Here is a 144179-nt window from a genome sequence, read left to right on the forward strand (position 1 = left end):
TGTGCCAAGGGAAAGGTCTGATCAGGCCTTAGCTCCTGTGTCCATAAGGTGGGTCCTGGGAGACCTGGGGCTAATTGGTTTTATCACTTCCCAAGAACTCATCGCCATGGGGCTCCTTCCCTACTGGCCTGCCTGCTTCAGTAATTTAGTCTCATTGTTAGTCTCCCCCAATCCCCCATGGTGACAGAGAGTGCAAGACCCTATGGGCCAGGAGGCCTGCATGGAGGTCTCAATACCACTAAGTTCTCCAGTACTGTAGAGGTTACTTTAACAAACTCTCCAAGGAGGGGAGCAGGGGAATTCTGATATGTTTTTGTACTTTTTAAAAGCATCTAAGAATTGATCATTATCAAGCTCAAATTAAGTGAAAACAGGACCACACCCACACCCACCCAGAAAGAGCTGTGATAGGAAGTTCTTTTGCCCTAGTGTGAGAGAGTGGAAGCTGGGCATTTGCTGAATTTGGCACATATGAGCTGCAATTTTTATTACTTTGTAGAGCCCTGGGGAAGAAGACACCAAGGGACCACCCAAGTGGGGAATTCCATGGAGAGAGGTCCTCACTCAGGATAGGGGGAGTGAAGTAAAGCTGCCTGGTGCAGAGCAGATCAGGGGGAGGACAAAGCCAGCTCTGAAAAGTGCAGACAAGCCTGCATTTGCCAGAGTTTGCAGCCAAAGAGACAAAACCTCAAGCTGTGAATTGAGTTCAAAGTGTTCCAGATTGCCGTATGGGTAGCAGCCTCAGGTGGTAGAGGAAGCACAGATGCTTTTGGAAACACTCCCTCATTCCAAGGCTCAAAGAACTTCCCAAATAACTTCCTAAGGGCAACAAGAGAATTAACCAGGAACTCCAAAGAGACCCTGCATGAGGGAGAAACTGTAGAAATGAGAAGGGGGCCGGAGACTAGTAGAGGGCCAAGATGCTGGACCTTGCCCACCCCAATAGAATCCCTGGCACCACGGAAGGCACCATGAACTGTACCAGGAGTAATCCCTGAACACAGAGCCAGGATCCAGCCCTGAGCACTGAGAGATATGCAAAAAACACTCCACGCAATAGCAGAAGATGAAAAAAGACCTCAAAATAAATCAGGGTTATCAAGGATAAAGGTAAAGGCCCTCCCGTTGATCGTCGATTTGCTCGAGCGGGCCCAGTAACGTCTCCATTGGAGACTTTGTTGTTACTGTGTCTGGCATATCGAATACTCTCGGTAGCTTGCCGGGCTCTCCGAGAGGGGCGGAGGAATCGAACTCGGGTCGGCCATGTTGGCCGCGTGTAAGGCGAACGCCCTACCCGCTGTGCTATCGCTCCAGCCCTTCCAACTATGTGATAAATTCAAGAGGTGCAATATAACAATCATCAGAGTCCCAGAGGAACAGGAACAGGAACAATATAACAATCATCAGAATCCCAGAGGAACAGGAAGACAACTTCAATAAGGAACTAACAGTCAAAGATATCATTGCTGAAAAGTTTCTGGAGTTGAAGAATGCAGGAGAATGCAGGCACCCAGATCCAAGAAGTCTGAAGGGTACCAGCTAAAAAAAACTAATAAAAAGACTCTAAGACATATCCTAATCAGACTGATAAAAGCCATAGATAGATATATAATACTGAAATCACCAAGATCAAAGGAGTATCCCTTAGATTTACAGCAGGCCTACTGAATGAAATCCTCCGGGCCCAAGATCACAGGTGAGATATGGTTTAAAAATTAATGAAATGAGGGTGTATGGTGCCTCCAGCAGGTCAATCTGTACCTGTGAGGCGAGTGCATCAGCAGCCTGATGGTGCCTTCAGACTTTCAGATACCCAAAAATTGCTGCTGTTCCTTTGGCCAGACCCCAACAACTTGGGGCCAAGTTCACCAAGAAAGTAAACTGTCAAAAGTTAGGTATGTGGGAGACACACCACAAATCACCTCCAGCTCAGCTATATAATTGTAGGTAAGGCCTCTCTGGCTCCTGATCGAACTGCTAAAGAAAGGGCCATGCTCCCAGAGAATCAGAAACAAATCTCAGAACCCAGCGGCTTTTGGCAGAAATGCATCTGGACCCCACAGTAGGTTACTATCACTGGGCCACCCCAGGGGGTAAAGGGTGCTGTCTCTCCACCTGCTCCCCCTTTGCGGCTTGGTGGCTGCCATCCTCCAGAGGTCATTAGACAGTCAAATTTGGGCCCGCAGTGATGAGACACGCAGGGCCTCACAGGATGGGGGGAAGCCAGCCCTTTCCTCCCCACCCCAACAAGATCCAAAGTCACGAAAGGCCTCTCTGGCTCCTGATCAAGCTGCTTAATCGCCATGATCCAAAAGATTCAGGAACAAATCTCAGAACCCAGCAGGTTTTGGAAGAAATCCCTCCAGATTTAATTGTTAAAATTTTGGAATTCCAAAGTAGCACGACCACTACTGCAGCCACGTGACATCATGTGTTATTCATAACCAGCAATAGAAAAAAAATTGTCTACTGTTGCCTGTTCAGCAGATCTGTGTGTTGGGGTAAAACCACAAATAATAATGGTGGGTCTGGTGTCAAAATATTGAATGTAATCAAAGTAGAGAGAGAGAGTAATGTGGAAATCATCTGCCCCACAGATAGGGGGAGGGTGTGAGACGGGGGTGTACTGGAATTTTTGGTGGTGGAAAATGGGCATTGGTGAAGGTACGGGTGTTTCATTGTATGACTGAGACTTAAACCCAAAAGCTTTGTAACTGCTCTCATGGTTATTCAATAAATAAAATTATAGCACTGTAGCACTGTCCCCTCGCTGTTCATCGATTTGCTCGAGTGGGTCCAGTAACGTCTTCATTGTGAGACTTGTTGTTACTGTGTTTGGCATATTGAATATGTCATGGGGAGCTTGCCAGGCTTTGTCGTGCAGGCGAGATACTCTTGTTAGCTTACCGGGCTCTCTGAGAGGGGCAAACGAATGGAACTTGGGTTGGCTGGATCGGCAGCGTGCAAACACTCTACCCTATGTGTTATCGCTGCATATTATATTATATTATATTATATTATAATAATAAATAAATTTATAAAAAAGAAAAAATTAATGAAATGGAGGCCTCACCAACAATACTTTATCCAGTTAAACTCTTGTTCATACTTGAAGGAATGATTCACAACTTCCTTGATAAACAACAGTTCAAAAACTTCATAGACTTAAAAATCAATTATGAAAAAAGAACCAAGGGGGCTAAGTGAGACAAGACAAACTCCACAAACACAACAAACTTCTACAGACTGTTGACACAAAACCCCATGATCATAATCTCTCTCAATGTCTCTTCTAGATGCACCAATTAAGAGACACAGAGTGGCAAAATAGGTTAAAAAAATTAAGTCCAATATTCTACTGCCTATAAGCAACATATTTAGTTAGAACAAACGCAGACTCAAATTTAAAGACTGTAAAACAATTTTTCAAGAAAACAACTCTTTTAAAAAGAACCAGGGTGGTAATACTAGTATCCAGCAACATAAATTTCAGGCTGAAAAGGTTTAGAAGAGACAGCAAAGGTCTTTTCTTAATAATCAAGGGATATATACAAGAGAAAGATATCATACTACTTAACATATACACACCTAGAGAGGGATCAGCCAAATACTTAAAACTAATTGCTAATAGACTTCAAGGAGGACGTTAGTAGCAACACAATAGTAATTGGAGATTTCAACATCATTTTGTCACCTCTTAATAGATCAATGAGACTGAAACTCAGCAAGGAAATACTAGATTTGAAGGAAGAAATTGAAGAGGCAGGGGTTGAGGAGTGGGTTACAGATATATATGCCTTTTTATCCCCCCAAAACTGAATACAAATACTTCTCCACTGCACATTGGACATTCTCCAAGATAAACCACACGATGGGCCACAAATGGTAACTCCATAAAATTAAGAGAATAGAAATGGTATCAACTATCTTTTTAGACTGCAATGCTCTGGAAATAAAAGTTAATATCACATAGAAATGGATAAGCATATCAAACACCTAGAAACTAAACATCTCACTATGTAAGAACAGTGGCTTAGAGAGGAAATCAAAAGAGTCTTGGAAGAAAATAAGAATGAGGACATGAGCTATCAGAACTTGTGTAACAGAGCAAAATCAGTGTTAAGAGGAAAGCTTATAGTTCTGAAAGAATTCATGAGGAAGTAAGAAAGAGTCCACAGAAATAGCTTGATTTCACAGCCTAAGATATTAAAAAATGACAACAAAAGGAGCCCAAAACAGGTAGGAAATAATAAAACTTAGAGCAGAAATTAATGAGTTGAAATCCCCCAAAACAATCCAAAAGATCAATTAAACCAAGAGCTGATTCTTTCAAAAAATAAACAAGATTGATAAACTACTAGCAAGACTCATAAAGAGAAAGAGAACCTTAAGAATCAGAACCAGAAATGAAAGGGGAGACATCACAACAGAAACCACAGAAATTCAAAAGATCATCAGATACTACTTTGAGAATCTATACGCTATGAGAAAAGAGAATAAATGGATACATCCTGGATTCCTATGACCTCCCAAGGCCGAACCAAGAATATTCAAAATACCTGAACTGATCTATCACAATTGAGGTAATTGAAATGGTCATCAAAAGTTCCCTCCAAAACAAAAGCCCAGGCCCAGATGGATTCACTAGTGAATTCTTTCAAACCTTTAAAGAGGAGAGAACCTACTGCCAATCGTTTTCAAGCTTTTCCAAGAGATTGAAGAAATAGAAACACACCCAAACAGCTTCTATGTGGCAAATATCACCAAAATCAGACAGAGAACACAAAGACAGAGAACCAGAGACAGAGACAGAGAGATATCCCCGATGAACACAGATGCAAAAATTCTCAACAAAATGCTAGCAAGCAGGATCAAACAACTCATCAAAAATATCATACACCATGACCTAGTGGGAGTCATCCTGGGGATGTAATGTTGGTTTAACATTCGCAAGTCAGTCAACATAATACACCATATCAATAAAAGAAAAACTACAAGATCATATCAATTGATGCAGAGAAAGTTGACAAGATCCAGACTATTTATGATGAAAAAAAACTATCAAGAAAATAGGACTTGAAGGAACTTTCCCCAATATAGTCAAAGCCATCTACTACAAGTCCACAGCAAGCATTATTCTCAATGGGGAAAAAACTGAAAACTTTCCTTCTAAAATCACACAAAAGACAAAGTTGCCTATTTTCATCATTCCTATTCAATATAATACTAGAAGTACTTGCCATAGCAGTTAGGCAAGAAAAAGATATCAATGTCTTCCAGATAGGAAAGTAAGAGGTCAAGCTTTCACTATTTGTAGATGACATAATATGATACTTAGAGAAGACTAAAGACTCTACACAAAAACTTCTAGAAACAATAGATTTGTATAGAAAAGTGGCAGGTTAGAAAATCAATATGCTAAAGTTCATGACTTTCCTTGATAGAAATAATGAAAGAGAAGAAATAAATATTAGAAAAACAACCTTGTTGACAACAGGGCCTCAGAAAATCAAGTACTTAGGAATTAGCTTAACTAAAGAGATGAAGGAGATATACAAAGATAACTATAAACGCTGCTTCAATAAAATAGAAGAGGACACACGGAAATGGAGACACAACCATTGCTCATGGATTGGGAGGATTAACATCACCAAAATGGCAATACTCCCCAAAGCATTTTACAGACTCAATGCAGTCTCTATTAGTATACCCTTGACACTTTTCAAAGAAATAGATCAAAAACTCCTGAAATTCATACGGAGTAATAAACCTCTAAGAATAACTAAAGCAATCCTTGGGTAAAAAGATGGGAGGCATAACCTTCCCCAACTTCAAACTGTACTACAAAATGATATTTGAATATTCCGACATAGACCTTCAAATATATGGTCATTTACTCTTTCATTACAGATCAAATAATATGAAGTAGAGCAGGAAAACCTTCTTTAGCTAGTGGTCCAGCTACATGCAAAAAAAAAAAAAAGAACTTAGACCTCTTTCTAATGCTAGATCAAAACAGATTCATTTGTATCACTTGTCATCCCATTGATCACTGATTTTCTCGAGTGGGTGTCAGTAATGTCTCAAAATGGATTAAAAACCTCAAACTTATATCCAAAACCATAAGGTCCAGAGAGGAAAACATAGGCAGAACTCTCCATGAAACTGAAGCTTAAGGCATCCTCAAATATGAAATACCACTGGTCAAACAAGTGGAAACAAAGAGAAACAAAAGGGACTACATGAAACTAAGAAGCTTTCATACCTCAAAGGAAATGGTGACCAGTATACAAAGACAGTCTACAGAATGGGAAAAATTATTTACCTAGTACTATTGATAAGGACTTAATAGCCAATATGTATAAGGCACTAGTAGAACTTTACCAGCAAAAACACCAATTTCCTCAGTAAGAAATACAAATGGACACAGGAAAAAATTCTCTACATCACTAATTATCAGGAAACTGCAAATCAAAACAATGAGATATCATCTCACACCACAGAAACTGACACACGCCAAAAAGAGCAAGAATAACTAGTACTGACATGAATGTGGGGAGGAAGGGACATTCATTATTGGTGGGAATGTCAACTGGTCCAGTCTTTTTTGGAAAACAATACTATATTCCTCAAAGGTAAAGGTAAAGGTAAAGGCCCTCCCGTTGATCGTCGATTTGCTCGAGCGGGCCCAGTAATGTCTCCATTGGAGACTTTGTTGTTACTGTGTCTGGCATATCAAATACTCTCGGTAGCTTGCCAGGCTCTCCGAGAGGGGCAGAGGAATCAAACTCGGGTCGGCCATGTTGGCCGCGTGTAAGGCGAACGCCCTACCTGCTGCGCTATCGCTCCAGCCCATATTCCTCAAAAAAACTAGAAATTGAGCTTCCATATAATCCAGCAATACCATTTCTGTGAATATATCCTGGGGCCCCCAAAACACACTACAGAAAAGTCACCCACACTTCTTCATTCACTGCAACACTATTCACAATATGCAGAATCTGGAAACACCCCGAGTGCCTGAGAACAGATGCCAGAACAAAGATACTATGGTACATCTACACAATGAAATACTTTGCAGCCACCAGGGGAAAATTAATTAATGAAATTCTCTTATAACTGAATGAACATGGAGAGTATTATGTTGAGTGAAATGAATTAGAGGGAGAGGAACAAACAGTAGAATGATTGCGCTCATTTGTGGTATATAAATAATATCAGAGTATGAGACTAATACCCAAGGATAGTAGAAACAAGGGTCAGGAGAACTGATCCCTGGTTTGTAGCTTACCACAAGTGGGGAGGAAAGAGAGTTAGGATGAGAAGCCCACTATGACAGTAAGATTTGAAAATAATCACTCTGCGCAAGAACTGAGTGTTGAAAGTAGGTAAATGGGTATATATGATAACTTTTCAGTACCTGTATTGCAAACCATAATTCCCAAGAGAATAGAGAACAAGAGAATGAGTGAGATAGTGAGCCAGAGAGAGAGGAAGAAGAAAAGTGCCTGACACAGAGGCAGACTGAGGGGTGGGGGAAACTGGGAACAATGGTGGTAGGAAATGTACACTGGTGATGGGAAGGGTGTTGGATACCCTGTTGGCACTGTTTCTGAACTCTCTTGGCCAATGCCACCCTCTTGAGTAATCTCTGGGGATTCTCTTTGAGGTGAGAGGGCTTTGGAGACACCATTCCAGAGACGGGGTAGACAGCACCGAAAGGGGGCGTCTCCCCATCATTTGTAATAGAATCATTTGTCCTTCCATAGATCCAAATAGCTCAGGCTTGACATTCAGTCAGTCTATCTCCCTTGCAGAGGCTTATGATGGTTTCCTCGAGGAGCTACCTATGAGGAACAATGTCAATTTCATCATCAGAAAATGTCAGATGAACCTAAATGCAACAAGCCAGAAACTCAGATATGTGCCTCGAGATGTCTCAGGCATAACAGATAAAGACAGACTGTGATGTTTTCCCCAACTTGGGAAGATCAGAGAAGTAGCAACTAAGTCCCACGAGAGCCTAAAAATCTCTGTCATGGGAAACAGAAGAAATGTGAATCATTGCACAAGATCCACATTTGTTCTTTTTCCCCCCTAGTTTCTTAATATAATTAAAGAACTGTGATTTACAAAGTCATTGATAGTTGAGTGTTAGGCATATAATATTTCAACACCAATCCCACCACCAGTGTCAACTGTGCTCCACCAGTGTTCCTGTATTGCCTCCCCATGCCAGCCCCTGCCCCATCCCCCGCCTGTCAAATTATACATTACAAAGTTCCAGTGGTTGCAACTTAGATCTCACATTTTCAGTGTTGTTCACTCCCACATTCATTCTTCATCTGCTCATAATGCTGGTTCCAGTTTTAGGAAGTACAGAGGAATGCATTTAGAGGCAAGGGGACATGGCTGCCACTCACTCTCATCTCATATCATTTGGCATCAGAACTCTGTATCATTTTATCATTTTACATTTTTCTAAGTTCAAAATTGCTTCCCAATAATCCAAATAACACATTTTGTTTAGTTTTTTTTTTAAGTGTTAACTTTTAAAAAAGTAGTCAGGAGGGAGGAGCATTTCAGGAAGAAATTGTGCCCAGATCCCAGACTCATAGCCTGAACTGTGAGTCTATGGGACAGATAGACTCCTGTCTATCTTTCTGCTGTCAGGAAAATTCCCAGCAGCCACTGAGGAACAGCCACAAGAGCTTTGTCCTGCTCTACCTCTGAGGCAGCCAGGCACAACCAATGGGGCCCCACTGAACCAGCATGAGGTCCGCAGGTGCTCCTTTCAGCCCTAGTCTCTGCTCAGTCTTTCCAGCTTCCTGCCCCAGAGCCAGTGCACCAAGAGCTGCCTTGACGGCACAAGCCCACAAGCTGCAGCTGGTGCGTCCTGGGTGCAAGCAGCCACTAGACAGAAACCTTTTAGGGTGGGATATCAACGGCACCTTCCCAGAGGGGACAGGGGCCACCATCAAAGACTCCTCTAGATTTATGGGGCTGGCATTCTGTTTGGCTTAGCAGAGAATGCTGAACAAAATCCCAACATCATTCTTAGTGAAAAGATAAACTTCCCACACTAGCTAGTGGCCTACTCCTCATCTCTTTCAAGCCTCAGAGACAGGTCCAGGGAAAGGCAGCATCTGCCAGGCAAAGGGCACAACCATGATCTGGGAGGCAGCTGCAGCCTGCCCTGAGACCACCCATCATTGAAGGAATCTGCAGGTTCAACTTCCTACAGCAACAACTGCCAGGGGCTGGAGAGCTAGTATAGCAGGGAAGGCATTTGCTTCGCAGTTGGAGGGTGTTTGCACCTGAGCTCCTACATGAGTGATCCTTGAGTGCAGAGCCAGGACTGACCCCTGGGTGCAGAGCCTGAAGTGACCCCTGAGCACTGCCAGGTGTAATCTTTGTGCACAGAGGCAGGAGTAATCCCTGATCACAGAGCCAGGAGTGATCCCTGAGCACAGAGCCAGGAGTGATCCCTGAGCCCTGTTGAGGGGATCTTTGAACCCCTCCAGAGTGGCCACTGGGCACCTCACGGTGTAGCTCCCAAGTGAAAAACAAACCGAAAAGAACCAACTGGAAAGATTCGCGGTTAATCTGGACACAGGACCACAGACAGCCTGGTCACGTCTGGCAGGTCCCCAGGGCGCAGTGTCTGCCCAGGCCAGGCCAGCCCCGCTCAGGGTCACAGAGGACACTGTTGCTTTGGGAGCTGGGGGCAGCTGGAGAACCTCCCGTCATGCAGCGGAGTCACACTGCCCCCCAGCGGCCTCTGCGCGTCAAGACCCCGAACCCCGGCCTCCCAAAGTCTTGGGCTTTGCAGGATTCTGGGGAAATAGGAAGAGGAACTTCCAAACAACCAGGTTTTAAATGGTTTTAAAACGCCAGTTAAGACCTGGCTCTAGCACTCAGAGAAAAGTACTGAAATTTTCCATTTTCATCTTCAAAGAGAGTAAAATGATTAAAAGCTGTGCTGCTTGAGGCGCGGGGTTGTGAAGATTATAGTAAGTAATGTACTTGATAGATTTATCAGGAGAGAGAGAGGTTCTGCAGTTTCAAAGACACGGAATTAATATTTGATCCCTTCTACTGCTCCTTCTAATGTCCCTAAAGAGTTTGCTTTTACCTTAGATATCTATATATCTACGTTTTCTAATTAATTCATGAACTTTGAAATATAGAACTAACCATTACTTAAGGGATGCATCTCACCTAAGTTTCAGGCTGTCTCCAGAAACACCTTTTACTGGAACAACCTATATTGGTAAAGGTAAGGCAGAAAAAATGTTTTGTCATATGCAGCTACCCAGACCTCATCAGAGGAGATGCTCTCTGCGATCCCAAATCCACTGAGCCCCTATCTCTCCCTCCAAGGAGATCAACTCCTGGTGTATTCCGTTTATGTTAGAATTCACAGGTCTGTGCATTCTCCATTGGAAGTTAATAAATTTGTTTTTTTATTCTACTAATATGTCTGATGTCAGTTTGTTATTTTAGCACAGAAGGGCCCAGAGGGTGAGAGAATGTTCCTAAAGAAAGGCCCATTTCTCCCATCTCCTCTGTGAGGCTCCAGGTCAGATCGGAGTGTGCATTGTGGACACCATAGCAGCAAGTGGGAATGCAAAGGCAGAGGTGGTCACACACAGTGCAGTGTTGGGGATCTGTATCCAGTGCAGTTAGTTAAGAGTAAACTCTTTAAATCTCTACTTTTCACTCTGGCACACAGGTATTCTCAGAAATGTGTAGGGACCATCAATAATGATAAGCCGCACAAAGAAGTGGGAATACCAGGAGGCAGTTGGGAGAGAAAGCACCTTGCAAACACATACTCTCCCCACATCTTAACTTATCCCCACAGCATGCATCTAAGCAAAATGCTGATTAAAGTGTAGTAACTCCGGCTCTAATTTCACCGAAACTATTCAGTGCCACCCTTGAGAACATCATGCGATGACTGAAATGGGAAGGAATGGGAGTGAAGATAGATGGTCGGCAGCTATACGACCTCCGCTTTGCTGATGACATCGTTCTAATAGCACCAAACATTAGTAAAGCAGCACAAATGCTGGCCGACTGTGACTGTGAGTGTGGAAAGGTCAGACTCCAGCTGAATCCCACGAAGACAATGTTTATAAGAAACAGCCTCATTCCTGACGCCCCATTCGCTCTCAATGGAATGACTGTCTCCGAATGCAACAGTTATGTGTACCTAGGTCGAGAAGTCAACATGATGAATAACCTGGCACCTGAGTTGCTCAGGAAGAAGAGAGCAGCTTGAAATGCCTTCAAGAGCATCGAAGACATAGCTAAGAGGACGAAGAACCTTCAACTCCAGGCACGTCTCTTCAATTCCACTGTTCTTCCTGCAGTAACATACGCCACAGAGACCTGGACCCTATGAAAACAGGATGAGAATTCTATTAGGGTCTCCCAAAGAGGAATTGAAAGAGCTATGCTTGGAGTATCACACTTCACTCAAATGAGATAAAGAATCCGTAGCTCCAACTTCCGTCGAAGGTCAAGAATCAAGAATTGTGTCTCATTTGCCAAGGCGTCGAAAATCAGAGGGCTGGACACGTAATGAGAATTGGAGACGACTGCTGGACTAGAGCCATTACCGACTGGATTCCAAGGGATGTCAAAAGACTGCGTGGCCGCCAACCTACAAGATGGTCAGACTTCTTTGTCAAGACCCTGAACCATTGGTTTGAGGTTCTTCGTGTTCCTAGAACGAACAGACGTCATTGGGGTACATTAGCAAGCAACAGGGACGAATGGAGACACTACTGGCACCCACTCGAGCAAACTGATAATTAATGGGAAGTCAAGTGATCAAGTGAACTCCGGCTCTCAGCTGCTCATCCTACCTTCACACTTTGACATCACCTAATAATGTCTTTTGCTATATGTTTGTGCTTTAGTTGTTTAGAATCAGATTATACAAATCAAGCCTATTCTATACACCATCTGTTTAGGACACTAGGATTATAATAAATTCCATGATAGGGGCTAAAGAAGAGCTATTACTAGGTGTCTCAACAAGCATAAGTGTTTCCATAGCAAAGTTCAGAAAACTGACTTCAAGAGATTGGGTGACTTCAATGATAGAAATTTATTTCTCACCAATCTGTAGGCAGGCAGGTCAAGATCAGGATGTCAGCAGGTTCCTCGTAAGGCTTCTGCCCTTGCTTGCAGATAGTCTCTTTGGTCCTCATATGGTCCGTTGATGGCGCCTTTGTGGCTCTCTATGTTTTTGAATTTCCTCTTCTTATAATGATTCTCAACAGATTGAATTCAGTCATTATAACTTTGCCACTTCTTTCCAAGTTCTTATTTCCAAATACAGTCACATTCTGAGATGCTGGGGGTTAGGAATTCCACATTTGAACAGTGTGGAGATACAAACTAGCTAGGGAAACCAATAGGGGAACTTAATAAAAAAGATAAGCAAGAGAAAAGAGTCCACATGCCAATGATATGACCTTTAGAGCCAGCATTTTCTACTGGAAGCTTACTGTGAAGTTTCATTCTAGAGCAAAGTTTTTAGCCCCCACATCATCCTCTGAAACAAGGCAATCATATGGATGTGAAAATCATTTGGACTCCAGTCCAGATATATCAGCTGTCCAAAAAGGAGTTATCAGAAAAAGCCACTGGCCAATTCCTTGGGACCTTTGTAGTCACAGTTCTTCTAACCAGTAGCAGGAAAGAAAACAAGGAGTTTATAGGAGGGTGAGCTGAAGACAACAACTTCTTTTAGAAAGGCGACATCCCCAAAACTTCAGGGCCCAGGATAAAGTTCCAGGATCCTTAAATAATCCTGTAACTTGTACCAAAAAGAAGTGGTCACTGTCACTGTCACTGTCCTTCCATTGTTCATCGATTTGCTCTAGCGGGCCCAGTAACATTTCCATTGTGAGACTTGTTGCTACTGTGTTTGGCATATCAAATACATCACGGGGAGCTTGCCAGGCTTTGCCATGTGGGCGAGATATTTTCGGTAGCTTGCCAGAAGTGGATTTGACACAAATTAGGGTCACATCCTTCCACTCTCTTTATTTCCATTAATCCTACATCTTTATACCTACATCTTTTACCACCCAACATTGCAAATGGCCCATTCTTCTTTTAGAACAATGTTCAGTAGACTTAAAATAAAACAAATTAGAATGAAAGCAATAAGACTAATTAAATCTTGCTTTAACCTTTTAAGCTAGTAGTCCATATTTTAAATCATTATTGAATAGGCCTTGCAAGCTCCCCGTGGCATATTCAATATGCCAAAAACAGTAACAATAAGTCTCACAATGGAGACATTACTGGTGCCCACTCGAGCAGAATCCATGAACAATGAGAAACAACCGTAGTGCTACAGTACTACATTGAATAGGCCATGCCCACAAATCACTTCTGGCTGAGCTCATTTATAGACCATGCTTCAGAGACTCATCAATAAATCTAGAAAGAGATCAGAAGCTGCAGTTAATCTTGGACCTGCACAAGGCTGTACAAATGAAGTACATTGAGGGGGGCAGGTTTGCCAGTGCCCACCCAAGCAGCCTCCAGCAGCCACTTGCTCTCACAATCCAAAATTGCTTCCATGCCTCTGACTGCACTCTACTGTCCCAGGATGGATCTCAACAAGATATTAGCTTGCTGAATTCAAGTATGTGGGTTTTGTGACTTAAATATCCAGGATCACTTGGGGGTTAGGATGGGCTACCTTCTCCCACTTCTCTATACTGCTGAAAGTACAGGCAGTCACCACCACAAATCAACCCCACCATCACAATGGAAGCTCTTCCACTGGCTTGCTTTAGAAACCCATAAATCAATCACAAAAGAGATCAGAAGCTGCAATTAATCTCAGACCCACACAAAGCTATACAGACGAGGCACATTGGAGGGGGCAGATTTGCCAGTGCCCACCCAAGCAAAGCCCTGGGCAGCTTCTTGCTCCCAAGATCCAAAATTGCCATCATGTCCCCAGCCAACCTCCACCTTCTCAGAACAGACCTCACCAAGATATTAATCTATTGGAAATTCAGGTATGTGGGTTTTGTGACTGAAATCTCCAGGGTCTCTTAGGGTTGGAATAAGCTACCTCCCTCCACCTTCCTCTACCCCTAGAAGCCCTGTCAGTCATGTCCACAAGCCAAAGCAGCCACCCGGTTGCAAACCATAGTGCACAAAAGGAGATAGAGAGCAAGAAGAAAGGTGCCTGCCACAGAGGCACATAGGGAATTTGGGAGGGGCTCAGGAGGAGGGAGGGCAACTGGGGACATTGGCAGAGGGAAATGTATACTGGTAGAGAGATGGTGTTGGAACATTGTATGACTGAAACCTGATTATGAATAGCTTTGTGATGGGCCATTTCACAATGCTTCAATAATTTTTTTTTTAAAAACAGGGAAATGCAAATCAAAACAACAGTGAGATATAACCTCACATCGGAGAGACTGGCACTCATCAAAAAGCATAAAAACAACCAGTGTTGGGCAGAATAAGAAACCCTTATTCAATGCTGGTGGGAATGTCAACTGATTCAGCCTTTGAGGGAAACAATGCAGTCACTCCTCAAAAAAACAAAAACAGGAATTGAGCTTACATATGCCATCAATGCTACTCCTTGGAATATACCCAACAGTCGCAAAACACAATCCAGAAGACACCTGTACTCCTATGTTCATTGAAGCACCATTCACCATAGCTAAAATCTAGACACAGCGCAAGAGTCCAAGAAGAGATGACTGGATAAAGAACTATGTTGAATCTACACAGTAGAATACTACAGGTTGTAAGGAAATATGAGGTTTGCTGCTACTTTAATGGATCTGAAATGCTGAGTAAAGTTAGTCAGAAGGAGAGGGACAGACAAAAAAATGATCTACTCATTTGTGGTATATAAAGAAACATAGTAGGGTAATAACAAGTGTCCAAAGGCAACAGAAACAAAGAACACGAGAACTGTTCTTTGATAAGAAGCTTTCCCCAGGAGGAGAGAGATATGGATGGAAATGGAATGGAGAAAGGGAAGGGGTCACCCAGTAGAAAGGGGATGCGGAAAGGTAGTAACGTGCTATACTCAAAGCCCTGTCAGTGACAGCAGAGAAAGCCACAGTGACTAAAGTATAAGCCACAGTTATTAAAAAGACTGCCACAGAGGCAAGAGCAGAATGGAAAGGAAACTGGGAACATTGGTGGAGGGAAGTGGACACTGATGAAGAGATTGTTGTGCAACATTGTATGCCTGAAGCACAATGATAATTAACCATAGTTCAAAGTGACTCCATTAAGAAAGAGATAAAATATTAATGAATCTGTAGTTATGGAATAAACTGATGATGTTTAAAGGTGGAAGGGTGGGGGTCCAGGATGCTGTGTGGGTTGCAAACTTCAAAGGATTTATAGCAAAGCAGCTATTAGATTTGCCCAGGCTCTGGAAAACTCAATTTTAACTGCATAAATTCAGGAGAATTCTTATATCCTGTTTAAGGCTGTGAAACAGTCCCCAGGGTGATCTTTCTCTCCAGGTTTGGCATAAATCCTTCTGCAGCGACTGTCAGGTGGGAAAGGTCAGTTTCCTTAAAACAGAGTAAAGCAAGCCAAGGACTCCTCATGGCAGGCAGGTTATACCTGGGGAATCAGAATATACATAGGAGGGAAGGATTGTGATAACTTGCTCACAATATAATGACAGACTTTGGCCCCTCTGATCAGGCCCATAGGCCTTCAGCAAATTGAGTTTTACCAATCCCTGTCCTACCCTCCCCAACGAAGTCTACCAGTACAACTCCTTACCCTACATGCACACCAATGTAATAGTTAACTTCCTCCCCAGAACCCTCCCTGCTAAAGATGCTTTCTGCAATGCATAGGTTTGATAGTTTTTCTCAGTCTAAGTTGGGGACTGACTGCTGGTTATGTTTGAATTCAAAACCTCTCTGTTTCATGGGTATAAAGCTCACTAGATTTGCTTTACCAATTAATGACTCCTCACAGTGGAACTGGAAACAATCCAGATTAACTCTCAGAGAAATCCAGGTAAAAGGACCCATGTATTGTTCAACTGAATCCCATGGTTTGCTACTCTCACTCACATCGGCAGCTATACATCCCTTAACCCTTGGGCTGGACATAGGCCTTTGCCTTCTTAACAGCTTTGCAAATTTGGTCCAAAACCACATTAACTCATCAAAACTCTTGGTATCAAGGAAGCAATATAATCTATTAACAGAGGAATACAATGGCAAAATCAACAAATAAAACCAGTGGTGAATGAGCTAAGGGCTCCTGACAGAAGGGGCTCTACCTTTATTCCCTCCTAGTCTACAGAGGAAGAAAATTTCTCTCCACTATTCCAAGGGGAAGGTGTAACCCATCAACAATTACAGCCCATAAACAAACTCTTCAGTTCTCAGGAAACCACTGCCCCCAGTTATGATTGCCCATCATAACTGAAAGTCATTGTTCCCCAGGACAATTAGCAAGCTTAACCATTAACTGACTTGTTTTGCATCTGTAAATGTGAAAATTGAACTCCAAAAGCATTTATAATTGTTGAAGCAAAATGAATTAGAGAAACATCTCCTACCCCTTTGGGTTTTATTGAGGTTGGACAAATAGATAGATTTATAGTAACCTTTAGAGATGAGTAGAAAAAGTAATTTCATTGCACAGGTATGGAGAATTTCTGTAAATTTTAAAGTAAATGAGAAAGATTATGGGGGCTGGAGTGATAGCACAGCGAGTAGGGCATTTGCCCACCCGGGTTCAATTCCCAGCATCCCATATGGTCCCCTGAGCACTGCCAGGAATGATTCCTGAGTGCAAAGCCAAGAGTAATCCCTGAGCAGGTGTCACCCAAAAAGCAAAAAAAAAAAAAAAACCCAGAGAAAAATTAATGATTATATTCTGTGCTAAAACAAATCTCAGGTGTGTCAAGAAGAGAGGCTGGAAGAGGTCTTTAAGTGAGAAGGAGAAGATCCCTTTCTCTGACCCAATTTTATCTTGAGGTATTTTTTCTAGCTAAGATAATTTTATCCACTTAAAATATAGATTCCCAATTTTTTACCCCTTTCTGGAAAAGGAGTGTGCTTTTCAGGAAAAAAGTATGTAGTGCCACACTGGAAATCTACCTTCGTTAAGCAAACTAAAAGACAACAGTCCCATGGTTACTCAAAGGGCAAGCATTGCCCTGCTAAATCATTTCTGTACACAGACTATTTATTCTTTAATGGTAACAACTTCTCCAGAGACTCATAGGACCACTACTGACCTTAGCTCCACATCCAAAGGTGACATGTAGCCACTATGGACATATGAAAAACAAAACCAATATGAACCTTTTGAGGAAAACCAACACCTGAAATATATAAATCTAACAAAACATTTAAAGAATCTGTAAGTACTGAAAACTCAAAACTCTAATAAAAATATCAAAGGATATCTAAATAAGTGAAGCCATACCATGTTTATGGATTGCTAAGATGCTACATACTAAAGATGTTAATTCTCCTCAAACTTATCTACAGGTTTAACATGATTTCTATCCAAAAATCCTAGCAAGATTATTTGTAGATATAGGCAGCTAAACCTAAAATTTTCACAGAAAAGCAGGATTGAAAAATCACTAAATTGATTTTAAAAAGTATTCCCTGATTTAAGTCTTATTATAACTGCAAGAGTAAAGATAACGTGAAAATGGCATAGACATAGTCATGTAAATCAACAAAATGAAAACAAAGGCTCATAAACAATAACACAGGAGACTCAATTAGTACTAACCAGCACAGTAGATCCTCACGCAACTCTACTGACATCATTGCATGACATAACAACTACCAAAATTCACCCTTGTTAACCTGTGCTTTGTTCATTCCATTTGCCTTTATATTATAACAAACAATATAAAGTAGATTTCTTTGTGTTTCAATGGAATATTACACAGCTATTCAAAAAGACGAAGTCGTGAAATTTGCATATAAGTGGATCAACATGGAGGATATCATGTTAAGTGAAATGAGTCAGAAAGAGAGGTGCAGACATAGAAGGATTGTACTCATTTGTGGAATTAAAATTATAAAATGGGAGATTAACACCTAAGGATAGTAGAGGTAAAGACTAGGAGGATTGCTCCATGGCTTGGAAGCCAGCCTCAATGCTGGGGCATAGGGAAGGGACCACCAAGTAAAGAATGCTTGGAGGGCCCTCTCAGGATGGGAGATATGTGCTGAAGTAGACTATAGACCGAACATGATAGCCATTTAATACCTGCATTACAAATCACAACAACCTCTCTAAAGGAGAGAGAGAGAGTGAAAGGGAATGCGCCTGTCACAGAGGTGGGGGATGGAGGGAGGGATACTGGGAACATTGGTGGTGGAGAATGGGCATTGGTGGAGGGATGGGTACTTGATCATTTTATGACTGAAACATAAGCACGGAAGTTTGTAAGTCTGTAACTGTACCTCACGGTGATTCATTAAAATTTTTTTTAAATTAAAAAAATAATAAAATAAAATAAATTTATTTGTGCCTACAAGGTGGTGGATGAGAAATGAGAGATATTGGTAGAGGAAAAATCACACTGGTGGTGGGATTGGTGATGTGATATCTAGTGCCTGAAACAACTGTATATAAAAAACTTGGTAAATCACATTGTTGTACTAAAAAGTAAATTAAATAAATAAGCTGAAGGCTCAGAAATAGATGCAAACAAAGAAGATCAACTGATTTTGACAAAAATAGAATAACAGCTCAGTGAAAAAAGGGATGATCTTTTCAACAAGTGGTATTTAAATAACAGGGCATTAAAAACAAAAGTTGGCAAAATTTCACACACTATACAAAGAGGGTTATGAATCTATATATAAGATCATGAAATCTTTAGTGAAAAAACAAAAGATAAAAGTGACAGAATACCTGGCAAGATTTTTTTAGATATGACACAGAAGTCACAGTTAATTAAAGAAAATACTGATTAGTTGGACTTAATCAAAATTGAAAATGCCCAACAGAAGACCATTAACAAAACAAAAAAACAAGACCTAGTATGGAGGTAGGGGTGAGGATGAAGTGAAGAATTACGCACCATATCTGCCAAAACTCAAAGAACTTATTTTCAGAATACACAGAAAACGTCAAACTTTATTGTATAAAATCACAAATTCCATTTTAAAATGAATAAAGAGTTAAAGAAAAGCTTCTACCGAGATTACATAGATGACAAATTTTATGAAAAGATATTTTACGTCATCTGTGTAATAGCTGGTGGAAGTAACTCTATATAGGATCAAAAATGATAGTGTAGTTTCCAAGTACACTGGAATACTCTCTTTTGAAGCCCTGGGTTTTCTCCATGCAGTGAAGAAGTTCAAGACAAATAAAAAGCTTCAACTCCCAGTGGGTGTTGCATCCCAATCAGAAGCATACATCAGTTACTAAATAATGAGTCCATTCATCCAGATGATTCCAGTCTCAGTAATTGCTTCTCCCATCCTTCAAACCTTTCCACTCAAAACCCCATGTTCTAGCAACAGATCCAAATATTTATCAGCATATTTTGTTTAAATTCATACTCTACGTAATTAATGAATATAATAAAATATTTGCTTTAAACTGCTGGGTTTTGGGGGTATTTGTTACCCATCAAAAGGAAAAAGATGCAGTGTTTTCTCTGAAAAATCAGCTGCTGCAAATCATGGGTAAGCACACTGAACATCAGCTCTCATGAAAAGTTCCTCTCTTATGAGCACATTCATTTCTTCCTAACGGGGAATGGTGTGCTTATGAAGAGACATTGTACTGTAACCAAACTTGTTTATGTCAATTACAGTTTTATTATAATTACATTATTGACCTGGGTTTGATTTGTCCGTCCCTCTTGGAAAGCCAGGCAAGCTACCCAGAGTATCTCGCACACACAGCAGAGTCTGGCAAGCTCCCCGTGGCGTATTCAATATACCAAAAACAGTAACAGTCTCACAATGAACATGTTACTGGTGCCCGCTCGAGCAAATCGATGAACTGGAGGACAGTGCTACAGTGCTACATTATTGTATAAAGGTTTATATAAAACAAAATCTTGGCACAAAGTAAAAATAATAATAATTATTACTATTGGATGACTCCTTTGGAAAGACTTAATAAAAGTAAATAGTTAAAATTATGATTGAAGTAAACAAAATAAGTATAAAAGATTGTTGGGGAAATTTTGAAAATTCAAAGTGATTCTGCATTCAGGTTACTTTTAAGTTCTCATCATTCTTTAGAAAAGTAATAAATAAATATTTTAATTGATTCATTATGTGGGTGTGATTTAGTTAAGAAAGATAAGCTATAATTCCAATCAGTAGACCCACAACTAAAAGAACTTAGCCCTAGTCCAAAGATTGGCAAGGAATATACTTCTAAATGTTTTAAGTTATAAAAAATGTTTTAATATGCCAACTTTTGACCCAGGAAATCCACTACGTGGTTCATTCCCAAGAGAAATGAAAACATATGTCTAAAACGGTACTTAGTCAAAGATGTTCCTATCCATGTTTAGAAAATCAAATGAATATCAAAAGGATAATGGGTAAACAATTGGGATTATATTTCCTACATGAAAATATTATTCAACAAGAAAAATAAATACATCAACATGGGTGAATATTGCAGACAGGAAATTGAGTAGAAGTCAGACAAAAAAATAACTCATTAGCTACACGGTAACAGCTACATAAAATTTAACACAGAAAAATGTAATTTATAGTGATAGGTAAAGGTAAAGGTAAAGGTAAAGGCCCTCCCGTTGATCGTCGATTTGCTCGAGCGGGCCCAGTAATGTCTCCATTGGACACTTTGTTGTTACTGTGTCTGGCATATCGAATACTCTCGGTAGCTTGCCGGGCTCTCCGAGAGGGGCGGAGGAATCGAACTCAGGTCAGCCATGTTGGCCGCTTGTAAGGCGAACGCCCTACCGCTGTGCTATCGCTTATAGTGATAGAACTCAGTTAATATTCTGGGCTGATGGAAGTGTTTAATATTTTGCTATACTGTGAATTACATACCCATACATATGTATCAAGATCATACAGTTGGAATTCTTATATTTTAATATTTATAAATTTTACCTCAAGAAAATGGAATATAAAAATTCAAATGAAGGTATCAGTGAAGGGAAGCAGCTTGAATGATGGAGCACATTCAAGTAGGGCTTGGTTTAGACCCCCAGGACTGCATAACCCCCACCCCCACACACATAAACACACACACACACATACACAGCATCTGTCACCCTGATGTCTGAGCACTAATGTCTGGGCTAACCTCTGCCCAGTCCTAGTCCTAGTTCTGCCTATCCATTCCCCACATCAAAAACAGAAGCCAACATCAGCATCCTGAGTCTGAGCAGCACTACATTGTCAGCTGGAGCACTGAGCAGTCTGGGCTTATTGGCTGGACCACAGGGAGCCCTGGGGCCTCCTGAGCCCTGCTTAGAAGCCTCCCACTCCAAGAAGCCACTGTAGCACTATAGCACTGTCCTCCCATTATTCATCAATTTGCTGGAGCAGGCGCAGTAATATTGTGAGACTCGTTACTGTGTTTGACATATCAAATATGTCATGGGTAGCTTTCCAGGCTTTGTGTGCGGGCAAGATACTCTCGGTACTTACTTGCCTGGCTCTCTGAGAGGGGCGGAGGAATCGAACTCGGGTCAACTGAGTCGGCTGCATGCAAGGCAAATGCCCTACCGCTGTGCTATTGCTTCAGCCCAAGAAGCCAAGAACCAAGATTAACTTTCTTTCGGATAATTTAGATGTATTCAAAATTCAAAGTGGGAAAATTCATGGAGACAGCATGTTGATTAGTTATGAGTGGGAGGAGGAAGAGGGACTTGGAATGGGTAACCGCAATATGATGTTTTTGTGTGGGATAATAAAATGTTCTAAAAATGTCATGAGGTCAGGCAACTTTGAACATTCTGAAAACAACTTGAATGCTGTAAATGTAAGTACTTAAAATGTCAATCAATAATAGTCAAAATACCAATATCAGTAACAAAAAAAGCATAAGCAAGGGTGTATATATAGATATAGTGATGTGCTAGTAAAATGACGTAAGCAAAAAAATCTAAATACAAAGAAAAGGGATAAAATCAATTGTGATCAGTATATCAGTATATAACTAAGTACTAAGAAGCTACAATAAATTTTCTTTGAAAACTTAAATAAGAACACTCTCCTATGTTAGAGGAGATTTTTCTACTCTCTTAGGAAGAAAGTTTGTACTTAGTCTTTGTACACATATATATGCAGAGAATTCACAGAACAAGACCTACAAATTAATGAAAATTGGTTAGCTTTAGGTAACAGGATAGTGCTTTCTGTTTTCTTTTCTTTTTTTTCATAGTTTTGTGTCCTATACCACATATCTGCTTTTAGTAAGGAATAGATTATTTTACAGATTGATTTTTTTAAAAAAGTAAATTTGTTTCCAATTTCTTTTAAAGATTTCCAGATGTGAAAACTAAATAGAAAGTGTAGGTTAAACTGTTCTAATTTTAATGATAACAAGGTAACCAAAAAGGTAGCTCAAAGAAAGTAAGCAGATTAGCCTAATGTCAACAGTATTGTTGTTGTGTAAAAGTCACACCATTCATTTTCTCTAGTCTTGGTAACAGCATCTCACTTTCTCCCCTTTTTCTCCCCTTCACTCACTTCCCTGCCCCCATGTAAAAAAAGTGAAAAAATTTATATTGGACCTTGAGGTCACTATGTTAAGTAAATAAGAAACAGTAAATACCATATGTTCTCATTTTTAAGTAAAATTATTTTTAATAAGAATATAAGAGTAAATAGATTAGTGAGCCAGGTAAGGGTGGAAATGGTAAAGGAGATTGAAAGGCACAAATTTTCAAATACAAAATAAATATAAGTCTCAGACATAAAAGTACCTCATGGGGACAATAGCTGAGAATGTGCATTTTATGTGTGAAAATAAAGAGTAGATCTTTACTTACTTTAATCAAATCACCATGAGATACACAGTTACAAGATGTTCTTGATTGAGTTTCAGTAATACAGTGTTCTGCTAAAGAGTAGATCTTAATAGTTCTCATAAGAAACCAAATGTAAGTATGTGTGGTGATGGATTTTTACTAGACTTATTGTGATGATTATTTCACAAGATGTTCAAGTAGCAAATTCCTATGCTGCACACCTGATGGTAATACTATGTCAACTATGTCTCAGATTCCTAAAAAGCACTAAAAAAACATTTTTGGAGGAAGTTCTTTCCCCATGTTGGTTCCTGTCCTAAAACTCCTCCAGATCAAAATCAAATTTCTGAGTTCCTCTTCCAGACCACTGGGGAGCAGTACTGAGTCAGACTGTGCAGTGGGTAAACTTAGGATAATTGTCTTTTCTTTGGCACCAAGAGCAAAGAAGAATGATTAAAATCGCACTGCCCCTGGGACCATCTTCAGCTTTCTGGCAGTTCTGGCTAAAGAAGTCTTTCTGAAATGGGGTATTCTGGTTCCCAGCCCACACAACCATGAAAAGGATGGTGCCCTAGGGAATTGTCCCAGCAACAATTCCCAACCTTTTTTTTAGCACAGCAGCCCATAATCACTTCATTTTCCTACTCTAAGTGTTGTTAGAGGGATTCTTAGGCCTTTGGCATCTTGGGTGTTAGCACAGATGGAAGGTTGGAAGAAGGCAGCATGACTGCTTCTATCAAAATGAGGTCCTAAGTGCTCCAGACAAAAAGAATCAGGTGAGAAACAGAGTCTAGTACTTCTCAGGAACAAAAGTTCAGTGAAATTTGGCAAACCTCCTACACAACGGAAAATTTATAATATTCAGGGGTGGGAGTGATAGTACAGCGGGGTGGGCATTTGCCTTGCACACGGTTCTATCCTCGGCATCCCATATGGCACCCCGAGCACCTCCAGGAGTGATGCCTGAGTTCAGAGCTAGGAGTAAGCCCTGAATATCACTGCATGTGTTAGAGCAACAAAAACAACAAAAATTTTATAGTAGTTAAGTGTTGACTACTATACTCTACTACTATACTACCATACTACTACTATACTCTATACTCTACTACTATCTTACTACACTCCTGACAGCATGTTTGTGGGCTGGAGTGATAGCACAGTGGATAGGCATTTTCCTTGGACGAGGCCAACCTAGATTTTATTCCTCTGCACCTCTCGGAGAGCCAGGTAAGCTACTGAGAGTATCCCACCCGCACAGCAGAGCCTGGCAAGCTCCCCATGGTGTATTCCATATGCCAAAAACAGTAACAAAAAGTCTCACAATGGAGACATTACTGGTGCCTGCTCGAGCAAATCAATGAACAATGGGATGACAGTGCTACAGTGCAGTGGTACAGTTAGTGTTGAAATGGAACATTTTGGGGTTGTTGCCTGAGCCTGATTTCTCAAATACAGAGTTAGTGAGGATTGTGTTCAGTCCTTGCTCATTGAATTATGAAATCAGAGGGAGAGGGTCACATCAACTGAGAGGTTTTTGTGGTCAACAGGGCTACGTTCAGTAGTCAGGGGGCGGGGGGTGCAGCACTTGGTGCTGGGGATCAACACGCAGCTCCTGCCTCACAATGAAAGAATCTTACCTAAGAAAGAAAGACAAGTAGGGTTACACTGTGGTACTTCTGTGCAGTTCTGTTGGAAAGAGGTGACCCATGTTCAATTCCCAGATTTGACATTCTCTATGGCTAGGACAGCTTTTCTGTGCCTCAGTTCTCCCATCTGCAAAATGATGATAATATTCCAAGTTCCTACTTCCAAAGAGTCAGTGTTCAACAAATCTTAGCTATTATCTAGGGCTGGAGCGATAGCACAGCGGGTAGGGCGTTCGCCTTATAAGCGGTCAACATGGCCGACCCGAGTTCGATTCCTCCGCCCCTCTCGGAGAGCCCGGCAAGCTACCGAGAGTATCCGATATGCCAGACACAGTAACAACAAAGTCTCCAATGGAGATGTTACTGGGCCCGCTCGAGCAAATCGACGATCAACGGGAGGGCCTTTACCTTTACCTTTATTATCTAGTACTAGTGATGATGGGAATAAAGTCTTAAAATTCAGAATTAAAATTTTTTTTGCTAGGGGTTTCAATCTTGGCTTTGCTCAGGGATCACTGCTGGGAGTACTCATGGACTATATATAGCGCTGAGGGTTTGAGCCTGGATCAACAGCATGCAAAGCAAGCACCTTAACCCTTATCCTATTTCTTGTGCCCAAATTAGATGCTTGTTTCAGAAGCCAATGCAACATATTAGAGCTTTTTATTGAGAGAATTCTCTCTTAATTTAAAGACACCCAGGAAATTTGTTCAACAGTTAGTTATTTGAAATCCACAAAGGATTGGCAAAAACCCTTTATCACACAACTATAAATTTTCTCTAAAACCTGTTTCACAAAGCTGCACTGCACTGTAGCACTGTCCTCCCGTTGTTCATCGATTTGGTCGAGCGGGCACCAGTAACATCTCCATTGTGAGACTTCTTGTTACTGTTTTTGGCATATCGAATACGCCACAGGGAGTTTGTCAGGCTCTGCCCTGCAGGCAGGATACTCTTGATAGCTTGCTGGGCTCTCCAAGAGGGACAGAGGAATTGAACCCAGGTTGGCCAAGTGCAAGGCAAATGCCCTACCCGCTGTGCTATTGCTCCAGCCCAGTCAAGCACTAATTGAAAATACTAACTGGGTAATCATAGTGGAATCCATGCCCCCACCCCATTTCTGTGTCCTCAGGATGTATCACATCACCTGTGGACAAGACCACTGAGAGACATGCACCCTCCAGCCCCCACTACCCAATCCTGCACACGGAGCTGGGCCTCCTCCTGGTTCCCTGCTTAAACATTTCTCTGACTTTGGGCTGTGCTGGGGCAAAGTCCAAACTCCAAAGTGGTAAGCAAGGACCTTCCTTGCTACCTACAGACCAATCCTCCAGTCTCCACCTTATCTCTCCCTTCTCCAACCAACCACCCCGTACAAATGTCAGCATAAGCAAGCTGCAGTTCCCTGAGCATGGAGTATTGGTCACTGTGTGGACAAAAGCATGCAGAGCTCACATCTAGCATTACTTCATTCAGTCACAGGATGGCCCCGTGAGCCAAGCGAGGCGACCGCTCTCACTACCTCCTTGAGGCTCCCTTTGTAAAGGAGGAACAACAGAAGATGTGAGAGAACCACTCAGCTTAGCCATCTGCTCTCCATGCTCCTCCTTTCAAGCCTCTGCCCCTCCCACCCTGGTCTTCAAAAGAGCCCCAGCCACTAACTATCTCTAATGATGTTCCTCTGCACCAGAGTTAATCATTTTGTACTCACAGGGTACTTTGTACATTTCTCATTAGACATCTGTCACTCTGCATCACCATCACTATTTGCAGACATTTGAATCAACCCACCAAACTGTAAACCTAAAAGAATACAGATCACTTGGGGAGGAGGGCTGGACAATCACCCTTCTTTTCTCCTCTACCTGGAATATCAGGTAAGTGAGAAAAGTGCTATATGACTAAGCATACTGCTATTTACTCTATGCTGCTTGTTCACTCCTCTCTTCCTTCCTGACACATTCCATTTCTATGTCCATATTTCAGAGCCTTCTTGCCTCTGGATTCCCTTCGGTGATAAACCCATTGTTTCCTTTCTGGTAAACTTTCTAATTCTCTTACTTCCTATGTGCTGCATCAATGCAGTTCTGAAACATGTAGCTCTGGGGGTTGCTTTTTCTCTACTCGGAAAAATCCCTGGCTCCCTGTGCTTGGTCAGTAACATGTGGATTCCTGACCTGGAATCCCATGATCTAAACCCCTCCTCCATTTACCAAACCTCATGATGTCACTCCTGTTCTCTAGAGCTGGAAAGTTTAAGCCTATCTGGTCACTGAAATATCCCACCTTCTTCTTCATAACCCTCTGCAGCCACCTTGATTTTCTTCAACTTAAATTTGGTTAATACTCAAGGGCTGGAGCGACAGTACAGTGACTAACCCAGATTTGATCCCCAGAACCCCTAATGGCTCCCTGAATCCCACCAGGAATAGCCCCTGAGCACAGAGCCAGGGGTAAAGCCTGAGCACTGCCCACTGTAAAAATGTGGTCACCTGACACCATGGCCCAGGCATAAGAAACTCCTCTGAAACCCTCCCTCACCCCCCAGCATTACAGGTCTACCTCTTTTATGGAACTCAGTACATTCTGCACAGTTCCTCTGTAACTTAGCTAACTTTAATTTACTCATTATCTCCTTGATATCATCCACATTCACATTCACAAAGCTAAAATACTTCTTTCCCCTCAACTTAGCTGCTAACTGTGGAGATTCTTCCCAAATACAATTTAATGTGAAGGTTTTTTAGAAAGAAAGTGTCTACTTTTATGCAAGGCACTCTTTTTAGTCAAAAAATCAAGTAATTTTCCATAACTGACATATAGTAGACATTAATTCCTACAAATACTTATACAAAATTAATTGGTGTGGTTTATTGTATTTTTCAAAGATGGTCACATTAATGCCTCATCATAAACATGATACATCTGGAGTTTGTATTTTCTTCATAGTTTGTATTTTCTTCATAGAATCTCATGGCAATGATGCCATGAGACTCCTAAGGCCAAGTCAGACAATACCATAACCCTTCAATTTTAGTGTTCTCGCTCATTCTCAGGATCCAGTTATCATCCTCTAAGGACAAAGCTGCCCTTAGAAAAATGAGGTTGTCAGATATAGAACTATGCAACCTTTCAGATGAGTCTAGTCCAAGAAGCTGGATCATTTCCATCATTTGAATCTTTCCAACGGAGATTCCAGACATCATGGAGCAAAAGAAACAAAACAGAAAAACAAAAAAGCATTGTCATTTATCTTGATAAGTTGAGATTGACACTTATACACAGAATTAAAAACTACAGCAACTAGCAAGTATAGCTGTTTTGTATTTAAGTAGATTTCATTTTCTGTTTTTAGGCCACACCTGGATGTGTTCAGATTTACTTCTAGCTCCGTGCTCAGGGATCATTCCTGGTGGGCCTCCGGAAACCATCTGCTGTCCAGGAATTCAACCTAGGTTAGCCACGTGCACATCTTACCTGCTTGTATCATCTCTCTAGCCCTAAATAAATTAGGTTTAATGAATCTTATTTTTTGAAATCTTGATTTACATGTTGATATTTATTCTCTTAGTTTGCCCTTGGGCTGGAGCGATAGCACAGCGGTAGGGTGTTTGCCTTGCACACAGCCAACATGGCCTACCCAAGTTCGATTCCTCTGCCCCTCTTGGAGAGCCCAGCAAGCTACCGAGAGTATCTCGCCTGCACGGCAGAGCCTGGCAAGCTACCCGTGATGTATATGCCAAACACTGTAACAACAAAGTCTCCAATGGAGACATTACTGGGCCCACTCGAGCAAATCGATGAACAACGGGAGGACAGTGATAGTGACAGTTTGCCCTTCATGAAACACGGAGTAGAATACAGGGGAAGTTTAGATAGAAACCTATTGTTCCAGCCCAGGAGATGCCCATTATCAATGGTACGACTTTAAGGAAAATCACTTAATATTTTCTTCAAACATTGTACCCCTTCCCTCCAAACATACTATGTATCCTTTTTGGCTCTTCTCTAGTCCCAACTTGCTATGGCAGAAAAGTGACTTTGTAGATTGTATAAGTGAGCTCTCAGTCATATGTGACCAGTGCCAGAGGCACAGAGGACAGCAGATGAATGACTTGTGAGCATTAATTCCTACAAAGTATAAAGACTCCTGCTTCTTTCAAAATACCCTCAAAATTTCTTTGCTTAAACTTAGTTTTATGAGACAATGATAAATCAACAAAAACAAAAATCATGAAATTTAACAAATATCCTGTTATTCGTCGATTGCCTTGAGCAGGCCCCAGTAACATCTCTTCGTCCTAGCCCTGAGATAGGAGAATGAGGCCCTTCATTGTTACTGGTATTTGGCATGTTGGGTATGCCACGGGGAGTTTGCCAGACTCTGCCGTGTGGGCAAGTTACATTCGGTAGCCTGCCAGTTTGTCTAAAGTAGGAATGAGATAACAAAATGTTGCACGGCCGCAAATGCGGCCGCGTGCTTCCAGGAGCTGGGTTTTATAGTCTCTGAATCTTGGCCGTTGATGGGATTACAAGGCGCCAGGGGGCCAGTTCATGGGTGTGACCCCTGCCTACTGGAATTTGGAGGATCTGGGTGGAGGATGCCCAGCCCCAATCTGAGTAGGCTTGGAGATCTCGGCCCCAGAACCCGCGTGGCTTTATCCCTCTGCCAGTACCTTCATGTGTGCGGAGAGTGGTCTCAGCATGGTGGTGGCTGGATCTGGAGGTCTTCGACTGCCGGAGCCCTGGTCAGGGTGGGGAGGAAAACTCAACCCGCTCCCCTCCAAGGGGCCCCGGCGAGGACAGCCAGGCACGGGGGCAGGAGATTCTGCGTTGTTCTCTTCCGGGAGCTGGGTTTTAATCAAGATTCAGATTCAGAGACTATAACTAATATATTGTCTATAAAAATTCTGGTCTCCAAATATTGGAGGGTTTCCATGCCAAGAAATTTTTAGATACTAATTGTTCTATAATTTAGCTATGTTCTAACATTTTCTACCTTAAATTAACATCAGATCCCACTGGTTAACAAGCTCAGAAGTGTGGAATATAGCTGCTGTATTATAGGAGTCTATTGAAGTTTTATATTGTTGTTTGGGCTTCTGCCACATTGTCTATAAATTGGAGGTTTCCACACATCCCTCGGATTTTATAAGTGTTTACAATGGTTTCTATAACAGAGGGGGAAAGGTTCACTTAGGAGAATAAGGATTCCTTGTGAAAGATGCAGATCAGTGACAGTGATGGGTGCTTGATCAGTGACAGGAAGGATGCAGTAGGCAAAGTGCTGGGTAGGTTCAGAGGCCCAGGCCCTCTCTGGGAATCCCACCCTCCGAGAATTGCCTCCTGTTCACCAACCTGCAGGCTCTCTGGACCAGAATGTACATAGACTATGGAGACTTTATTACATAGATGGGAATGATCAAATAATTGGCTATTTGAACTCTGTTTTCCCTTCTTCTTCCCAAAAGCCAAGGCACAGTGCTCAAAGTACCAAACCTCTAATCACACTGAATTTCCAGGCAAAACAGTTCCCATTCTTAGGGGATTTTTAGAGTCAACTAATTAACAGATGCTCCTCTAATTGAAAGGATTCTATTATGAACAACAAATGGCACATTTTATTACTTGCACCACTTAGGAAATTCCAAGAGATGAAGATGAAGACTAAATATATTTTTTCTTATTTGACCCAGAAATGCCACTTTTGTGAATATATCCTGGTGAGGCAAAAGAGTATAGTAGAAATGACATCTGCACTTGTATGTTCATTGCTGCACTGTTTACAATAGCCAAAATCTGGAAAAAAACCCGAATGCCCAAGAACAGATGACTGGTTAAAGAAACTTTGGTACATCTACGCAATGGAATATACTTTGCAGCTGTTACAAAAGATGAATTCATGAAATTTGCGCATAAATGGATCAACATGGAAAGTATCATGTTAAGTAAAATGAGTCAGAAGGAGAGGGAGAGACATAGAAAGATTGCACTCATTTGTGGTATATAAAGTAGCAGAATGGGAGACTGACACCCAAGAATAGTAGAGATAAGGACCAGGAGGTTTACTCCACTGTGTGGAAGCTGGCCTCAAATGCTGAGGGAAAAGATAGATCAGTTAGATAAGAGACCACCAAGTAAAGGCTATTTGGAGGACCAGCTTGGGTTTGGAGATGCGAGCCAAATGTAGATTATAGATTGGACACAATGGCCACTCAATGCCTCTAGTGCAAACTACAACACCCAAAAGGAAAGAGAGAATAAAAGGGAATGCCCTGCCTCAGAGGCGGGGCGAGGTGGGGGGGATGGAGTGGGGATGGTGGGAGGAATACTGGGATCATTGGTGGCGGAGAATGGGCACTGGTAAAGGGATGGGTACTCAATCATTGTATGACTGAAATGCAAACATGAAAGTTTGTAATTCTGTATCTGTACCTCACAGTGATTCACTAATAAAAAATTTAAAATATATATAATATATTAATTTATATATCATAATTCATAATTTTCCACTCCCTCTCTGTGTGGTTGTCACAGCCCAGCTGCATTTTTTTAGTTGAAGACACAGCTCTTTGAGGCATAGTCTCCATCTCTGTGTCTGGCTGCCTTTGTCTTTCTCAGGCTCTCTCTCTCAATATCTCCTTCTCAATATCTCCTTCTCAATCTCTATTTCTTTCTCTCTGTCTCTGTCTGCCTCTCTCTCTCTTTTGCTCACTCACATACACAGGATTCTACTAATTGTTCTCTTCTTCCCTGTCACTTTAGGCTCTGCGATGAGAAAAGCACCTTCCCCACTCCTGTCCTGTCTCTTGTGTTTTCCCTGCACTTTCTCATGCATTTGTAAATAATTCCTCAAATTGTTCAATCATTCTTTCTATTTCCCCTTTAAATCATGATTGATAAGGAGCATGTGTAAGTCACTGGGGGCTTTTTAAAAAAAAATTCTTTTTGGCAGAGATTGTTTGTTTTGTGTTCACACCTAGCGGTGTTCACTTGTCAATTGTCAATCCGTTGATCATTTATTTGTTGGAGCGGGTGCCAGTAGTGACTCCATTTGTCCCTGTCGAGTGCTAACATAGCCCAGTGGCATGTTGGGGACTCTTTCAGGGTCAGGGGAATGAGGCCCGTTAATGTTACTGTTTTTGGCATATTGAATACACCACAGGGAGCTTGCCAGGCTCTCTATGAGAGCCGGATACTCTCGCTAGCTTAGGTACACTATGAAAAAAAAAAATCTCTCAGTGTTCAGGACTAGGAATCACTCCTGACTGTGTTCACGGGACCATTTAGAATGCTGGGGTTTGAACCCAGATTAGCCGCATGCAGAATAAGCACCCTCTTGCTGTACTATCACCCTGGCCCTCAGTAAATCACTGATGAAAACTTCCATCCAGGGGCTGGAGAGATAGTATAGGGGATGGAAGACTTGTCTTACAGGCATCTGACTCAGGATTGATTCTTGGCATCCCACATATGGTCCCCTGAGCACTGCCAGGAGTGATTTCTGAATGCAGAGCTGGGAGTAATTCCTGAGCATTGCAAGGTGCGACGAAAAATATTTCCATCAAGCAAGATAATAAATCACTTGATTACTTGATCACTTGACTTCCCATTAATCGGGATTTGCTCAAGCAGGCTCCAGCAACATCTCCATTTATCCCTGTCACTTGCTAGTGTAGCCCAATGGCGTCTGTTCGTTCTAGGAACACGAAGAGCTTCAAGCCGATCTTTTAGGGTCTTGATGAAGAAGTCTGACCATCTGGTAGGTGGGCAGCAATGCGGTCTTTTGATGTCTCGTGGAATCCAGTTGGTAACGGCTCTAGTCCAGCGGTCGTCTCCAAATCTCATTATGTGTCCAGCCCATCTGATTTTCGACACCTTGGCAAAAGAGACAGCATCCCTGATTCTTGATCGTCGACGGATGTCGGAACTCCGGATTCTTTCTCTCATTTGAGTGAAACGTGATACTCCAAGCATAGCTCTTTCAATTCCTCTTTGGGAGACCCGAATAGCTTTCTTATCCTGTTTGCGTAGGGCCCAGGTCTCTGACACATATGTTAATGCAGGAAGAACAGTGGAATCAAAGAGATGTGCCCAGAGCCGGAGGATCTTCGTTCTCTTAGCTATTTCTTCGACATTCTTGAAGGCATTCCAAGCCACTCTCTTCCTCCTACGCAACTCAGGTGCCAGGTCATTCATCATGCTGACTTCTCGACCTAGGTACACATAACTGTTGCATTCGGAGATGGTCATTCCATTGAGAGCGAATGGAGCATCAGGAATGAGGTTGTTTCTTATAAACATTGTCTTCATAAGATTCAGCTGTAGTCCGACCTTTCCACACTCACGGTCGAAGTCGGCCAGCATTTGTGCCGCTTGGCTGATGTTTGGTGTTATTAGAACAATGTTATCAGCAAAGCGGAGGTGGTGTAGTTGCTGACCATCTATCTTCACTCCCATTCCTTCCCATTTCAGTCGTCGTATGATGTTCTCGAGGGTGGCACTGAAGAGTTTTGGTGAAATGTTCTCACCTTGCTGAACCCTTCTCTTGACATCGATGATCACTTCTTTGTAGAATGGTGATATCCTGGTAGTGAATCCGTAATACAGCTCACGGAGGATCCTGATGTATTAAGTTTGAATGCCCTGATTGGCTAGGGCTTCAATGACTGCTTCCGTCTCAACAGAAGCAAGGCCTTCTTTAAATCAATGAACGTTAGGCAGAGCGCCATCTTGAACTCCCGAGAAACCTCAATGAGCTTGGTTATCGTGTGGATATGGTCAATGGTGCTGAATCCTTTGCGGAACCTGGCTTGCTCATATGGTTGTCCTTTATCTAGTGTTCTGCCAATCCTATTCAGGATGACTCGAGTGAACAGCTTGTAGATGACATACAATAGGCAGATTGGGCGATAGTTGCCAATGTCATGGATGTCTCCCTTCTTGTACAGTAGTACAGTCCTGCTGGTTTTCCACTGGGACGGAACCTTGCATTCAGACAGGTAGTGTGTGAAGAGCTGAGCCAGCGTATTGATGAGTGCTGACAGCAGATTCTTCAGGTGTTCAGGTCTGACCTTGTCTGGGCCGGGTGCTGTTCGTTTCTTGACCAACGAAATAGCATGTCGGATTTCGGAAGGGAGAACATTGGGAACGACATATAATAAATCATGATCACGACCATCCTGTTATTTGTCGATTGCCTCGAGCAGGCCCCAGTAACGTCTCCTTCGTCCTAGCCCTGAGATTTTTTTAATAAAAGTGCCATATTCAAGGCTCTTTCAGAGTTAGGAGAATGAGACCCATCATTGTTACTGGTATTTGGCATATTGGGTACGCCACGGGGAGTTTGCCAGACTCTGCCATGTGGGCAGGAGGTTACATTTGGTAGCCTGCCAGTTTGTCTAAAGTAGGAATGGGATAATAAGATGTCATAATAAGATGTTGCGCAGCCGCATTCTGGGAGCTGGATTTTATAGTCTCTGAGTCTTGGCCACTGATGGGATTACACGGAGCCAGGGGGCCAGTTGGTGGGTGTGACCCTGGCCTACTGGAATTTGGAGGATCTGGGTGGAGGATGCTCAGCCCTGACCCGAGCAGGCTTGGAGATCTCAGCCCCGGGACCCGCATGCCTTTGTTCCTCTGCCGGTACCTTCATGCATGTGGAAAGTGGTCTCAGCATGGTGGTGTCTGGATCTGGAGGTCTTCAGCTGCCGGAGCCCTGGTCAGGGCGGGGAGGGAAACTCAATCCACTCCCCTCCAAGGGGCCCCAGCGAGGACAGCCAGGCGCAGGGGCAGGAGACTCTGCGTTGTTCTTTTCCGGGAGCTGGATTTTATAGTCTCTGAATCTTTAGAATATAATAAATAAATTATAAAATAATAAATACTACGGAATTTATTGTTTTACCTCTCTTCAGTGCTAACCCCAGGCTTGGCCAAAAGATGTGAGGATCAGGTCCCACAACGAACTACAGATAGGGCCTTCATGTTGAACTGGATGTGGTCTTTGGCCTCTCACCAGAGGAGTGTCCTGGCAGTCAGGAGTCCATTCCATCCCTTCTTCAGGGCTGGGAGAGATCTTGGCTCCTGGTTTTTGGACACTTTGAGGCCTATTTTGCTGAGAGTTTTCATCATAAATGGATGCTGGATCTTGTCAAATGCTTTCTTTGCGTCTATTGATATGATCATATGGTTTTTATCTTTTCTTTTGTTAATATTATGGATTATGTTGATCGGTTTCTGAATGTTAAACTATCCTTGAATCCCTGGAATGAATCCTACTTGATCATGGTGTATGATCTTTTTGATGAGTCGTTAGATTCTATTTGCTAATATTTTGTTGAGGATCTTTGCGTCTGTGTTCATCAGGGATATCGGCCTGTAATTCTCTTTTTTTGTGGTATCCCTGTCTGCTTTTGGTATCAGGGTGATATTTGCTTCATAGAAACTGTTTGGAAGTGTTTTTGAAACTTTAATTTTGTGGAAAAGCTTAAAGAGAAATGGGATTAAGTCCACTTTAGAGATTTGGAATAATTCACTAGTGAATCCATCTGGGTCATGACTTTTGTGCTTGGGGATACTTTTTATCACCTTTTCAGTTTCCTTGATGGTGATGGTTTGTTCAGGTATTCCAGGTCTTCTTGGGAAGAGGAAGGCTTGGGAGGCTATAGGAATCTAGGGATTTATCCATTTTCTAGAGGTTTTTGTGTTTTGCGGCATAGAGCTTCGCAAAGTACTCCCTGATGATCCTTTGAATTTCTGTAGTTTCTGTTGTAATGCCCCCCTTTTCATTTCTGATTTGGTTTATTAGGGTTTTCTCTCTCCTTTTCTTTGTGAGTCTTGCTAGAGGCTTATTGATTTTTTTTATTTTCTCAAAGAAACATCTCTTGGTTTCATTGATCTTTCAGACTGTTTTTTGGTTTCCATCTCATTAATTTCTGCTCTGAGTTTTATTATTTCCTTCCCCCTGTTCGGATTGGGCTCCTTTTGTTGTCATTCTCCAAGCTCTTAAGTTGTGAGGTTAGGTTATGTGTGCTCTCTTCTCCTTCCTCGGAAATACTTGTAGAGCTATAAACTTTCCTCCTTTTTAAAAAAATTTTTGTTAGTGAAACCTTGAGAGCTTGTTTGGAGGTTCTAGCAGGGGAGCGCAGCTACTCGTATACCCTCGACCGACGACCGGTTCGTCTCTATTCTGGGAAGGCCGTCCTCTTCGACCGAGCGCGCAGCTTCGGGAGGGACGCACATGGAGCAGTGAGGGAGGAAGGGGACACCCACCTAGCCAGCCAGATCAGCCGAATCAACCCTGGCGATCAATGGGGTGACAGATGTCACAGCCAGATCGCCCTCACATAGCACAGCAGTAGGGCGTTTGCCTTGCACGCAGCCAACATGGCTGACCCGAGTTCGATTCCTCCGCCCCTCTCGGAGAGCCCAGCAAGCTACCGAGAGTATCTCGCCTGCACGGCAGAGCCTGGCAAGCTACCCGTGAAGTATTCGATATGCCAAACACAGTAACAACAAAGTCTCCAGTGGAGACGTTACTGGGCCCACTCGAGCAAATCGATGAACAACGGGAGGACAGTGACAGTGATTAGTGAAACACCATGAGGTACAGTTGTAGACTTACAAATTTTTGTGCTTGGGTTTCGATTATACAATGATCAAATACCCATCCCTCTACCAGTACTCATATTCCACCATCATGGATCCCAGTATCCCTCCCACCACCATCCCCACCATCCCAACCTGCCTCTGTGGCAAGGCATTTCCTTTTGTTCTCTCTCTCCTTTTGGGTGTTGTGGTCTGCAAAAGAGGCATTGAGTGGCAATCATGTTTGGTCCATAGTCTACTTTCAACATGCATCTCCCATCCTGGAATGATCCTCCAAACACCCTTTATTTGGTGCTCCCTTCTCTATCTGAGCTGCCTTTTCCCCTAGCATGCCCGGCTGGCCTCTAAGCCATGGAGTAATCCTCCTGGTACTGATCTCGGCTATTCTTGGGTATTAATCACCTATTTTATTACTTTATGTCCCCCAGATGAATGCAATCTTTTTATGTCTATCCCTCTCTTTCTGACTCATTTCGCTTAGCATGATACTTTCCATGTAGTACCACTTGTATGCAAATTTCATGACTTCATCTTTTCTAACAGCTACATAGTACTCCATTGTGTAGATGTACCAAAGTTTCTTTAACCAGTCATCTGTTCTTTGGCACTCAGGTTTTTCCAGATTCTGGCTATTGTAAAGAGTGCTGCAATGAACAAACAAGTGCAGATGTCACTTCGACTATACTTTTTTGCCTCTGTGGTATATATTCCCAGGAGTGGTATTGCTGGGTCAAATGGGAGCTCAATTTCTAATTTTTTGAGAATTGTCCATATTGTTTTCCAAAAGTGCTGAGCCAGTGGGCATTCCCACCAGCAGTGAAGGAGGGTCCCTTTCTTGCCACATCCTCACCAGCACTGGTTGCTTTTGTTCTTTTGGATGTGGGCCAGTCTCTGAGGTGTGAGATGGTATCTCATTGTTGTTTTGATCTGCATCTCCCTGATGATTAATGATGTAGAGCATTTTCTCATGTGCCTTTTTGCCATTTGGATTTCTTCTTTGAGGAAGTTTCTGTTCATTTCATTGCCCCATTTTTTGATGGGGTTGGATGATAAACTTTCCTCTTAACACAGCTTTTGCTGTGTTACATAAGTTTTTGTCACTTGTATCCTCATTTTCATTTGTTTCCAGGATCTTTTGATTTCCTCTTTGATTTCCTTTCTAAGACACTCATTGTCCAATAGTGAGCTGTTTAATTTCCAGGTGTTTGATTTAGTTTTCTGTTTGTGTGTGTGATTTACTTCCAATTTCAGTGCATTGTGGTCTGAGAAGATTGTTGATACAATTTCTATCTTCTTAGTTTTATGGAGCTATGTTTTGTGACTCAGCATGTGGTATATCTTAGAGAATGTCCCATGCACACTTGTGAAGAATGTGTATTCAGCTTTTTGAAGATGAAGTGTCCTGTATATATCTCCTAAGTTCCTTTTTTTCATTTTCCCCCTCAGATGAAGTATTTCCTTGCTAAGCTTGAGTCCGGTTGATCTATTAAGAGGTGATAAAGTGGTGTTGAAGTCTTCAATTAGTATAGTGTTGCTATCAATGTCTTTCTCCAAGTCTTTGAGTAGTTGTTTTAAGTACTTCTCTGGTCCCTCATTAAGTGCATATACATTTAGTATTGTAAGTTCTTCCTGTTGTACAGATCCCTTGATCAATAAGAAATGACCTTTACTGTCTCTTGTGACCTTCTTCAGTTTGAAATATTGTAGTCTGATACTAGGATGGCTACCCCAGCTTTTTTATGGGAGTTTTTTCCTGTAGTATTGTTTTCCAGCCTTTGACTTTGAGCCTGTGTTTGCTTTGACTATTGAGATGTGATTCTTGCGGGCAGCAGAATGTTGGGTTAAATTTTCTAACCCATCCTGCCAATCTGTGTCTTTTATTTGGTGTGTTTAGCCCATTGATGTTGAGAGAGATTATTGTTATGGGATTTTGTCCCATTTTTCTGTTGAAATTTGGTGTATTTTAAGGGCCTGTCTTGTCTTAAAGTAGCCCATGTAGTTGTTCTTGTAACCATGGTTTTGAGTCTATAAAGTTTCTGAGCTGTTGTTTGTCTGTGAAACTGCGTGTTCCTTATGCTATGAATGAGAGTCTTGCTGAGTTAAGTATTTTTGGTGAGGCATTTATTTCGTTGAGTTTTTTCACTATATCCCACCACTGTTTTCAAGCCGTGAGGGTTTCATCAGACAAATTGACTGTGAATCTTAAGGATACTCCTTTATAGGCAATTTCTTTCTTTGATCTTGCTGCTTTTAGAATTTTGTCTCTATCTAAGGTTTTGGTCATTTGATCAGGATGTGTCTTGGGGTATTTTTATTTGGATTTCTTCTAGCTGGTACCCTTTGGGCCTCCTAAATGTGGTTGCATGTTTTCTTCATCTCTGGGAATGCCGTAGCAATGATGTCTTTGACAGTTTATTTTTCATCAGGTTTTTCTTCCTGTCCCTTTGGGACTCCAATAATTCTTATGTTACTCTTCTTGGCTTCATCACGATCTTCTCGTTCCATCTGTTCCTGGATTCTGAGTCTCTTTTCCATTTTCTGCTCTTTTCTGGAGAGTCTCTGTAACAGCAGCTGTTACTCTGCTGCTGAAGCCTTCCACTGAGTTTTTCAATTCGCCTACCAGGTTTTTCAGGTCTGACATTTCTGTTTGTAATTTTGTTTGCATTTTCCTCATCTCTCCCTTCAAATCCTCTTGTCTTTTATTGGCATTGCTTTCCATTGTTTCTTTTAGCTTCCTAAGCATCCTCAGTAGTTCTCTTCTAAATTCCCTGTCAGAGAGGTTTTCTAGCACTTCATTACTGTTGGGGTCTTCTGGGCTAGCCTCTTCAGTAAGTAAGCTTGGTGGGCTTCTGCGTTGCTTTACCATTGTGACCTGTGTGGTTTAGCCCTTCACGTTCACTGTTACTATTCTGCTTATGATGCAGTATTAATTGAGGTGGGCTTAATGAATTATTGGCTAATGTGTTTCTGGTGGTTTAGCTAACCTAGTGAAAGTTCCATCTAAGAGGGTAACTTATGGTTCCTATGGGATATGTAGGGGGAGAATAACTTGCAGCCGCATTAGTGGCTGTGACTCCGGGAAGGAGCCCTGCCGCTGAGTGGGTACCTGGGTGAGGTGAACAGAGGGTGCCCTGAACGGTTCGCCTTTGGTTGTGTGCAGTGTGCCTCAATTCCCATCCCCTGCAGATCAAAGATGAAAACCAGCCTCTCTCTAGTTAGATGTGCAGCACCGGAAAGGAGCCCTGCCGCCGGGTGTGTACCTGGGTGAGGTTAGCCCAGCCCAGCTTTTTTGACGGAGTTGTTTGCTTGCAGGATTGTTGACCATCCTTTGATTTTGAGTCTGTGTTTGCTCTGACCTTTCAGATGTGTTTCTTGTAGGCCTCAGAATGTTGGTTTCAGTTTCTGAATCCATTTTGCCATTCTGTGTTTCTTAATTGGCGCATTTAGACCATTGACATTGAGATAGATTCTTGTCATGGGGTTTTGTGCCATCTTTCTGTAGGGGTTTGTTTTGCTTGCAGGTGTCTTTCTTGTCTTACAGGAGCCCCTTTAGTCCTTCTTTTAAGTTTGGTTTTGAGTCTATGAATTTCCTGAGCTGTTGTTTATCTACAAAGTGGTGAATTGTTCCTTTGAATTTGAGTGAGAGTTTAGCCGCATAAAGCATTCTTGGTGAAGTTCATTTCATTGAGTTTTTTTCACTATGTCCCACCATTGTCTTCGGGCTTAGAGGGTTTCTTCTGAAAGGTCTGCTATAAAAAGGGTGCTCCTTTGTGTGTGATTTTCTTCTTTGACCTTGCTGCTTGCAGTATTGTATCTCTATACCTGGCATCCATCATTCTGACTATGATATGCTTTGGAGTGTTTTTTAGGGTCTTTTATCGCTGGCACCCTTCTGGTTCCTTGGATCTGGATGCCTACATTCTCTAATTCTGGGAATTTTTCAGCAATGATTTCTTTAACTGTGGCTTTTTCATTGGTGTTCCCTCCCTGTCCTCCTGGTACTTTGATGATTCTAATGTTGTTCCTCTTGGTGTCACCCCCAAAGTCTCTGATTTGCCTTAGAGCTATTTTGAGGTCTTTTCCCATTGTTATTGCCTGTATGATTCCTGCAGTTCATCTTTCAGCTCACTGATTCTGTCTTCATCTGTAGCCATTCTACTGTTGAGGGCACCCACTGAGTTTTTTATTTCACCTAATGAAACTTTTATTAGTATTAGTGACACTTCTGATTGCAGCTTTCTTATTTCTGCTCTCATTTCTTCCTGTATTTTGTTGGCTGTCCGTTCCACTGTTTCTTCAATGCCCTCCTTTAATTTACTGGATGTCTGCTCCATTGTTTCTTTGAATTCCTTGAACATCCTCAGCATTTCATCTCAGAATTCTTTATCGGAGAGATCATATTTGTGAGTAACCCCTGTTGAGGTTTCTGAACTCTTTTCTTCATCCTCTCCTCATAGTGGGAATTTGTGCTGTTTCTTCATGTTGTTGTGGTTGTATGGAGATGAAACCATCCAGTTCACTAGCACCACTCCCTCTTATTGCGGCAAATGATTCTGGATGGGCTCGGTCAATGGTTGTCACCTTTTTTCCATTTTAGGATACGTACTTCCTCTAAGGCATCTTTCTGAGACTTACCATAAGCATCTGGTAAAGCTTTGGACGATGCATTTTTTATGTTGGGCTTGTACAGCTTCTTGTGTACACTGGTCTTTTGGTGAAATTGGAGTAGGCCAGTGGACTATTGTCCTATTGTGTTTGAGGTGGCCAGTACATTTTGCACAGAATTAGGTGATGAAGGTTGGGATGTGAGTCCAGATTGTTGGGGAAAGGGAATATACCGCCAGCTACACATAAGCCGACGCCCACTTCTACGAAGGTCACGCCCCTACAGTGTAAGCCACAACCCCAACCACTCCCAGATGCTAGTCCCCTGTCCTATAAAGCTGCCCTGAGGCAGGAGGAGACTAACCTATAGAGAAGACCAGCAGCATAGCGACCGCAGTTTTCTTTTTTAAAACAAAACCTCAAACCTACACACACATTTCTTCACATACTCAAGCCTTCTACACATTACTTTATGTTCATTCTAATCTGTTCCTCAAAACCACTTTCACTTCAACAGGATTCCTTTTCTTTTTTCCACTAATGGTATCTCCATCCATGATCCCTTTTACTTAAAATATACACTTATATTTCCTTCTTATAATCAGATCTCACAGGTTTTAACCTTCTTATTTACTGAACTTAATATTGCTTGATTTACCAAGAAATTTGGAGAGTTACTAATCATTACCTCATTTACCTCTGCAGTATTCTTTCAAAAGTATTACATCATTCCTATAGATATTCAAAAGGTTTACAATGTTCACAATTAAAGATCTTATAACATATACCTACTTAGCAAAAATTTACTTTACATTAGAAACTTTATCTTTAGAATTCCAATTTCTAGGGAAACACATAAAAAATTAAAGCAGTCACAGACAACGGGATAGTCGTTTTTCATTGGGCATCACCCACAGTTGCTAGGGTGGTGCAGGGCGTTGCACTTCACTCATGCACTTCCCAGTTTTCAGAAACTTAAAGCCAAGGAGGCTGCCTGTAGCAGCTTGAGTTTTAAAAGTGCCTCTTCTTTTTTTCAGTATAAGAAAGCTGGTCTGGAGCCTCAGCAAGAAAGGCCAATATCTTTAATTTTTATCAAGGCTCAAATCTGTGGTTTCAGTAGCTCTTGAAATTTAGCTAACCAACAATCTCAGAAATCAAATTAAAACACTGATAGGGTATGAATTTTGGATCCAATTCTATAACTTTAGAAACCCACATTTTAACACATTTTCTTTAAACTTATTTTCATGTACCACATTAATTTCAACTCACATTCTAATAATCCAGTGCAAATACAGATATACATCAAAATACCAGAATAAGAAAACTATCATCAACTTTATGAGACATAGGAAAATCTTCTTTGGCTTAATTTTGAAGTTTTTAATTATCTCAAATCATAAGATTTTTACACCAGATACTTTAACAATTTTATAATTCAAATATTCTTTCAGACACAGAAAGAGGCTATTGGTATTCACCAAACTTTTAAATAGCAGCGTTAGTTGGACTGTCAATGTTTATGAAAGCATGAGAAAATTTTGTTTTGAAATAGCCTATTTTTTAAAATCTCTTCACTGTGTCACAAAGCTCTTGTTTTTAACCAGGCAGGAGTATCTCAACCAGTTCTTGCCAGATCAGGATGTTAGGGGTCTGGTCCAGGTGTCCTCCTGGTCTTGGAAAGAAAATTTTACCTTTTACTTTTCAGAATGGTCCCCACATCAAAAGTACCTTCTGCTAGCCAGCTAACATTGAAGACTGGCCATTCTGCAGAACACAGAGTTATCAGTTTACCTTTCTTCACCTCTACGGAGAGGTTGCTGCCCTTGAATCTGAAATTGCTGAAATAGTCACAAGGGGAAGTGGAGCTGACTGATTCTGACCCATGACTAGATGGTGAATTAGGGGGCCAAAGACAAAAAGACTCACAAGAAACAGGGCAAATGACTGAACAAGAATATGACACTCAGACAATGGACATACAACGGCTGTAAAAGACTTCCTGACAATGTGCGCTCCAGATTCAGAGTCAGATTCTGAATCAGGATAAAAGTCTCTGGGCTTTTCAGGAAGGAGTAATGGGATGTCTCCCACACTACCGACCAGCGACTGACCAGGGCATCTGCCTACGTCCTCTGCCGGTCTTCCAGATTGGGCCCTTCCATGCCAGTTTTCTATGGAAGAAAGATCTGGCTCAGTCTGGTTTTCCGAAACCGGCAAAACTCCAGTTTTCTGAAACTGGCAAAACTTGGCCAATTCAGTCTGGTTTTCCAAAACTGGCAAAACTTGTGTAAAGTTCCTGTATCGCATGTGGAGGGAACTCAACCACTAGGGCTTCCCAGCCAATGTTATGCCTGAGTTTCAGATCCCTACTCGCGGAAAGACCAAGTCCACACATGATAATGCAAAAGCAAAGGAACTTTATTATTCACCCAAGCCAGCGCTAGCTTGAGCTAGGGTCCAAGTCTCATCCAATGCAGTGGAGACTTGATAAGGACCCCAACTTCACATCACAAGCAGTTTATATAGGGTTCAGAGCTAAGAAGCAATTTATATACCAGTCTATTTTTAACATTGGCCCTATTACAATGGTAGTCAGCAATTAGGATTGGTGAGCAACAATTTCTAAGGAGGGGACAGTGACTCCTAATGACCGGCCAGACCCAACTGCCCAATTCCTTATCTAGACACATTACTCAACTGGGAGTCTACCAGAAACTGCAAGTCCTGCTCTAGAGAAACAGAAACTGAAGTCTAATTGAGACTTAATGTTAGCCGCAACTTGTCATGGCTGCTGAGGAGCCTGCTTTTGGGCCTCACAGCATGAGGTGATTGTTGTTTTGATTTGCGCTTCCCCGATGATAAGGGATGGAGAGCATATTTTCTAATACCCATTGGCCATCTGTATGTCTTCCTTGAGTAAGTTTCTTTTTGTATCTTTTCTATTTTGACTGTATCTTGTTAAATATTACAAGTGTTCAGTATCAATACTGCAAACCACAATGCTCAAAAGAGGAGAGAGAGAGAGAGAGAGAGAGAGAGAGAGAGAGAGAGAGAGAGAGAGAGAGAGAAGAAAACCACTTGCCACAGAGGCAGGAAGGGAGTTGGGGGTGGGGGATTGTTGGTAACCTAGGCATACTGATATTGGGAAATGTACACTAGTGGAGGGATGGGTATTGGAATACTGGAATACTGCACAACTTAAATCCAATGATGAACAACTTTGTAAGGGTCTATCTCAATAGTGATTCAATAAAAAAGTTTAAAAAAAAAGTTTTACAAGTGTTATATATCTTATATAATATTAACCCTTTGTCAGATAAGTAGGTGGGTGAATTCTCACAGCCTGTGTTATGTCTTTTTATTCCAGTTATTATTTGTTTTTCAATCTTTCATTATAATGTTCATAACATTCTAGATTGAAATTGGTTATATAACACATCCCTAATATTGAAATCAGTAAGCATAGAAATCAATTTTTATGTGAAAATTGTTTTATCTGATCATGGTGTTGTTGAGTCCTTGTCTAAGAATTTGTTAAGATGTTTGCTGCTAGTTGAGCCCTCTGTGTTATTGATTTTGTTTGTTGAGTTTAGTTAGTTCCTATGTTACTTTTTCATCTAATTTGGTGTGCTCCTACTGAAATGTCGTTATTGGGGAGATAGGAGGTGTGGTATGGCTGCGTATGCAGCTACACTATTTGGAGACTTCAGAGCCTGTAATTTGGGCCAATGAGACTACATGGAAGTAGTTATGGAAGATGGACATGGGTACCAGAGCTCCTGGAAGTATGGGAGGTGGGGCAGGTAGGGAGAAGCTGCTCACCTGGACTCTAAGAAGACACTAGTTCTCAGTTTGAGACCAGGATACCTAAAATCATTCACAGTTTGGTGTCTCTGCATAGAATACTTATGGAGTGGCAGAGTTGAGTCCTTGTGTGGTTACAGTGGTGGGGTGTGGGAGCAACTGCCAATATTCACACGTCTCCTAAGGTCTTCCAGTGTTTTTAGTCATGTATCCATGAATTTTAGCAGCTTTCATGGATTGCTCAGAGATTTCATTGGGATTCTGGCTATTGTTTCCTTTGTGGTCCAGAAGCTTCTTAGTTTTCTTTTTTTAGGGTTTATAATTCTCTTTTATTGGTGCTGGTGCTAGTAGTACTTATTATTTTAAAGTTATGAAGGAGTCCAGTGTAAGATCTGTCTAATACTGACCTCTAGCTGGTATTTGGTCAATGATAGAAATGTGTGTTTGTTTTACGAGAATTAGGTCAAAGTTTTTAGTTGATAGATATTGTAACATCCATTAGACATCATTATACACGAAAGTATCATTACCCATACAATCTCACAAGGAGGAGGGTGGAAATCTCTCCTCATTTTTTACTCTTTTTTACCACCATTTCTAAAAAAATGCTGTGTCAGAGGATGTTCTTCATAAATACTTTTGTATTCTGTCTCCTACTCTTTAATACATTCTCTCTTCCAAGCACTTTTATAATCACTTCCCAAAAGAGCTTAATCACATAAATATTTCAGAGGCCAACTCTCTGATAGAACACCCCTCTATCTTCTTCTTGTTCAGTAATGATTAGTCTTATTCATCTTACATAAGATTAATGGTAAAATTGTACATTTTTATAGCAGGGCATTAGAGATTTTCTAAATTTATATGCAAATATAACTGATGTTAAAGGAAAATATTAGAACATGAATAATTGAGTAGGAATACAAAAAGAATTCCATTCATGTGTGGTAAAGGAGTATTTTTATATCCATATGGATCTTCTTCCCAGGAATTCTAAAATTTTAATTTGGGTGCTAAAGCTGGAGTTAAATTTTTAACTGGATGGTAATTTGTGGGTCTGGAGACATCTCTGCAGCATGTTACCCTCTTCCAAGATTTATTTGTGAGTCTCTGGATTATGGCTGTTAATGTGCTTATGTGGTACCCAGAGGCAGTTTATGGGTGTGACTTCCAGGGAAACGGGAGGAGAGGGTTAATTTCAGACTCCATGCAAGCTTGGAGATTTCAGTCACAAGTCCCGCATACCTGGGTTTTTCAGCAGATTCATTTTCATGCATAGTGGGCACAGGATGAGCCTGTGAAGGTCAGCCGTGAGGATAGAGGTGATTGGGTTTGTGGTGGTTTGTGGTTTCCAGGGTTCTTTTGGGGCAGGCAGAGGGACACACTTGCCCACTCAGGGGCTCCCCAATGAAGTCAGCCTGGCATGTGGTGAAGGAACATCTCTGCAGTGTGTTGCTCTCTTCCGAGATTTATTTGTGAGTCACTTCTTAGTTTTATGTAGTCCAATTGATCTTTGCTTTGGCCAACAGTATTGAATCTTTGATGATGTCCCTAAATTCAATGATATGAAATCTTTAACCTATGTTTTTCTCAGTATAACTTAATTGAGATTTTAAACCAGTGATTCCACTTCTTAGTATTTACCCCCAAGGGCCCAAAATTTCTATTGCAAAAAGACAGCTGTGCTCCTATTTTGCTTGTAACACTATTCACAGTAGTTAAAGTTTGGAAACAACCCAAGTGTCCAACAGATGACTGGATAAAGAAACTATGGCACATACACACAATGAAGTCCTACATGACCATAAGAAAAGACAAAATCATGTAATTTGTTGCTGTGTGGATTTATCTGGAGGTCATCATGGTGAGAGAAGTTAATCATAAGGAGAGGAAGAGATACAGATCACTCTGTATCTATATATGATCTCCCTCATATATGGGGTATAATGAAACATATTAGGAAATTATAAAATCCCAAAGGCCAGAAAGAACTGGCCAGAGATCAGAGAACTGGTCTATAAAAATGATCTTACCACAGCAGGGGCAGAGGAAGGAAGGGGAGGAGGCATGAGGTAGGGCAGAAACCGTGATAGTGGTGAAAGGAAGTGGACATTCTGGTAGAGGGTGTGATGCTGGAATGATTTATGTATTAAATCCATAACTAACCGTTGTTTAAGTCATTAAAATGATACTATAAATTATTGTTTACAATATTGAATTCTTCCCAAAATAAGATGATTTTTTAATGAAAGCTCTCCTCAGACGTCTCCAAGATATGTTTTAGTAAGAGGAATAAATATCAGTTCACACTTTCCAAGATTACCAAAGGTTTTAATGTTATACTTTTACTTTTTAATTCAGTATGTTTTGGAAGTTTCTTTACTTTAGATGTTACAACACTGAGTGAAGTAATCCTCAAAATCAAAGCCCAAAACCAATAATCACAAGTGCCATTATTTTATACTTTCGAAGGTGAAATTCTATGCAATGTTTTAGTAGTTATGTGACTAATAGGCAATGCTGAATTAGTAAAATCTGGACAACTCCCAAAGACTCCTTTTAAAACTAGAGCAGTAACACACAAATTCTTTATCTATTCCATAAATGTCAACAATGATCTCAGAGAAGATATGGGACACCAAGAATTGGCAGCAAAGGATGTATAAGGTCCTGGAAAAACCACTCTTGCTCAGTGCCAGCCAAAATAAGGCACCAACTGATGATTCCTGCTGAAATGTGCTCAATAGTTGAAGGTTAGTAGTTTCTCAGGATATCATCTCAAGAGCCAGAGACAGTTATAAAGTCCTCAAAGAGAGTACTGGTTTTTATTTTAGTTTTTATTTGGTTCGGTGGCCAAATCTGAAGGTACTTGGAGTCTACCATTGACATTGTGCTCAGGAATCACTCCTGGAGGGGCTCAGAGAACCATGAAGTTTCAGCCATTAAACATCGGTCCACTATATACAAAGCATACATCCGTTCTACTGAGCTATCTATCTGGCCCAAGCAATGATTTTAAAACTAATTTTAAAGAGCATATCCTTCTTACAACTTAAAAAAATTGAAGTAACATTGTTTTATAATATGTAAGTTTTAGGTGTATATTATTATAAAGTAGTACCTGTATATACTGTATTAAATTTGTCATTAAACTGTAACCTTTTTATAAGCACAATCTTCTACAGAACCTCAAGTATAAATAAAATAGATAAAGCTGACTTTGCATCAGAGGAAATGTATAAGTTCCTAGATGCTAGTCTGATGCAGTTGTTGTTCCACATCTCCCCCTAGATAGTTTCCTGAATCTCTAGGGAGCCAAATGAGAAACAATTAAGTGCTCTAGGACTTCAGAATTCTCTTGTAAGTGTCAGGACCTCAGATACTCTTTCACATAGCAAGAATAGCAACTTATCCTATATAATTGCCCCCAGTATATAGAGAACTAAACATTCTTTGCACCCCATATTTATAACAATCCCTGAAATTCTTTCACTTTTACCCACAGACCTCTTCTTACAAACAAAACCCTACCACCCCAATATACCACATGGTGATTACATACCACAACTTTCCCCAAGATCCCTAGACTTGAGTCCAATGCCAACAAGTTTAATTTTAGATAAGCTCCAGGAATGAGGAACACAGTCCTCTCATGGGTCTTGTGCTTCGAAGAAAACGAGTGGTGGGACATGGGGAAGAGGTCGCAGACCACCGACTAGCTTATGTTGCTGTTCTGCTTGAGGTAATTCACATAGTGAGTCAGGAGAATCTTCTGGAATGAGCTGCTGTAGAAGATGCAGGATGGGATCATAGTAAGAAAGTTCGCCTTAAATAGAAAAGTCACAAATGTCTGAGATAGAAAAGCCAGAGGGTGACAACTAAAACCTATTTCCTACTCATCATCTTCCATAGTGTGTATTTTTTTTTCTCTGACTACTGAAGGTAAGTTTCTGAATCCTCTCAGCAATTAAGTCTTTCTCAGATACCAAAGCAGTCACTTGTAGGATCACCCTGGGACAATTCTAATACCCTTGCCTTGTTTTTCTAGGTGAGCACATTCTCTTTTCAAAGCAGAAGTTCATTGTGTTTTTTCTACCAAAGTTCTATTAAAATGGGATTCCAGAAAGATAGTGGAAGAGAAAAAGGGGAAGATGTGCTGTGGGTGTGTCCTGGGTGTCAGGAGTGCTGAGCTCCAGGACAAGTAGACGGTACTAGAGGAAAAGTGCTCAAGTATAAAGCGGTATTGAAGGATAGATCATAAAGTATCAGTTGTATCAAGGATGTAGGAATGGTTATTTCTCCTAATTCTTTTACAGTGGAACTACAGAACATTGTTGCTATGTGGCTGGGTATATTCTGAGATATGTTTTTTCAACGTCCCTCCCTGATGCATGGAAGAGGGCCGGAGGTTCTCTAGGAACCACAATGTACATAGACTGGTATCTGTGCTAAATATGGGGGTAGTAGAAATTTGGAGGGTCTGTAACAGAACTGAAACCAGCAGCAGCTTGGGGAGTCAGACAGTCATCATCCTCTCTCTCCACAGCCACAAATCAGTAAAGTGAGTATCAACCAGATAGACAAGGACAGTCTCCTTTACACTAAAAGACCAGCAGGTCAGTGGGACTCTCCTCCCCGAGTGAACTCAGAATGACAGGAAGAAGAAAGGTGCCCAGGAGGACTGAACATTTTTCTCTAAATAATAGACAGAGTACATTTTCCAAGTGGCCAATTTATCTGATCAAATTCAACAAATTTAAACTCTTTTGAAATTTCATTAATTTTTTCTTGCCATGAAGCAAATGGTGATCTGCAGTAAGAAAAAACCTGATCACCACCAAGCAAGGAAAAGAAAAAGAAGAACTTTTATTTGTTCTTCTACAAGTCCTCTTTGTAGAATTTTAAATTAGTGGCTGTCTGTTGTTGCAGTCATACAGTTAAAAAAAAGAAAGTAACTGACAGAATTTGGTGTCACTGGCCTATCTCCATAAATTCCAGGAAGTAGCTCATTGTTTTGGGAAGACTTAGTGCATTAGTCCATGAGTCCTTCTAGCAAGAAAAAGGGGAAGAAAAAAAAAGAAAGGAATGGAGGCAGGAAAGGGGAGAGGGAGGAGAAAGGAAAAGAGAGAGAAACCTGGGTTGCTTGCTCTTGTTCTGATGCTTGCATGCAACACTGACTGTGACTCACACCCATAATTCATGTACAGACCAGGACTGGTGAGAATCCCTTGTGATAAATGCCATCCGACCTTATTCTACGACCGATGGAATTTATTGTGAATTAGAGCAAGCATGTACTTGCTAAAAAGAGCTCTCATCCTAAGTTCATGTGCCTTGACACATGTCAGAAGTTTTAAATCACCTTAGGGAATATTTGCACACCAATGAAACCACTGAGTCTACAAGGTAAAGAGTTTTGCTTTATTTAGAGAGCAGATTGTTAGATATTTGCTAGGACAGAGGGCCAAGGAAGATAGCCATCCCTACAGGAAAGCTCTCTATGTCTGGATTTTTTCCTTCTCAAGTCACCAGGAAGCTCTTTATTCCTGAGCAGGGAGCTCAGATAGCCAGTGGTAGGACTGAGCACTCAGATTTCCTATCTTCCTTCCCGTTTTCCTGGATGCCTTTCCACTGTATTTGGCCACTCACTATCCTTGCTATGAGGAGAATGCTTGAGTATTTCAATATCACAGAAGAGCAAACTAGATCCTAATAGGACTCCAACATAGCTGTCCTACTTTGAGTCAGAAAAAAGAAACAAATATCAATTACCAAGATTTCATGAGCAAGGCATCCACAGGCTTCATCTCCAAATGTTACATAGTTCAGTGACTCTTTAACAAACTCATCAGCTGTCTTGGTTATTATGTTGGTGCTTAGATACTTTGTCATGGGTGTTGAAATGGCATATGGGGTCAGCACCTATAATGGAAAATGTTAATCAAAATTCAGGAGCAATATACTAATCCATGATATTTAAACCTGCTCTATCATCCCTTATTCTCCCAATTCTTTTCCTTCTATCATTTGAGGATACTAAATGATAATGAAGCAATGAGCAATGACAACCAAAGTTCTCCATTTCTATCTTCAAAGTGTGGCAAACATAATCTGAGTCTGCTTATGTCCTCAGTTACCTGTGTGCTGTTACTTACATCTGTCTGAAAGACAATTCTGTTTGCAATGTTCCTATCATTAACTCCTATGCTTACTAAATAAGGTGTATCTTGGGACTGGTTAAGTTATAAGCACCTGAGAGATAGGATTTTTGACTGTGGCTTTTTAAAATTCCAATAATGTGCTAAAAAAAAACTTCTTTGCAAACAGTAACAGAAAAATTAATAGACCTTCCCAGGTTTCAGAAACTATTAATCCTATCTTTCTTGGTAAGCCAGAATTTCATGGGCAATCACTGACCCTTCAACAACACTGTCACTTAGCCTGTTGTGATACTGACAACAGTCTCCTATGGTTAGGTCAAGGTCATTGCCATGACAGTCTATCACTATAGATGAATGCAGGGAGGGGGTGTAGAAAGAGGGGCATGCACCTCTTATGCCACTGCTCAAAACCCAGGGTAGTGGGATCTTTGTGGCTTTGAAAGGCAAAATGTCTCCCAAGAGAAATAACTCCTACCCATGAAGTCCTATTTTCCAGCGTTCCAGGATGAAGTTTTTTGTCACTCCTCTCCTATTATTTATATGTGAATGAGAAAGTTAAAATATATAGTCTGAGGACTTAGGAAAAATTCACCTCATCCCTGGTTCTTGGATCAGACAAGTAATTAAAGCATTATCATTCACCATAGCCAAAATCTGGAAATAGTCCAGGTGTCCACCAAAAGATGACTGGATAAAGAAACTATGCTATATATACCATACTATGTGGCTGTAAGAAAAGATGAAATTGTGCAATTTGCTGCTACAGGGATGGAGCTGGAGAGTATCACGTTGAGTGTAGTTTAGTCAGAAAGAGAGGGACAGGCACTAAACGACTACCTTAATATTTGGGATATAAAGTGACAGAGAAACAACAAATACTGAATAGGCAGCAGAAATGAAGAACTGGTTTCTAGTAGAAAGCACGCTACTGTTTGGGGGCCTTGGAGGTATTGGGACTTTGGTGGAGAAAGCTGACACTACAGTAGAGGGTATAGTAATGGAATGTTTCATGCAAGAAAACCTGTCATTTTCAATACTTCAGTTCATACTGTCTAAAATAAAAATAAAAAAAAACATCAGGTAGATTTGCAATGGAAAAACTAAAGTCAATCAGAGACCAAGAAGACCTACAAAGATTTTGCAGGCTCCAATTTGGCTAGGAAAAAAAATAAGAGTTAAAAATCCTGAATTGAGCATCCTGAGGTTCAAGAAGAGAGGGAAGAATTGATAAGGCTGGTGGGGATGCTCCATCTTTCACTCTGAGCGTGAGAGAGATGACTTTCTCAAGCAGGGCGGACTGTTTGCAGACAGACCTATAAATGGGCCAGCTGGATGATGGCCCAAAATTATGTTCTTCTAGGTCAGAAGAAGAGCAGTGATTGCTTCTTTGCTGAGAAAAAGAGCAAACAGCTGAGACAAGAACCAAAGCTTCTCCTATGCCTTTCCGCTTGCTCTGGACACAGACTAATGCTCATTACTAAGTAACAGTAATAGTCAGGGTCACCACAATCACAAGGCCACCACTGACTTTAATTTTCTATGACAAAGTAGCACTTACTAGAAAGGGCCTATACCACTCAAACTGACAAAACCTACCTAACCCTTGGAAAAACCCATTCCACAGCTGACATGATGTCAACTTCCTTCCTGGTACCTAGAGAATCAACACCTTTTCTGGCCAATGACTGACCTTTGACCGTTTCTTCTTTCATCACTAGGGCCCTGAGAGAGGACAGCAGCAAACAAAGTGACTGGGATCACACTTAAACCAGGATGGTCACAGGGACTTGTGGTGTCATCCAACAGCTGGCCATTACCCAGTCTTCATGGGAGCCCAGTTTCTGTATCCAGCGCTCAGTAATGTCGACCTTACCTGAACAATGATTCCTTTTGCTTTATATTCCACCTGCAGTGCCTTGGAAAATGTGCACACAAAAGCCTGGAGCAAAGAGAAAAGCCTAAGAACCTAGAAATTGCTTTTTCTGTCAGAGCCAACTGACTCGGACTCTAGACTTCGTTTCTTGGTCTGTGAAGATGACCAGTGGGAATACACACATTTATGGGTCAATACTTAAACTGAGTACCACTGCATACAGATGTATCAGCCCAAGGAAGCTCTTCTTGTCTGAACACCTGCTCTTTCTCGGGTTTATTTTGATAAACAGGGCCCTGAGACACCTGGCGAGGCCTCCCGGACTGGACGCTATAATGTTCTTTGGCAGCAGGAAAAAGTTGATGTTCCCCCAGAGGGACATGGCACTGGCCTTGCCCTGCTCCTGCGGTGCATGACCAGCAGGGGGTGTGCTCCCCTCAGCTGCAGACTATCTTTGCCTGGAACCTAGAAGCCTGCTTCTCCAGGCCTGTCTACCAGCGCCCCAGATGGTCCAAAGGAACTTTCTACAGTGAAAGCTTTGAAGAAAGATATTTGGGTTGCACATTATCACTCACCTTGGAAGCCGAGTACATGGAATACAGAGGCCAGGGAAAGAGGGCCACCCCAGAAGAAATGTTCAGGATGAGCCCTTTCTGCCTGAAAATAAAGAAGCAAGCTGGGCAGTGTTGCTGCCTCCTGGCAGCCAGGGGAGGAAGCGAAGAAAGGGACTCTTTTGATCACTGGAAAATGTCTCTTTCCTGCAGACCGCCACAAGCACAGGACTCTACTGCCCAGAGCTGGGAAAGAAAGTCAGAGACCTCTGACCATTTTCAATCACATGTCCCAGCTGAAGTCAGGGACATGTGACTGGAAATGGTGGCACTGCTATAACAAAGAACCCCATCAGCAAAATACAGTTTCCCAACTCACTGGGAGGAAGAAGCTCAGGGACCCTCCTCATTCATGACAGGACAGATGTCATATACAGACTAGTTTCTTGAAACAATCCATAATGTACTTAACATACCCACACAAGCTTCTGGAGTCCTGACGTTTGAAATTTAATATCCTTCATCCTTCCTAATTAGCCGGGTTCAATCCATAATAACAAAGAAACTGTAAATTAGAATATGAGGCCAAGCCCCTTCTTCTAGGGAAAAAAAACTATAATCCACTCACATTTAATGAATACCACCTGCAGAAAATCCAGCTCCCAAGAGGATATGGCAACAGGGTGATAAAAACATGGAATAAAGACAGACACTGATAGGGTGGTAAATTTTTGCTAATAAATTGCAGTATTCATTCTGACAAGAGTTGAAATTCATAATAACATAGGGATAGCCTTAGTCACAGGCCAAATTCTGAAATTTCTTTTATGTTCAACATGAGTCATTTTTTTTCTTAAATGCAATATGTGATGATACCAGTTCAATTTTACCCTGTAGCCTATGTTGACCTTCAAGTATGCTTATCTGCTTGCAAAGTAAATGAGCCACAGAATACAATGTTCTCTTCCATAATCTTCATGTCCTTTTCTCATTGTTTTAACTCCCCCAAAGTAGCAACTAGATTAACCCTTTCCCCCACTCCCTCTTCACTCCTGCTAACCGCCAGAGCAGGAAACCATACTGTTTTATGCTTTTTTTTTCAAAGAAAGAACTTACCTTGATTCCATGTTTTTCAGAATTAGCTCTGTCATCTATAAGAAAGGGTCAAAGGTAAGCCTTTTCAAAGGAACTAAGTAGCAGTGGACAGGGGGGTTTAGTAAGAAGAATCATAATAATCTAATCACAGATTATGGCCTGGAAAATCTGTTGACATTTATTGCAGATAATTCTAGTAACATGGAGTCTGACTGGGGCCCAAATGAGGCAACCTAGATAAACTGTGTGAAGGTCTCCAGTTTCTTCCCCATAAAGTTAATGTCTCCAAAAAAGTCATAAAACATTGAGGAAAGTTATTTATAATCCTAGAACTAACACTGAGGTTCTGCAGCTACTCCCGATTCTAGGTTATTGTAGTCACAAGTAGTGTAGCCTTCAGACACTTCACACATGAGTTGGATCAGGGACCCACTGGGAAACCTAACAACTATCCCTGAGAATTTTACATGGACGACAAAGAAGGACAGCTCAGTCCAACAGCAGCCACATAAGCAGCTCACAGAGGGTCAGTCTCAGAAAGAGCTCCAGAGACAGTGTTTCTATCCATTGGCATTATAAAGCTTGGAGAAGCTCCTTCACTTCCCAATCCACAATCTTAAACAGGTCTTTCCAGTTTAATCTTTTCAGGAGACTTAGCAGACACCTGTTTAAAGGATTATGAAAGCGGCAACTCCTATGAATATCAGTGTGATTGGTTGATAGGAGAAAATCTGAGATAGAAAAGGCAGAAGAACAGGAGACTGGAAACAGAAAGATGAGCTTTGCCCATTTATACATTTCCTGGAGCCCTGTGGTAGCATCTCCATAGGGTTGTCTCTGCTCCATCCTAACAGACCCTTAGCTTATCCCAGGAATCTTCATGAAATGTTCTCACTGTTCAGAAGCAGGAGTGGGAACAAAAGAGGAAAGAACTTAAGAGTCCACTACACTGCCTTTTTGTTTATTTGGTTTTGGTTTGGGAGCCAAACCACGCAGTACTTAGGACTTACTCTTGACTCTGTGCTCAGGAACCAATCCTATTGAGCATAGGATGGGATGCCAGGGATCAAACCTGGGTTGGCTGTGCACAAGGGAGGCGTACTACCCACTGTATTATCTCTCCAGCCCCTGGAGTGCTTTCTGCAGCACTGGATTTTGAAGGAGGTGAGAGAAGAAATTGACTATTTTATCATTCTTTCCTGCATCTCCCAACTTCATTAAGGGAGTGATGGAGCACTGGAGGGCAGCAACATTTCTCGGTCTCTCTCAAAGAGATTCACTAGCTATCTAGGTAAATGTTCCAAATCCAAAATGACATTGGGCTTTGTGGCTCCCTGCCTCACAGCTCTCAATAGTTGGTGGCTTCTTGGACTTCCATTTGCCCTCAAAACTGTTCTATCCCTGTCTTCAATAGAGAATTATACTCTTTCCAGATGGCACCTTTGGAATCACTTAGTACTGTTAGTCATGTTTCCAACCAGCATGGCTAACTGGGGTGTGGAATACTTAGAAGCTAACCTTTAATTTGTTTTCTTTGTTACTTAGCAAAGTCAGTGCCTACCGATATATGATACTTTGTTTTAGTAAATCAAAGCATTTCTCTGCTAAAGGAGTCAGAGGGTTGTCCCACATATTTGGGAAACCCTGTGATCACACAGAAAAAGATCAATGAATAATATAACATCAAAGATTTTAGTGGTAAGGCTACAGACAACAGTTGGAGATATAAAATTTATAATCACATCATCTGGAGGCTTTAAAAAGCCATTGATCACTCAGCATAAAAAGAATATGCATACCCAGTAAAAATTGAACAGGAAACTATAATGCTATAAAACACTTAGTGTGCTTACAGAAAAATAACCAATAGTGAATATAATTATTGTCGACCAACTTATGGACATTTAAAATGTTTTTCTGGTCTGCTCAGCGTCCATTCTCCTCCTTAAGGTGATTATGACCTATTTTCCTCTGGGAGAATGGTCTTCCACTATTAGTTCATGTTGTTTGAGAGACAGAGTCTTACACTGTTTCCCAGCCCTATGAAATGAGAAAGAATACTTGATTCAGTGCTACAGTTCCACTGAATCTTCCAGAGTGGTCAGGAAGGTGATCATGTGCACCACTGGATTTTGGATATTGACCATGGTGCTCAGAGGTATGAGTGAGGTCAGCTAGAAGTGAAGGCTCTTGGCATTCAGAACAACATTTTGTGTTCTAATAGAAGTGTTATTTATTCCCTAAGGCATGTGATAACAGTCTGTGTCCACTCTTGAGCAGCACTTTTTTCTGAGTTCCACAAAGGCACAGACAAGATAGTTTTGTGGTACTCACACAGTGATGCCCAGGCAGTTCACTTTAACCAAAGGACCTGAGCACTAAATGTATCTGAGCCAACACTTAGCTCAATTCTCTTTAATAGAAGATTAAGTACCTGAAGTTCAAGTGGAGAATAAGTAAGTGCTCAACACTACCCAACTAAATAGTAGCTGAGCAGGAATCCAAATACATATAAACTGAAACTCCAGTTGAACAAATAATTTTACCAAAAACCTAATCCCAGAAAACCCAAGCCATACCACCCATGGTGTTCTCAAAAGAGTGTTCCTTCTTCTGTTTACTATGATTAAAATCAGAGAAAGTAATTCATTTTTTAAAAAGTTATTTTGATAACTTGAAATCTAGTTGACTAAGGTCAACTTACTCATCAACTTATAACTGTCACTGTCCCTGTCCTCCTGTTGTTCATCGATTTGCTCGAGTGGGACCAGTAACATTATAAGACTTGTTGTTACTGTGTTTAGCATATCGAATATGCCACGGGTGACTTGCCAGGCTTTACCGTGTGGGCAAGATACTCTCAGTAGCTTGCTGGGCTCTCCGAGAGGGGCAGAGGAATCGAACTTGGGTTGACCTGGTTGGCCGCATGCAAGGCAAACGCCCTACTCACTGTTCTATCACTCCAGCCCATCAAGTTATCATCAGGCTTAATATGTTGTAGTATGGAACAAAACTAAAAGCAACAATAGAATTCAGATACTAGAAGGAATGAACCCATCACTATATTTTCCTAAAACAAACAGAATGAGAGAAAAAGTTACCACTATATGCCATCTGAATTAAGTGTGGTTCAATTTCCAAGAATTCTGCTTTCACTGGGTTGAAAAAAATCTCCAAGTTGCCAAATGCCAACAATTACTACATTCTAATTCATTTAGCATATTTATGGATCACATACCTTCACAACCGAGGTGATGTTACAATGGATGAGGCTCTGCAATAAATAATTACAAACATGAATAAGCTAGATCATCTGAGAAGTTCTCTTAGGAAACAATCAGATTTAAAGAACCAGAATATATGCAAAAGTGCTTGCTCAGCTTGCAAACTAGACTCCTAATAGTGTTCAGTGAGCAGATTTCATTAAGCAATGGAGCTGTAAAACATCGGAGTAAGTGGTCAAATTCCAGTTGGTGGAAGAGAGGCTAGCGTTTCTGGGTCTAGACAGCAAAAACACAGAGAATAGACTAACCAACTTTGTGTAGATTAACATTAAAGTTCTGGGTTACCGATGGCAATAAAAGAAACAGTTAAAAAGAGGCAAAGAAGTTAAAAGGAACTGACATGAAACAAATACAAACATAGACATGAAAAGTAAAACAGAGGCCAGGACTGGAGCCATAGTACAGCAAGTCCAATGCTGAGCTGAGAACGGGTTCACTTCTGGTAGTTCATCACCCTCACAGAAGCAGATGCCTTATATCTAAGAATGGGACATCCAAACCCACTTGTCTATTAGAATTCCCCTCATAAATAAGCTAGATCATCTGAGAAGTTCTCTTAGGAAACAATTAGCTGGATTCAGCATCTTGTCTTGGATCCTCTTCCATCAATCCTGACCACCTGAGGAAAGGAATCTGACTTGTTTTAACATGGTTTTTGAGAGCTGGTTCCCCTCTCCTGCTTTGAACTTCCCAGGGTTTCCTCCCAAAATATGGAGGGAGTGGGCTGGTCTTGCTTGTCCACTGACCTGATGGGCACACCCCTGCATACCCTTGGGCACATATGGCAAGGGGCTTGAGGTGGGACTCACAAGAAGCCTTGTTTAAAGTTGGGTATGACTCAGCAAAGTGGATTTTTTACTTAAGAAATGTTGAAAGAAAAGGTATAACTTGAGATGTGTGATCAAGAAGAGAGTCAGACAAGTACTTTGAGTAACTTCAAGTAACCGGGCATTATATGCTAATACAGCTGCCTTAAAGGCTTAACTGCAACCCCTAGGAGGAATGGTGGTAGAATTGAGTAATGGAAGCTTGATAATCTGTTCAGAATTGTTATAACTTCATAACTTCAAAGGTCAGGGCTTCAGGAAATGTCAATTAGTAGTGCTTTTAAATGCTTGACAAATTCCTTCATGACCCTCAATGGCAGCTGTGGGTCTGAATCAAGCTCACTGAATTTACAGAGTCTGTACTCTGAACTCTCCCCACACTGAAAACTGAATAGATCTTACAACATGGCCATAGAGTAAAAGACAGAGAAGTAGCATGCCTTGTATGAAGGGTCCCCCTGTCTGTTGGAATCTGATTGCATAAACTAAACCAGTTGCCGTAGGGAGCAGCCCCCCTCCCCTCGACCCAGCACGGCCATCAAGCACCAGAAGCTGTGTCTCCTCAAAATGAAAAACTTTCACCCACTTACAAACACAGCCATGAACTGTTACGTGGAATTACCCCACCTTATAAAACAAAGAACAAAAGAAGCCCCAAAAGCTCAAAAGAGGTCCCCAAAGACTGGAACCCTGTTATGTGGAGAAGGGAGAGATATCCTTATTTTAGAGTTAATCATGGAAAATGGTACCTTTGACCATGTTTTATACTCTAGGGTGAAAACACATCCCACTATAGACCATCTGAGCTATAGAATTCAGGGCAGATAAGCTCCTGTTACCCATTTCATTCCAGATAAAAGGAATCCAACTCAGAAAGCACAAACTTACCTGGATTTCCCCAGATGTTTCCAGGAAATAGCTTGGGAGAAGGTTTGGAAGCATTCCAACATTGTTGACTAAGATAAAAAGGCGGGGGGGGGGGGGAATGGGGGAGTAGGAGAAAAAAGCTGTCAGAAGAACCAGTGCTATTAAATGTTTATTGAGAGCTTTAAAAATATTTATATTCAGACCAGGAATTCTCCTTTGGAGAAGTCTTCCTAAGGAAACAATTACAAATAAGTTCATCTGCGAGGTTATTCATTGAAATAGGATTTAAAACACTGAGGAAATTGTAAAGAAAAAAACTGTTTTCCATTGAAGGACAACACAATCGTATGGTGGAACACAATGCAGTCATTCAAAACTTTGAAGCTTTTAGAAGTTTAAAGACATGGGAGAGAGATGCTTTTGGAACTCACTCCAGAGTAAGTCATCTGGGATACCCCAGAGAATTGTGGGTGAGCCCAGCACCCTCCTAAACAGAGCCCCAGCAACCAAAACCCTCCACACTCCACAATCACTATCAAACTCTCTGTTCAGGATGAGCCTCATCCAGAAATTACTCTGTAGAAAAACTCTGGTATGCACATTTCATGACTGAAATCTCCAGACTTTCAGAGTCAAGATCTTCTAAGAAGCCTCAACAGTCACATCCACGAACCACCTCTGGCACCAAGTAAGTTCATGGCTTAACTGGCCATGATCCAGAGACTCAGAAATAAATCTTGAAAGAGATCAACAGGGGCCAGAGCTATAGTACAGCGGGTAGGGCATTTGCCTTGCATGAGACCAACCCGGGTTCAATCCCCGGCATTCCACATGGTTCCTTGAGCACCTCCAGGAGTGATTCTGAGTGCAGAGCCATGAATAATCCCTGAGCACCACCAATATGACCCAAAAAGAAAGAGAGAGAAAGAGAGAGAGAGAGAGAGAGAGAGAGAGAGAGAGAGAGAGATCAACAAGTTGCAGAGATAATTTCAGGCTGAGTTGTCTGGGGCACCCAAAGTCACCATCCAGTTAATAAAAATTTAACTACAGCTGTATCTCTCCATTTAAAATTTTGGAATTTCTGGAGCATCTCAAACTCTACATCACTAATAAACCAGGTGCAGCATACCATATTAGATAGGATGTAAGGTAAAAAGCAACAAATCTCGATTAACTAAATACAAACACACAAGACTTAACCTGTAACAACATGTTAGTAATCTCTTACATAAAGGATATGTATACATAAAGGCCAGTAGCTCCATGGTGAGATATAACAATCTTCACACATTTTCTCCTAAGGAAATAATTTTTAATCATTTTATCTAATAATTTATAGCAAGCAATATCCAATAAATTATTCAGGAATTGCTATAGGGATAGGCTTGAGGGGTGGTAGGGAAAATTGGAAATAATGGTGGTAGGAAGGTGCATTGGTGATGGGATTGGTGTTATAATACTTATTATAACAAATCATCATGAACAACTTTAAAAAAACATGCAGTTTTTTAAAAAAGACATGGGAGAATATTTGTGAGGCCAGAAACATTTCAAAAAATGTTTGAACTAGTATTCAGGTATAACTCTGCTTTAGAATGTATGTTTGCTCGGAAAGGTATATATCAAAATGATATCAAAGAGTTTTGATATTTTAAGAACTTTATAATTCTTTTGGACTAGAGCGATAGCACAGCAGTAGGGCGTTTGCCTTGGGCACAGCCAGCCCGGCCGAGCCGGGTTCGATTTCTCTGCCCTTCTCAGAGAGCCCAGCAAGCTAGAGAGAATCTCGCCTGCACGGCAAAACCTGGCAAGCTACCCGTGATGTACTCAATATGCCAAACACAGTAACAACAAATTTCACGGTGGAGACGTTACTGGGCCTGCTCGAGTAAATCAATGAATAATGGGAGGAACTTGACCATGACTGATAATTCTTTAATGTGTTTATATGTGCTCTCCTGAGTTTCTACAGAAATAAGTTTTATATATATTTTGAGGGGAGGGGCTTCCTCGCCAGGGCCCCTCATGGTCATCCTCCACCAACAGAACACATGGTTCAAAGTGAGGAGTGGAGGATTTGATGCTGAGGGGACAGCACTCAGGGTGGTGGCCTAGTAAGCAACCAGCAAGCACTATGCATGGCCTGAACAGAGTCAGGGAACCTCCTGGATACAGAGCCAGGAACAGCCCCTGAGCACTGATGGGTGTGGTCCATCTCCATAAAGAGTCAGTATTGGGGCCAGGAGATAATATTGGATCCCTAGCACTAAGGACTAGGGCAGCACCACAGTTTCAGGCTGTAGTAGTGAGCCACCACCCTTCCCGAGCAACCAAGCACCACAGGGAGTGGCTCTGGGGTCCCCTGAATACTGTTTGCCATGACCCCCTATAAAATAATTAAACTAAAATGTTGTTATTTTAAAAATTCATCAGGAAGTTTATAAATCAAATCTTACTTTCAATTAAACACTATACTATTTATGTAATTGTAAAATAACTTTTTTATAGATCATAGGAAAAGGCATTATATTACTTTGTGTAAAGTCAAAAAAGGACGGCAACAGCGGTGGCATGGCGGTCTATGTCTCCCACCGACCACCTTCGGTAGTCTCACGCCACTTCTCCCACCATGGGGAGGTCGATGGTAATGGGCAGGCAAGGGAAGGAATGAGGGCTGGGCTGGTTGGTCTTAGTTGCAGTTTATTCCAATCCTCTCTCCATCCACTCCTGTCTCTCTCCCCTACCTCCTCTCCTGCTTTTTCCTCCCCCATGCTACTTCATTCTCCTCCTCGATCCCCCTTCATTCACCTTCTTGCTCTGGAATCTGGATACTGATCCCCTAGCCCACTCTCCCAGTCTAATTAAATCCCAAATCATGAGGGGTTGGGGTAACAATTACACATAGGTGTGGTCACAAACAATAGGGGTAGAATTCTTTCCCTCAGGGAAAGCCACTTCTAGGACAGATTCTCATTATCAGATCGAGCCACCCTAGAGCGGAATCCCCTGGGTGTGTTTCTCCTCTCCTTGTCCAACAAACATATAAGCATACATAATATAAATAATTTTGTATGGATACAGTAAGAAATACCTTAAGCTTATAAAATTGCTCTCCTAAGGTCATCCCAATGTCAGACTCAGGCCAGATGGTCTTTCCTTTCCCTAGCAGGGTCCTAGTCTCATCATTACTTTTGGATCATGACAGCATTTGTCTATGATCAAGCTCTTAACTTATAGTTAAGAATTGTGGCACTTTGGCCTGGCCCATTTCAATGCCAGGGTAGCTCACCACGTGCCCTGGGTCCATTCAGTTCCACGTCGGAACTCTGCTTTGGGGGTGTTAGGAACCAAGGGCAACTGAGGCTTACGTCAAGAAAGCAGATGCCCTGGAGTGAATAATATTCAGAGCCAATTAAATCCTAAGTTACAAAACATAATATTAACGGTCTTCCCGTATCTATACAATAAAGGACATTGCTTTAAAGTAGACTATTCAAAAGACATAAGGAGAGGAGAAAGACAATATTTCACTCATACATATAAAACCATAGATTTCTGAGGAATCTGACCTTACAAGTTAACAGAGTCTGACTAGGGGAAAAAGCTGATTAACTGGTTGGGGAAGAGAGCAGAGAGAAGAGGTTACAGATAAACAAAGGAATGGGAGTGACTCGGGAGCACTGTGATGGGTGTAACCTGATAAACCTAAGCTCCCGTAACAAGGGAGAAAGGACAAAGCAATGTTATCCTACATTACTTCACAACAATATTTTTTCCCTTGCTAAAATAATTGCTAGCCAACCTTTCTAAGATTCATTCTTCCTGCCAAGCATCATTCAGGAATATAAAATTTATCTTAATAGGACTGTAGCACTGTCCTCCTGTTGTTCTTAGTTTTGCTCGAGCGGGCACCAGCAACATCTCCATTGTGAGACCTGTTGTTATTGTTTTTGGCATATCAAATACACCATGAGGAGCTTGCCAGGCTCTGCCATGCAGGCAGGATACTATGGGTAGCTTGCCGGGCTCTCCGAGAGGAACGAAGGAATTCAACCAGGTTCGGCTGCATGCAAGGTAAATGCCCTAATTTATCTTAATATTTGAAAATATTATGGGAAAGCCTAAATATGTGAATTATATTCCAAAATGGTACATAGATTTGTTAAATCAATAATGACTTTTAAAGACTTGATATTTAATAACTTATAGTCATGAATAAGTCACCACAAATAATCAAATCTCACTAAGTAATTCTCTTACTATTTCAAGAAGCTTTGTGTTTTGCAATTTACTTACCTAAAATTCCAATTTCTAAGCCTTTAAGCTTTTCCTTAATATTCTCATAGATGTCATCTTTGGTGAAATCTGCCTGTATAATCCTCACACTTCTCCCTGTAGTCCGTTCTGTTAGGGAGAAAGACAATAGTGACTCGTTAGTAACAGGTGGACACCAAGTCCACCTTTTATCCACAGAGTTCCCAGAACTTTCCACTTTCAAGAGGTCAGAACTGTCAAAACCCAACAAGGAGCAAAAAGTAGCCTCAGGTAAATGCAGAACAAACCTGAAAAAGGTCTGTGTTCCAAGAGTTCCTCCAGGAATACGTGTATTAAAAGAGATTTGCATTAAAAGAGATTTCCACTGGAGAGATTCTCAGAGTGAGGTCCCTAAACCATGATATCACCACTGAGAACCTTTTTAGAAACATAACTTCTTGGGCTCCACTCCCACCTCCCTCAAACCACAAACCCTAGTGTAGGATGACATTGCTTTGTCCTTTCTCCCTGGCGAAAAGGAGCTCCCAAAGTGCTCCCAAAACACTCCCATTCTTTTGTTTATCTGTAAGCACGTCTCTATACTCTCTTCCCCAACCAGTTAATCAGTTTATTCCCCTAATCAGTTTCTGTTAATTTGTAAGGTCAAATCTTTCTAGAACACTGAACTTGTATTGTAAGTTAATATTGCTTTTCTCCTCTCCTTATATCTTTGGAATAGTTTACTTTAAGGCAATGTCCTTTTGTATAGATACAAGAAGACAATTAATATTATGCTTTTGTAACTTGGGATTTAATTGACTTCGAATATTATTCATTCCCAGGCATCTGCTTTCTTGACTTCAGCCTTAGTTTCTCTCTGTTCCTAACACCCCAAAAGCACGATCCTGATGAGGGACTGAATGTACCAAAGGCAAGCTGTGAGCTACCCTGGCTTCAAAATGGGCCAGGCCAAAGCACCACGATTCTTAACTATAAATTAAGAGCTTGATCATGGACAAAGACTGTCATGAACCAAAAGTAATGACAAGACTAGGACCCTGCTAGGGATAGGAAAGACTAATCTGGCCTGAGCACCATAGTCTGAGATTGAGATGACCCCAGGAAAGCAATTCTATAAACTTAATGCATCTCTTACTGTGTCCATACAAAATTATTAATATTATGAATGTTTATTTCTTTGTTGAACAAGGAAAGGAGAAACACACCCATGGGATTCCACCCCTGGATGGGTTGTCCTGCTGAAAGAGAATCTGTCCTAGAAGCAGCATTCCCTGAGGGAAAGAACTTTAACCCTATTGATTGTGACCACACCTATCTGTAAGATCCAAACCCTCATGCTTTGGGGATTTATGGAGGCTTTAAGAGTGGGCTGCAGGTCCATATTGGGTCCAGGAGAGAAGGAGAGAGAGACAGGAGTGAACAGGGATGAGATTGGAATAAACAGCTATTGAGACCAACCAGCCTGGCTCTCATCCCTTCCTTTGCCAGCCAACAGCCGTCCCGATCCAGTTCATACACAGTTCTATGTCCTTCCATCTACATCAATTTCTTCTTTCTTCTGAACTAGATGCAAACTACCTCTACATTCTGTACAAGACTTTTTTTTTATTAATGAAACACCATGAGGTACAGTTGTAGACTTACAAGTTGTTGTGCTTGGGTTTCAGTTATGCAATGATCGAGTACCCATCCCACCACCGGTGCCCATTCTCCACCCCCACCAATCCCAGTATCCCTCCCACCTTCCCCAACCCTCATCCCACCCTGCCTCTGTGTCAGGGCACTCCCTTTTGTTCTATCTCTCCTTTTGGGTGCTGTGGTCTGCAGAAGAGACATTGGTGGCAATCATGTTTGGTCCATAGATTACTTTCAGCAGGCATCTCCCATCCTGGGCAGATCTTCCCAGCACCCTTTATTTGGTGCTCCCTTTTCTATCTGAGCTGCCTTTATTCCTGGAGTGTGCGGCTGACCTCTAAGCCATGGAGTGAACAACCTGGTATTTATCACAGCTGTTCTTGGGTGTTAGTCTCTTATTTTGTTACTTTATGTTAACCAGATGAATGCAATCTTTCTATGTCTGGACAGGACTCTTTTGATTTGTTTCCCTCCCTGGCGTGCTCAAGTTTTCCTTGAATCTCAAGGTTTATTTATTTTGTTTTACTTTTTTTTCATAATTTTATTTATTTATTTTCTTATATTTATTTATTGAATCGCTGTGGGAAAAGTTACAAAGCTTTCAGGTTTAAGTCTTGATCATACAATGATCAAACACCTTTCACTTCACCAGTACTCATTTTTCACCACCAAGAACCCAATATACCCTCCCACCCACCCCTCCCAATGCCTGTGAGGAAGATAATTTCTACTTAACTCTTCTCTACATTGATTACATTCATTATTTCTACAAAAGGTGCACCATTATTGTTTAGAATTCCCCCCCCAACAATCAGAATTGCTGAGAAGGCATTGCAAAATGCTTTGTTTTCTATAGCTGGTTATGAGAATCATATAATGATTTTGGATTTCTTCAAAGAGCCAGATAATTAGGAGATTGGTTTCTGTGTGTCTGGTGTTATGGCTGTGCCGAAGAGCCACTCGTGGGGGGCAACTCATTACCTCGGTAGGGCGTGAAGGAGGAGCCGGTACCGTCCCCCTTCCTATGAGACTGCAGTTGCCCCGTCACAGCCAGCTCACACCTGGCTTTCCTATAAGCTCTGAGGTGGCGGCCACCTTGCTGCTGGGGGGGAAAGGTGGAAGGGAGCAATCCCAGGCAGGCATGGCGCCATAGTTTAACACATGGAGCATTCACTTTTCTGCCACAAGCTGCCGGGCTCTGGACTAAGTCCTTTTGCCTCTGGAGCCATGGCCGTGCTGGAGAGCCACTCATGGGGGACAACTTGTGACCTCGGTAGGGCATAAAGAACGAGCCGGTACCATCCCCCTTCCCATGAGACTGCAGTGGCCCCATTACTGCCGGCTCATACCTGGCTTTCCAACAAGCTCTGAGGCGGTGACCACCTTGTATGAGGTCCAGATGCATTTCTGCCAAATGCCACTGGGTTTCGAGATTTGTTTCTGAGCCTCTGGGATCATGGCCATTAATCAGCTTGATCAGGAGCAAGAGAGGCCGTAGTAGGCGGAGACTCGGGGTCTTATTGGGATGGGGAGGAAAGAGCCGGGTCCACCCCCATCTGGTGAGGCCCCATGTGTCTAGTCACTAAAGGCCCAAACCTGACTGTCCAATGGCCTCTGGATGATGGCAGTCACCGGGCCGCCACAGGGAATAGGCCAAGGCACAAAACCTATTCCCACCTGGAGTGGCCCAGCACCAGTAACCTACTGCAGGAACAGAACGCATTTCTGCCAAAAGCTTTTGGGTTCCGAGATTCGTTTCTGAGTTTCTGGGATCATGGCCATTAAGCAGTTTGATCAGGAACCAGATAGGCCGTGCCTCCAATTATATAGCTGAGCCGGAGGTGGTTTGTGGGTGTGTCTCCCACATACTTAACTTTTGGCCATTTATTTTCTTGGTAAACTTTGCCCCAAGTTTTTGGGGTCTGACCAAAGGTACAGCAGCAGTTTTGGGGTATCTGAAAGTCTGACGGAGCCATCAGGCTGCTAATGCACTCACCTCACAGGTATAGATTGACCTGCTGGCGGCACCATACCCCCATGAATCTCAAGTTTTCCTCTTTACACAACCCACTTTGTTTTCACCTTTTTTTTTTTTTGGTCGGAGAGCCCAGCAAGCTACCGAGAGTATTCGATATGCCAGACACAGTAACAGCAAAGTCTCCAATGGAGACGTTACTGGGCCCGCTCGAGCAAATCGACGATCAACGGGAGGGCCTTTACCTTTTTTATGCATCCTCCAGTGACCTCCCAATACTAAGTCGAATTGCCTAAAAAGCGTGTTTCTTAAGATTAAATCCATGGAACAATATTTGCTTACAAACTTGATGGATAACTTGAGGATACAGATTCATTGATTCAAAATTATTGTTCCCATAGAGCCCGGCAAGCTACCGAGAGTATTCGATATGCCAAACACAGTAACAACAAAGTCTCCAATGGAGACGTTACTGGACCCACTCAAGCAAATCGACGATCAACGGGAGGGCCTTTACCTTACCTTTACCTTATACATTTCTTTTGCAGGGTGTCAGGGAAAGGAGATACTGGAAATCAAATCATCCACGGAAATTATCCATGTGAAGTATATTATTAACCCTGAACTACAGCTCTACAGACTTTATTTTGAAATTTTTATTGAGAGTTTATTATTGACAATACTACTAGTGATGACTTCTCCTGAACATAATTCTAAATTTATTGTTCCCATTAAGCTTTTAGGGAAACCCTGTGCCATTACAAAGCCTGTTCCTTTGTGTAGAACCTATTCTTTTCCCTTCTGGAAATTTTAAGAATCTTTATTGTTTTGTTTTTGTTTATGCTCAATACGGGTCACTTCCAATGCCCTCAGATGTTTTGACTGGAAGTGAAGGACAGATTAATGGTTAGAGCTGGGGGCCATTAGCACCACTAGTGTTAGGGGGTCAGAATATGGTGTCAGGTGGGGATCAAACTCTGGGTCTTTGAGAGGCATTGGCCCTATGACTTAAGCTCCCTGCCTGCCCAAAATCTTTACTTTATTCTTAGTGTAACTTTCACCCCTTTCCTGAACTAGATGATGGTTTTGCTATTTCAAGTTCCAGATTTACTCTGCTTTCAACATACAAACTTGTGACCTGCTCATGATGAAGCAGGGTTCCTGCTCAAGAACTTTGTTCTCTCAGTCTAAAATAAAAAAATTTCCCCATTCATATCATTTTGAGGTAATTTAGAAGGGAACAAAGAAAAAATTTTAAATCTTTACAAATTATCAATCTGCTAGGAACTAGTCTCTTACAACCCAATAGTAAAGTGACAGATTTTTATATGGGCAAAGGATTTGAATAGACATTTCTCAGAGATATACCAGTAGTCAATGGTTGATGCATGAAAAGATGCTTAACCTTATAGATTTGCATTTCCCCAATTACAAAAGTCACAATGAGATATACCTCGAATTCCCTAGAAAGTGATATGTAATTTATATAACATAGTTGGCAAGGATGGGGGAGAATTGCCCAACATAGTGCTTTAGTTTTTTTTTGTCTTTTTGGGTCACACCCAGCGATGCACAGGGGATACTGCTGGCTCTGCACTCAGAAATTACTCTGGCAGTGCTCAGGGGACCATATAGGACGCTGGGAATTGAACCCGGGTTGACCGTGTGCAAGGCAAACACCCTACCCTCTGTGTTATAGCTCCAGCTCCGCACATTGTGTTTTAGGTACCACTGGGATTCAGTTGGTGAGCAAAACCAGACCCAGTCCCTTTGCTTATGCAGTTTTCAGCTATGGTGGTGAAATGACACCAATCCAGTAAGTGCTCGAATATTACATTCCAGCTGTGGTAAGTGCTGCAAAGGAAAGCACCATGCTTCTATAAGAGAGTCCACCAGTGTTTTGTGAGAACTGAGAAGACATTCTGAGAAATGACCTTCAAACTGAGAGGTGAAGTTTGGGAGTGATGAAGGCATGGGAGAAGAGCATAATCCCCATGGTGGTCTTCATTTGATTCTATCAGGTCATGGAATTATTTTATTCAAAGGAAACATAGGATCCTATTCTTTCTTTGTAAAAGTACCTTGGGCTTCTGAGTTCAAAAAAAATGGTGAAGGACAAGCAACAGTGAGAAGAATCTTTTAGTGTGGTCCAGCGAGAAAGCCAAAGGATGGGCAGAAGCTTGTGATGAGGATAGAAGGAAATGATATTTAGGTGGTAAGAGTTACTGGGCGTCTGCAATAAATCGAAATGAGGTTTAGGGAAATGTCCAGACTTTGTTGGCACCATTTGGGGAAATATGTGGCAGTATTGTTCGGGTGGGTGGAAAAAGCAGGAGTTTGGTCCTTGAGGTGTATGTGAGTTAGTCTTTGAGCCTTAGGAGTAGAAGTGCCATGGACAGAGGGGCAGCTGGCTGTCGTGTTCAACTGTGACCACAAAGTGGATGGCAGATAATTACTTGAATATCTTGAGCCTACTGACTGTTGGCATTTGTTTCCTCTGTATCTCTCACAAGGACAAGGTATGTAGAAAGTTAGGAGCAGATAGAGACCTCGACAAAAATCTACTTTCCTCAAATGAAATCAGTCAAGACTGTGATATAAAATCTGACTGGTTTCTGAGAAGCAGATAATTGATGGTGTAGCTAAAGAAACAAGCAGGGAGCAAATCACCACTTCAGGGTAGATCACTCTGATAAAAATTAATATAAATGTCATCTCCTTTGTTTATAGAGTGTACAACCTTCTCAACTACACACAACAAGCTTGAACCAAAAATCTTTTTACTAGACAACCACCTCCAAACCATATCCCTCATCCTACTTCCAGGACCAAGACCCCTGGCTATGTACAGATCTACATTTTGAAGGAGTAGCAAAAGAAATGGGCATATAGGACCTCTACATGAGGAGAGGCAATTTTAGAGAGTAAGCTAACAAGCCAAAGAAATAATGGGCCAAATTTTATGGTTGTGTATTTCACCTAACCCAAAGAATCACCGGTGAGTTAAATTCTACATCTTTTTGTAAATTTCCATTAATCAGCAAGAGGACTCTTCCCCCAGTTTGGGGTGGGGGGAGGCAGGGGATGTTGGATGTCGGGTGTTGTTCCTACAGACAGGACAGCAGCACAGCTGGCTAGTAAGCTCCAAAACCAACTCCCTGTTCCCTGGGGCCACTCACCAATTTGTCCAGCAATAACCTGTAGTTTTTCCAGTGTCCGGCTAATAAGCACCACGTTGAGTCCTTGTCTTGCTAACTGGAATAGACAGAGAGAAGGATAGGGGAATGACAAATGTGATCATCACATACAAAAACTTCATTTTATTTCATTTTTTAATTATTATTTTTGTTAGATGCCATCCATTCCTTTTTTTAAATGCCACATATGAGAGATTATTTAGCAATAATCCTTCTTTCTGTTTTATTTCACTTAACATAATACCCCACTGCTCCTTCCAAATTGTAACAGAAGGCAAAGTTTTATATTTTCTTTTTTTTAATTAATTTTTTATTAAAACCACCGTGATTTACGAAGTTCTCCTTTATACAGTTGTTTCAATCATTTAGTGTTTCAACACCACCAGTGTGACCTTCCCTCCACCAATATCCCCAGTTTCCCTCCCAGCCACATCCTGCCCCTTTAAGCACAATATCACAAATTACTTTATAGTGCTTATTCCAGAAAAACTTTAAGAAATGATAAAAAGAATGATCAGAAACTAAATCAGTAAGAGCCAACTTGTGATTACTATATGATTTTGATCTATGCAAATAAGAAAACGTAAAACCATTTCATATAATATAACGAAATGCCTACCTCATATACATATACGTTTTCAACTCTGGACTCTAAAGCATATAACATTAAATTGTATTTTATGCTTGGATTTTATACTTGGATTTCATCATGGTAATAATCATGTCTCACCTGTCATTAATAAAACTTTTAAAGCAATTATATATTAATATATTTCGGGATTTACATGGAATAGGTAAAACCTACATATGTAAATTTTCCCCATATACTTTATTTACACACTGCAGGCACAAAACTTTATGTAATTGAGTTTTCAGTTAAAAGCTCAATTATATAAAGCTGGAAACTTTTTTCTTCTTTCCATAATTGTGAATTCCAATCTCCATCAGAGATCATGAAAATGTATTCTCTGCAATGATATTATAGAAAAAACAATTTACCTAGTTTGGACATCTAAGAATTTCTTGAACTGCCCAAACAACTAAATCTTGTAAAAGTATATTCATTCTTTTTTTTTAATTGAAACACCATGAGATACAGTTACAAAGCTTTCATGTTTGAGTTTCAGTCATACAATGATCAAACACCCATCCCTCCACCAGTGTACATTTTCCACCACCAATGGTCCCAGTATCTCCCCCCCCCCACTTCCAAACCCTCCCCCTGCTTCTATGGCAGACAATTTACCCATTATTCTCTCTCTACTTTTGGGCATTATGGTTTGTAATATAGATACTGAGAGGTTATCACGTTTGGTCCTTTCAGGACACATCTCCCATCCTGAACGATTCCTCCATTATTGACTTAGTGATCCCTTCTCTATCTCAGCTGCCTTCTCCCCAGATTTTGAGGCAGGCTTTCAACCATAGAACAATATTCCTGGACCTTGTGTCTACTGTCCTTGGGTGTCAGTCTCATATTATATTATATTCCACAAATGAGTGCAGTCATTCTATATCTGTACCTTCTTTTCTGACTCATTTCACTAAGCATGATAATCTCCATGACCATCCACTTTAGGTAAATTTCATAACTTCATCTTTCCTAATGCATAGTATTCCATTGTGTAGATGTACCAAAGTTTCTTTAACCAGTCACCTGTTCTAGAGCTCTTGGGTTGTTTCCAGAATTTGGCTATTGTGAACTGTGCTGCAATGAACATATAGGTGCAGATGTCATTTCTATTATGCTTTTTGCATCCTCGGTATATATTTCCAGAAGTGGTATTGCAGGGTCATATGGAAGCTCAATTTCTAGTTTTTGAAGGAATACCCATAATGTTTCCAAAAAAGCTGGACCAGTTGGCATTCCCACCAACAGCGAAGGAACGTCCCCTTTTCCCCACATCCACGCCAACATTGGTTGCTTTTGTTCTTTTGGATGTGTGTCAGTTTCTGTGGTGTGAGATGATATCTCATTGTTGTTTTGATTTGCATCTCCCTGATGATTAGCGATGTGGAGCATTTTTTCATGTGCCTTTCGCCATTTGTATTTCATTTTTGAGGAAGCTCCTGTTCATTTCTTCTCCTCATTTTTTGATGGGGTTGGAGTTTTTTTTACTTGTACAATTCTACCAGTGTCTTGTATATCCTGAATATTAATCCCTTATCACATGAGTATTAGGTAAATATTCTTTCCCATTCCTTGTGCTCACTCTGTATTTTGGTCACTGTTTCTTTTGAGGTGCAGAAGCTTATTAGTTTAATGTAGTTCCATTTGTTTATGTTTGTTTCCATATGCTGTGGTGTTGTTTTATATTTTCTTATAATAGAGTAGGAATCCTCTGTGTGTATGAACCACAAATTCTTTGTTTACTTATATGCCATTATACATTTGGGTCATTTACAAATCTTCACTATTACAAATTGTGCTACTCTCAAAGATCATGGTTATCCATACATCTTTTTGAGATAATGATTTCCATGGTAAAAATACCAATGAGTAAAATTGCTGGATACTTTTAAATGTTTTTTTAAATCTCCAAATTATTTTATATAGGGCCTGGAAAATATAACATTCCCACCAACAATGAATAAGTGTTCCTTTTTTTGCCATATCCTCACCAGCACTAGTTGTTTTCAATATTTTTGGATATATACCATGCTTACTAATACAGAATAATATCTCATTCTTATCTTGATTTTCATTTCCCTGGTAATAAGTGATGATAAATCTAATTTTGCAAACCTTTTGGCCATCTGTATGACTTCTCTCAGGTACTATCTGTTCAGTTCCTCTTCTCATTTTAAAAATAGAATTGTTTATTATTTACTATTGAGTTATATGTAGCACTGTAGCACTGTCCTCCCCTTGTTCATCTATTTGCTCGAGCAGGCACCAATAACATCTCCATTGTGAGACTTGTTGTTACTGTTTTTGGCATATCAAATATGCCACGGGGAGCTTGCCAGGCTCTGAAGTGCGGGTGGGATACTCTCAGTAGCTTGCCGGGCTCTCCGAGAGAGACGGTTGAATTGAACCTGGGTCGGCTGCATGCAAGGCAAATGCCCTACCCGCTGTGATATCTTTCTAGCCCATTGAGTTATATGTCTTGGATATTAACCCTTGATCAGATGTATAGTGTACAAATATTTTCTCACATTTAGTCGAGTGTCTTTATTTTAATAGTCATTTATTTCACAATAGAGACTTTTAAAACTGATTCAATCCCATTTGTTTATTATTTTTCCCCTTTTTCCAGTGGAGTCAAATCGCTGAAGACAGCTATGAAGTCAATATACTGAGAGTTCTGCCTGTGCTTTCCTAATTTTGGCGATTCCAGTCTAATATCAAGGTCCTTAATCTATTTTAAAATTAACCTTTGTGTATGGTGTGACAATTTTGTGCCTCCACTTCATGCACCCAGCTTCTTTGATATGTTTTTATTTTATTTTACTCACCATGATTTACAATACTGTTAGTGTTAGTGCTTCATGAATACAGTTATACTCCAAAACCTTCCACCAGATATTCCAGGTTTCTCCCAGATCCCCATCCCACCCCTCCCATCTCCCACCATGTTAAGCTCAGTTCTGAGATCACTTATTTTTTTAAATTTAATTTTATCTTTATAAAGTTGTTCACAATATTTGATTACTTTTAATATTTGAACACCAATCCCACCACCATTACACCTTCCCACCACCATATTTCAAATGTTTTCATCCCAAACCCCAAACTCTGCCCCAGTTTGCCAGGCTCTGAAGTGCAGGCAAAGCATAACTGAAGTAATTTATTTTGTATTGCTTGTTATGAATAATCTGCTAAAAATGATCCTAGAGGAAAGTGTATGAAGATTGTTGCATCTCACCCAGGTGCCATTAAGCCCTTCTATAAGAGATTACCAACATGTTGTTATGTTGTTAAAGGTTGAGCCTTGTGTGCATATATATATATATACATATATATATATATATATATATATATATAGTGTAAGGTATGAAATGTCGCAGAGCCACAAATGTGGCCACGCAGACCAGAAATAGATTCACTCTATTGGGTGACTGGGTGAGGCTCATTGGAGCATGTGGAGAGCAGCTGTGAACATAGCAGTGATTGAGTTCTGGAGGTTTTTGGCCGCTGGGGCAGGCACGGGACCTCACCTGCTCCACTCCAGGTTGCCCTGGAGAAATAGCCTGGTCTGGAGACATCTCTGTGGTGTCTGAGATCAGTTCTAAAGTTCTGTTGCTTTAGGCGATTTTTTATTCCCGTACTCTACTTTTGAATATCCCACATTTAAGAGATTGTTCTGGATCTGTCCCTAACCTTCCAGTTGACTTCATTCAGCATAAAACTTGCCAGCTCCATCCATGTATAGTCAAATTGCATTATTTCCCTCTTCTTAACACTGATCAGTATTGCGTTGTGTATGTATGCCTCCATTTCTTATACTGTCATCTGTTCTTAGATGTTGTTAAGTTGTTTCCAGTTTTTATGTTTTGTGAATAAAGCTACAAAAATGAACACAGGAGTGTGATATAATTTCTGTTTTCATGACTTTTACAAACACTTGTTTTGGGTCCCAACACATAGTCTGTTCTGTGGAATGTAAGATGTATTCTGTAGTAGGATGTTTATTTGACTTTTCAGGAATGGAGACCCTGTACTTGTTTCTTAATCCCAATTCTTTCAATTCTTCTTTTAGGAATCTTATTTCTTTACTTTTTTTTGTATGATTTATTTGTCCAGTGATGAGGGGGTATGTTAAAGTCTCCTGCTCCTATTGTGTTGCCATAATCATATTATCATCATGCCTATCAGTAGCTTCTTTAATAACACTTCTGCTCCTTTTCTTGAATTATACATGTTGATATGAAAACTTATATTCTTATCTTATATTCATTATTTTATGTTGATATGAATATTTCCAAAGACAGGGTTGGAAAGTTATGGTCCACAAAACTAGGCTTCCCTGGCATGGATTGGCATGGGGAGGTTTGAGGGAGGGTCTCTGGGACATTGGTGGAGGGAAGTAGACTTCTGGTGGCAGGCGTGGTGTGGGAACAATGTATGCATTAAACTATCATTAACTGTATTGCAAATCACAGTGACTAAAATAATATGTGGGATGTTAAATCTTTTAAATATATTGACCATACCTATATAATGTCCAACCCTATTTCTCATTACCATCTTCAGTTTGAATGCTATTTTGTCTTATACAAATGTCTCTTTCTGTTTATTTTTTAAGATATCATTTTCCTTTTACTAGTTTTCTGGACCTTCACTCTGAGCCTGTGTTAGTTGTAAGAGTTAAAATATGTTTATGGCAAGTAGCTGAAGGTGGGATTTCATTTATTGATCCATCTATTCCTTTTGATTGTGTTGCTGACCCCACTGACATTTCAAGAAATTGTTGACATAAATGAATTTATTTACATTCTTTTCTATGAATATTTTGGATATTTTTCACTTGGATTTATTTCTTTGGCTTTCCTTTATTCCTTTATTTTGATACTGCTCTTTTATTTCATGATGGGTTTCCATTTACCTCTTCTTATTAGCTTCTTCTAAGTATTTTTGCTTTGAAGTTTCCATATAGTTTACATCTGAAGTTTTAAGTTTATTTCCCCTTTTAAATTTTAAAGTAACTAATCTTAAATTTATTCTGGTCTTTTATAGTGTCTTTATGATTTTTTATGAATATTTCTGCATCCAAGTGGGGTTTTCTTGCCTTTTATAAAGGCTAGTTAGTATTTCTTGCATATCTTGTTTAGAGGCAACTAATACCTTTTGCTATCATTTGTATAAAAAAAGATTTTTTATCAGTCCTTCAAATCTGAGTGGTAATATGGCAAGATAGAGAATTCTGGATAGAGGTTCTTCTCATTTAAGACTTTGGATATAACAAAACATTTCCTTCTGATCTGTAGAAGAATACCCACGTGAGTTTTATGTTGTTTTCTTTTGCCTTTTCCCTTTGTTACTTTCTCTTGGTCTGGCACAATAGTATAGTGAGTAGGCACTTGCCTTGTACTCAGCCAACCCAGATTCAATCTCCAGTACCACATATAGTTCCCAAACCCCAAATGGAGTAATCCCTGAGGTGCAGGGTCAAGAGTAAACTCTGAGTGCCACCAGATGTGACCCAAAAAACAAAATTTTTTTCTAGTTTTTTTTTAAAAAAGAGTCTATCAATGAAATTTGAGTAATAAGCTCTTAAAGCAGCAGTTTTTGTCTATCAGTAGCTCCTTTAATAACACTTGGTTTTTGATGGTTTGGTTACAAAGAATCTTGTTGTGTGTCTCTAGTTGGTTTATTTTGTTTGGAAGTCTTTGGGCTTCCTGGAAGAGGGTTCATGTCTCCTTTCTCATAATGGGGAAGCCCAACAATTCTTTCCTTTCTCACTTTCGTCTTATTTTGGAAATCGTATTATGTGAACACTGATCCATAGATGTACCTTTCATGCAAAATCTTTTTTTCATTTTCCTATTCTTTACTGATGATGGCTTGTATCTTGTTTTCTCAGTAATTTCCATTTATCTTCTTCATTATACTGTCAAGTCCCATTAATGTGTTGTATTTTGGTCACAACTACTTTAGTTCATTCAGTTCTCTTCATTATTTTCTGTTTTGGGGGTCACATGATATTGATTAGGGGCTACTCCTGGCTCAGTGATCATATGTTACTCCCAGAAGTGCATAGGGAATCATGCAGTAACCAGGGTTTATACCTGGATCACCTGCCTACAGAGCATTCATTCAACATCTAGTCCCAATCACTAGCTCATTAATTTTACTGGAGTTCATTCATATTATTTCAAACTTTCTCTGACCATATTTCTAGTGTCTTTCACTTATTTCTTGACTTCACTGAATATGACAGGGTTATTAGGAAGACTTTCTTGGGCAATTCTAAAAGTTCTTGCATAAGACCTCTCTGGGCTTTTATCTCCATCTTTTGATATGACAAAATTCCTCCATTTTTTCATTATTCCTGGTATGAGATGAGAGTTGATATGGGGAAGATGGGGATCCATATATGAATTTACCTAAGCAGTGAGGCTCAGGGACTTGTACTCAGTACCTGTGCCTATAGCTCTAAGTTCTCCAATCAAACCAATGCCCGTGGTGCTAAGGGTTTTTTTTGTCTTCACTTTTTTTAAATTGAACAGTCGTGAGATTCAGTTACAATCTTTCATGTTTGAGTTACAATCACAATGATCAAACACCCATCCCTCCACCAGTGCACATTTCCTACCACCAATCTCCCCAGTAAACCCCCCCTTTCCCACCCTCCTACTGCCCCCACATCAGGCAATTTCCCCAATACTCTCTCTACTTTTGGGCATTATGATTTGCAATACAGATACTGAGAGGTTATCATGTTTGGTACTTTATCTACTTTCAGCACACATCTCCCATCCCAACTGATCCCTCCAACCATCATTTTCTTAGTGATCCCTTCTCTATTCCAGCTGCCTTCTTCCCCAGCTCATGAGACAGGCTTCCAACTATGGGGCAATATTCCTGGACCTTGTGTCTACTGTCGTTGGGTGTCAGTCTCATGTTATGTTATTTTACAATCCACAAATAAATGCATTCCTTCTATACCTGTCCCTCTCTGACTCATTTCACTTAGCATGATACTCTCCATGTCTATCCACTTATAAGCAAGTTTTTGAGGCCTTAATGGTTACTGGAAATTTGTGTTACAAGTCTCCTGTAGTTGCTATAGGACCAGGTCGAGCTTGCATGGGCTCTGGCGAAGAGCTTACTCACAGTTGCAGGTGTCTGGTAACTAATACAGAGTCAAAGTTTGATGGCGTTAGTAGCCACTTGGATTGTGGTCATGTACACCCAACAACAGCTTTTCAGTGTACTCTTCTTTGTACCTACTGTAAAGTTTGTGTTTGCCAGTATCTGGCTGTGATAGTCATTCAGCAGATTTGGGTAGCAGCCTGTGGCATGATGCTGCACTTTATTAGATAAGCCTGTATCACCAAGTTCAAGTGCCTTTTTGCTGCCACCAAATGAACTAATTCAAGTGTGTCTTCATATACCCAAGTGATACATCCAAACAGGTCTGAAAGAAAACCAGTTGGGCACAGTCACTGATACCCTGTCCTAAATTTCTGTCAAATTTAAATAGATTTTGTAGGCTGCCTCATGTACTAGATTTCTAGCAACCATAGGTACCAGTTTTGAAGGACTTGGGTGGCACTGAGCAGATAAGAATACTCAATAAATTATTTTGTCTTCATTGATGGATCCCTGATAACTAAATTAAATATAATTTTGAAATATGCTAATGAATACATTTGTTTGAAAATTATACTCTTACAATACTGAAGATAAAACATCAAGCAATTTGTGAGTTATTTGAATAACTCCAAATTATAACACAAACATACTATACCCCTATAAATTTTCATAAGTAAATGTACTACCATGTTCTATTACAGGCAAAGAATATCAGAGAAATATATTTAAATTTAACTTCATGTTATTTTCAAGAGACATACCTAAAACCTGTTTTCACTAAAAGCTGGAATATAAAAGCAGAAGAAAAAATATATGTGTGTATATACTATAACAACTAAAGGAAAATAATTATTACTAATATTGCTCAAAATAGTAATTAAAACAAAATTTTATTATTATAAGGACTAGAAAATGTTTAATTCATAAAGAAGATACAACAATTGTTATCGTGGATAACTTAGCGATCAGGAGATAGTTCAGCAGGTAAGGTGTTTCCTTTGCACACTGTCAGCCCTGGTTGAGTCTCTGACACTCAGTAGGGTCCCCTGAGCTGCCAGCAGTGAAACCTGAATGCAAATACAGGAGCAAAGTCTAAGCAACACCAAGTGTGGCTTCAAAGAAAAAACTATAAAAAGCAACAAAAACAAACAAACAAAACAAATAATCTTTGATAACATAATAAAACACACTATAATAACAGGAAATTTTAATTCACTCTCACAGAAAGTTATTGTTGGATGAAGCACACAAACATTTAGGAAATATACAAACTATGGAAAACATATAAATAGTACAGTTGATCTAACTGGTGTGTATAAACACTGAACAATTACAGACTACATTGTTTGAAACTTAATTCTTGGAAAACTAACAAAACAGACAAATCTCAAGCAAAACTGACGAGAGAGAGAGAGAGGAAAGAAAAAAATTGGGACGAATAGACCCTGAAAAGGCAAATTCCCGTCAGAAAAGAAATTACCTACATATCTTATACAACACACAGAAGTTTGTCACTGGAGGATTTTTGTCAATCCTTTTGTCACTTATATTTATTTTGTCACTTATATTTTTCAAGATCGGTGAATAACAAACTTGAAAGTAGTGTTGTCAAATAGGAAGGAGGCCATGCCCCTGTTACTGCATAGATAAAGGGGGTCAGGGCTTCTGGGGAGGAATTATATACCAAGGACTGGTGGACCAGGAAATGGAAGCACTGATTTCTCCAAGAGCTCAGTGAGACCCTGAGGAGAGAAAGACCGACTCTTCTCCCATCTCAAAATGAGTGTCTGATCGATCTCTAAATGCTGGCCATTTTGGAAGACATAGTATTGCAGGATGGAGCCATAGCACAGCAGGTAGGGCCTTTGCCTTGCTCGCAGCTGACCCGGGTTCGATTCCTCCATCCCTCTTGGAGAGCCCGGCAAGCTACGAAGAGTATCCTACCCTCATGGCAGAGCCTGGCAAGCTCCCCATAGTGTATTCGATATGCCAAAAACACTAACAAGTCTCACAATGGGGACGTTACTGGTGCTCTCTCTAGCAAATTGATGAACAAGGGGAGGAGAGTGCTACAGTGCTACAGTATTGCAGGTGGAGACCCTTCCACCCACTAACTCTTGGGGTCTCAAAATAAATTCAGAACTTCAAACCAAGAGTTATAGAACCTCTTAGTGAAAAAAAAATTCCAAAAGGGTGAAGTGGCAAAATAAATGGGAAAGAAAGCTCTCCAGAAAACAATCCTGAACCGAAGATGTGGCTCAGTGCTTGAAGTGCAATCTGCACATATCTGAGACCCTAATTTCAATCCCCAACACCACGTACCAAGTGAGTACCATTAGATGGACCCTGCTGCCTTTCTAGCACTACCAAGTGTGACCATGTTTAGGAAAAAAATCCCAGCAAGACTGGCACAAAGAACAAAAACAACCCATATTGTTATAGATGTGTAGGAAAAGGAAACTTCATCCACTGCTGGTGGGAATGGCAACTGCCCATTCTTTTTGGAATATACAAAATGAAAACTCAAAAAACCTAGTAATTGAACTTCCATACAATTTCACATTTTTTCATCAATCAAGAGCCCAAAAACTCTTCAGAAAAGACATTTGTGTTCCTCTGTTCATTGAAGCACTGTTCACAATAGCCAAGATCTGGAAGCAACAGTACATATACAAACTAGAATACTACTACTCAGCTATAAGAAAGTATGAAATTTCCGTATCACTGCATGGATGGAACTGGGGGGGTATCATGCTGAGTGAAGTCAGCCAGAAAGAGAGGGACAAATATAGAGTGATCTTTCTTAGGTGTGGGATATAAAGAAGCATAGTAAGGGAATAACAAATGGCCCAAGAAAAGAATATGAAAACTGGTCTACAGAACTGAAAGAACTATGGTGGAGAGATGAAGCAGGAGGACTTGAAGGAAGGTTAATGAGTTAAAAAAATTTATGACACAGGTAGCAGTTGTCAGTAAAACACAGAAAAATATAAGAGCAGAAATGAGAAAACCACAGTCAGAAGTAAGAGTGATGAAGACCATGGTAGATGAAATAAAAAAAAAAAATTAATGGAAGGCCCAAGCAGCAGGGTCATAGAAGCTGAGGAAAACATATCAGTGATGTCCAAGATGATATGCAGGAAACCTCTAGAAAGCACAGAATATGGGAGAAAATTGTCTGAAAATAAATGAACATAAATCATGAGATGAGTTCAAGAGGATCAATATTAGAATTCTCAGAATCCCTGAGGAACAGAAAGATTATTTTAAGATGATTTAATGATTATTTTAATGATCATTGTCAAATAAATCTCTTGATCACTTGATCACTTGACTTCCCGTTAATCGTCGATTTGCTCGAGCAGGCACCAGTAACGTCTCCATTTGTCCCTGTCGCGTGCTAGTGTAGCCCAATGGCGTCTGTTCACTCTAGGAACACGAAGAGCCTCAAACCGATCATTCATGATCTTGATGAACAAGTCTGACCATCTGGTAGGTGGGCGGCCATGCGGTCTTTTGACATCCTGTGGAATCCAGTCGGTAACAGCTCTAGTCCAGCAGTCGTCTTTAAATCTCATTACATGACCAGCCCATCTGATTTTTGACACCTTGGCAAAACGAGACAACGTCCCTGATTCTTGATCGTTGACGGAGGTCGGAACTCCAGATTCTTTCTCTCATTTGAGTGGAACGTGATATTCCAAGAATAGCTCTTTCAATTCCTCTTTGGGAGACCCGAATAGCTTTCTCATCCTGTTTGTGTAGGGCCGAGGTCTCTGAGGCTTATGTTAATGCAGGAAGAACAGTGGAATCAAAGAGATGTGCCTGAAGCCGGAGGTTCTTCGTCTTCTTAGCTATTTCTTCGATGTTCTTGAAGGTGTTCCAAGCGGCTTTCTTCCTCCTGCACAGCTCGGGTGCCAGGTCATTTGTCATGTTGACTTCTCAACCTAGGTACACATAGCTGTTGCATTCGAAGTTGGTCGTTTCATTCAGAGCGAATGGAGTGTCAGGAATGAGGCTGTTTCTCATAAACATTGTCTTCATAAGATTCAGCTGTAGTCCAACCTTTCCACACTCACAGTCGAAGTCAGACAGCATTTATGCCACTTGGCTAATGTTTGGTGTTATTAAAACAATGTCATCAGCAAAGCAGAGGTGGTGTAGTTGCCGACCGTCTTTCTTCACTCCCATTCCTTCCCATTCCAGTCGTCGCATGATATTCTCAAGGGTGGCGCTGAAGAGTTTCAGTGAAATGGTATCACCCTGCCGAACCCCTCTCTTGACATCAATGATTACTTCTTTGTAGAATGATGAGATCCTGGTAGTGAATCCGTAATATAGCTCATGGAGGATCTTGATGTATTGAGCTTGAATGCCCTGATTGGCTAGGGCTTCAATGACCGCTTCCGTCTCAACAGAATCAAAGGCCTTCTTTAAATCAATGAACATTAGACAGAGCGGCATCTTGAACTCCTGAGAAACCTCAATGAGCTTGGTTATCGTGTGGATATGGTCGATGGTGCTGAATCCTTTGCAGTACCCGGCTTGCTCGCATGGTTGTCCTTCATCTAGTGTTCTGCCAATCCTATTCAGGATGACTCGAGTGAACAACTTGTAGATGACAGACAATAGGCAGATTGGGCGATAGTTGCCAATGTCATGGATGTCTTCCTTCTTGTACAGTAGTACAGTCCTGCTGGTTTTCCATTGGGACAGAACCTTGCATTCAGACAGGTAGTGTGTGAAGAGCCAAGCCAGCATATTGAAATCAAAGAAATCACAGATTAGAATTTCCCAGAGTTGAGAAGTGCATGTACCAACATTCAAAAGGCTTCAAGGGTCTCAGTGAAAATAGTTCAAAAGATAAAAAACCCAAGACGGGTTGTAATAAGAATGAGAAAGTTTTCAGTATGGTGGTTCTAGGACTAAATGTCAGAAGTGTCTTGTAAATTTAAATTAAAGTGTAATTAAAAAGATGTTTTGGTGTTTTAAATTATACCAGATTGCTGTGCAGTTTAATTTGCTCATCTTTCCTTCATGCACCTTTGTTCATCTTCTCTTCCCCAGATGTCAGGTTATCAACAGTTACTTTTTGCTACCATTGCTATCATCTCTACCAATTGTCTCTTCTTGCTATGTTAGTTAATAAACTTTCTTCACAGTAGAACTAGAGGTCTTGATAATGAGTCCAGAGTGGGGCTATTTCAATATAAATGTATAAGTATACATCTTGGAAAGGTACTTAGCCTATATGCTCTTCAGTTTCCTCATGTAAAAAATGTCAAATAATAACTGCCTGATGAGGTTGTCAAGAATATTAAGATGGTACCTGAAATCTAATGAGCACTCAAAAATGCTTGTAATTATGGAGAAAGAAAAGAGAGAAGAGACAAATAAACAATAAAAGGTATAAGAATGAAAATACAAGCTTACTTAATGTTTTGTGGTACTTAGATTTTGTGAAAAACTAGAGAAATAAAATACAGCAAAAAGTTGAGTGTAAACACACAATTTTGCTCCCTCCTGAAATTCCACTAAAACCTTAGAAATGAGATTTTCTCTTAAAAAATATCAATCCACAAAGAAGCTAACAAAAGAAAGGAGCAACAATGAATTTTGGGGGGCTGGAGCAACAGCACAGCAGGTAGGGCATTTGCCTTGCATGCTGCCAACCCGGGTTGATTCCCGGCATCCCATATGGTCCCCCAAGCACCGCCAGGAATAATTCCTGAGTGCAGAACCAGGAGTAACCCCTGTGCATCACCAGATGTGACCCAAAACCCAAAAAAATGAATTTTGGTTGTCAGAAAGTGGATGGACAGGCTCTCAAGTCTTAAACTAACTTCAAGATCAGTAAAGGACTGCTCTCCGGCAGTCACGCGGCGCTCCTCTCCTCTCAAACCCAGGTCAGACCTGCCACCGGTGTGTGGCCCCGGGACTTCCATCTCTCCCTTCGGGACCTCAGGCATCCCGGCAGACGCCTGGAGAAACGCAGCCGTGAGCGGCTGCCGTCCCCTCTTCACTACTCATGCGGCGCTCATGTCATCTCAAACCCAGTTTTCCGTAGAGGTGTGGCCTCTTCAGAAGTGGGCGTGACTTCAGAGTGGGCGTGGCTTCAGAGTGGGCGTGGCCTATTTTCCGGCCGGCGGCCGCTTACGCGGCCGCAGGGTCTTTACTAATTCAAAGGAACCTAGTTCCCAAGGAATTTGGTCCCCAACTTACTCAGCAATATGAAGAAACAAAGAAAATCCCCACCTCAAGCAGAGGAGAACAAAAACAATCCAGAACATTCTGTCGATACAGCTCACCTAAGGGATCTCTCTGACACAGAATTCATATATGAATTCATCAAGATGTTCAATCAACTCAATGAAACGGTCAGACAGACAGCCAGTAACACCACAGATAAAATCGACAAATTACGCGAAGAAATGAGAGCAGAAATGTCACGATTAAAAGACTCCATAGATGAAATGAGAAACTCAGTTTCTTCTCTTAAAAATAGAATGACCGCAGCTGAAGAGAGAATCGGTGAGCTGGAAGATCAGCTGCAACAAACCAACACGCAACAACAAACAGTGGCAAGGGACCTCAAAATGGCTCTACAGAGAATAAGAGTCCTAGCAGATGACTCCAAGAGGAACAATATTAGAATCATGGGACTACCTGAACCTCAGGGAAACAACCCCAACGAAAAAAACACCGTCAAACAAATCATTGCTGAAAAATTCCCAGAGCTCTGCAATGCAGCCATTCAGGTTCAAGAAGCCCGAAGGGTGCCAGCTAAAAGAGACCCCAACAAAAACACTCCAAGGCATATCATAGTTAGAATGATTGATGCTGCCAATAGAGACACAATACTGCAAGCAGCAAGGGCAAAGAAGGAAATCACATACAAAGGAGCACCCCTTAGATTCACAGCAGACCTATCAGAGGAAACCCTGCAAGCCCGAAGGCAGTGGCAAGATATAGTCAAAAAACTCACGGAAATGAATGCTTCCCCAAGAATACTCTATCCAGCTAAACTCTCCCTCAAAATCGAAGGAACAGTACACTATTTTATAGATAAACAGCAGCTCAGGAACTTCATAGACTCAAAACCAAACCTAAAGCAAGGCCTAAAGGGGCTACTATAAGAAAAGACAAACCTTACAACCACAACACCCTACAGAAAATGACACAAAACCCCATAACCATACTCTCTCTCAATGTTATTGGTCTAAATTCACTATTGAAGAGACACAGAGTGGCAAAATGGATACAGAGACAGAACCCAACATTCTGCTGCCTACAAGAAACTCATCTCAACAGCCAGAACAAACACAGACTCAAAGTCAAAGGATGGAAAACAATCCTGCAAGCAAACAGCCCCTTCAAAAAAGCTGGGGTGGCCATACTAGTATCCGACAACATTAATTTCACATTGAAAAAGATTAGAAGGGACAGGGAAGGCTATTTTCTCTTCATCAAGGGATACATACAGCAGGAAGAAATCACACTCTTAAATGTATACGCACCTAATGAGGGAACAGCTAAATTTCTAAAACAACTGCTAACAGATTTTAAGGAGGACATCGCTACCAACACAATAGTACTTGGAGACTTCAACATCGCCTTTTCAACTCTGGATAGATCAACAAGAACAAAACCCAGCAAGGAATTATTGACTTTGAAAGAAGAAATAGAAGAGAAAGGGCTTATGGACTTATACAGGGCTTTACACCCCAAAAAGAAAGAATACACATTCTTCTCTAGTGCGCACGGAACATTTTCCAAAATAGACCATGTCTTAGGACACAAAACATACCTCAACAGAATCAGGAAGATAGAAATAGTATCAGCCATCTTTTCAGACCATGACGCACTGAGGATAGAAGTGAATCACACACTGCTGACACGGAGAACAAAATCAAACACCTGGAAATTAAACAACTCGATGCTGAACAATGAGTGGGTCAAGAACGAAGTCAAGGACGAAATCAAAAGATACCTGGAAACAAATGAGAATGAAGACACAAACTACCAGAACTTATGGGATGCAGCGAAAGCTGTATTAAGGGGAAAATTTATAGCTCTGCAAGCATATCTTAGGACTGTAGAAACGATGCACATAAACAACTTGACCTCACAGCTCAAGACCTTAGAAAAGGATCAACAGAAAGAGCCTAAATCAGGCAGAAGGAAAGAGATCGTAAAACTTAGAGCAGAAATCAATGACATGGAAAACAAAGAAACAATCCGAAAGATCAATAAAACCAAGAGCTGGTTCTTCGAGAAAATAAATAAGATAGATAAACCACTAGCAACACTCGCAAAGAAACAGAGAGAGAGAGCCTTAATAAATCGAATCAGAAATAAGAATGGGGATATCACAACAGAAACTAAAGAAATTCAAGAGATCATCAGAGACTACTTTGAAAGTCTGTATGCCACGAAACAAGAGAATCTAGAAGAAATGGATAAATTCCTGGATTCCTGTCATCTCCCAAAGCTGAAGCAAGAAGATATAGAGTACCTGAATAGACCTATTCACATCAAGGAAATTGAAACTGTAATCAAAAGTCTTCCCAAAAACAAAAGCCCAGGTCCAGATGGATTTACTAGCGAATTTTTCCAAACATTTAGAGAGGACCTATTGCCAGTTCTTCTCAAGCTTTTCCAGGAAATTGAAAAAACGGAAACTCTCCCAAACAGTTTCTATGAAGCCCATATCTCTCTAATACCAAAAGGAAACAAAGACACCACAAGAAAAGAAAACTACAGGCCAATATCCCTGATGAACACGGATGCGAAGATTCTCAACAAAATACTAGCCAATAGAATTCAACAACTCATCAAAAAGATCATACATCATGACCAAGTAGGATTCATCCCAGGGATGCAAGGATGGTTCAACATTCGGAAATCAATCAACATAATCCATCATATCAACAAAAGAAAAGATAAAAATCATATGATCATATCAATAGATGCAGAAAAAGCATTTGACAAGATCCAGCACCCATTCATGATGAAAACCCTTGCCAAAATGGGGATAGAGGGGACTTTCCTCAATATAGTTAAAGCCATCTACCACAAACCTACAGCAAACATCATCCTCAATGGGGAAAAACTGAGAGCCTTCCCCCTAAGGTCAGGGACGAGACAAGGATGCCCACTCTCTCCACTACTGTTCAATATAGTACTGGAAGTACTTGCAATAGCGATTAGGCAAGAAAAAGATATTAAGGGCATCCAGATAGGGAAAGAAGAAATTAAGCTCTCACTATTCGCAGATGACATGATACTATACTTAGAGAACCCTAAAACCTCTACCAAGAAACTCCTAGAAACAATATGCTTGTATAGTAAAGTGGCAGGCTATAAAATCAATACCCAAAAATCCATGGCTTTCCTATATGCAAATAATGAAAGAGAAGAAAGTGACATAAAGAAAACAATTCCATTCACAATTGTGCCCCAGAAAATCAAGTACCTAGGAATCGCCTTAACTAAGGAAGTAAAGGATCTGTACAAAGAAAACTACAAAACGCTACTTCGGGAAATAAAAGAGGACACGAGGAAATGGAAAAATATCCACTGTTCATGGATGGGGAGAATCAACATTGTCAAAATGGCAATACTTCCCAAGGCACTGTACAAATTCAATGCAATCCCTATAAGGATACCCACGACATTCTTCAAAGAAATGGAGCAAACACTCCTGAAATTTATATGGAACAATAAGCCCCCACGAATAGCTAAAGCAATTCTTGGGAAAAAGAAAATGGGAGGAATCAACCTACCTAACTTCAAGCTCTACTACAAAGCAGTAATAATCAAAACAGCATGGTACTGGAACGAAAGCAGAGCTGCAGACCAATGGAATAGAGTTGAATATACTGACATCTCCTCCCAAACATATAATCATCTAATCTTCGATAAGGGGGCAAGAAAAGTGAAATGGAGCAGGGAAAGCCTCTTTAATAAATTGTGCTGGCAAAACTGGATGGCTACATGCAAAAAAGTGGGCTCAGATCTCTGCCTAACGCCATGCACAAAAGTAAGATCGAAATGGATTTATGACCTCAACATCAGACTGGAATCCATAATGTTTATTGAAGACAAAGTTGGCAAAACTCTCCACGATATTGAAGTTAGTGGTGTCTTCAAAGACGTCACGCCACTGGCCGAGCAAGTGAAAACAGAGATAGACAAATGGGACTATCTTAAACTAAGAAGCTTCTGCACCTCAAAAGAAACAGTGACCAAAATACAAAGACAGCCTACAGAATGGGAAAGAATATTCACCAAATACACATCCGACAAGGGGTTGATTTCAAGGATATACAAGGTACTGGTTAAACTACACAAGAAGAAATCACCCAACCCCATCAAAAAATGGGGCGAGGAAATGAATAGAAACTTTCGCAAAGAAGAAATCCGAATGGCAAAAAGGCACATGAGAAAATGCTCTACATCACTAATCATCAGAGAGATGCAGATCAAAACCACAATGAGATATCATTTCACACCACAGAGACTGGCCCACATCCACAAGAACAAAAGCAACAGGTGCTGGCGCGGATGTGGCGAGAAAGGGACCCTCCTTCACTGCTGGTGGGAATGCAGGCTGGTTCAACCCTTTTGGAAAACAGTATGGACGATTCTCAAAAAATTAGAATTCGATCTCCCATTTGACCCAGCTATAGCACTCCTGGGAATATATCCCAGAGAGGCAAAAATGTATAGTCGAAGTGACATCTGCAATTGTTTGTTCATTGCAGCACTCTTTACAATAGCCAAAATCTGGAAAAAACCTGAGTGCCCGAGAACAGATGACTGGTTAAAGAAGCTTTGGTACATTTACACAATGGAGTACTATGTAGCTGTTAGAAAAGATGAAGTTATGAAATTTACATACAAGTGGTACTACATGGAAAGTATCATGTTAAGCGAAATGAGTCAGAAAGAGCGGGATAGACACAGAAAGATTGCATTCATCTGGGGAACATAAAGCAACAAAACGGGAGACTAACACCCAGGAAGGGCTCAGATTAGTACCAGGAATTTAGCTCCATGACTTGAAGGCCAGCCACATGCGCTAGGTGAGAAGGAAGCTCAGATAGAGAAGAGAGCACCAAATAAAGGGTGTTGTGAAGACCCTCCCAGGGTGGGAGAGACATGCTAAAAGTGGTCTATAGACCAAACATGACTGCCACTCAATGCCTCTCTGGCAAAACACAGTACCCAAAAGAAGAGAGAGAGAACAAGGAGGAATGCCCTGCCACAGCGGCAGGGTGGGATGGGGGGGTGGGGGGGAGGATGGGGGGTGGGAGGGATGCTCGGACCCGTGGTGGGGGAGGATGGGCACTGGTGGAGGGATGGGTACTTGATCATTGTATAACTGAAACCCAAGCACAAAAATTTATTAGTCTATAAGTGTACTTCATGGTGTTTCACTAATAAAAAAAAATTATAAAAAAAAATAAATAAAAAAAAATAAAATAAAAAAAATAAAAAAATTTTAAAAAAATTTAAAAAAAAAAGATCAGTAAAGGACTGATCAAATTCACACTACTAGCAGCCTCAAATCTCAGGCATTGTCAACTCGAAGTCTGAAGATTTGGATGAGAGTTGTAGAATCCACTGGAGTCCTCGATGCCATTATTTCTCTTTCTGAGAGCCAGGAAGGGGACTAACCACGGTAATTTCAAGATCTTCTCTGAGGAGGAAGGCAGCCAAGTCTACCCAATACAGGTACAAGACCAGGATATCTTCTCTGACCAATCTGATTCACCAAAGAAATCTCAGGTCACCAGCACAGTACCTACAAGCTCCACCAATACTCAAGAAGTCCTGACAGAATCTTCATTCCACCTAACCTTGCTCTAAAACCTCAACAGTCAACCAAGAGTTGTTGAGGGGAAGCAACTAATATAAAAGACAAAGAAGCTAATGAAGCATGGAACAAAGAACTTTGAAGAAATTTCTTATGAAAGAAGAGGTTGCTCTCAAAAACCACATAGAATGCAAACTCATCTCCAGAAATAAAAAAAAATCTTCAATTTCTTTTTAAAATCTTTACTTTAGAGTCTGAAGAGATAGTACAAGAGTCACAGTTCATGCCTTGCCCTGATTAAATCCCTGTAGGCCTCATGCTAGTGACTCATCCTTTGACATTGAACCTCCGATGAGGGGTTCACTGCCTGGAAGACCCATGACCATGGAAAATAATCTTCACTTTGTATCCTTTTTGAGATTTAAATTTTTTAAACAGAAAATAGTAAAAGATTAAGTTTTCCAATCTAAGGGTTGGAGGGTAAAATTGATAAAAATTCTCTTGCCAAAAAAGAAAAGATATGAAAAACTGAAAATGAGAAAAAGCAAAAAAGTGATTTCAGGAACTGCATAATGGGATTTTCATAAATTATATTAATACAATATCTAATAAACTGCAACTCCAGTGGAGGGGAAATGTCAATAAAGTAGAGAGATTAAGCGAACTATCACAGTGTCTCTTCTCTTAGATGCTTACCCTCTACACATTTCTGTTCATTTTCTGAACAATTTTGTGAACAAGATGACAGATAGCCTTGGAATAAACTCACTTCCTTAAGCTTTTAAGTATAGTAATAAAATGTTTCCTAAAATTAATTTGAAAACTTGTATGGAGCATATACACTTCTAGGAAGTAGTTCTATAAATTTACAAAACTGTTTCAAGAAAAATTGTAAATCAAAGAGTTCTGTAACTACTGAAATCTGATCATAATTAATAGTGCAGTAGTTATATAAATGATTAATTGTCCCGTAAAGAAAAATCCAGTCACAGAGAGTTTTACAGATAAGTAATATCAGACACTCAAAAAAAAAAAAAGCCAATTATCACAAAGTTGCCCAATCTTTTACAAAGAGACAAAAATTCTATCATTCCGTTTATAAATTTGATACCAAACTTTAGGAAAACAGTTGATGTTTTCCGGCAATGTCTACCATGCATCACTTAGGAGCCAGCATTTTCACCCCCACTCATGTTCTCTACCTTGCACAAATCCTCTAGGAAATACAGACTAAAGCATTCATATAAGCAAAAGTAAAAACTACCTATATCTCTGCCGACAGTGAAAAATGTAAACTGGGACATTTATTATGCAATGATGAAAATTAATGAACCATGATCTATATACATGGGAATAAATTAATTTCAAAAGTATAATATTGGATCATATTCTAATATCAGTTACACAGAATCTACATAATTTAATTAAGTTAAAAAGTAAACATGGCAGGCAACATGTTATTTAAGGATAAAATCATATTAACATAATTTTTAAATAAGGAACTTATTGATATAATGTTCATGGTAGTGCTTATGCTTATGAGGATGTGAGAGAAGAAAAAAAGCAAGGCAAACATGTCTGAATGGCTTTAAAGGTACTGGTGATGTTCTACTCTTTAAGTTGAGCGATAACTCAGATTTATTATTATTTTTATAACTGCATCAAATTTATGTACTTTTAGTTTTGGGATCACACCCAGTGGTGTTCAGAACTTACTTCTGGCTCTGTGTTTAGGAGTAAGTTCAGTACCACTCCTGGTGGGACTCAGGGGACAACATGAGATACCAGAATTAAACCTGGGTTGTCAGTGTGGAAGGCAAGCACCCTTTCCACTGTACTATCACTCTATCACTCCAGTTCCTAGAACTGCATTTTATAACTAGGCATATATTATCTTGTTTTATATACTTTTCTCTCTCCCTCTGTCTCGGTCTCTGTCTCTGTTTCTGTCTCTGTCTCTCCCTCTCTCTCTCTCACACACACACATACACACACACACACACACACACACACACACACATACACACACGCACCACATTACAACAAACTTAGGCTAATCAAAGTCTGGATCAAGAATTATAGGGTTGAAGTCAAACCACAGAGGAACCAGGCAATGAATACAGAGGAACATAAAAATAATTAAAAGTTGCTGTTTTCATTTAAGGGAAGATGAAAGAGAATAAGCTGAGAGTGCAGCTGGAGTAACTTAAACATTAGGGAAAAAAATTTCCTTGCTGAAATGGCACAAGACACTATTATAAATTGCCAAGTCAGTGTGTGATTCATTCAAGAATAGGGCAAGGCAATTTTTTTCCATGGGCTGATGTGAGCCAGAGTTAATAGAGTGATTTTAATCCAAGGGTCAATCCTATGCCATTTTCTGCAGCAACCAGAAGCTCTATCCCAAGAATACTTTTGACTACTCTTATCTGCCACCCTAAAGATGTCTGCTTACTTGTCATTCTAGATGTTTGGGGGGTGGGGGGAGGGCTGGGAGGGAGAGAGCAGGGAAGGTGGCTCTGGAACTGCCCAAACAGACCTTAGTAAAATGTTCTGCTTCTGTGATTTCTGAGCCATAACAACCAAGAATACATGTTCACATACATCAGAGTGACAAAAGATAAAGTATTTATTTTATGAATGCTAAAGATATATTGCATTAAACATATACTGATATAAATATTAAGCTTTATTATAATTTTGGAAGGGATAATTTACATAAAGGTAAAGGTAAAGGTAAAGGCCCTCCCGTTGATCGTCAATTTGTTCGAGCAGGCCCAGTAACGTCTCCATTGGAGACTTTGTTGTTACTGTGTCTGGCATATCGAATACTCTCGGTAGCTTGCCGGGCTCTCCGAGAGGGGCGGAGGAATTGAACTCGGGTCGGCCATGTTGGTCACTTGTAAGTCGAACGCCCTACCCGCTGTTATGGTAGAATGGTAATGCACATATACATTGAGCTTACAATCTTTATTTTTTTAAAGAGCTTACAATCTTACTAATAGGACTTCTACTTGATTACATCACTTAACATTGTGGTCAGTGACTCACAGGACACTGGTACCAAATTGGCTGCACCATGTGGACTTGATATGTAGTAGGCTATCAATTACACATCTAATTCTGTGTAACTGCATACATTCTATGATACTGAGAAAATGATAAAAATTTCTACTGATACATTTCTTAGCGTGTATTCGTGTAGTTAAGTGTAAAAAACTAAACACTCAGAAGGTTGTGTGTTCGCGGGCTCTTTGGACGGCTCTGTCTCACCACCGCGTTCAGTGTTCTTGAGCCACTGTGTGTGGCCTGGATCGGGACGGCTGTTGGCCAACGGCAGACCAAGGAAGAGATGAGAGCCAGGCTGGTTGGACTTGGTTGCAGCTTATTCCAATCTTCTCTTCATTCACTCTTGTCTCTCTCGCCCCTCTCTCCAACTCTCTTGCCTCCTACCCCTCTGCACTCTGGGCTGACACTGCACCCAGCCAGATAGCAAAATCAACATAAGAAAGCCCTTCCTGAGTGCACACCTAAAAAGTATTCTCAAGCCTTTTCTGACTGCCCAAGGGCAAAATACCTCCTAAGGTGTTTTTCTTTTTTCCTCAGTCCAATAATCTATCAATAAACTTTCAAATATCAACTATTCCTGAGGCTATGCAGGAAGTACAGACTGGTGTTATCCTAACAGTCAAGCAGTACCTGAATTTTCAAAGGTGTGTCTTGAAATATTACTTTTATAAAATCAAAATCAACCTTAATGCGCATCCCAAGAGGAGTGGTGTGGAATGGAATGCCCTGAAGGCATCTTTAAAATGCAGTCCATCTAAAGGGGTGAGCAATAAGACAGCAGATTGGACATTTGCCTCACGTGCAGCTGACTTAGGTTTGATCCCTGGTATCCCAGGACTAAGCCCTGAGCACTTCCAGGAGTAATTCCTGAGTACAATACCAGAAGCAATCCTTGAGCACCATCAGGGGCCTGAGCATCACTGTGTGTGACCAAAAAATTAACAAAAATAATGCAATTCAGCAAAATTCTTTTACAGTGACAAGATCTCCATGCTGTATTATTAAATAAACATAGTAAAGTTTATAATAGGATTTTTGTTTGTGTAGAATATGCTTTCTTACATGATTACAGGGATAATAACTAAACATACAAGTATAAATTCTGATGAAGACAAATTAGTTGACTCATTTTGTTTTTGTTGGGGGATCACATGTGCTGATGCTCAGGGCTTAGTCTGTGCTCAGGGATCACTCCTGGTGAGCTTGGGGGACCTATATGTGGTGCTGGAGATCAAACCTGAGTCGGCCATGAACAACGCAAGCACCCTTCTACTGAACTATCTGAGGGCCCCACTTCACTTAATCACTTAATCACTTAACTTCCCGTTAGTTGTCCATTTGCTCGAGCGGGCGCCAGTAACGTCTCCATTTGTCCCTGTCGCGTGCTAGTGTAGCCCAATGGCATCTGTTCGCTCCGGGAACATGAAGGGCCTCAAACCGATCGTTTATGATCTTGACGAAGAAGTCTGACCATCTGGTAGGTGGGCGGCCACGCGGTCTCTTGACATCCCGTGGAATCCAATCAGTAACAGCTCTAGTCCAACGGTCGTCTTTAAATCTCATTATGTGACCAGCCCATCTGATTTTCGACATCTTGGCAAATGAGACAGCGTCCCTGATCCTTGATCGTCGACGGATGTCAGAACTCCGGATTCGTTCTCTCATTTGAGTGAAACGTGATATTCCAAGCATAGCTCTTCCTATTCTTCTTTGGGAGACCTGAATGGCGTTCTCATCTTGTTTGCGTAAGGCCCAGGTCTCTGAGGCATATGTTAATGCAGGAAGAACAGTGGAATCAAAGAGATGTGCCCGGAGCCGGAGGTTCTTCGTCCTCTTAGCTATTTCTTCGACGTTCTTGAAGGTGTTCCAAGCCGCTTTCTTCCTCCTGTGCAGCTCGGGTGCCAGGTCATTTGTCATGTTGACCTCTCGACCTAGGTACACATAGCTGTTGCATTCGGAGATGGTCGTTCCATTGAGAGCGAATGGGGCATCAGGAACAAGGCTGTTTCTCATAAACATTGTCTTCGTAAGATTCAGCTGTAGTCCTACCTTTCCACACTCACGGTCAAAGTCGGCCAGCATTTGTGCTGCTTGGCTGATGTTTGGTGTTATTAAAACAATGTCATCAGCAAAGTGGAGGTGGTGTAGTTGCCTACCGTCTATCTTCACTCCCATTCCTTCCCATTCCAGTCATCGCATGATGTTCTCGAGGGTAGCACTGAAGAGTTTCGGTGAAATGGTATCACCCTGCCGCACCCCTCTCTTGACATCAACGATCACTTCTTTGTAGAATGGTGAGATCCTGGTAGTGAATCCGCAATACAGCTCACGGAGGATCCTGATGTATTGGGCTTGAATGCCCTGACACTACTTCCACTACCCAGCCGTCGCCACACTCCAGGACGCTTTCCCGACCCGCGCGGCAGCTCCGGCCGAGACCCACGCACGACTGAAGACCCACAGAACAAGATAAGTGGAACTCTCTGAGACCTTGGACTTCAGGCTCGGCGGACCCAGGGACAGAGCTTCTCTGCTTGCTCCCACCACCACAGGTGACAAAGGGATTCTAATCAGGAGCCCCACCCTACCCTGCCCTGTCTGCTTCCATCAACCACCCAGGGATCGAATTGTGCACAGGAGACCCACCCTACCCAGATAAATACCCCACTGGCAGACTTCCACTCTCGACACTACTTCCACTACCCAGCCGTCGCCACACTCCAGGATGCTTTCCCAACCCGCGCGGCCGCACCGCGCGACACATCCTAAGACACTAAATACCCATCTTCTGGAATTGTCGTACCATATTTGATAGGGTTCAAATATGGTAACACCTGCAAGGGTGATTAGAGGTCACCCCAAAAGCCTCTATCCCTCTCGGAAAGACTGGCAAGCTACCGAGAGTATTCCGCCCGCAAGAAGAGCCTGGCAAGCTATCCGCTGTGTATTCGATATGCCAAAACCAGTAACTACAACTGAGGGCCCCACTAATGGCAATTAAGTACACTCCCTCTTTTTCTTGGTTATATGACACTAAGTTTGGCCACAGTACAATGGAACTTCAGTGGGTTCACATGGCACAATCTCATAGTCCAGCATCAACCTTTACAGGGAGAGAAAAGCACAGCACAAAAGACCAGAGACAATCAGGAAAGCTCCATGTTTCAGACACCTGCACAGGTCTCTGTTCAAAGAAGCATGTTTCACCCTACGATCATTATCTACATGAACATGAATATAGTCATAGTATAAATATAATTATAGTTTCCTTTAACTTTTCTGCATTGAATTTCCAACACTTCATTCTGATTGGTTTTTGGGCAGTACCTAGTAGTGCTTGAGTCCTTGAGGAGACCATGTGGTTCTGGAAATTGAACCTAGACCTCACACGTGCAAATTATTCACTACAGCCCACTGAGATCTCTCTGTGACCCAATCTTAAAACATTTTAAACTTTGGTGACTTTAGCCGTTTTGTGTTATTTTTGGTTTTGGTTTGTTTTATGTTATATTGGGCCACACCTGGAAGTGTTTGGAATTACTCCTGGCTTCCCATTTAGGGATCATATGGGGTGCTGGAGAATGGACTCGGGTCAGCTACATGCAAGGCAAGTGCCCTACCTATTGTGCTATGACTCAAGTTCCTTTGGTTTGAATTTATAGGGAGAAGATCTGACAGTGCTAAGAAACTACTCCAGGCATATTGCTCCTGGACTAATCCCACCATGCTCAGCAACCATGTAATATTAGGAATCAAATTTGCAGCTCCATTAGAAATGTCACCTGCACTCCTATGTTCATTACAGTACTATTCACAACAGCCAGAATCTGGAGACAATCTGAGTGCTCATGAACAGACAACCGAGTAAAGAAGTCATGGCAAATCTATACAATGGAATACTATGCAGTCCCCAAGAAAAATGAAGTCATAAAATTTGCTTATACATGAATATTTTAATTTCCTTTCCTTTATAAGGAAATTATAAACATTCATTTATAAGCAAATAAAGGACATGGAGAGTATTATGCTTAGTCAGTTGAGTCGAAAGGAGAGAGACAGGCATAGAATGATTGCACTCATCTGTAAGATATTAAAAAAATGTAATATGAAACTAATATCAATGGACAGTAGAAATAAATATCAGGAGGACTAGCCCACAGATGAAAGTTTGCCATAAGTGGAGGGGTGGGGAGAGGCAGTTAAGATAAAGTACCACTAAAACAATGATAGCTGGAAATAACTCTGGACAAGAACTAAGTGATGAAAGGAGGTAAAGAGATATACATGATAACATACATCTCAGTACCTGTATTGCAAACCATAATGTCCAGAAGGAAAGAAAAAGACAGAGGGAGAGAGAGAGAGAGAGTGAGAGAGGCAGGCTGGAGCAGGATGGGCGTTGTGGCAGGAGGGAAACTGAGGACATTGGTGGTGGGAAACATATACTGGTGAAGGGACTGGTATTGGAAAATTCTATGACTGAAATCCAATCATGAACAACTTTATAATTGCATATTTCATGGTGATTAAATAAAAAACTTTTTAAAAATGACTGGCAATAAATTCCTTGATGTAATCAATTTTATCTACTGCTTGATAGTGAAATAAATCTATTTGCTTTTTGTTGAAAAAATAAAGATACGATGAAAAATAAAAACAAACACACAAACAAACCTAGGTCTCTCACACATAATGCATGCACTTTAGCCTCTGAACCACCTTCCCAGACACCTTTTGTGCTTTTTTGGGTATTGTTTAAATTTTTAAATTATATGCTTTTATTACCTTTTTCTCTAATAAGAATTAACCTGGAAAAAGATATGGTCTTTTGACTAGTTTATTCTTTTAGTATCTTTGAATTAAGTGTACATAAACATTGGGCTGGAGCTATATATCACAGCGGGTAAGGTGCTTGCTTTGTATGAGGCTAACCCAGGTTTGATTCCTCTGTCCCTCTCAAGCTACCAAGAGTATCCCGCCCGCATGGCAAAGCCTGGCAAGCTCCCTGTGGCGTATTCGATATGCCAAAAAACAGTAACAGCAAGTCTCACAATGGAGACGTTACTGATGCCCACTCGAGCAAATGGATGAACAATGGGAGGACAGTGCTACAGTGCTGCATAAACATCAGTATCAGAGAAATGCAACTTAAAACTATAGTGAGCTGTCAACGTCAAACTGCACTGCCTCAGAAAATTCTGTATAACATCTATTAGGTAAGTGGTAAACCCATCAATGAACTCTCATCAGAGGGTTTAATGCATAAATGATGAAGTTGGTCCCTCCCCCCAGCAGCGCGGTCATGGCCATTCCCTGCATCCCCTATGAGCGGTGGCTTCTCATCATGGCAGACCCTAGAGATAAGGTGCTTCAGGACTACCACAAGAAGGTGCTGGAGCACAAGGAGATCAACAGTCGTCTCAAGGAATTCAGAGAACAATTAAAAGAACTTAGCAAACAGTATGGAAAGTCCGAAAATGATCTGAAGGCCCTACAAAGTCGGACTGATTGTTGGTGAAGTACTCAGTTATCTGTAGAAAAATTCATTGTTAAAGCCACAAATAGAACAAGATATGTTGTGGGTTGTCATCGACAGCTTGACAAAAGTAAGCTGAAGCCTGGAACAAGAGTTGCTTTGGATATGACTACTTTAACTGTAATGAGATATTTGCCAAGAGAAGTAGATACACTGGTTTAAAACATGTCTCATAAAGACCCTGAAAATGTTTCTTGTTCTGAGATTCGAGGGCTGTCTGAACAGATTAGGGAATTAAAAGAAGTGATTGAGTTACCTCTTACAGTACAGAATTATTCACAGAATAATTATTCCAGAAGGCTATTTACTATGTGGGTCACCAGGTACAGGAAAAATACTCTTGGTGCAAGCTGTTGCTAGTCAGCTGGATTGCAATTTTAGGTTGTATCTAGTTCTTCTGTAGACAAGTACATTGGTAAAAGTGCTCGTTTGATCAGAGAAATGTTTAATTAAGTCAGAGATCATCAGTTATGCATCATTTTTATGGAGTAAATAGATGCCATAGGTGGACATCAGTTTTCTTTTTTTTTTTTGGAATACATCAATGTTATATGTTCTTTTTCTTTAATTTTTATTAGTGAGACACCATGAGGTACAGTTGTAGACTTACAAATTTTCATGCTTGGGTTTCAATTATACAATGATACCCATTCCTCCACCAGTGCCCATTTCCCACTACCACGGATCCCAGTATTCCTCCCACTCCCCTTCCCCCCCATCCCACCCTGCCTCTGTGGCAGGGCATTCCCCTTTGTTCTCTCTCTCCTTGTGGGTGTTGTGGTTTGCAAAAGAGCCAATGAGAGGCAATAGTGTTTGGTCTATATTCTACTTTCAGCATGCTTCTCCCATCCTGGAAGGATCCTCCCAACACCCTTTATTTGGTGCTCCCTTCTCTATCTGAGTTCCCTTTTCCCCTAGCATGTGTGGCTGGCCTCCAAGCCATGGAGTAAAATTCCTGGTATTAATCTCGGCCAATCTTGGGTGTTAGTCTCCTATTTTGTTTCTTTATGTTTCCCAGATGAATGCAATCTTTCTATGTCTATTCCTCTCTTTCTGACTCATTTCGCTTAACATGATACTTTCCATGTAGTACCACTTGTATGTAAATTTCATGACTTCATCTTTTCTAACAGCTACATAGTACTCCATTGTGTAAATGTACCAAAGTTTCTTTAACCAGTCACCTATTCTCAGGCACTCAGATTTTTTCCAGATTCTGGCTATTGTAAAGATTGCTGCAATGAACAAACAAGTGCAGATGTCACTTTGACTGTACTTTTTTGCCTCTCTGGGATATATTCCCAGGAGTGGTATTGCTGAGTCAAATGGGAGCTCAATCTCTAATTTTTTGAGAATCGCCCATACTGTTTTCCAAAAGGGCTGGACCAGTCGGCATTCCCACCAGAAGTGAAGAAGGGTCCCTTTCTCACCACATCCGTGCCAGCACTGATTGCTTTTGTTCTTGTGGATGCGGGTCAGTCTTGTGGTGTGAAATGATATCTCATTGTGGTTTTGATCTGCATCTCCCTGATGATCAATGATGTGGAGCATTTTCTCATGTGCCTTTTAGTCATTTGGATTTCTTCTTTGAGAAAGTTTCTAATCATTTCATCTCCCCATTTTTTGATGGGGTTGGATGTTTTCTTCTTGTGGAGTTCAACCAGTACTTTGTATATCCTTGATATCAACCCCTTATTGGATGTGTATTCGGCGAATATCCTTTCCCATTCTCTAGACTGTCTTTGTATTTTGGTCACTGTTTCTTTGGAGGTGCAGAAGCTTCTTGGTTTAAGATAGTCCCATTTGTCTATCTCTGTTTTCACTTGCTTGGCCAGTGGTGTGACATCTTTGAAGATACCATTAGCTTCAATGTCATGGAGGGGTTTGCCAACTTTTTCTTCAATGTACCTTATGGATTCCAGTCTGATGTTGAGGTCTTTAATCCACTTTGATCTTACTTTTGTACATGGCATTAGGCAGAGATCTGAGCCCACTTTTTTGCATGTAGCCAGGTGGACATCAGTTTTCTGAGGTTACTTCAACTGATAGGGAGATTCAAATAACTTTGATGGAGTTACTAAATCAAATGGATGAATTTGACACTCTGTATAGAGTTAAAATGATCATGGCTACAAAGAGACCAGATACATTGGAACCTGTTTTGCTTCGTCCAGGAAGATTAAATAGAAAATGCATATTAATTTACCAAACGAACAAGAAAGATTAGATATATTGAAAATTCATGCAGGTCCCATTAGAAAGCATGGTGAAATAGATTATATAGCAATCGTGAAACTTTCTGATCACTTTAATGGAGCAGACCTGAGAAATGTTTGTACTGAAGCAGGTATGTTTGCAATTCACGCTGACAATGATTTTGTAGTGCAGGAAGATTTCATGAAAGCAGTTATAAAAGTGGCTGATTCTAAAAAACTATAGTCTGAATTGGACTACAAACAGGTGTAATTCACTCTAAACTTATTTTTGATGACTGAATGACAGATGCTGACTTCATGTAAAAATAAAGAAAAATGATGTATGTATTAGTAATGATTTCAGTAAAAGTATATGAATTTCATTAAAGTATGTATGATGACATCAAAAATGATGAATTTCAACTAAGTTTCTTTATAAACTAGCTAAAAACTGGGTTGGATGCAGGGATGTGGCTTAGTGGTCACTTGTCTTGCTGACATGAGATATCAAGTTTGATGCTGGCCTGGCATTACCCCACATCCCTAGAGCAAGCCTATCAGTACTGCCCTTATTGTTCTTGGTGCTGTCACAAAGTGTGTGATCCCCAGCATCACTGTAATCAAACTTGGAGGACACCGTGGCTAAAGTGTGATGTCAGGTGAGTATGATTAAGGGTTTGAGCACTGATATAACCAAGTGTGTGAGCCCACAGGTCTGGGGCAGCAGCAAAACAATAAAAGAAAGGAAAGAGATAGCCTAGATTTCACTAGAGTGCTGGTGGGCACAAATAATGCACTAAAACTGTGCAGCTCTGTGAGTTTAACAAAAAGGGTAATTAATGGATATAATCAGCCCTCCACAGTGGAGGGCTGGCTCCTCCAGGGCTGGAGCGATAGCACAGCGGTAGGGCCTTTGCCTTGCATGCAGGCAACATGGCCGACCCGAGTTCGATTCCTCCGCCCCTCTCGGAGAGCCTGGCAAGCTACCGAGAGTATCTCGCCTGCACGACAGAGCCTGGCAAGCTACCCGTGATGTATTCGATATGCCAAACACAGTAACAACAAAGTCTCCAATGGAGACGTTACTGGGCCTGCTCGAGCAAATCGATGAACAATCAGCCCTCCAGAACACACTGATTGGAAGGAGGATATAACCCAATCATTACACCCACCTCCGTCCCTCTTGCTTGGGTGTCCCTCTGAGCAAACAGCTGAAGTCAGAGGCCAAAAGAGCCTCTTAGCACAGGTAAGCCTACTGAGTTATAGACTAGGGCAGAGAAGGGCTGAGAGAAGGTCCAGATAGACAGTAGAAACAAACCATCACCCAAATCCTCTGCTCATTAAGTTAAATTGACAACAAACCACTGCAGAAATGTGACCTTAAGCCAAGCAGGCATAAATTTACAATCCCACACTGTACTTCTCCTAGATAGCCTTCTCAAGAGAAATGGAAACTTTCATCCAACCATCCCCTTGTGAATCTTCAGAGCAGTGTGGTTCACAAGAACCAAAAAGTGGAAACAACCCAAACATTCATCTGTCAGTATATGACTAACGAAATGTGAGACAACTGTGAAATGAAATTTTATTCTACAATAAAAGTAAGGAAGCATCAGTGCAAGTTTTATCATAGATGACCCTCAACAGCATCATTAGGTGAAGTGAAAGCAATCACAAAAGTCACAAAGCCAAAAGTTGTATGGTGGCCTTTGGATGAAATGATTATTGGCATTTATGTTTAGGGGTAAGAACAGGGGATTGACTGAGCAGGCAAGAGAAATCTTAATTGTAGTTTACTTGATAATATCAGTGTTCTGAAACTCCGTGGTGAAGAAACAACTAGGTTATTTACTAAAAACTACTGTACTTTATGCTTAAAATAGGCTAATTTTATGGTGTGTGAGTTGTTTCAGGAAGTTTACAATTTTAAAACTGATCTACAAGTATATTATGCCATCCACATATGTTAAGTAGTTTCAACTAAATTACATTCCTCCTACAAGGTAATTTTTAAGTTTAAAGTATTGTAATAATTCAGTTCATCAGCTTCCTGAAGGGGAACCTGACCATTTGCATTTTCTGTGCAAAGGATGCTCTCTGACCAGTGTGTTTCAACCTCTCCTGAAATGTGTCATTTCTCTCAAGAGCCTTAGACTATAAAAAGGTTCCCATGTTAAGTAGTCTGTGCTGTGAAGGGACACAGAAAACACTTGGTTGGCTGGAAGAGTGTTCCAGAATGTCCAGACTGATTGGTTCCATACAGGGGTCTGGCAAACCCCCTTTCCTGTGAGTGAAGCCATGAAAGCATTCCTTTTCTCAGAACTCACTGCCAGGCAGGATCCTGGAGACTGCTATGCTGACTATTTCCATTCTCTTTGGTCAGGTACTTGTTGATGCTAAACTATAGCAAGAGGTGAAATGCCAGGAAAGATGGGAAGTCCTCTGTGTGGCACTAAATAAAAGCAAGGGCTAGAATTTTGGTGCAAAAAGAGGGTAATGGCTGTGAAAGACCATATAAAAATGATTCAGTAGTTTGGAAGAGTTAGCCCCCTCCCAAACTGCCTCCCTGAATCAGGATGTTTTCCCGCTTGATCCTGGAAAGCTACAAATCCCTTCAACGGAGGGATTTACAGGACTCTCAGACATAAATCACAACCTACATTAAAGTGCTGTGTCGCAAGTGAAATGCAAGTTAGAATCCTGAAAAGATGGAGAAGAACTTTCCCCTGTTGCTATCAGTCAATGCAGCTACAAAGTGTAGCCCTGGCATAATATCTCAAGTAAATACAAGGATTCTAAAAGGTGAAGTAAAGAACAACTAAGAATCTTATATCAGAAGAATAACATAGTGATGGACTCCCTGTGTTTTCTTTCAGATTCATACATCCCATATTTATTGCTAGAGACATTAACAATTTATACATGTCAGCAGGTGCAGACAAAAAAGTTTCAGCAGGGGCCAAGAATGTGACTCAAGGGGTAGTGAATATGCCTTGCATATGCGATGCTCAGGTCAGAGCCCCTTTACCACAGGTTCATTATCTTTCTTTCCCTGCCCCCTCCCAGCAATGGTGAGTATCTCTCTAGTGTCTTGAGATACACCAGCACATCTGGAAGCAGGCCCCAGCACTGCTGGAAGTGTCCTAGTCCCCATCTCTCCCCCTCCCCAATTTTTTTCAAACAAGATCCTGCTTTTCATAACCAGAAGACCAAAAAAGAACAGGTTTTCAAGGCCTTGAAAACAAACTTGTAAACAGTTTTTTAACTCTTCAACAGTGAAGGATAAAGAGGGAGCTGAGATCTCACTCCAGAGAGGCTTCTGAAACAAGGCCCTTGACCCCTGCCTTGCTGGCATTAGAGAAGGCCAAGTTGGGAACAGATGTTTTCATCCTAGCCTTCCCCGTGTCAGCAAAGATTTCAACTTTTATTGACATCAAGCAACTCCAAGGTTACCTTCCCCTGCCTGACCTTCTTCCTTTCCCTGAATTAATAGCTGAGAAGCAAAGTGGACAATCAGAATTTATGCCATCATGGAACTCATAGTGAGGCCCCCTCTGCCCAGTGCCACTGGAGACTTCTCAGGGGCAGTAAGGAGACCCTCAGACTTCCCATCCAGAATGGACAGAGAGGGTCCAGGACTCTCCCCCAGCATGATGCTGCCTGCCCCCCACTGAAGGCTAAGCAGAAAACCTGAGTTCCTACTCTTCCTGGTGGGAACAAGCCAGCACATTCGTTCCCTTACCAATAGCAATGCTGGTTTAGACTAAAAACAATGAAATAAGGTTCACAGTTTCATAAAACAAAAGGAAAAAAAATCCAAGAATCATTCAGAAAAAAACTCACAAGCTCCAGGAATATGTCAGAATTAGAGAAAAAATTCACAAATGCTAACTTTTAAATAATGCAGATGCTAAACTGTATGACTAGGATTTTAAAGCTGCATTATAAAAATGCAATTATAAGACATGCCCCACCCATTCTCCAAGAGTACCACAACACAGTTGATGTGGTTCAAATCGTAGGCAACCAATCATAGAAGGAAATATATATATGCATATACACATATTTTCAGATATATATAAATATTCACATCACTCAACCTTTAACAAACATGTTAGTGATATCCTCAAGAATGTCTTAATGGCCCCTGGCAAAATAGAACAATCTTCACACTGTTTCCTCTATGAATACTTTTTTCGTAGCACTTTCAGCGTTTTTGCATAACAAACAATACCAAAGATATTATTTCAGTTGTGTTTTGGGACAGGGATTGGGCTTGCAATGGAAACATCCCAAATATGGTGGTGGGAAGGTTATTGGTGGTGGGATTGGTGTTTGAATATTAAATGTAATCAAATCTTGTGAACTACCTCATAAAATAAAAAATTTTAAAAAAAAGAGGAGGCTTCCTCTCTGGCACTTTCCTCTCTAACAGATCAGGTTTATGTCAAACTTTATAAGGACTTGGAAACTAATTTCTATTTCCCCTTTCACTGGGCCGGGATTAGGGTGGGGGGAGAGAACAGTTCTCAGGGTTTCCCTTTCTCATGTGACTGAGTCTTTCTGAGTCCTTGCCTCACCTCTGCCTTAATTTTCACCACTGAACCTGAACCAGGATCAGGAACTGTTTCATATGTTTTCCCTCACCTAAATGATAGATCGGTTGTTGCTCATTAAAAAGACAACCTCTCCTCCCAGAATTTTGATGGCCTCTCCCACTCAGACACGCCCCCACCCCCCCCCACCCCACCCCCACACACACACAGACATACACACAAATAAAGTGTTCTTTTGCCTAACTGGATTGTCTTAGTTGAATGGGAATTGGTTATTTTGGGGATCCATCACTTTGTAGGGACAAGACTTCCCTGGAATTCATCCCCTGTGACAAAGACTCTGAAACGGGACTTGATCTCCAAGGGCCCATTCCTGGGAGGGGAGGGAGGTGGTACAAGCTTTCTGGGACTGCCACTCTAGCGATGATAACCTGGTTGTCTTTGGGAAAGAAGCACCTAACCCAAGAGGAAAGGGCAATATATTGTGGCGAAAGAAGTGCTCTAAGCTGATGCCAAGGGTCTGAGGGGTAAGGAAACCCTAAATGAAAGACAACTTGACAAGAACGTGATGCCACAAAATCTTCCAGGGCAGAATGAGTTCAGGATAAAAACTCTGGGGCCTTCTTGGAATTGGAACAGGCTGATTCCTCCTCTCTGCCTGGAGGCCCAGCAGCCCACAGACATCACTAAAACTCTCCAACACTTTCAAGCCAGAACACTTTAACCTCATCAAGCTGCCAAAACACCCAATTTTTTTCTTTTTTAAAAAATTTTTATTAGTGAGACACCATGAGGTACAATTGTAGACTTACAAATTTTTGTGCTTGCTGGGATCCGTGGTGGTGGGAAATGGGCACTGGTGTAGGGATGGGTATTTGATCATTGTATAATTGAAAACACCCCAATTTTTTCAGCTACATAGGTCCTGGACTGCACCACACCTCCAAATTTCTTTTTTTTTCCCCCTTTATTTTATTTTATTTTTTTAAAGTTGTAGATTTACAATTTTTTGTGCTTTGGTTTCAATTATACAATGACCAGATACCCATCCCTCCACCAGTGCCCATTTTCCACTACCATGGATAATATCCCTCCCACCCCCATCCCCCCATCCCCCCTGTCTCTGTGGCAGGGCAATCCCCTGTGTTCTCTCTCTCCTTTTGGGTGTTGTGGTCTGCAAAAGAGGCATTGAGTGGCAAACATGTTCAGTCCATAGTCTACTTTCGACATGCATCTCCCCTCCTGGGAGGATCCTCCAAACATCCTTTATTTGGTGCTCCCTTCTCTATCTGAACAGCCCTTTCCTCTAGGATACCCGGCTGGCCTCTAAGTTATGGAGTAATCCTCCTGGTGCTGATATCAGCTATTCTTGGGTATTAATCTCATACTTTGTTACTTTATATCCCCCAGATGAATGCAATCTTTCTATGTCTATCCCTCTCTTTCTGACTCATTTCGCTTAGCATGATACTTTCCATATTAGGGTCACAGCAAACCTGATGGGAAAGTTTCATATAAGACCATTTAGCTTAATGAGCAAAAAGAGACATAGAAGGTACCACCAGTTCAGTAAATCCCCAGACAATGACTTCAGTAAAATCACTGTGAGAAATAATAATTATCACAACGTGATTTTTATTAATACAAGTTTTGATAATTCCATTTGCCTTTGTGTTGTAACAATAATATGATACACTTTGTGCCTGCTAAGGAGACAGGCTAGGGTGGTAGATGGGAAGTTGGAGACATTGGTGAAGAGAAGGTCACGATGGTGATGGGATTGGTGTTGTAACATTTAATGCCTGCAACAACTGTATTATGAACAACTTGATAAATCTGGTGTTATAATAAAATTAATTATAATAATTAAGGGCACAGTTTTAGAAAATGAGAGAAAACTCATTTAGCTCTCTCTTTCCTCTGAAGGGGAGGTCAGGAGTACTAGTCTGTCTTTCTGTCTATTAGATTCCTTTGTTTTCCCTTCTTCCCTAGAGAAGAAACAATCCATCCCTTAGAATTCACCTTTGAAGTTCATCCTAGAAAACTGGTACAAGTTTAACTCATAAAGTCTTAAGCAGAATTTACTTATCTTTTTGTGTACAAAAGTATGGCCTAAGTATAAGCAAGCAATCTAAAGAAGAAGATGAAAGACCTTATGCACAAATATTTCTATTGTCCACAACAATTATAACCCGTGAAGATGTTACCTCTTCAAATTGCCAGCTACAGAATTAAGCAAAGAAAAGTACCAGAAATATCAGAGACAAAACCCACTATCTCAGAAACAGTTTAGTTCCCTCTTTTTGTTATTATCAGGAGGGTACAAAGGGAAATAGGAGAATAAGGGATACTATCAGCTCATCATGGCTTTTAAAAATAATACTGGTGATTATAGGGTTTCATGCATACAATGTTCCAACACTACACCCTCCCCCTCCAAGAGTATCCCTTTTCCTCCACCATTGTCTTATTGTCCTCTGCCTCATAAACCCAAACCCAGTCTCAGTCCAAGCACAAGAGTCTTATTCATGTCATAACTTCCAAACCAGCAAGTCTACTTCAAGGAAAATAGTCTCCAACATAACCAAGAATAGAATTTTTTTCTGTATTTATACACAGGTTCCCAATTGTATAAAATGAAGAAAAGTTAGAAAAAGATAAACTTTTCCCAAAAAAGTACTAATTATGAGGCATCCTTTTGATGGAAAATTATGTTGGCATTTGGAAAAACAGTTGGGGGGAGGGCGTAGAGAGATAGAACAGTAGGTAGGATGCTTGCCTTGCAGTGATCCCTGAGCTCAAAACCAGGAGTAGTCTCTAAGAAACTGAGTGTAGCCTCAACATCTCCAAAAAAAGGTTTTTAACTTTAGAAAATGCTCAAAACCAAAGGCAATATTTTAATGCATATATATAACATTGGACTTGATATGAATCCTGGAATAACTGCCAGATTTTAAGTCTTTCTTTTCAGAATGTGCCATTCTGTCTTCCTTAGGTCAACTCATATTTCTCAATAGAGTTTTTTGATTTTGTGTAAAAGTCCTGCACATTTGGGTTCCAGGGAAGTAGGTCAAGTGGGTTCAATCTCCATAATCTCACCCTCTGAGTACAATTAAATGTAACCACCTCAACAATGAATTGTAAAATGCTACTAGTTTTATTTTATTTTTTACACCAAAGTCACTACCAGTGCAACCTTCCCATAACCATTGTCCCCAGTTTCCCACCAACCGCCCAAGCCTCTCCCCTTAGCAGAAAACAAAAAAATTTATATTTTATATCACTTGTTGCAACTAAATGACTGATGGAATTCTTTTTAATACTTATTAAAATATTTGTTAAAATATTTTGTTATATTTGTATTTATATTATTTATATTTGTAAAAATATTTATTAAAAAATCTAATGAAAATTGTTATATCTTACTATGGGCTTAATAAGTCCTTGTCTGAGAGTTTACCAAGGTGTTTGTTGATAGTTGAACTTCCTGTGCTATTATTTTTGTTTACTTAGTTGGCTTAGTTGGCTTAGCTTAGTTGGCTTCTATCTAATTTGCTGTGCTCCTATTGAGATATCAGTATTGTGAAATTTGAGATGTATCCACACACTCCAGGAGCTCCAGTATCTGTAGAACTGAGCCAATCAGCTTATATGATGGCAGCTTTGGGATGGGATGTGGCTGTCAGGGCTCTGGAGGTATAGGGTTTAGGGGATGCTGCCCACCCTCATTCTGAGGAGTTCTCAGCCTGAAAACCAGTGTAGCTTGAATTTTCATCTGGATGGCGTCTCTGCAGAGATTAGTCCAGAAGCAGTGGAGTTGGATCATGGTATGGCGGCAGTTGTTGGATAGAGGTGCAGCTGTTGGGACTTCACCAAGGAGGGGCGTCTACCGGCCCCCATCCTGAAGGCAACCCAGAGTTTCCATCTGGGAGACCAATGTACCTGTGCATTTTAGAAGCTTAAACACTGCTTAATTTTAAATTAAGTTTTTATAAGATATTTTTAATTTAATGAATAGAAATGGTTTTTCTATAATGAAAAGATGTTATTTTAAAATCCATCTTGTAATTGCTGAAGAGTGCCACCCTCAAGAATATCATGCGATGACTATAATGGAAAGGAATGGGAGTGAAGATAGATGGTCGGCAACTACATCACCTCCGCTTTGCTGATGACATTGTTTTAATAACACCAAACATTAGCCAAGCAGCACAAATGCTGGCCGACTTCGACTGTGAGTGTGGAAAGGTTGGACTACAGCTAAAACTTATGAAGACAATGTTTATGAGAAACAGCCTCGTTCCTGATGCCCCATTCGCTCTCAATAGAACGACCATCTCCGAATGCAACAGCTATGTGTACCTAGGTCGAGAAGTCACCATGACAAATGACCTGGCACCCGAACTGCGCAGGAGGAAGAGAGCGGCTTGGAATGCCTTCAAGAGCATCGAAGAAATAGTTAAGAGGACGAAGAACCTCCAGCTCCGGGCACGTCTTTTTGATTCCACTGTTCTTCCTGCATTAACATAAGCCTCAGAGACCTGGCCCTATGCAAACAGGATGAGAACGCTATTCGGGTCTACCAAAGAGGAATCGAAAGAACTATGCTTGGAATACCACGGTTAACTCAAGTGAGAGAAAGAATCCGGAGTTCCGACCTCCGTCAACGATCAAGAATCAGGGACGCTGTCTCGTTTGCCAAGGTGTCAAAAATCAGATGGGCTGGTCATGTAATGAGATTTAAAGACTACCGCTGCACTAGCGCTGTTACCGACTGGATTCCACGGGATGTGAAAAGACCGCATGGCCGCCCACCTACCAGATGGTCAGACTTCTTCATCAAGATCATGAATGATCGGTTTGAGGCTCTTTGTGTTCCTAGAGCGAACAGATGCCATTGGGCTACACTAGCACGCGACAGCGACAAATGGAGACGTTACTGGCGCCCACTCGAGCAAATTGACGATTAATGGGAAGTCAAGTGATCAAGTGATCAAGTGATCTTGTAATTGCTAGGATATTCCCTATTTCTTCTATTATATTTTACATAGTCCTACAGGTCACTGTTACAGTCATCAGTAAGATATAAAAATTAAGGTATTCCAGGGCCAGAGAGATAGTACAGTGGGTAAAGCCCTTGCCTTGCACATACCCAAGCCAGATTTGATCCCTAGCCCCACACGTAGTCCCCTAAGTCCACCAGGAGTGATCCCTGAGTGCAGAGTCAGGAGTAAGTCCTGAGCATAGCAAGGTGTGGCCCCAAAATAAGTTCCAGGAAAAAGTGCTCCACAAATGAAAATGTATAATTTGTAAAAACATCAGCACAGTACATACACTATAAATTCATTGGGAGTGGGAGTACAATACAACCAGAGGTGCTCATGGGCTATTCCTGGCTCTGTGCTCAGAAATGACCCCTGTCAGTCCTTGGGAGACCTGATATGATGCAGATATTGACTTGTGCTCGATGTATGTAAGGTATGCACTATATCTCCACTACCATTTTTCTGTTCCTACTTAAATAAATTTTTAAGTAGAATTATCTACCAATATGTCTGTAAATAAACAAGCCTGAAAGGAACACTCAATGATCTTATTCCAATATCTTTCAGTCCTATTGTATTTGACTCTCTTTTTTGTATAATATTTTGAAATGTCCGTTATTTGTAAATGAAAATCATAAGCAACATGTCAGTCCTCATGAAGTAATTTTCTATTAAAAACATATGCCATATTTATAATTTAAATGAGAAAAGGAAAGAAGTATAGAATTTTTGTTGCATTTAAGTATAGAAATACTTAGAGTATAATTACACTAGAAAATAACAGTTGTCCCACAAATTATCAAAACAAGTCCCAAGGTTAGATACTGGGCCCCTTTTAGTATCAGTATATTTCTTTAACGTTTTCTAAAAAAGGAGATTACGATTCTAAAATTTCCCCCTTTTTTCCTTTCTCCTTTTTTTGTTGTTGTGCTTTGTTTTTGGAGTTTTGTTTTGGCGGCCATACCTGGTGGTGCTCAGGGCTTACTCCTGGCTCTGCACTACCCAGAGAGCATTCCTAGTGGGGCTCAGGGGACCATATACAGGGGATCAAAACTGGGTCAGTCAATGCAAGGCAAGTGCTCTTCCTGCTGCACCATTGCTCCAGCTCCTAAAATTCTCATTTTAATACAAAATATCTTTATTTTTAAACAATGACTACTAAATTAGGGATCATAAAACTCATAATTGTGTAGGGGAGTATTATAGCAGTAGGGTGTGTTCTAAGCCAGACAGGAGCAAGTCTTTATTGAAAATAACTTACCTCAAATGCATAAGCTTTCCCAATCCCATCTCCTGCTCCAGTGATCACTGCAAAAAATAAAAAATAAATAAATAAATAAAAACAGAAGTGGCTTTACAGGAAAGAATTAACTATAAAACTGTCTTTCTCACTAGCCACATTTTCTTGCAATGCCTACTGCCTAGACCAGCAGTGGGGAGCCTTTTATTCTAAGGGCAACTGAGATATCAAAAACATCATTTGTGAGTCATATAATACAGGCATATGGACTGCAGGTGGTCAACAACAACAAAAAAAGCATATGTGTCTAGTCCACCAAGTATCAGGATAAAATCACATGATTTCATAGGCCTTAAATAGTCCATGAGTCGGATATTCCCCAACCCTAATTTAGATGCTAAATATTCCAAGAAAGTATCACGATCCAGATCCATTCCTCTCCCATGTAAAATTTTCAGTATGTGGGAAATCATTTCCCTAACAAAGAACCTCAAGGATGGGATACTCCTCTGGGTAAACATTTTAGGTCTTAAAATACAAAAGATTCTCAAAGTACAGTCAGCAAAGAATAGATCACAAATGTCTGCTGGCAAGCTTGCACCTAGGCAAGCATAAAATAAAATAGTTTAGACCTTTTTTATGACAACGTGGGTAAAAATAGAATAAGAATGGGGATCAGAGATAGTACAAGGAGTAAGAGTTTACTTGCATGTGTTCTACTGGGGCAGTCCTCAGCAACCCATATAGTCCCATAAGCATTGCCAGGTGTGACCCAGAAAGTCAAAAAATACAAAAAATAGACAGGAAACTGCCAGGACTATAACCCTAAGGGTGTCTGCTGATAAGCTAGGAGAATCAGCAACCTCTGCTCTTTATGGACCTATTGTTTTTTATGTACTTACTGTCTCTATCAGCTCACTGTTGAGAGCCCAAGTTGAGCGGTGATACTATTGTATTGAAATTGTGAGAACATAGATGGTATTCAGATGACCCTAAAGTTTGGGTAGTCTGTGTGTTTATTTGTTCCATTCTCTGCAGCCAGCCCTGTGGTGAGGGCTATAAAACCAGCTTGGCAAGATTCAAGACATCAGTCTTTGACACCATTCTTCAAGTCGTCAAAATTAAGCTCAAATTTAAAAGGACTGTATGTTTTAGGGGTACAATTTCACATCTCTTCAAAGAGCATGTCACCACAATATCCTCACCAGCCAAGAATCAACACACAGGAAAGCTTGTCTGTCTTGCTAAGTGAAGGGTTGGTGAAGCTATGGCACATATGTTCCAAGATGAATCAAGGTGTAGATAATACTTCATTCAGACCCCAGAGGGGCTAGATAAACTCCGAATCATCACAGGCAAGTAGATTAATATATTTCTGCTCACAACTCAACTGTCACTCTAAGGAGATGTCAAGATTCTTCCTGCTTCCTAGCCCTTCTTCCACAGGACAGTAGTGATAGATATCAAAACATAGAAGATACAAAAGTCAGTAGAGAAAATTACAAAAAGAGGAGACAAAGGGGGCCCTGATGAATTTGTGTTCAGTGAATATATGTATATACTTGCATTCAAATATATAAAAATATATAACAAATTAGCCATCTCATCCTTATAGATTGAGCATTGCATATATACTTATATTACTTGTGTAAACATCAAAATTTCGGAGCACACTACAATTCAGTAGATCTGAAATGTACCCTGTACCAGCAATTGAAGTGTGTACTTTCCAAAAATGAGCTGGAGCGATAGCACAGCAGCAGGGCATTTGACTTGTGTGCAGCCAACCCAGCCAAGCCGGGTTTGATTCCTCCGCCCCTCCCGGAGAGCTCAGCAAGCTACTGAGAGTATCTCACTTGCACGGCTCGCACGGCAAAGCCTGGCAAGCTACCCGTGACGTATTCAATATGCCAAACACAGTAACAAGAAGTCTCAAAATGAAGACGTTACTGAGACCACTGGAGCAAATCGATTAATGATGGGAGGACAGTGCTATAGTGCCACTCTGCAAAAATGTGAACAAAAGATACATACCAAGTTGTTCAAGTTTCACACAAAACATTGGCAGAAGAATCCCATTGTAATACTAATGATTTTATGTTTGTTTTATTGGTTTAAGTGAATCCATGGTTGATTTCTGCTTCACCTCCTTCTCTCCCACTGAGGGGAATCTTCAAAATCACCAATATATTGTGCTGTTATTAACATCAATCTAACGACCATAGCCTACCAGTTTTTTTCTTTCAGTCATGCCTGTTTCCAGTGTTTTAGATGTGTCATTTCAATTAAGTGTTCACAACAAGACTATTTTCAGGGACCAAAATAGTCTTTCTTAGTTTATATATTAAGACAAGAAAGATGAAATTCATAAATAAAGCTACACTGCCAAAAATGGGAGGGAGGGTGGTAATCAAAATTTTAGTGTCCACTATATTTTCTTATTGCTCCCACTTGCTATATACTAACTCCCCAACCAATGTTTATACCCCCAAAATTTTACTTCTGTAAGAGAAAACTATTCAATATAGACTCTAAAGATATGTTAATATTATATTTTTAAATTCAGTCAACAAATGCTGGCAATAATTTTTGTATTTTGTGACTTCTTTTGAAACATGTATTCTTGGAATGTTCCACATTGATGGGCACAATACAGAATCCTAAATACTCTCATCTGAATCTGTATGGACAGGGTATTGTACCCAGAACTTTGACACTCAACATGGCTTCCAAGTTTACTGGGAGGCAGAATCCTGCCCTCAGAGCAAAGGAACTCAGAGAAAAAGAGAGAGAGAGAGAGAGAGAGAGAGAGAGAGAGAGAGAGAGAGAGAGAGAGCCAATATAACAGGCAACAAAGACCCATTTTTAATTCCGAAAAATTTTCATAAGGTATTTTAAATTTTTCATTGCTAAGCTTGTAAGCTTACCAACTTCAGCATACAAGCATACAGAATGCCCACCTAAATTTTAATTTTAGGGTAAGCAACGATAAAATTTTAGTATAAGTTTGTCCCATGCAATATTTGAAATGACATTAGTGAAAAATTGTTCCTTATTTTTCTAAAATTCACATGCCGTACACTTTACCTAGCAGTTGTTTACAATTTATTCCTTTCAATATAGTGGATTACAATTCCTTCTACTTAACTTGAAATCATTTTCCTAAATCATTTTTTAATTTAAATTTTATTGAATCACCGTGAGATAGTTACAGGCTTTCATGTTTGGGTTACAATCACACAATGATCAAAAACCCATCCCTCCACCAGTGCACATTTCCCACCACCAATATTCCCGGTATAACCCCCCTTTCCCACACTCCCTCTGCCTCCATGGCAGACAATATTCTTCACACTCTCTCTCTACTTTTGGGCATTGTGATTTGCATTGCAGATTCTGAGAGGTTATCATGTTTGGTCCATTATCTACTTTCAGTACACATACTAAATCACTTTTTAAAGTCATTAAGTTTCTTGCTGCCGAACTTCAGAATGTAATCTTAGCACTTTTTTCAAAGAGATACTGAAACTGCAGTCTCATTCATGCTGTTTATCTTAAATTTTGTCATAGAGCTAAAACTTAAATGGTTGTTTTAGAGAGAAATCTCACTGGCAGCACAAATTTTTTAATCAACTTCAGACACAAACAAGAGACAGATTCTTTATCTATCTTGGGTTTATCAAGATATTCCTCATCTTAAAAATATAGCCCATAGATATGTGAATTCCTTAGTTTTAGATACCTCTATTTATAAGAATCAGAGAAATATTTTTTACTATTGAGAATAAGAATTTTTTAGAATTTTAAAGCACCCCTTAACCAAAAAGAAGCACTCTAAGCTTTTTAAAATCTGGATAACAGGATGTAGAATTTCTAATAATTTAATATTAATCAATACAAGCTCCAAGAATAAGCAAACCCAATTAGTGGATTAGAAAGTCAAATATGTGGGAACTGAATAGCATTTTCCTTATTCTCCTCAAGTCTCTTATTTTTCAGAAAATTCTAATTATGCTCATTCCTTTTACTATCAATACTTTATCAAACATAAATCACACAAATTACAGTTTCATTATCAAATTAAGATTCAATAAGTATATCCTTTGTGACATAAATAATAATAAGTAGAAGCAACCAAATCCACAGGAAATTGAAAACTTTCTTTACCTGCCCACTGCCCCATTGACTTTAAGAAGGACTTCCGCAGAACTTTCCAGAAGTGCAAGAAAATACATATGGAGAACCTCAGACATTTCACCAGGTAGAGTATAAACACCAGAAGACCTACAGAAGTGAAGAACTGTTCCAGAATCTTTGCCATGACTGCCCACAGCAAATGCTGTTTCAGACCTAGCCCAGACCTTCCACTGGCCTCCTAGGCATATCCTTCAACTTCCTGGAGTGAAAGGGTACATTCCACTGTGGAACATTTAGATTAAAGTAACTTCTTTACACAATCCTTTAATTTACAGGCACTGGGAGAAAGTATTCTTTCTAAGATCTTTGAACTCTGTTGGGTTTTTTGTCTGCTCGTAAAGAATGGGCATGAAGAAAGAAAAAGCCCAGACTAAGGGGGAAAAATGGTAAGTACTTTTTCCTTTTTTTTTTTCAATCTGCCTCTAGTGCTGGGGTGCCCTCCTGGGGAAGGCAAATGCACAATTATCATTTCCCTCCATTCCATGTGATTACCTGTGCTTGAGGAGTTCCACTGGACACTTCCCACACTGACAACTCCCCACCCTCACACTGGCCTGGTGCTCTGAGTTTTCATATCACAGGACCTTAACAAGGCTGTAAATATTTATAATTTTATTATATCTTTTGCATGACAAAGGGCAGCAAAATCAAGTTTTTTTTTTCATAGCGACACAGATACATATGTTTGATACCAGAGATTACAGGCTTAGTACTGTATATGGGTCTTACACAGCTGTCCACACCCACCAACAGCTTGCAATGCAGAGAGAATCAAATGAATTAAAAGTGCTTTTATTACAAAAAAAAAAAAACATTTTTAAAGCATATTTTTTCCATGAACCCCCCTCATAAATAAAAAGTCACATGAAATTTTACAAGGACCACATCTAATCTGTATGGTACTTTGGTTATAATGGTCATTTTAATAATGTTATTTCTTATAATCCATAAACACAGGATGTGTTTCCACTTCCTTATGCCTTATTTTATTTCTTTAAATAGTGGCTTAGAGTTTTCTTTGTATTAGTCTTTCACCTCTTTAATTGATATGATTTCCAGTTTCTTGAGTTCTTTTCAGAACACAAATGTGAATTTAATTTTTTAAGTTAATTTATTTATTGAATCACTGTGGGAAAAGTTACAAAGCTTTCAGATTTAAGTCTCAGTCATGCAATCATCAAACACATTTCCCTTCACCAGTACTTATTTTTCACCACCAAGAACCCCAATATACCCCCCAACCCTCCCAATGCCTGTGAGGCAGATGAATTCTAGTTAACACTCTATCTACTTTGATTAGATCCATTGTTTCAAAAAAAGATGCACCATTATTATTTAGAGTTTACACCCCAAAATCAGACCTGCTGAAAAGGCATTGTGAAATAATTTGTTTTCTACAGCTGGTTACAAAAACCAAATGATGTCATGCGGCCACAATAGTGGCCACGCAATTTTGGATTTCTGATATTTTACTTATTAAGCCTGGAAGGATCTCTGCTGAGAGTCACATAATTATAAGATTGGTTTCTGTGGCTCTAGAGCCATGGCCGTGCCAGAGAACTGCTCGTGGGGGACAACTCGTGACCTCGGTAGGGCATGAAGGATGAGCCGGGAAATCCCCCCTTCCCATGAGGTTTCAGTCACCCCGTCACGACCCATACCTGGCTTTCCAAAAGGCTTCAAGGCAGCCACCATCTTGCTTTCCAGAGGGGAAAAGGTGAATTTAATTTTTAGAAAAATTTTCTCTCTTTTATTTCATTGTTTTAATAAATGAATACTACGAATTTCTGAATGTTTATATTGTATCCTGTCACTTCACTTTTTTGTTGTTTTTATACAATTTTTTGAAGTCTTTAGGATTTTTTAAATATAGTACAGGTCATCTGCAAATAGAGTTTGATTTTCTTTCCAATCTGAAAGCCCTTAATATCTATTCCTTCCCTAATTGCTGTGACTAAGACTTCCAGTACTATGTTGAATAATAATAGTGAGAATAGACAAGCTGCTCTGTAGTCTGATCATAAAGGAAAGGCTTCCAGTTTTTCCTCACTGAACATGAAGTTAGTTGAAGGTATGTGGTAAATGAAGTCAAGTGTATTAAGGAAAGTTCCTTCTATCTCCATTTTGTTGGGAGTTTTATCAAGATTGATATTGGACTTTATTGAATGCTTTCTCTGTTTCTACTGATGTGATCATATGATTTTATTTTTCCTTAGATTGATGTGGAATATTATATTGATAGATCTGTCTTTACCAAACCATCCTTGAACTCTGGGATAAATCCTTCTTGATGATGGATCATGATTCTTTTACTGTATTATTGGATTCATTCACTGAGATTTTTGTCAAGAATATTTCATCTATGTTTGTCATGGATACTAACTAGCCCATAATTTTAATTTCTGTGGTCTCTGTCTGCCTTGGTGCCAGAGTAATATTGCTTCACAGAAACTGTTCAGAAAGATTTCTGTTTCTTTGACTTTCTGGAAGAGTCTGAGAAGGATTAAAAGTAAATCTTCTTTGAAGGTTTGAAAAACTCGCTAGTAAACCCCTCTGTGTCTGGTATCTTTTGTTTGTGGAGATACTTTTAATAATAATTTAAAATTTCTTGTTGGGGCTGGAGCAATAGGATAGCGAGTAGAGCATTTGCCTTGCATGCCACCGACCTGGGTTCGATTCTCAGCATCCCATATGGTCCCCCGAGCACTGCCAGGAGTAATTTCTGAGCACACACACAGCAGTAACCCCTGTGCATCGCTGGGTGTGACCCCCCAAAAATAAAATAAAATAAATAAAATTTCTTGTTGACAATTGGTCTGTTAAGATTTATAGAATTCCAAAAATTTATCTATTTGGGGGCAGGAGTGATAGTAAAGCGGGTAGGGTGTTTGCTTTGCATGCAGCCAACTCAGGTTCCATTCCTGGCATCCCATATAGTCCCCTGAGCACCACCAGGAGTAATTCTTCATTGCAGAACCTGGAGAAACCTCTGTGCATTGCTGGGTGTGACCCAAAAAGCCAAAAATGTATCTATTGTTTTCTAGGTGTTTTTGGATACCTAGGCAGTAATCTCTGATGATTCTTTGAATCATCACAGTACTGTCTGTTGCAACAGTTCCTCTTTCATTCATTATTCAGTTTATTGGAGTTTCCTGTCTTTTTTCTGTCAGTTTCGCTAATGGTTTCTTAACTTTGTTTATTCTTAAAATATATATACATAATTTAAAAAAAACAGCTCCTGATTTTGTTGTTTCTGGGGTTGTGGTGGAGGAGAAGCTTATATTTTAATGATTTCTGCTTAAGTTTTTTAATATTCCCCTCCTTCTGCTTACTTTGTATTCCCTTTACTGATTTTTAAAATAGTGTCTTAAGCTGTACAATTATTTGGGCCTTTTATTATTTCTTAATAGCTTGCATAACTTTCCTCTTAGCACAACTTTCGTTGTGTACCATGTTTTGGTAACTTTATTCGCATATTTTTCAATGAATTATTTTTATTTCTTCTTGTTTTCCTTGAAATATGGTTCTTAGCTTAGTTTGGGTACCTTGGCTTCCCAATGAGTTTTTTTTAATTTTACCAGTCTGTCATATATAATCACAATTTTATCATTTCCTCTCCCATACTATCTCATTCTTTATTAAAATAACATATAATCATTTCTGGACCTTCGGCTTGTCATTCAACCATCTCAGGTGACGTTTGCCTCCATTCTCCTATTCCAGAACTGGAGCTGCATGACTGCTCTACTCAACAAATTGCATGCTGCTCAGTTATTCTTCTTGTCATCCTATGAGAACAGACAGAAAAGATAGAGAACAATTTCCAGCTCATTCCTCAGTATCCTCCAGAGGGAGTAAACTATATTTTTGATGGGGGTTTAGGACACATCTAGTAGTGTTCAAGGGTTACTCTTGGCTTTGCACTTGGGAATTACTCAGGGAAGTGCTCAGGGGACCATATGAGATGCTGGGGATGAGAAGATGAGAAAACAATGTCACTGAAGACATAAAAAACACCAGAAAATCCTCAGACAGTGTCCTTAGTGACACTACGATGAGAATGTTCAGTAGTTCAAATAAATGATAGCACAAGTAGTTAGGAAAGTACAAGAAAGTATGACAGCCAAAATGAAAAACTACTAAAGTCATAAATGAAAGAAATTAAGATCATGGTGGTGATATTTGAAAAAAGATAATGGAAGTTCTGAAGAACAGGATTGAAGACAGAAGTTGAGCTAAAGATCAAGGAGCACCAAGACGAGGAGGAGGAAAACACTAGGAAAGAATAAAATGTGGAAAAATAATCTGAAAAGAACTGAACAGCATACCAAAGAATTATGGGATGAGTTTAAGAGGAATAATACAAGAATCAGAGTCCCAGAAGAAAAAGAAGGCAATTATAAAGAAACAGTAAGAATCATTGATAAGAACTTTCCAGATGATAGGCACCAAGACCTAAGAAGCCTGAAGGATCTTAGTGAAAATAGATCCAATTGGAAAAACACCAAGAAACATTATACTCAAAATGAAAAACTCCAAAGACAGTGACAGAATACTGTATGCAGCAATATAAAAAATACATATCTAACTTATATGCAAAATAAAGCCAATGAATATATAGCAAATCTATCAAATGAAACTCTATGACCCAGAAGATTATGGCAAGATATAGGACAAAAACTCAATGAAACAAGTATCTCACTAAGAATACTCTATACAGCCAGATACCAAGCTTCATGGATGGGCAATAGCTTAGGGAATTCACACCCTTGAAACCAATTTTGCAAGAAACATTAAAAGAGCTTCTTTAAATGACAGGAGAGAGAGAACTGGAGTAACAGTACAGTAGGTAGGGCATTTGCCTTGCGGTTAATCCATGTTTATTCCTGACATCCCATGTGGTCCCCCAAGTACTGCCAGAAGCAACTTCTAAGTGCAGAGCCAGGAATAACCCTTGAAGCATCATCAGGTGTGACATAAAAAAGCCCCAAAAAATGACAGGAGAAACTTCCTCATGTGGTATTGATAATAGTGCATATGGCTGTATACTCTACTAGATTAAGAAAGATTAAAATATATAGCAATTAATCATCACTAATTCACTTTTATTTATATATTTTTTGATAATTCTATTTGCCATTTCTTTAAGTTTTATTGGACCAAGTGAAAGGAAATGAATTTGTTATATGACCATTAAGGGGCAGACTGGAAGGTTGAAGGGAATCTAGGGATATTGGTGGAGGGATTGGTGTTGAAATGTTGCATGCCTGAAACAACTGTATTGTGAACAACTTTGTAAATCACAATATCTCAATAAGCATTTCTAAAGCAATAGAAGAACATACTATCATTTCTTTTAGCCCATTAAGCACCTCCATCTTTCATCAAGGTTTCTCTGAAATTATCATTTGAGAGATTGAAGAACTTGTTGGCTCAGGATGAACTTTCCAAACTTCCAATCTTCACTCACTACATGTGGTGGACTTCTGTACTTATTTCATCATGGCTACTATATTCTGGGAACTATGTAAAAAGGTCTGGTTTTTATTTCCAGTATGTCTAAATTGCTGCCCAGGTAAAATCCACAGTTGTTTGACAATACTTGTTCTTTAACTAGGTAGTTAGAACTTCGAGTGTCCAGCTTCTACCTGAAGTACTGGCTGGCAGAGGCTTCTATATCTTTGGCTGCAAGAGTGCAGAGTTCTGCATCCCTTTTTTTTCTACTCTTCTTTTCTTCGTCTTTTCTGGGAGACTGTTTGGCACCAAATTGTCTTCCTGACTAGGCCATAAGGAGGTGGAGATCTGAGAGATCTGGTACATGGGTGTGTTTCAAACCCACAGACTTCACAGAAGATTTATTTGCATTCAGGGTCTGTCTAACACCTTTCAGACAGCAGTGCCTCCTTTCTGCTCTTTCCCCCTCTCCAAGTTTTGTACTGTGATATGGAAACTCCATATGCCAGTGCTCTTCACTTGCAGGGGTTTTCTGCAGGTATTGAGCAGATTGCTGCAACATTATTTCTCTGTAGGTCCAGTCACAAAATAATAGCGCCATTTCTGTTTTCTTGAATTTGTGACCTGGTGCATTTTACAAGGCATCTTTCTGTATTATCTTGGCTCCACCTCCTTAATCATTGTGTCTTCTTATCTCTCTTTCAAGGAATACAATACAACAAGCACACTGATGAACAGAAACTGATATTTGGCCAGAGTATCAGGGACATAATAAAGACTGATAGTTCAACCCAGATGACAACTGTCCTAGAAACTCTAATTCAGCTGACAAAATGTGATGTTTTACATGATGGTAGTGGGTGTCACGAAGAAGGTAGCTACCAGTGAGAGAGCATGCTGCTATCACCAATGACCTCACTGGTGAGGTGCCCAGGGAAGTCAAATGAAGCTCCTACATGGCATTGACATTAATGTATGACTTCCATTCAAGTTTTCAGGTTTTCAGGATCATTTTCTGTAAAGCATTTCAAGAGAAGACAAATAGTGAAGCAAGCAAAGAAATTTTATTTAGGAAAAGAGGAGGTGGGGGTGGGAAGGAGAGAGAATAAGAAAACTTAATAAAATAAAAGAATTACATGGCCCCAAGTCGGGATATAAGTGACTCCCAGGACTAGGGTGCCCTTACAGTTGATAAAGAGTTTCACAATCAGAAGTCAAGTGTGGGAGACTCAGAGACAAGATGAAGAGAGAATGTTTTGTGTGTCTTTAAAACTGGTCTTAAAGGTTTTCTTCTGAGATTCTCCTTCTTGGGAAATGTTGACACAAACTCTCAAGGAAGGAATACTCAGTCATCATTTGATGAGTCTTTAATGGATCCTAGGTGAGCTCAAAAATGATTCTGATTTCACAAAATTCATTGTCAAGAGTTTCCTTATCTATAGCCTACTTCATAAGTGATTCCAGAAATACAGTTTTTAGTGGAAAACTTTTAAGTTTTATAAAACACCCTTATTCCCAACAAAGGAATTATTAAGCACACAGACATTAAGGACAGTTACTATATCAAAATTCATTAAGAGCAGAGACTGTGATAATTCACATAGCCAATCATCAGCACCCTTAAAGCACAAAGAGAGAAATGACCCAACTCCACAACTAATCTATAAAAAGAACAAGATGCCATCAAATCTTCCCTGGCAGACCAGTCCATGATGAAAACCTCAGAGACCATGTAGAAATGAGAGCAGGCTTATACCCGCTTTCTGCCTGAAGATTCACCAGCCCACAGACACCCACACCCTCAATACAGAAACAACCCAACTCTACCACTGAACCTCATCAAACCACCAAGCCACCAAATAGTTCAAGCTCCATAGATCCTAGACTTTTATGGAGTATGTGGCCACATTCCTCCAAATTTCATAGTACTGTCAGTCCAGTAGGGTCCAGCAAATCCAATGGGGAAGTTACATAGAAGACCACCCAGCTCACTGAGAGAAAAAAGTAACACAGACCAGCCAACTATCTCAGTAAATCCTCAATTACTTCAGTGACATCATTCTGAGATAGAGCAATTATCACAAAGTGAGTTTTATTGATGTTTTTATAATTCTATTTGCCTGGGCCCTACGCAAACAAGATGAGAACGCTATTCAGGTCTCCCAAAGAAGAATAGAAAGAGCTATGCTTGGAATATCACGTTTCACTCAAATGAGAGAGAGAATCCGGAGTTCTGACATCCGTCGACGATCAAGAATCAGGGACGCTGTTTCATATGCCAAGGTGTCAAAAATCAGATGGGCTGGTCACGTAATGAGATTTAAAGACGACCGCTGGACTAGAGCTGTTACCGACTGAATTCCACGGGATGTGAAAAGACCGCGTGGCCGCCCACCTTCCAGATGGTCAGACTTCTTCGTCAAGATCATGAACGATCGGTTTGAGGCCCTTCATGTTCCCGGAGCGAACAGATGCCATTGGGCTACACTAGCACGCGACAGGGACAAATGGAGACGTTACTGGCGCCCGCTCGAGCAAATCGACGATTAACGGGAAGTTAAGTGAAGTGATAAGTGAAGTGATTTGCCTTTTTAATTATAACAACAATATTAAGTACATTTGTTTTCCCTGTTAAGAGAGCAGTCTGCGGTGGTGGGTGAGAAAGTGGGAACATTGGTGGAGGGGAGGTCACACTAGTGGTGGGATTGTTGTTGGAACATTTAATGCCTGAAATAACATGAACACACTATTACAGTAAAAAAATATACACTATATAGTCATAACAGTTTCCTATTCTATTCTTTGCCTGTTTTTCTCTCTCAGATAAAAGATCCTAAACTGTTTTATTCTCTTCTTTCCTGGGCAATTTTTCTGCCCCATTATTTGTGTTATCCTTTCTTGGGCACATGTTTCCTGTCCCACTGTCTTTTCTATTCTTTCCTGGGTGCACATTTGTTGCCCCCAAAAGATCTAACCTGTTTTGATCAGAAGATCATCATGACCTTGAGATTTTTGTTAGGGGAACAATTCTCCACAGTTCCCAAAGTAACCGCTCACAAATCAACACTAGTGGAGGGGAAGATAAAGACAAATCGGAAGCAAAAGACTAGTAACTCTTTAGTATTAATAATGCATTAGTTCAGATAAAGACAAACCTAACAGGTGCCTGATTTGATGAAGGGATAGGAATTGGAACATTGTATGACTGAAACCAAATCATAACCAACCTTGAACTGTGTATCTCATGGTGAGTCAATAAAGAAGGAGGGTGCCAGATTCAGAACATAATGCCATGAACAAAAGTCTAAAAACATTTTGAGGTAAAAAGACCCAAGAATAAAATTTAAATGCAGAGTGAAAAAATTAGCATATAAATCTGTGGAATATTTAATACCATACATTATTAGAATTACAAATTAAGTTAATGAAGTATTATATACAAAGGCCAGGAAATAGCTCAAAGAACTGGGGAGACCCAGGTTTGATTCAAGCCCCACATTGTTACCTGAGTACCTCCAGGATCAACCCCTGACCCAGCATCAAGCCAAGAGTAGCCCGTGAGCATCACAAAATATGGCTCTTCCCAAAAATGCAGCAAAATTTAATACCACAGGCATGCACATTAGTAAATAGAACTTCTAGGAAATACAGAGTATTCGTGAAAGTACATAGAATGAAATAGACATTCTCCTTCATACCTTAGTGATGATAGATTTAATGGATAAAATCTCCAAAGTTGGTAAGTGAATACTATAAAGCTATAGTAATCAAAATATATGGCATTGAAATAATAGACTGGCGGAGCAATGGATCAGAACTGAGATCCTAGTGATAGATCCTCAGATGTATTGACAGTTAATCCATAACAAAGGGTTGGTTGCATGAAATGGAGCAAGAAAAACCTTTTCAACAAACCTGAGTTCTTTATCTGACACCCCATATGGTTCCCTGAGCACACCAGAAGTGATCCCTGATTGCAGAGTCAGAAGTAAGCCCTGAGAGCCATCAGGTGAGGTCCATAAACAAAACAAAAATTAAGAATTTTTTTAAAATTTAAAAAAAATTGGGAGACAGGAGTGACAGTACTGTGGGGAGGGCATTTGCCTTGCATGTAGCTGACCTGGGTTCAATTTTCGATATCCTATAAGTCCCCCAAAGCACCATCAGGAGTAATTTCTGAGTGCAGAGCCAGGAGCAAGTCCTGAACACCGCCGGGTGTGAACGACCCCCCCCCCCCAACCTCCCTGCCAAAAAAATTGGTTAGTGATTGACTGGGCATAGGTGTGTAATGGAGATTCACACTGTACATATAGCTAGAGGGATATTTCTTCAGTGACAGAAATGTTTCATAACTGAATTGTGGAGATGGTTACCCAGCTCTATAAATTTATGAAAAATCACTAAGTATGCACCTACAATAATTAAATTTTATAATATTTAAATAATAGCTCATTGAATCTTTTAAAATTGGTAGAGCTAGGACATATCCTTCCAGAAGCGACCATCTCTCATATGCTGTCTCCTCTTACCAGCATCTCAGAATACTATTGCAGTCAGAGAGATGAAACTATATCCTGAGCAGCTTTCCTAGATAAAGTGTACAAAAACTGAAGTATCCTATAAAAATAGTCTACATGGTAGCACTATTCACTTCTGCTCTACAAGCTACTGCAGTGTGTTTGAGATGCGAGTGCATGCACTGTCTCAAAAAATTTTCTTGTCAAGCCCCAGGGCATTTCTAAATAGAACAGCGCCTCTAAATTTTTCCCTTCAATTTTCAGTATCCTCCAAAAGTCAAAGTTTCAGAACTGTTTCCAATACAAGAAATAAGACAATGTTTAGAGTGAAGAGGTCTGTAGAAGGGCCCAAACTGAGACTTTTCTTTCTCCCTCAATGGAATTGTAACACGTGACTCTCTCAACATCAGTGTGTGACAAGTGCACACAGTATTGCCAACCTTGATAACAGTGATCATATTCAGAATTTTAATTGGAGCTTCATTACGAGGGCATGAATAGGACCAGGAGTTTGAACTCAGTCTCCAGCCTCTTTCTCAAGGAATCACACATACACACAGAAAGAAAGAAAGAAAGAAAGAAAGAAAGAAAGAAAGAAAGAAAGGGAATCAATCACAGTTCCCACTCTAAGCTACATCATTAGTTCTTCTCACATGGACCAATCATTCTCATCATAAATTATTTTTTGTTAGACTCAAAATACCCAAGGAGTGACACTTCAGCCAGGCATAGCATTCCAAGGTTTGTGATTATTTCTCAGAAACCAAAGGCTAAGTCCGGACAATTTTGGGTGAATAAAGTAAATTTCTTCACTACATAGATTGACTCTTCGTGGGTAATACTGCAACTATTTGATATGACAAACAAGAGGTATATCTCTAGGCTTCCCCAGCTGTCTCTTCCAAATATTGAACTTCTGCCCTACAAGCAAGTTACAGTACAGTTGGAAAACAATAAAACTAAGTCCTCATTTACTTTGTGGATAGGATCCCAGAATTGTAAAAAGGAAAGTACAGAAAAATTCAATCTTCTAACAGCTTAGAGAAGATATCTTCAAACTCCCATGATAAATACAGGCTCAGAATGAAAGTTGGAAAAAAATCACACATGTTAACAATAGACTAAAAACAGCATGGATAAACATATTTGTATCATAGCAAACACCATTCAAGTTTTAAAAGTACTAAAAAATGGGTATGGACATTACATACTGGTTAAGAGATTAAGACGACTTAACTTTCATCAACATATATGCACCAAATAAAGGAATGGCAAAGTTTATAAAGCAACTGACAATAATCCTAGGGAGCTATAATGATTGGGACTTCTGGGACCTAATTTAGGGAGCCTGGGTCCCTAAGTAGGATCCCAGAAGTCCCTAAATTGTGTGAGGCCCTAAATTAGATCCCAGAATCTGAGACAAAACAGAAATTGCACATTTAAACCTCAAGAGCTACAAGGATAGTTTTTGGGTTCCCTCTGCTGGCCACATATGGAAACTAGTTGTAGAAGAGTCTTTGTTATTTTATTAATTTATTTATTTAAATTTTTATTAGTGAACCACCATGGGGTACAGTTGTAGACTTACAAATTTTTGTACTTGGGTTTCACTTACACAATGATTGAGGCCAGCTGCACATACTAGCTACCCATCCCTCCACCAGTGCCCCTTCTCCACCACCAATGATCCCAGTATCCATCCCATCTCCCCATTGCCCTCATCCGACCCTGCCTCTGTAGCAGGGCATTCCTTTTTATTCTCTCTCTCCTTTTGGTTGCTGTGGTTTGCAAAAGAGCCATTGAGTGGCAATCATGTTCGGTCTATAGTCTACTTTCAGCATGCATCTCCCATCCTGGGAGGATCATCCCAACATCCTTTACTTGGTGCTCCCTTCTCTTATCTGAGCTGCCTTTCCCACTAGCATGTGCAGCTGGCCTCCAAGCCATGGAGTGAACCTTCTGGAACTTATCTCAACTATTCTTGGGTGTCCATTTATGCCAGCACCGTTTGTTAAAGAGGCTTTCCTTGTTCCACTTCACATTTCTTGCTCCCTTATCAAAGATTAGATGTTCATACATTTGGGGTTGTGTGTACGGATATTCCAACCTGTTCCACTGATCTGCGGCCCTAGCTTTGTTCCAGTACAATGCTGTTTTAATTATTACAGTTTTGTAGTAGAGTTTGAAGTTGTGAAGGGTAATGCCCCCCCAAGTCTTTTTCCCAAGAATTGCTTTCGCTATTCGTGGGCGTTTGTTGTTTCATATGAATTTCAGGAGTGCTTGGTCTATTTATTTGAAGAATTTCATGGGTATCCTTATGGGGATCGCATTGAATCTGTATACTGCTTTCGGGAGTATTTCTATTTTGGCAATGTTAATTCTTCCTGTCCATGATCAGGAAGTATGTTTCCATTTCCCCATGTCCTCTTTTATTGCATGGAGTAGCGTTTTGTAGTTTACATCATAGAGATCCTTTACCTCGTTAGTTAGACTGATTTCAAGGTATTTGATTTTCTGGGACATGATTGTGAAAGGGAATTTTTTTCATGTCATTTTCCTCTGTCTCATTATTTGCGTATAGAAAGGCCATGGATTTGGGGCCATTAATTTTATAGCCTGCAACTTCACTGTCCAAGTCTATTGTTTCTAGTAGTTTCTTCATAGAGGATTTAGGGGTACACCCCCAAAAGAAAGAATACACATTCTTTTCCAGTGCACATGGAACATTTTCCAAAATAGACCACGTGCTAGGCCATAAAACATACCACAATAGAATCAGGAAGATAGAGTATTATCAACAATCTTTTCAGACCATGACGCGTTGAAGAGAAGCAAATCACACAATGACATCGAGAAACAAATCAAACACCTAGAAATTAAACAACTCAATGTTGAACAACGAGTGGGTCTGGAAGTCAAGTATGAAATCAAAAGATACCTAGAAACAAAAGAGAATGAGAACACGAGCTACCAGAATCTATGGGATGCAGCTGACACCGTGGTAAAAGGAAAATTTATAGCTTTGAAAGCATTCCTAAGGAAGGAAGGAAGAGCCTACATAGATAACCTGACCTCACAGCTCAAGATCTTAGAAAAAGACCAACAAAAGGAACCCAAATTTGGGAAAGAAATAATAAAACTTAGAGTATAAATTAACGACATGGAAATTCAAAAAACAATCCCAAAGGTCAATGAAACCAAGAGCTGGTTCTTTGAGAAAATAAACAAGATTGATAAACCACTAGTAAGACTCACAAAGAAAGAGAGAGATGGAATCCTAATAACCCGGATCAGAAATGAAAAAGGGGACATCACAACAGAAACCAATGAAATTCAAAAGATCATCAGAGACTACTTTTAGAGTCTGTATGCCATGAAACAAGAGAACCTAGAAGAAATGGATAAATTCCTGGATTCCTACAATCTCCCAAAACTGAACCAAGAAGACTTGGGATACCAGAATAGACCTATTCATATCAAGGAAATTGAAGCAGTAATCAAAAGCCTTCCCAAAAACAAAAGCCCAGATCCAGATGGATTCACTAGTGAAAACTTCCAAACATTAAAGAATACCTGTTGCTAGTTCTCCTCAAGCTTTTCCAGGAAATTGACAAAACAGAAACTCTTCCAAACAGCTTCTAAGAGGCACATATCTCCCTAATACCAAAAGCAAACAAAAACATCAAGAACAAAGAAAACTATAGGCCAATATCCCTGATGAACACGGATGTGAAGATCCTCAACAAAATATTAACAAATGAAGTCCAACACTCATCAAAAAGATCATACACCACGACCAAGTGGGATTCATCCTGGGGATGCAAGGATAGTTTAACATTTGGAAACAAATCAACATAATCCATCATATCAACAAAAGTAAAGATAAAAACTATATGATCATATCATTATATGCAGAGAAAGCTTTTAACAAGATCTAGCACCCGTTTATGATGAAAGCTCTTACCAAAATGGGTTTTGAAGGAACTTTCGTCAAGATAGTCAAAGCCATCTACGACAAACCCATGGCAAGCATTATCCTCAATGGGGAAAAACTAAGGGCCTTTCCTCTAAGATCAGAGACAAGACAAGGATGACCACTATCATCACTTCTGTTCAATACAGTACTGGAAGTACTTGCGATAGTGATTAGGCAAGAAAAAGACATTAAAGGTATCCAGATAGGAAAGGAAGAAATCAAGCTCTCACCATTCACAGATGATATACTTTATCTTGAGAAGTGTCTTTTTTAAACCCTGCTTAAGATTCATTTAAGAAAAGGACCTTTTCTTAAATTCTTAGAGGTGGGGAAGGGGGATGATGGGGAGGGGGGTGGTGGGGAGGAGGGTTACTGAGGGTTACTGAGGAGGGTTACTGAGGGCAGGGGGATGATGGGGAGGAGGGTTACTGAGTTCATTGGTGGTGGAGAACGGGCACTGGTGGAGGGATGACAATGCAGCTCTGAGCTGGGAGACAAAGCAGCTCTGAGCCTCTCTGCCTCTTCCTTTTTGTCCCCCAAGCTGAGCTGGTCTCTTCTCCCCACCGAGGTCAGTTTATCCGCCACTTCCTGAACCTGGGACTTGGATTTCACCCTAGAAGCCCCACAGGCGTCCTCCAGACGTTGGGAGACAAAGCAGCTCTGAGACTCACTCCCTCTTCCTTTTCGTCCCCCAAGCTGAGTTGGTCTCTTCTACCCACCCAGTCTTTACTCCCCCAATACACACCAGGTACCCGTGGGGATGTGGCCAATTTAGAAGTGGCCGTGGCCTAATTTTCGGCTGCAGGCAGTTTACTCATACCAAGAAATCTACTCCCTTCACCTACACACCAACATGAAGAAATAACGCAAATCCCTGCTGCAGGGAGAGGATGATGAAACGAGTCCAGAAGCCTCAGTAGGTGCTGTCCACCTAAGGGACCTCTCTGACAAAGAATTCAGACATGAAGTCATCAAGATGTTCAATCAACTCAATGAAACAGTCAGACAGATACCCAGTAAATTGAAAGAGGACATGAAAGAAACAATGGATCGCACAATCGACAAAATACAGGAAGAAATGAGAGCGGAAATTGGAAAGCTACGCACAGAAATGGCATGAATCAAAGATTCCATAGATGAAATGAAAAACTCAGTCTGTGCCCTCAAAAATAGAATGACCACAGCTGAGGAAAGAATCAGTGAGCTGGAACATCAGCTGCACCAAGCCAACACACAACAACAAACAGTGGCAAAGGACCTCAAAATAGCTCTACAGAGAATCAGAGTCCTAGGAGACGATTCCAAAAGAAACAACGTTAGAATCATTGGACTACCAGAAATTCAGGGAAACAATCCCAATGAAAAAGACATGGTTAAACAAATAATCGCTGAAAAATTCCCAGAGCTCCACAATGCAGCCATTTAGATTCAAGGAGCCCGAAGGGTGCCACCTAAAAGAGACCCTAACAAAAACACTTCAAGACATATCATAGTTAGAATGATAGATGCTGCCGATAGAGACACAATACTGCAAGCAGCAAGGGCAAAGAAGGAAATCACGTACAAAGGAGCACCCCTTAGATTCACAGCAGATCTATCAGAGGAAACCCTCCTAGCCTGAAGGGAGTGGCGAGATATAGTGAAAAAACTCACTGAAATGAATGCTTCACCAAGAATACTCTATCCGACTAAACTCTCACTCAAAATCGAAAGAACGGAAACTCTCCCAAACAGTTTCTATGAAGTGCATATCTCTCTAATACCAAAAGGAAACAAAGACACCACGAGAAAAGAAAACTACAAGCTGGTATCCCTGATAAACACGAATGCGAAGATTCTCAACAAAATACTAGCAAATAGAATTCAACTACTCATCAAAAAGATCATACACCATGACCAAGTAGAATTCATCCCAGGGATGCAAGGCTGGTTTAACACTCGGAACTCAATCAACATAATCCATCATATCAACAAAAGGAAAGATAAAAATCATATGATCATATCAATAGATGCGGAGATAGCATTTGACAACATCCAACACCGGTTTATGATGAAAACCCTAGTCAAAATGGGGATAGAGGGAACTTTTCTCAATATAGTTAAAGCCATCTACCGCAAGCCTGTATCAAGCATCATCCTCAATGGGGAAAAAGTGAGAGCCTTCCCTCTAAGATCAGGGACGAGACAAGGATGTTCACTCTCTCCACTGCTGTTCAATATAGTACTGGAAGTACTTACAATAGTGATTAGGCAAGAAAAAGATATTAAGGACATCCAGGTAGGAAAGGAAGAAATCAAGCTCTCACTATTCGCAGATGATATGATACTATACTGAGAGAATCCTATAACCTATACCGAGAAACTCCTAGAAACAATAAACTTGTATAGTAAAGTTGCAGGCTATAAAATCAATACCCAAAATTCCTTGGCTTTCCTATATGCAAATAGTGAAAGAGAAGAAAGTGACATGAAGAAAACAATCCCATTTACAATTGTGCCCCAGAAAATCAAGTTTCTAGGGATCAGCTTAACTAAGGAAGTAAAGGACCTCTACAAAGAAAACTACAAAATGCTACTTCAGGTAATAAAAGCAGACACGAAGAAATGGAAAAATACCCCCTGTTCATAGATCAGGAGAATTAACATTGTCAAAATGGCAATACTTCCCAAAGTACTGTATAAATTCAATGCGATCCCTATTAGGATACCCATCACATTCTTCAAAGAAATGGAGCAAACACTCCTGAAATTTATATGGAACAATAAGCCCCCACGATAAGCTAAAGTAATTTTCGGGAAAAAGAAAATGGGAGAAATCAACCTCTGTAACTTCAAACTCTACTACAAAGCAGTAATAATTAAAACAGCATGGTACTGGAACAAAGGCAGAGCTGTAGATCAAAGGAACAGGGTTGAATATACTGACATCTCCCCCCAAGCATACGACCATCTAATCTTCTATAAGGGGGCAAGAAATGTGAAGTGGAGTAAGGAACGCCTCTTTAACAAATTGTGCTGACAAAACTGGACAGCTACATGCAAAAAAAGTGGACTCATATCTCTGCCTAACACCATGTACAAAAGTAAAATCAAAGTGAATTAAAGACCTCAACATCAGACCGGGATCCATAAGATACATTGAGGAAAAAGTTGGCAAAACCCTCCATGACATAGAAGCTAATGGTATCTTCAAAGATGTCACTCGCTGGCCAAGCAAGTGAAAAAAGAGGTAGACAAATGGGACTATCTTAAACTAAGAATTTTCTGCATCTCAAAAGAAACAGTGACCAAAATACAAATACAGTCTACAGAATGGGAAAGGATATTCGCCAAATACACATTCGATAAGGGGTTGATATCAAGGATATACAAAGTACTGGTTGAACTCCACAAAAAGAAAACATGCAACCGCATCAAAAAATGGGGAGATGAAATGAATAGAAACTTTCACAAAGAAGAATTACAAATGGCTAAAAGGCACATGGGTAAATGCTCCACATCATTAATCATCAGGGAGATGCAGATCAAAACCACAATGAGATATCATTTCACACCACAGAGACTTGCCCATATCCACAAGAACAAAAGCAACCAGTGCTGGTGCAGATGTGGCTAGAAAGGGACACTCCTTCACTGCTGGTGGGAATGCCGACTGGTTCAGCCCTTTTGGAAAACAGAATGGACGATTCTCAAAAAATTATAAATTAAGCTCCCATTTGACCCAGCAGTACCACTCCTGGGAATATATCCCAGAGAGGCAAAAAAGTATAGTCGAAGTGACATCTGCACTTGTTTGTTCATTGCAGCACTCTTTACAATAGCCAGAATCTGGAAAAAAACCTGAGTGCCTGAGAACAGATGACTGGTTAAAGAAACTTTGGTACATCTACACAATGGAGTACTATGTAGCTGTTAGAAAAGATGAAGTCATGAAATTTACATACAAGTGGTACTACATGGAAAGTATCATGTTAAGCGAAATGAGTCAGAAAGAGAGGGACAGACATAGAAAAATTGCATTCTTCTGGGGAACATAAAGTAACAAAATAGGAGACTAACACCCAAGAATGGCTGAGATTAGTACCAGGAATTTTACTCCATGGCTTGGAGGCCAGTCACACATGCTAGGGGAAAAGGGAGCTCAGCTAGAGAAGGGAACACCAAATAAATGATGTTGGGAGGATCCTCCCAGAATGGGAGAAGCATACTGAAAGTAGACTATAGACCAAACATGTTTGTCACCCATTGCCTCTTGCAAACCACAACACCCAATAAGAAAGAGAGAACAAAAGGGAATGCCCTGCCACAGAGGCAGGGTGGGATGGGGGAATGGGGGGTGGGAGGGATACTGCGATCCGTGGTGGTGGGAAATGGGCACTGGTGGAGGGATGGGTCCTGACATTGCTCCCTCCTGATCACAGAGCTACATATAGTTCCTGAGATCCACAGTCTCTGGAGGAGCCTGGACTCCTCCCCCACTTCCACTCCCCTAGCCCCCAAAATACATTTGAAAAAAATTCAGAGAAAGGGCAGAGAAATAATAAAGAGAAATGCAAGTTCTTTCCTTGAACATAGCGGGCCCTGGATCAAATTCCTGGCATCACATACTGTCCCATAAATATTTCCAAGGGTGATTCCTGTCAACTGTGGCCCAAGAACATTCCACTCCACCCCAACGCCCCTAATCACACACTTGATCACTTAACATCCTGCTACACATCAATTTGCTCGAGCGGGTGCCAGTAACGTCTGATTCATCCCTGTCATGTGCTAATGTATCCCAATGGCGTCTGCTCATTTGAGAAACACGAAGAGCCTCAAACCGATCATTCAGGGTCTTGACGAAGAAGTCTGACCATCTCATAGGTGGGCGGCCACGCAATCTTTTGACATCCTGTGGAATCCAGTCGGTAATGGCTCCAGTTCAGTGGTCATCTCCAAATCCCATTATCTGTCCAGCCCATCTGATTTTCAACGCCTTGGCAAACGAGACAGCATCCCTGATTCTTTTTATTTTTTCAATTTTTATTAGTGAAACACCATGAGGTACAGTTGTAGACTTACAAATTTTTGTGCTTGGGTTTTGATTATACAATGATAATCCCTCACCAGTGCCCATTTTCCATCACCATCGATCCCAGTATCCCTCCCACCCCCATCCCCCCTATCCCACCCTGACTCTGTGGCAGGGCATTCCCTTTTGTTCTCTATCCTATTGGGTGTTGTGGTCTTCAAAAGAGGCATTGAGTGGCAATCATGTTCGGTCTATAGTCTACTTTAAACATGCATTTCCCATCCTGGGAGGATCCTCCAAACACCCTATATTTGGTGCTCCCTTCTCTGTCTGAGATGCCCTTTCCCCTAGCATGCCCAGCTGACCTCTAAGCCATGGAGTAATCCTCCTAGTACGTATCTCGGCTATTCTTGGGTATTAATCTCCTATTGTGTTACTTTATATCCCCCAGATGAATGCAATCTTTCTATATCTGTCCCTCTCTTTCTGACTCATTTCACTTAGCATGATACTTTCCATGTAGTACCACTTGTATGTAAATTTCATGACTTCATCTTTTCTAACAGCTACATAGTACTCCATTGTGTAGATGTATCAAAGTTTCTTTAACCAATCATCTGTTCTCGGGCACTCAGGTTTTTTCCAGATTCTAGCTATTGTAAAGAGTGCTGCAATGAACAAACAAGTGCAGATGTCACTTCGACTATACTTTTTTTTGCCTCTCTGGGATATATTCCCAGGAGTGGTATTGCTGGCATCCCTGATTCCTGACCATCAACGGAGGTCGGAACTCCAGATTCTTTCTCTCATTTGATTGAAGCGTGATACTCCAAGCATAGCTCTTTTGATTCCTCTTTGGGAGACCCAAATAGTGTTCTCATTCTGTTTGCAGAGGGCCCAGGTCTTTGAGGCGTATGGTAATGCAGGAATAACATCGGATCAAAGACATGTGCCTGGAGCCAGAGGTTCTTCGTCCTCTTAGCTATTTCTTAGACGTTCTTGAAGGCGTTCCAAGCTGCTCACTTCCTCCTGCGCAACTCAATTGCCAGCTCATTTATCATGTTGCGTTCTCGACCTAGGCACACAAAACGCTTGCATTCGGAGATGTTCTTCCTGTTGAGAGTGGATGGAAAGTCAGGAACGAGACCGTTTCTCATAAACATTATCTTTGTGAGATTCAGCTGTAGTCCGACCTTCCACACTCACGGTCGAAGTCAGCCAGCATTTGTGCTGCTTGGCTGATGTTTGGTGTTATAAGAACAATGTCATCAGTGAGGTAGAGGTGGTGTAGTTGCCAACCATCTATCTTCACTCCCATTCCTTCCCATTCCAATCATTGCATGACTTTCTTGAGGGTGGCACTGAAGAGTTTTGGTGAAATGATATTGCCCTGCTGAACCCCTCTCTTGACATCAATGATCACCTCCCTGTATAATGGTGAGATCCTGGTAATGAATCCGCAATACAACTCATGGAGGATCCTGGGATCCTGATGTGTTGATATTAAATGCCATGTTTGACTAGGACCTCGATGACTGCTTCAGTCTCAAAAGAATCAAAGGCCTTCTTTAAATCAATGAACGTTAGATAGAGCAGCATCTTGAATTCCTGAGAAATCTCAATGAGCTTGGTTATCGTGTGGATATGGTCGATTGTGCTAAATCCTTTTCAAAAACCAGCTTGCTCGCATGGTTGCTCTTCATCTAGTGTCCTTCAATCCTATTCAGGATGGCTTGAGTGAACAGCTTGTAGATGACAGACAATAGGCAGATCAGGCGATAGTTGCCAATGTCGTGGATGTTTCCCTTTTTGTACAGTAGTACAGTCCTGCTGGTTTTCCATTGGAACAAAACCTTGCATTCAGACAGGTAGCGTGTGAAGAGCCGAGCCACTGTATTGATGAATACTGATGACAGGTTCTTCAGGTTTTCGGGTCTGACCTTGTCTGGGCCGGGTGCTGTTCGCTTCTTTACCGACGATTTGGCATGTCGGATTTCAAAAGGGAGAACTTTGGGAATGACATACCCATCCTGCTGAATTTGGTATGTGGCAGGTGGACGTGGCTATTGAAGAGATCCGAGTAGAAGTCATGGATAATTTTCTCCACAGCCCTTCTGGAAGATGTGATAGTTCCATCAGGACATCGGAGGTCAGTCATCTTGATCTTGTAGTTGGCGAAGGACAGGCAGGCATTGCGAATGCTTTTCCCAGCTTCTCCCATATCTGCCAGCACAGGTGCTCTTCTCTCTTTGAGGTCTTCTTTTATCGCTTCTCTGCACTGCTTTGTGAGCTCGAACATTCACTTGCGATTGCCTGAGGCTTGCGCCAAGCCACGTTGGTAAATAAGCTCAAGAATTTTTGAAGACAGGCATCTTTTTGTGGCTATATCTCTCTTGGCGTTTTCACACAATCATGGATGTGCTGAATCAGTAGATCGTATTCCTTGTCAACGTTGTCAATGACGGCATCTTCCCATGTTGCCACAATAGTGCCAAAGAGCTCCCAGTTGGTGGTCGTTCTGGGAGTTCTCTTTTTAAACTTTGCATTCCTTTCTCCCTGCTCTGTGAAGTAGAATTTTGCACGATGGAGACAGTGGTTCGATCCCATTTGGAATTTTGGGACAACAGCGACACTGGTAAGGCAAAACATTTTATTGAATATGATGTAGTCAATTTTGTTGTGGAACCATCCACCGGGAGACTCCCATGTCCAACGTTTAGATTCGGCCTTCTGGAACTGTAAGTTACCATTGATGGTCTTGGTCGATATGATGAACTCAGAGAGTCTCTTACCCTGCTTGTTTCATTCTAGGCCATGGGTCCCAATATGGAGTTCTTCGGCTGATCTTCTAGGTCCTATCTTGGCATTAAAATCACCGACAATGATCTTGTAGAAGGTGTGGTCTTCTTTATAGAACTTCTCTTGCTCCATGCAGAACTTCTCAATTTCTCTTTCATCATAATTGGATGTTGGTGTGTAGACAGCGAAGATAGAAACTGCCGGCAGTGAGCCATATCTATTCAAGTGTAATCGTCTGATTAGGGTTGTTAGGCATTCGAATGAATCAATGTTTATGGCCAAGTTCGTGTTGGCAAGGTCACTGACACCACCGACGCCTCTTTTGATGCATGTTTGGAGGAACAGTTCTTCCCCGGTGTCAAAAATGGCTTGATGTGATTGATGCCTTCTTCTCTCGGTCAGACCAATGATGTCATACTTGATCTTTTGCACTTGCACCATCAGGTTCTCGATGGATGCATCAGATGCCAGTGTATGTGCATTGAAAGTACAGACAGTCATTTTTGTCTTTATTTGTTGTAGCAGCTTAGGTCGGCCCTGAGATTTTATCAGTGTCTCCTTTCTCATCCTTCTAAACACTGCCACATTGGTGGTTCTTTCCGAGTCAGGGGAATGAGACCCATTGTATTTACTGGTTTTGGCATATTGAATATACCACGGATAGCTTGCCAGGTTCTGCCGTGTGGGCAGAACACTCTCGGTAGCTTGCCAGGCTCTCCGAGAGGGATAGAGGTTTTAAGGGCGGCCTCTCATTGTCCTTGCAGGTGTTCCCATGGTTCAAATCACGTTTTAATGCAATCAAATATGGTGTAGTAATCTTGTATTAAGTGTTTTATGATGTGTTGGGTGGCCACACAGTCCAAAAAGCATCCTGGAGTGTGTCGGCGGCTGGGTAGTGGAGGTAATGGAGGTAATGGAGGTCTGCCAGATTGCTGGGAGCAGGCAGAGGATCTCTGTTCTCGGGTCCATTGAGCCTAGAGTCCGAGGTCACAGAGTTCCGCTTCCCTCACTCTGTGGGGCTTCACTTGTGCGTGAGTCTTGGCCTGGGTGTCCAGAAAGCATCCTGGAACGTGTCAGCGGCCAGGTAGTGGAGGTAGTGGAGGTTATGGAGGTCTGATGGGCTGTTGGGAGCAGGCAGAGGATCTCTGTTCCCGGGTCCATTGAGCCTGGAGTTCGAGGTCGCAGAGTTCTGCTTTCCTCACTCTGTGGGGCTTCACTCGTCTGTGAATCTCAGCCTGAGTGTCTGGAAAGTGTTCTCGAGCACGTCAGCGGCCAGAAATACCTAACTAAAGTGTAGTGAGGTGGGTAAGGCCTTGCATGCTGCCAAACCCTGGCACTGCATATGGTACCCCAATATCCGCCAGAAGTGATCCCTGAGCAAAGAGTAAGTCCTGAGAAGCATCACCACCACCACTATTTTTTTCTGGAGGAAAGCAAAGCCTTTTTTTCAATGAAAAAAAAGAATTTGAATAGTTCTCCAATGACATAAATGGCCACAAAGCACATAAAAATTGTGTGCATTACTAACCTCTCGGGGACTTCAAAAGAAAACCACAGTAAGACACCACCTTACACCAACTACTATGGTGGTTAATCCTAAATGAGTAACACATGTTAAGGAAGACATGGAGAAATAGAATACTTTGTACAAATGGGCGTGTATATTGTGTTGCCACAGCGATCAGTAATCAGTAATGGAACCTCTATAGAATCCGCGTGGTGACACGTAGAAACTTCTGGAGCTCATCTGTGACGTGCACAGAAGTCTACACCTCCCGCATACCTGGGCCTATGCATTTCTTCCTTTATTAAAAAATGGTAAATCAAGCAATTCCTTAAATACTGTGCACCACATCGGAAACCAGTTCTAAGTTGCCGGTAGTGACTAGTGCTTCTACTCAACCTAGATTTCCCCTATTCTTGGGCTTGAAGATTTGCAAGAAAAGCGGACAGTATTTAAGGACGTTCCCCTCTCTGGAAATGGTCACTGTCATCCCCAGGACCACGTCAGTGAAGGGAGTGACTGCTGAGAATAAGCTGTGTCTTACAGGACCCAGACTACGGCTGTGTGGGGTGGTACCAGCGAGAGTGGGGGAGCCAAGAGGATGCTCCGGGTTACGGGCCGCATGCTAAAGCCTCAGGGCCCTGAGTGGACACTTAGGTTTCTGATAAACAGCTACACTATATATATATATATACATATATATATATATATATATATATAATCACTGCACTGTAGCACTGTCCTCCTGTTGTTCATTGATTTGCTCAAGCGGGCACCAGTAATGTCTCCATTGTGAGACTTGTTGTTACTGTTTTTGGCATAATGAATATGTCACGGGTAGCTTGCCAGGCTCTGCTGTGTGGTGGGGATGCTCTCAATAGCTTGCCGGGCTCTCCAAAGGGGACGGAGAAATCAAACCTGGGTTGGCCGCATGCAAGGCAAACACCCTACCCGTTATGCTATCACTCAGGCCATATAGTTGTTTTTGTTGCTTTTGTTTTGGGTCCTCTCTGGGCAATGCTCTTGGTTAGGGTACAGATCACTCCTGACAGAATAGGAAACCATGTGAGGTGCAGGGGATCAAACCAAGGAGGACCACATGCAAGGCAAGTGCCCTCCCTACTGAACTATGGATCTGACCCAAACACCTAATAACTTAGCTAATAAGTCATGGAATTAATAGTCTTTTTTGTGGTTGAGGGGACACACTTGGCATTGTTGAGGGGTCATTTCTGGCTCTGCACTCAGGAATTACTTTCAGCGGAGCTCGTAGTAGTCTATGGGATGCCAGGGATCGAACCCAAGTCAGCTGCATGCATTGCAAATGTCCTCCCCATTGTGCTACCACTCCTGCTCCAATAATAATATTTTAATAGCGTTATTAACTAGTGCTTGGGATCAAAGTTTTCCATCTAGCCCGTTGTTCATTTAATCTACTTACTCTTGGGGGGAAGGCTGGGACACCCATAGTGGTGCTCAGGGCTGACTCTCACTCTGTGCTGAGGGATCACTCCATGCGCAGTTCTGGGGATCCAACAAGCGTTGTCAGGACCCAAGGCAGGCTTCATCACTCCTGAACGGTCTCTCCAACCTTGGTCTGCACTTTTGAGCCACTGGAGATAGTTGAAAAAAACATTTCTTACCATCTCTGTAGCATGGAGTGGTAGGGTTCAGGCTAAGTGAGGGCTCAGCTTCTGAAACAGGGACTTAAAGCTGTTGCCCCAAATCTGGTTCCTGGCTCGATCACAGAGTAATATTGTTGCGTAAATAAAAAATTCATTCAGTTGGAGTCGCTGAAACAAGGAACGTGAGAGAAATTATTTTCACAGAGGAACACAGATTTGCTCAGACCCTGTGATGAAAGGTAGAGAGCGTACTGAGATCTCCTTTTATTACCATCCTATGGTCCATACCTCTAAAGGGCTCTATACAGTGATGTCATCAGGAAGAACATTGGAGCAGTAAGGCATGCATTGTTTCCTTATGTCTGCAAGTCAGTGAGTTTCAGTGAGTTTCAGCCTCCAGAAAGTAATACAAAGCTGAAAGCTTTCCTGGGCTACAAGCACCTTGGCTTTGCGTACCAAAGACATGCAGAACCCGGGATCTTCATGTCAAAGACAGGCTGGACAAGCAACTGGGATCTGCATGTCAAAAACAGGCTGGGAAAGCACCTGGGATCTGCATGTCAAAGACAGGCTGGGCAAGCACCTGGGATCTGTGAAAAGAGGAAGACTGACTTTTTTGGTATACTGAAATTTATGTTATTTACTGAAGGCGGCTTAAAGAAAGAGATGTTCATCCTCATCCAAACCAGTCAGGACACACGAGTAATCTTGCCCATTTTCATGAGGCCTATGTTCTGGCAGTTTGTGTTACAGTCTACATGGGCTCATTCTGACAGCCTAGTCCAGCCCCAACATACTACATTTTCTCATGCCACATAGGAGTCCATTGGCATTGGTAGGAGGGCAGTTAGGATAGAGAAGGGACCACTATGCCAAAATAGTCAGAAGTGATCACTCTAGACAAGAACTGAGTGTGGACAAGAAAGGAGATAAAGGGACAAATATGATAACCTTTCAGTATCTCTGTTGTGAACCACAATGCCTAAAGGAGAGATAGAGAAAGAGAGGGAGAGGGAGAGAGAGAGAGAGCGAGAGAGACAGAGAGAGAGAGAGAGAGAGAGAGAGAAAGGGAGAGGGGCCAGAGCGCTATTACAGGAGGTAGGGCTTCTGCCTTGCATGTGGCTGACCTGGGTTCAATCTCTGGCATCCCATATGGTCCCCAGAGCACCATTAGGAGTAATCCCTGAGTTCCGAGCCAGAAGTAACCCCTGAGCAAGCATCCCTGACTGTGACTCAGAGAAAGAGGGAGAGAGAAGTGCCTGCCATAGAGTTAGGCTGCATGGAGGGGTGAGGGAGTGAAACTGGGCACATTGGTGGTGGAAAATGTGTACTGGTGAAGGGATGGATGTTGAAACATTGTTTCACTGGAACCCACTCATGAACAACTTTGTAACTGTGTATCTGAATAGTAGTGACTCAATTAAAAATTGAGTAGTGACTCAATTAAAAAATAGTTTTAAAAAGGTGATGGGTGTTGAAACATTGTTTCACTGGAACCCACTCATGAACAACTTTGTAACTGTGTATCTGAACAGTAGTGACTCAATTAAAAATTGAGTAGTGACTCAATTAAAAAATCGTTTTTAAAAGGTGATGGAGGGTTGAAGTGATAGCACAGCTGGAAGGGCACTTGGCTTGCATGTGGCCAACCCAGTTTCCATTTCAGGCATCCCTACCCACTATCCTATCAACTCCGGCTCTGAAACTGTACTTTTTAAAGACTCTATTTTTAAAAAATGTCATTATCTTTTAAATTTAATCACAGTTACAAAGTTGTTCATGATTTTCAGTCACATCATGTTCCAATATTGGAAACTGGTGTTTTTGTCAAGCCTCACGTGGGTTTTTCAAGTCTCACATGGGTTATAGCCACGGAATTTACTCCTTCTCCGGAGTTCGAGCTGAGATCCCAGAACTCTTTTTCATCTCATCTCTACCTGGAGCCATCCAAGAGCCGGCGCTTTACCTCTGTCCAGCTCAGGCTCCAGATGGCTCTAGTGGGGCTCCGGTACCGACGTTCACCAGCAGAGGGCGCGCTCATCCAAGACAATGTTGGCAGCTGCAACATTGGACCCTGTGGGTCGTCCACAACACGAGATGGGCAGGGAGGGGCCTTTGGGTCTCTCAGGGATTCCAGACCGGGAGGGAGGAGAGCCGGGTTTCAAAATAGAGATGCTGGATTACAGAATTCTAATGAGGGGCATATTCCCACAAGCCCTGAGATTCTTGAGGGGGAGAGGCGGGGGTAGGGGCTTACTCTCCGAATGGGTCACTTTTATCGCAGATGTCTCTTAATTTTTTGGTGGGGTGGGCACACTTGACGGTGCTCAGGGCTGATTATTGGCCTCTCACTCGGGGATCACTCCAGGAGGTGCTGGGGACTCTCTGAACCTGGGTCAGCCTCGTGGCAGGCAAACGCCCTCCCTTCTGTGCTATCGCTCCCGCCCCAAATCCTGATTTGAATGAAACATTCAGTCCCCATTTCTGGGAGTTGTTAACTGATGCCTTGGAGTCTCCCATAGGCCTCCAGAGACTGACCTCTGGCTCGTGTCCCCTCATCCAGGGTGACATGAGTGCCCACACGGATGCTTCAGGATTGGAAGTTCCCCTACCAGTGGGGGCAGTTCTATAGGGTCACCCCCGCTCCAGCACTGCCACTCTCCGTGGAACAAGCTCAGGGCCTGCAGTGACGCTCCCTGTCCCATGTCCTCTAATTTCACTGTGCGGTCTTCCTTCTAGAGGGGCTCAGTGGTGGTGGGGGGGGGGTTGCTTCTGTGTTTGGACAGGCCCGGGAAGGGGGTAACTGGAAACTGCAGGCCTGGCTGCATGCTGCGACACAGTTCCCGCACCCCTGAGAAGCCTGATGCTCCTTGGGTAACCCCAGCCCACTTGATGGTGCTGGGGAAGGAAGGTCCTTGCAGGACTGTTTGGAAGCTTAGAACCTTGGGGTTGAGTACAGCACATGGAATCCATGACTGTTTCTGTTTTCTCTGCCTGCACTCAGACGTTGAAAGGTGAGCTGTGTTTTGATATCAGAAAGCTGGCACTCTGCATGGATTCACAGCCTGGTTTAGTGTTCACTTTCAGACCCTGGAGGAGGATGAGCCACAGCTGGTGCTGAGCACAGGCTCCTTTCACATATGAGTGTGACATGGGGTGGGAAGAGATGCTCTGCTGCTTCACAGGTGCTCAGGGTGTCCACCAGAAAGACGGCGGTGGGGCTGGAGTGACAGTACAATGGGTAGGACGTTTGCCTTGCATGTAGCCAACTCGGTTCAATCCTTGACATCCCATATGGTCCCTAGAACACCTCCAGGAGCAATTCCTGAGCGCAGAGCCAGGAGTAAGCCCTGAACATTGTCAGGTGTGATTCAAAAAGCAATAAATAAATGAACAGAAGGAGGATGGTATGCCTGGTGTGCAGCCATGCATGAAAGCAAGGGGTGGTTCCTGGGAGGGCTGTCTGTG

General features: G+C 41.0%; 1 protein-coding gene and 1 pseudogene across 1 annotated transcript; one reads left to right on the top strand and one right to left on the bottom strand.

The window, feature by feature from the left end:
* Nucleotides 1-41657: 41657 nt before the first annotated feature.
* On the bottom strand, nt 41658-115946 carry HSD17B3 (hydroxysteroid 17-beta dehydrogenase 3). Its single transcript, XM_056126480.1, has 13 exons — nt 115793-115946; nt 111647-111693; nt 70384-70459; nt 63616-63723; nt 59341-59408; nt 57580-57615; nt 54363-54397; nt 53271-53352; nt 52696-52761; nt 50434-50583; nt 48378-48487; nt 42549-42743; nt 41658-41697 (listed from the first exon to the last, which is right to left on the bottom strand). The coding sequence occupies exons 1-13, from the start codon at nt 115944-115946 to the stop codon at nt 41658-41660; spliced, it is 1167 nt and encodes a 388-aa protein (XP_055982455.1).
* On the top strand, nt 98356-101055 carry LOC130035925 (26S proteasome regulatory subunit 10B-like; annotated as a pseudogene).
* Nucleotides 115947-144179: the final 28233 nt, after the last annotated feature.

This window comes from Sorex fumeus, unplaced genomic scaffold (genome assembly GCF_029834395.1).
Source record: "Sorex fumeus unplaced genomic scaffold, SorFum_2.1 ptg000063l, whole genome shotgun sequence".
NCBI lineage: Eukaryota > Metazoa > Chordata > Mammalia > Eulipotyphla > Soricidae > Sorex > Sorex fumeus.

Excerpts from the sequence above, each read along its gene's own strand:
- HSD17B3 (XM_056126480.1), bottom strand. The coding sequence starts at position 115,946 with ATGGCAAAGATTCTGGAACAGTTCTTCACTTCTGTAGGTCTTCTGGTG. Across the intron at positions 63,724-70,383 it reads GGTTATTGCTGGACAAATTG|AACGGACTACAGGGAGAAGT; the intron begins GTGAGTGGCCCC and ends TCTCCCTAACAG. Across the intron at positions 59,409-63,615 it reads CTTAGAAATTGGAATTTTAG|TCAACAATGTTGGAATGCTT; the intron begins GTAAGTAAATTG and ends TTTTTATCTTAG.